General features: G+C 33.9%; 5 protein-coding genes and 1 long non-coding RNA gene across 10 annotated transcripts; all 6 read left to right on the top strand.

Annotated features, from left to right (window-relative positions):
* Positions 1-27,735: 27,735 nt before the first annotated feature.
* On the top strand, positions 27,736-33,294 carry LOC131653341 (probable cyclic nucleotide-gated ion channel 20, chloroplastic). Of its 3 annotated transcripts, none has more exons than XM_058923457.1 (13): positions 27,736-27,853; positions 28,130-28,540; positions 28,663-28,860; positions 28,967-29,065; positions 29,265-29,402; positions 29,754-30,002; positions 30,155-30,310; positions 30,498-30,643; positions 30,971-31,048; positions 31,163-31,292; positions 31,553-31,805; positions 32,053-32,212; positions 32,906-33,294. In XM_058923457.1, the coding sequence occupies exons 2-13, from the start codon at positions 28,205-28,207 to the stop codon at positions 33,000-33,002; spliced, it is 2,040 nt and encodes a 679-aa protein (XP_058779440.1). In that variant the 5' UTR covers positions 27,736-27,853; positions 28,130-28,204; the 3' UTR covers positions 33,003-33,294. The 3 variants fall into 3 exon arrangements, with proteins under 3 accessions (XP_058779440.1, XP_058779439.1, XP_058779438.1); XM_058923456.1 differs by having other exon boundaries at positions 27,759-27,853; positions 28,119-28,540; XM_058923455.1 differs by having other exon boundaries at positions 27,793-27,853; positions 28,061-28,540.
* A 6,770-nt stretch (positions 33,295-40,064) lies between these two features.
* Positions 40,065-46,891, top strand: LOC131653340 (probable cyclic nucleotide-gated ion channel 20, chloroplastic). Of its 3 annotated transcripts, XM_058923454.1 has the most exons (14): positions 40,065-40,277; positions 40,904-41,400; positions 41,717-41,908; positions 42,028-42,126; positions 42,469-42,606; positions 42,872-43,120; positions 43,472-43,714; positions 44,543-44,688; positions 44,905-44,982; positions 45,102-45,231; positions 45,497-45,749; positions 46,104-46,266; positions 46,415-46,516; positions 46,562-46,891. In XM_058923454.1, the coding sequence occupies exons 2-13, from the start codon at positions 40,909-40,911 to the stop codon at positions 46,512-46,514; spliced, it is 2,283 nt and encodes a 760-aa protein (XP_058779437.1). In that variant the 5' UTR covers positions 40,065-40,277; positions 40,904-40,908; the 3' UTR covers positions 46,515-46,516; positions 46,562-46,891. The 3 variants fall into 3 exon arrangements, with proteins under 3 accessions (XP_058779437.1, XP_058779435.1, XP_058779436.1); XM_058923452.1 differs by having other exon boundaries at positions 40,066-40,277; positions 46,415-46,891; XM_058923453.1 differs by lacking the exon at positions 40,065-40,277 and adding an exon at positions 40,372-40,799 and having other exon boundaries at positions 46,415-46,891.
* Positions 46,892-56,228: 9,337 nt separating this feature from the next.
* On the top strand, positions 56,229-57,844 carry LOC131650925 (uncharacterized). The gene is made up of 3 exons (XM_058920625.1): positions 56,229-56,636; positions 56,713-57,383; positions 57,463-57,844. Exons 1-3 carry the CDS (start codon positions 56,229-56,231, stop codon positions 57,842-57,844), a joined length of 1,461 nt encoding a protein of 486 aa, XP_058776608.1.
* Positions 57,845-60,376: 2,532 nt separating this feature from the next.
* Positions 60,377-62,052, top strand: LOC131653343 (uncharacterized). Its single transcript, XR_009299050.1, has 3 exons — positions 60,377-60,560; positions 61,566-61,703; positions 61,830-62,052. It is a non-coding gene; the product is annotated as an uncharacterized LOC131653343 (long non-coding RNA).
* Positions 62,053-64,280: 2,228 nt separating this feature from the next.
* On the top strand, positions 64,281-66,799 carry LOC131650924 (probable cyclic nucleotide-gated ion channel 20, chloroplastic). Its single transcript, XM_058920624.1, has 7 exons — positions 64,281-64,445; positions 64,535-64,633; positions 65,382-65,630; positions 65,706-65,951; positions 66,047-66,192; positions 66,287-66,364; positions 66,447-66,799. The coding sequence occupies exons 1-7, from the start codon at positions 64,281-64,283 to the stop codon at positions 66,580-66,582; spliced, it is 1,119 nt and encodes a 372-aa protein (XP_058776607.1). The 3' UTR covers positions 66,583-66,799.
* Positions 66,800-72,774: 5,975 nt separating this feature from the next.
* LOC131653339 (beta-amylase 1, chloroplastic-like) lies at positions 72,775-77,453 on the top strand. The gene is made up of 4 exons (XM_058923451.1): positions 72,775-73,525; positions 75,491-75,701; positions 76,189-76,299; positions 76,420-77,453. The coding sequence occupies exons 1-4, from the start codon at positions 72,927-72,929 to the stop codon at positions 77,221-77,223; spliced, it is 1,725 nt and encodes a 574-aa protein (XP_058779434.1). The 5' UTR covers positions 72,775-72,926; the 3' UTR covers positions 77,224-77,453.
* The last annotated feature ends 66,726 nt before the right edge of the window (positions 77,454-144,179 follow it).

Raw genomic sequence — 144,179 nt, 5'->3', positions numbered from 1 at the left:
ATGACAAGGACCTATGTTTGCCAGGTTCCTATCGAAGTTGGTTCTATTTACCTGGTTGACTTCAGCCATGTAGTAACTCTGATCACCTTCGATATTCTCCACTATACCATCTTCTCTCCAAATCGTCACCCTCTGATGCATTGTTGAGGGCACAGCTGCTACACCATGAATCCATTCTCTACCAAGCAAAAGGTTGTAGTTTGCTTTTGCTGGTATAACCATAAACATGGTTGGCCTCGTAACTGAGCCCACTGTTAAGTTGACTTGAACAACTCCCAGTGTTTGTCCTATTTTGCCTTCATAATTAGATAAGACCATGTTATGTGGCCTTATATCTGTATCGAACATACCAATTCTTTTCAACATATATTGAGGCATTAGATTCACTGCTGCTCCTCCATCAACTAAGACTTTATTAATACCAACATTCTCAATCTTCGCCCTGATGTAAAGTGGCTTCAAGTGGTTTCGCATACCCTCAGCTGGTCTTTCGAAGAAAGCATTCTGTTCTTCTACTGCACCATTATTCAGCACATAGTAACACACAGGTCTGTGTTTTGTCATTTCTTCGATATCAGCCTCTTCGCAGTCTTCTACTTCAACTTCCTGGTTAAACTCGTGAGGGAGTACAGATACTACATTACAATTAAGATTTATGGATGACACCCCATCGGAATCAAAATCATTTGTCATTCTATCCTCTTCTTTCCAGGAATTTGAACACATCTTCTCTTCTTCATCTAAGAGTTTCTCAGCTTCGAACAACCTGCGTTCCACCGGAGGTTTGTTTAACTTTGCCCCCTGGTATGAGACTTGGTTGCTACTAGATTCTCCAACTTCTCTTGGCCTGTATTCCTTCTGAGACTTTTTATCCTCTGATGCCTTCTCCACTGGGATCGAAACATAGGATTTTTTCCCTTATAATTCTCCAATCGATTCGCCTCTCGATTTGGTCTTTGAAATTGTTTCCTATATGCCATTGCAGTTCTTCCTCCTTGGTCCCAGCTTCGCCATTTGTTGGTTCTTGCATCAGCTTGTATCCACCTATCCCTGGGTGCATTCGCAGGGACTTTAAAAGTCACTCTTCGAGCTCTAGGGTGTGGACTATCAGGCCTCTTTGTCGGAGTCCATATGTCGAAACCACAAAGGTTAGGACGCAACCCCTGAGTTTCCCTACTCATATGGCAGTATATGCGTTTGAATGATCGTGCGAGTCTTTCATCATAGACTGCCCCACATCTGGGACACAGAGCAACTTCAGTGTTTCCTTTGTGGCATCTGACCAAAAATCCTACCAAGCTTTCATCCATCTTTGGATATAGTTGTAGCAGGGGATTTGGCTCTCTTCCTGGATGTTCCCATCTTTCGCGCCGAGCCCTCTCGAAGTTGGCTTCGACTCTTCGATTCAGCATGATCGAGCACCTTGGACACATCCATTGCTTACCACCGCTTCTCTCGTGACATTTCCAAAGATATTCTTTGAGGCTTTCAGTTTTTTGTGGAGCTTCGATGTCCCCATTTTGCCTTGTTAACCAAGTCTCTAACTCGCCAAACTCAGACACTGGGCGTCTGGCACTGACCATGTTAACTGCTACTGGAGGAACTTCAGAGATTTGTATTTTCTGGAGTTTCATCCTGAGGTCTTCAGTGGCCTCGCTGCTTTCTTCCTTCGAGGCTTCAGTTATCTCTGCCTTGGAAGATTCTTCAACATCAGTATTGAAGATTATGTCACCATTTAGGCTTTCAGTAGCCTGCTTTCCATTGAACTTTGATTTAGTTTCTAGAACTTCGGCTTCAGACGCCTCCACCTTGTTGATATCTTCTACCTCACAGAGGCTAGCGTCAGCAATGTTCAGAGGATTTGAATCTACCCTCATTTGATTCTTGGTTTTGTCAGCAAACTTCAACCTTCCATCATTGAGAGCATTTTGAATTAGATCCCTGAAAAGAAAACATTGAGAAGTTTTATGGCCTAAAAAACCATGATATTTACAGAAACCTCTTTTCTTCTATTGTTCCAACGGAGGAATTTTGGAATTTGGGGGTAGTATCATTTGGCCATCTTTTACCAGTAAATCAAATATTTCATCACATTTGGTAATGTCAAATGTATAAGTTTTCTTAGGGAACCTATCATTCTTATCATTTTCTACTGGGTTTTTTCCATTTGCTGGATTTAACAATTTGCAAGCATAAGGTGGCGCTTCTTTTAATTCAGCCAAGTCTATTTCGACTTCTTCAGGGCTATATGAGTCATTGAAAGACTCCTCATCAACATTCTCGGCTTCGACGTACGCCACTCTTTCTTTCTTATAGCTTTTATTTGCCCTAGCTTTCTCTGCCTTCAGGCGTTCGACCTGTCGAACCCTATCTGCTAATTGGGCCATGTCCCTGAGGTATTGGGTATCTAGTTTCTTTCTTATTGAATAATCCAAACCACCCGCAGCCATTTCGACGAGTTCATGTTCCGGAACCGTTGTAAAACATCTAGATTTCAACAGGCGGAACCTATTTAAGTAGTCATCAATTGTCTCTGCGAATTTTCTTTTAACACTGGCCAATTCCTTCAGACTTATCTTAGTTTGACCCATGTAGAATTGCTCGTGGAACAACCTTTCTAAGTATGCCCATGCGTCTATCGAATTTGGTGGCAGAGTAGTGAACTAAATAAACGCATTTTTTGTCAGCGAACTAGGAAAATATTTAATCCTTAGATCTTCGTTTCCCGCTAAGTCTCCTGCTTCTGTTAAATATCTAGCAATATGTTCCACAGTTGACTCATTAGTTTCGCCAGAAAATTTTGTGAATTTAGGAACCTTAGTTCCCCTAGGCAATTCTGTTTGCATGATATAATCTGATATAGGGGATGTATAATTTGGACGTCTGAGTCCAGTACTAAGGCCATTATTGGCCATAACCCTTTCTATCATGGCAGTTAAATTATTTTCTGTGGCCAGATTTTCTCTTCTAACTCTTTGGACAATCTCATCTGGATGATCGTCCCTACCCAAAATCCTCAATCTGGGTCGTTCTTCCTCCATTTCTTGTCGAAAGGGGACGGTCCTTTGACTTGAATCCTCCAAGTTAATTACCGGAGTCTTTTCGAACGACTCCGTCCTTCGTGAGGGGCCTGTATCCCTAGGAACCGTCCTAGGTGGGGGAACCATATCTTGCACACGTTCCAAAATAGGCCTCTCTTCTTGGTTCACAGGCTGCTTGTCTTTCCTTTTAGGCGGTGGTACTCCCATGAATTCTGCCATTCGATTCATTTGCGATGATATCTTTTGGAAAATTTCCACGTTTTCTCTATTTGTCGTAGTAACATTTGCCATTAGTGGGTTCAAGACTGAAGTTAGTTCTCTGGCCAAAACCCCCACCATATCATGGTTGCTTGCATCCATTTCTTGTCGAAATGCTGCTTGGTTATTTGTGGTAAAGTGAGGCATCTGGGTAGAGAAACCAGTGTTATGTGCACTTCGACCCACTGAACTAACATTTGGTGAAAATGCCGCATTGTTAGTTGGGGGATATATATGTCCTGCCCCTCGTACGCCTGTTCCATGTGGGTATGGCATTCCGTATGGATTATTTGGTCTCCATTCGAAAGCGGAGTTTGTACCTTGACCAAATAAATTGTTTGCAGCATTTGTCGAGGCAAACAATACGTCCTCTGCACTTGTGGATGAGGGTGCGGTTGTCGACACTGAAACTGGAACAGTCCCTGAGGGTGCTGTATTATTTTCAGGCATAGTCTGGGAATTATCTGCAGGTCTCGATCCATTTGGACCCGTTGCATCTCGTGCTTCTTGAGTAGAAGTCGAATTTGCCGCTCCTGGTCCCGAACCTTGTGGGGGATCTTGATTACCCCCTGCACTGGCCATAACAGCCATTTTCCTGTTGTACCTTCGTTTGGGAATCGGTTGTGCACTGTCTTTTAATTTACCGTTCCTAAGGTTCATACAAGGTCTAGATATTGTCTAGACAAAAACAAAACAATTGATTAAAACAATCCGCGTGACACTATCCCACTGGGCGTGCCAATTTGTTTACGGTGATTTCCGGTAAACAACCGCTAGTCTTCCAAACTATAATAAATATGATTTGGTTACTTGCAGGATCGACTAGATTGATCCTAGGACACATAGTCAAGAAGATTGTTATCAATGTTCATTTGAATCATATTCGTAATTTGTCCTCTTCAATGAGTATTGTTCGATTCAAGAATCTTGGTAATTGCTTCGTTATATGTAATTATAACTTCGACAAGAAAGATAAATAACATAACATATGAAACTTAAAGATTGTTAAAACATAAAGAATCTTAAACTGCAGAAACATTAAAGACTTTAAAAGTAAACGATCATGAAAGTAAATTCGGAAATAAAATAAAGATACAGGAATGTAAATGACAAGAAATAAATGAAATGCAGTAATTCAGAAATGTATTCGAAAATGAAATACAATACACATGTATTAAAATGGTGGTGTCATACGTACATTTTCTCAGCGAACTCTTTCTCGTAACACTTGATACTTGAGTAAATATGTGAGTGATTTGTACAAAATGAACACACGGAATCCTAACATAAAGACCCCTATTTATACTAGTTTCGACCTTAACGGTCCTACACTAATCTGCTGCCACGTTTCTCATCAGAACTTCCAGCGAAGCCATCTGTTATTGAACGGTTACGAAACCGTCTTCGAATTTCAAATCTTCCCGCCTGAGTCCATCTTCGACGCGTGGCAGTGTATTAAACAAACACTACTAAAAAACACGCTAAGTAGTAATACTTGAATATATACTTTATAAATTTTGTCTAAGTCCCGAAGACATATGCTTTCATTAGTCTTTCAGTGTTCAATATCTTCAACGAACTTAGAAGTCTGTATCTTCGAGGCATGACCATCAGTAGCCATTCTTTCACTTTTTTAAGGGATGGCCATCAGTAACCATCTTTTCTTCGATTCTCAACTCCTTCGAAGGACAATATAAAACGAAATCTTCAGCTAACACGGAAATATAAAATGCAGAAATTATAAACCTACAACTATTACAAGGCTTTGGGGAAGTTACATAATAAAGGAAGAATTGGGCGCGAAAATAAAGGAAAACCTAAAATTATTACAAACCAGAGGCAATTACAAAATAAGACAGGATAAATTCGTATGATTGAAAGGAAAATTAAAAGGCGAATTAAAAAATTTTTTTTTTTCAAATCGAAACCCCAAAGGTAAACCCTAATTTTTCTAATTATCCTAACTAACCTAATTATTAAAACCTAATTAAAATTAATTATTAAATCATTCAATTAAATCATTCACATAATTATTAACTAATTAAAAATACTAATTAAAATTATTAACTAAATTATTTAATAAAAAAATTAAAATTAATAACCTAATTACAATTATCAACTAATTTAATTAATTACCAAATAATAACTAATCTTATTAATTAAAATATATTTTGTAATTTTTATAAAAAAATATTAATTTTGAAAAGAAAGATTTAAAAAAAAACATTTGGAAAATCAATTAATAAAACTAGTAAAGAAAATAAAATAAAAAAATTTAGAAAAAACCAGCGTAGGATCCTGTGTGGACATCTCTGGAAGTCTATGGTATGCCTGCGTGACCAGGAGCGTAGATTGGAAGGTTGAAAGATCTGATGGCTAGAAGCTGAGGATGCATGGTGCGCGCGCGTTGGCGTGTGGCGTTAGATCTGTAGTAAACAAATGTGATAAACAATGTTAAAAAAACAAAAGAAATTGGGTCCTCAAGCAAGGATCGAACCCAGGTACAAACGATGGAATGCCTCCCTTCATTGCCAACTCAGCCTGAACGTTTATTCATTATTAGATTAAACAAGAAATAATATATATTAAAACTATAATGATCAAAGTCAAACGCAGTCAGAGGTGAGTCCCTTTTGTGTCACGACTACCCAATCACGCGAAGAGGGAGAGAGAGAATGAGTTCTTTGACCAGCCAATGATAGCGCGTGAAACAACCACGTGTATAGTCAATTATTCCAACGGTACTATTCATCTTCTTCTTCAGCATTCCTGCGGAATTTGCTGCGGAAATAGCCACAGATTTACCTGCGGATTTTTCTTCAAATTCTTCAAAATTTCAAAACACAAAAAATACGATGCATGAACAGGAATAAAGGTCATGGTTCAATGGAAACCGGTCCTCTGAGCACGATTATGACATTCGTTTGGCCTGAAAACGACCCTAAGGCTGAATACGAACGTGAGGCTTCTTGGAACCCTAACCATAGTAACCTGTAATTCCTGCGTTAAAGCTTCATAACAGAGGTTCTAATCTTCTCTAAATGACAACCAGATCGTAATAAAATCATCAAATCACATTAAAAGGCTATAATATGCAAATAACGAAAGTTTGAAATATGAGAGAATATGGAAACCACTGCATACGAATTCCATGCACCCTCACGTGTTATGACTCGACCTCACTTACTCTGTAAAGCCTCAGGAAGAGATTAGAATAATTGGCTCGGGTTAAGAGTGGTTGTAGGGAGAGATTTTTGTTTGCCCTTGTTTTGAAACTTTGAAGCTTTGAACGTCTTTTTGAGGCTGTGGATCCGTCCTTTGATGGTCTGATGATGTAGACTTTATATGGGGGAAGAATTAGGTCAAAGATATTTGGAAACAAATCATGTTTTGATTGAAGGAAAATTGGATTTGATTTTTGCATATAATCTTTACAAATTTGATCAATTCTATTTTCATGCCACTCTTTCACGTGTTATAAGACTTGGAGTGATTGGAGATTTGATCAAGACATATGGCTATCAATTATATGATCCTCATATTTATTTATGATTTTATTTGATTTTATATTGAATTTAAATGAATAAAAACAAATATAAATGAAATAAAACCATGAAATAAATAATTTTGTACCAATGGGCCTTTTTAATTGATTAAAATTGATTGGAAATCAACTCTTTGATTAAAAACTATTTTTTCATATTTATATGATATATTCATATTTAAATGAATTAATATTCAAATAAATAAAATAAATATTATAAAAATAAAATAATTAATTTAAAGATCCTTATAAAATCCATAGACATGTTTGAAACCCATATTTTAGGCCCATTGATCCAAAAAGTTCATTTTGCTCATATTAACTTTTGTGCATTTCTCCAAAATTGACCAACTTTAGAATACCATAACTCCTTCACCATTTATCATATGAATGTGTTCTAGGACTTTTTGGAAAGCTCAGGATATCCTCTACAAGCTACTTAGGAACCCTTTTTGTATTTGAGGATTTTATCTTGATGATATGGCCCTTGACAAAAAATAGCTTTTTGCGAGCTTCTGGAAGGACCTGTAATGTTTTGACTTATATCTCTTATGCGGAAGCATTTCTTGACCTTGGGTCCAACATCAAAGTTGTAGAGAATCAAATTTACTTGAGAATGAGCTTTGATTAAGGAATTTCTGATAAAGTATGAGAGATATGATCAGTCAAAGTTGGATTGACTTTTAGTTCAAAACCCTAATTTAGAAACTTGGACTTTTGATGATTTATGAGCTCTCCTTGATGAATCATGATCAAACCTTGGTCAAATGATGAATGTGACTTCAAAATATTGATGTTGACCAAAAATCAGGAGTTTCGACTGCATTTTGACCACAATTGTCTTTTAGGTCAAACTAGTCGATTGTTGACCATTTGGACTATTGACTGAGCAATCTTATGAATCAGAGCTTGAAACTTGGTATGAGGATCCTTTAAAGCATATGAGAATCCATGAGGTTCATTTGAGGCATCAGAAATTGATTTCTCCTTGTGAGAAGCAAAAACCCTAGATGTGGGTTAATGGCTTAGGAGCCAGGTATATGTGCCCAATTCTTATATTGTTTTGAGCAATTGAAGATCATATGAGTCAAAATATTTTGAAATATGATGGGAAAATTTTGGGGTATGACACCTTCCATACTAGAAGGATATACAAACACAGGTTGGATATCAAGCGTTGGAGATTATAAATCTATAACTGGGTGGATATTCACATTAGCTGGAGGTGCGATTTCTTGGAAGATCAAGAAACAAACATGCATTACTCTCTCAACCATGGAATCAGAGTTTGTAGCTCTTGCGTCTGCTGGACAAGAAGCATAATGGTTGAGGGACCTCTGATTGGAGGTTCCATAAGCTAAAGACAATGTTTCAAAAGTGTTGATACATTGTGATTGTCAAGCCACACTGGCTAGAGCATTAAGTGAAGTATACAATGGAAAGTCTAAACACATAGGTCTTAGACACTCTCTCGTGAGAAAAATGATAAAGGATGGGATTATTTTACTTTCATATATACAAACAAGCTATAATTTGGCTGATCCATTTACTAAACCACTGGCTAGAGATTTAGTAAAGACTACCCCAAAAGGTATGGGATTAAATCTCCTTGAATGACGGTTCCGACAATGATAGCAGCCCAATCTGAAGTTAACACATCTTAACCTAAGATTTAATGGGTAACAACAAGTCATTGATTTGAAATTTTGTGCAACATTCTGTGATGATGTTGACTATTACAAATTGAGGGTTGAGTTTTCAAGAAACTCTTAATGAAGTTCTATATCGAGGATATGTATCTCAAGAGATGTTAATGAAACTTCACCTATGTGAATTTTGAGATGGTTCCGTCTCAAAGTGAGAGTTAGAGGTTCTCTCATGAAAAATTCAGGAAAATAGGAAAAGCACATGGCCATAAATAGTGCTAGGCGAGATATGTAGGCGAAGAACCTCTAAAAAGTTTGTGTATAGCAACGCCGGTCTGATCACATGGGATAATGATTCAAAGCATAGATACCTAACATTCTGATTAGGCTTTACGTTGTATTTACTAAGGTTAAGTTCAAATCGAAAAATACCTAACTGTATTAACATTTTTTACTTTCTATATTCTAGAATTGGATTTGTCATTATTAGAACAAGTGGAGGATTATTGTAATTTAGTGAATACAATTAAAAAGATGTGTTCTAAAATGACAAAATGATATAAGTGAGTAAATGCTAATAAATGCATGAGATCAAGTCCCACATTGAAAGATTCACTCACTTTATAAGCCTTTATAAAGAGTAAATATCATTAACTCAACAAAAGGACAAAAGAGGATAAAGTGCCACATTGGCAAATGTGGTGGTCCCAAGCATTTTGCCATTTGTCTCATTCATACACCCACTCGCCGGTGTCGGCACTTGAGCACTTAGGCACGTCGCTGTGAATACAAGATTACACTCAAAGATGTTTTTGATTCATGGCAAACTCAAATAAGCATGCAAACAACAAGACTGAAGCAGAAAACTTAAAGAAAAGCAAGCATTGATCACTCATAAGTCAATCCATTATGTGTATGTGTTTATAGGTTGCCTCAACACAAGCAAAACAAGAAGAATGCAGAAAATCAGCAGTTAGGTCGACCTACTGTCAACCTAGGTCGACCTAAAATGAAGGAAAATCCATATACCTCTGCTAGGTCGACTCACAGACCATTTAGGTCGACTCAAAATGAAGAAATCTTCATATCAGTCTGCTAGGTCGACCTACATGGCAACTAGGTCGACCTGATCTGTGAAAATGTCCCCAGAATGCATCAGAAGAGGATTCTGGTCGACCTACTCCTTCAACAGGTCGACCTAACTGGGAGCAAAATTCTGCAAGCTCTGTTAGGTCGACCTAAGCACTACAAGTGGTCGACCTAACTGATCAAGAAAGTTCAAAAATCAGTTTTTCTTGTTTCTAACTGATATGCAATCATATATATTGTTCAAGGGTAATTATTCAAGCAAACACCAACGACTGAAAGATACACAAACGCTTCTCATCTTCGTTCTTCATCATCTCCAACACAATTACACATAATCATTCTTGCGTTGCGGGTTAGTGATGAGTTCGATAACGTCCATGGAACGGAATTGAAGATTCCTAGTGGGTGAAGGTTTGTGGGGTTTGTTGGTGAATAAAATCTGCGGGTTTTGTCCTCCACGACGGGTGGTTCTTGGGGGTTTTTATCAAGAGGCTTCATCGAGGATCCGGCTGAGTGTGAAGATTGAAGAACGAGTGTTCGAGGGAATTGAAGATTGAAGAACAAGGGTTCGAGGGAATTGAAGACACTGCAGAAAGGGATCAAAGTGAAGCTCTTGGATAACCTTGATCTGGCTCAAGATTAAGGGGGAAGAAGATTCAAAGGATCGACATAATTGGTTTATCGTTTATCGCTTTATTATCTTCTTTGTATATACTCTTTCAACATTAATGAAAGATTACCCAATTTCAATTTGGAATTGGGGGCAGACGTAGTCGTAGCGAGGACGATCGACGAACTGCCTAAACAAATATCGTGTTCTTGTCGCTTTTACTTTCTCTTTTACTTTCTGTTCATAATTGGTTATAAGTGCAAAATTGATCAACGATTCGAGTGTTAAAATTGTGAATTAAAGTTCTGCACAAACATCACAATTCACCACAACTTGAATCACTATCAATTTGAACCTATCACCAAGTGTTTGTGTTTTTGCTTAATCCAATCTTACTGCATTGCAAATTAAAGTTGTCAAGCTAGAAGTTAATTGGATTTCAGTTGTTAAACGTATTGGTTAGCCATCATATTACTTCACCATCAATTCCACTACCTTTTTGGTTTTGAAACACATACGACCTTTGCAATAGTGGTCCAGAATAGACGCAAGTCGATTCAGAACCGCTTTCGCTCAAGTCTGTAGAAAAATCTGTAAAAACTTAGTGAGATCTATTCACCCCCCCTCTAGATCTATAGGCCAGCGTCTAACAAGTGGCATCAAGAGCTCTGGTTTATTCCGTGCTACGTGAAACACTTATTGGAAAGATGGCTTCTGGACCTAAAGGGGCTCATAATAGAGCTCCAGTTTTCAACGGAGAAAACTACGGCTATTGGAAGGATTGTATGTGTGTCCATATCAATGCAATTGATAGGAACATCTGGACAGCTATTGTCAATGGTCCATTTCAGATCACTATGACAAATGCAGCTGGTGCAGTTGTTCCAAAACCAGAAGATACTTGGAATGCTGAAGATGAAAAGAAATATGCATACGATTGGAAAGCGAGAAACATTCTAATCTCAGCTCTAGGAGTTGATGAATACTATCGCGTTTCCCATTGTAGATCAGCTAAAGCTATGTGGGACACATTGCAAGTTGCCCACGAGGGAACGGATGATGTCAAACTAGCTAGGATCAATACGTTAACTCAAGAGTTCGAACTTTTCCACATAGAAGATGGTGAAACCATCGAAAGCATGCAGAAAAGATTCGTTCACCTGAAAAATCGATTAAATTCTCTTGATAGACCTGTTTCCAATGCAGTTGCTACTAACAAAATCTTAAGGTGTTTGAACAGGGAATGGCAGCCCAAAGTTACAGCAATTAAGGAAGCAAATGATCTCAACACTTTAGACATTACCACTCTTTTTGGTAAACTAGAGGAACATGAACAGCATCTTAAATGCCTTGACATGCATGAGAAGAGGACAAAGAAAGAAAAGAACATGGAGAAAGAGGTAGAGAAGAAGTCAATAGCTCTAAAAGCTTCGAGCTCCAAGACCTCAAAACGAGAGCCCAAGGATAGTGACACAAGTAGTGACGAAGACTCCGATGATGAGGAAATGGGACTGTTTGTGCGAAGATACAACAAATATCTAAAGAAAAATGGAGCAAAACATTCCGACAAAGGATTGATCAACTATAGAAAGCAATCAAACATGTTCAAACAAGATGACGACAACAAAGGAAAGATCAAAGGTCTTTGCTTCAATTGTGGGAAAGCCGGTCACTACAAACCGGATTGTCCATACCTTAAGAAAGAAAAGGAGAAGAACCAAAGCAAAGGTCATAACAAATCTAAAAGAGCTTACATAGCATGGGAAAGTGATTCATCTAGTGAAAGCTCGTCAAGCGATGAAGAAGAATCAGCAAACCTATGTTTCATGGCTCATCAAAACAAGAAAAAGAAAGCTGTAAGTCATCTTAAACCTGAACTTGTAGATAAGGTATCTCATTCTCAACTAAAACTTGCTTTTGAAGAATTACATAGAGATGCAATTAAAGCTTTCAAACTTTTGGCCTCAAATAAGAAAATATTTTCATATCTTGAATCAAAAGTTGAGAAAACCGAAAGGGATATGGAAGCTTTAAAACAATCTATGTTAGACATTCAAAAGGATAAAGTTGATATTGATCCTACGTCATGGTTTGGTTGTGAGACATGTCATATTTGGCAAAAAGAAGTGAGAGATCTAAAAGTCAAGTTAGACAAGGCTCTACAACCAAAAGTGACTTTTGCGGTTGATCCAAACAAGTTCAAAAGATCGTATACTCCTTTATATAGTAAATACACTTTTGTACCAAAAGTATCAACTAGCAAAACTCCATATTCTCATCATATTACCTGTCATTATTGTTGCAAAAAGGGACATACCATTGAAAAATGCAAATTTAGGAGAATTTTAGTTCCTAAAGGAGTATTTCAATGGTTGCCTAAGTGCAACAAATTGTGTACTCACTACCAAGGACCCAATGAAAATTGGGGACCTCCCTCTTTAAATTAATCTTGCAGGAAAAGTGTCTTGACATTGCCGAAAGGTTGTGGTTCCTTGATAGCGGATGTTCAAGACACATGACTGGAGACCTATCTCTTTTCGTTGAGTTTCAAGCAAAGAAAAAGGGGTATGTCACCTATGGAGATAACAATCGGGGAGCCATACTTGGTAAAGGAAGTGTAGGTAACCCTTCTACCACTACTATAACTGATGTGCTGCTAGTAGAAGGTCTTAAACATAATCTTTTAAGTATAAGTCAATTGTGCGACAAAGATTTTAAAGTAATGTTTACAAATTCTGGATGCACAATAGAACATACTAAGAAAAGAGACATTATGTTTAAGGGCTTAAGAGTAAACAACATCTACATGCTAAACTTGGATGAGGTATCCAAGTCTAGTACCAAATGTCTAGTTGCTCTAGGCGATGACTCATGGCTTTGGCATAGACGTCTCGCCCACATAAATTTTGACTTACTAAATAAAGTTGTCTCAAAAGATTTAGTAATCGGCTTACCCAAAATGAAGTTTTCAAAAGATCATCTATGTGATGCTTGTCAAAAGGGAAAGCAAACAAAAATCTCTTTTAAATCAAAGAACGTGGTTTCAACATCACGCCCTCTTGAACTACTTCACATGGATCTCTTTGGCCCTTCAAGGACTAAAAGCATAGGTGGAAACACCTATGGTTTTGTCATTGTCGATGATTACTCGAGATTTTGTTGGACAATTTTTTTACCTAGTAAGGATCAAACTTTTTCAGCCTTTACTCAATTTGCAAGATTATGTCAAAACAAAATGAACAACAAAATAGTTGCAATTCGAAGTGATCACGGTGGAGAATTTGAAAACATTCTTTTTGAAAAATACTGTGATAAACATGGAATTGAGCATAACTTTTCAGCTCCTAGAACACCTCAACAAAACGGAGTAGTTGAACGTAAAAATCGAGTTCTAGAGGAGCTGGCAAGAACAATGCTGAATGAGGGTAATCTACCAAAGTATTTCTGGGCTGACGCGATTAGTACAGCATGTTATGTTTTGAATAGGATAACAATACGTCCTATACTGAACAAAACTCCCTATGAATTACTAAAGGGTAGAAAACCAAATGTATCTCATCTCCATGTATTCGGTTGCAAGTGTTTTGTTTTGAACAATGGTAAGGATAATCTTGGCAAATTCGATGCTAAAGCTGATGAGGGCATATTCCTTGGTTACTCACAATCTAGCAAAGCATATCGAATATATAATAAGAGATTACTTATAGTAGAAGAGTCAGTACACGTTTCTTTTGATGAATCTTATGCAAAATATGTCGAGAAAGGTCTTTCATTTAATGGTGCAGGCCCATCCACTGAAGACATTGTCAAGGATAAGGAAGATGAGGATGAAAGTTTTGTAAAGAAAGATGCTGAGAGAGAGAAAGATGAGTCTCACAATGAAAATGAAAAAGAAAGCATCTCAAACAATGAAGAACTTCCCAAGGCCTGGACAAACGTGAAAGACCATCCAATTGATAATATAATAGGAGACATCTCAAGGGGCGTTACAACACGCTCAAAGATAAGTAACTTCTGCCATCATTTTGCTTTTGTTTCACAAGTTGAGCCGAAAAACGCTAAGGATGCATTACTTGATGAGCATTGGCTAATGGCCATGCAAGAAGAATTAAACCAATTTAAACGGAATGATGTTTGGGACTTAGTCACTCATCCGGGAGATCATCAAGTAATAGGCACTAGATGGGTTTTTCGTAACAAACTTGATGAAAACGGTGTTATTACTAGAAACAAAGCTAGATTAGTTGCCCAAGGTTACAATCAAGAGGAAGGTATTGATTATGAAGAGACATATGCTCCTGTAGCACGTCTCGAAGCTATTCGCCTCTTACTTGCTTATGCTTGTTCTAAAGACTTCAAACTATTCCAAATGGATGTTAAGAGTGCCTTTCTAAATGGCTATATAAATGAAGAAGTCTATGTTGCTCAGCCACCCGGCTTTGAGAATTACATGTATCCAACTCATGTTTATAAGCTGAAACGTGCTCTATACGGTCTTAAACAAGCCCCTCGGGCTTGGTACGAACGTTTGAGCAAATTTCTCCTTAGTCAAGGGTACTCTAGAGGTAAAGTTGATACTACTCTCTTTATTAAAAGAAAAGATAAGGATATTCTCTTAGTCCAAATTTATGTAGATGATATTATATTTGGGTCCACTAATGCAAAACTTGTCAAAGACTTTTCTAAGCTTATGCAGAGTGAATTTGAGATGAGTCTCATGGGTGAGCTAAATTTCTTTCTTGGCCTACAAATCAAGCAACTCAGTCATGGAACGTTTGTGAATCAAACTAAATATTGTACGGAGCTGCTCAAAAGATTTGGAATGAATGAAGCAAAGGAAATTGACACACCTATGGCAACAAATACAAATCTAGACAAAGATGAGAAAGGTAAAGAGGTTGACGTGAAATTATACCGAGGTATGATAGGCTCACTATTGTATCTTACTGCCTCAAGACCAGACATCATGTTTAGTGTGTGTATGTGTGCAAGATATCAATCTTGTCCAAAAGAATCTCACTTGAAAGCTGTCAAAAGAATTCTGCGATACTTACGTGGAACTACTACATATGGCCTATGGTATCCAAAAGGAAATGAGTGTCATTTGGTAGGATTCTCCGATTCAGATTTTGCTGGCTGCAAATCCGATAGAAAAAGCACTAGTGGAACGTGTCATCTATTCTCAAACTCATTAATAAGTTGGCATAGTAAGAAACAAGTATCGGTTGCATTATCCACTGCTGAGGCAGAATATGTAGCTGCTGGAAGCTGCTGTGCACAAATATTATGGCTCAAGCAACAACTTCTTGACTTTGGTATTAAGCTTGATCACATACCTATCATGTGCGACAACACAAGCGCCATAAACTTGAGTAAAAATCCTGTCTTACACTCACGTACCAAACACATTGAAATAAGGCATCACTTTCTACGAGATCATGTAGAGAAAGGAGACGTTACTTTTGAACATGTAGAAAGCAAGAAGCAACTAGCTGACATCTTCACCAAACCGCTAGCAACGGAGCAATATTTCAACATTCGTAGGGAATTAGGGATACTCGATATCTCTAATTTGGGCTAATTACGTTTGTTTTCTCTTAATATTATTTCTTTACTTTATGTATATATCTATTTGTCTTGCTAACATTGTTTTAGCATAAAGGTAGTTCATCATCAAGCCAGGCGTCATATTGAAAAAGCGGTAACGTAATTGTTGTTCACTTCCAAAAATATTATTGATACTATAATACGCTATCAATTAACATGCTTATAGTGACCTCATGCATAAAAACTGCTCCTGCTCACATATGTGTCTCATTCTACCATTAACTACCTTTTACCTACTATACTATACATGCTAGCATTATTATCCATGGTTCTCTTGTTACTCTTCTACTCTCCTGTTTTCTCTTTTTGATGTTGACAAAGGGGGAGATAGATGCTGGATGTACGGGGGAGCTTTGTTGAGAGATTGCCCTGTTGAGAGATAGATGCTGGATGTACGGGGGAGCTCTGCGAGTCTTTATTATTTACTACCAGAGCTTAGTCGAATGGTTTGCCATCATCAAAAAGGGGGAGTATGTGAATACAAGATTACACTCAAAGATGTTTTTGATTCATGGCAAACTCAAATAAGCATGCAAACAACAAGACTGAAGCAGAAAACTTAAAGAAAAGCAAGCATTGATCACTCATAAGTCAATCCATTATGTGTATGTGTTTATAGGTTGCCTCAACACAAGCAAAACAAGAAGAATGCAGAAAATCAGCAGTTAGGTCGACCTACTGTCAACCTAGGTCGACCTAAAATGAAGGAAAATCCATATACCTCTGCTAGGTCGACTCACAGACCATTTAGGTCGACTCAAAATGAAGAAATCTTCATATCAGTCTGCTAGGTCGACCTACATGGCAACTAGGTCGACCTGATCTGTGAAAATGTCCCCAGAATGCATCAGAAGAGGATTCTGGTCGACCTACTCCTTCAACAGGTCGACCTAACTGGGAGCAAAATTCTGCAAGCTCTGTTAGGTCGACCTAAGCACTACAAGTGGTCGACCTAACTGATCAAGAAAGTTCAAAAATCAGTTTTTCTTGTTTCTAACTGATATGCAATCATATATATTGTTCAAGGGTAATTATTCAAGCAAACACCAACGACTGAAAGATACACAAACGCTTCTCATCTTCGTTCTTCATCATCTCCAACACAATTACACATAATCATTCTTGCGTTGCGGGTTAGTGATGAGTTCGATAACGTCCATGGAACGGAATTGAAGATTCCTAGTGGGTGAAGGTTTGTGGGGTTTGTTGGTGAATAAAATCTGCGGGTTTTGTCCTCCACGACGGGTGGTTCTTGGGGGTTTTTATCAAGAGGCTTCATCGAGGATCCGGCTGAGTGTGAAGATTGAAGAACAAGTGTTCGAGGGAATTGAAGATTGAAGAACAAGGGTTCGAGGGAATTGAAGACACTGCAGAAAGGGATCAAAGTGAAGCTCTTGGATAACCTTGATCTGGCTCAAGATTAAGGGGGAAGAAGATTCAAAGGATCGACATAATTGGTTTATCGTTTATCGCTTTGTTATCTTCTTTGTATATACTCTTTCAACATTAATGAAAGATTACCCAATTTCAATTTGGAATTGGGGGCAGACGTAGTCGTAGCGAGGACGATCGACGAACTGCCTAAACAAATATCGTGTTCTTGTCGCTTTTACTTTCTCTTTTACTTTCTGTTCATAATTGGTTATAAGTGCAAAATTGATCAACGATTCGAGTGTTAAAATTGTGAATTAAAGTTCTGCACAAACATCACAATTCACCACAACTTGAATCACTATCAATTTGAACCTATCACCAAGTGTTTGTGTTTTTGCTTAATCCAATCTTACTGCATTGCAAATTAAAGTTGTCAAGCTAGAAGTTAATTGGATTTCAGTTGTTAAACGTATTGGTTAGCCATCATATTACTTCACCATCAATTCCACTACCTTTTTGGTTTTGAAACACATACGACCTTTGCAATAGTGGTCCAGAATAGACGCAAGTCGATTCAGAACCGCTTTCGCTCAAGTCTGTAGAAAAATCTGTAAAAACTTAGTGAGATCTATTCACCCCCCCTCTAGATCTATAGGCCAGCGTCTAACAGTCGCATCAGAGCAATCGGGTTATTTGTGGCGTAAATGAGGCGGCGCCGCCGCCGCCCTGGACGACCTATTACCGTTGTTCCTATTTTTGGTTAGTGCCTATTATTTGAATTTTGAATTTGGAGAATGACAACTCTTCATGAGATGCTCCATAATAAAACCATGCAACTATTGGTATAACTATCGTGAACGAAACACTTTCCTTATAGTATTTCCAATCACTCTTCGCTACATTCGAGTTTTCGTTGGTCTTGCGCAAACTCGATAAGGCTGAATTATCCTAGGTATTCCTACATCGAAACTCCAAGACATTCGAGAGTGCTTGAAATACTATAAGGAAAATGTTTCGTTCACGATTCAAGCCTGACTCCGTTTAACTTTGAAGCATTAAATAACAGAAGATGTAGGTACCAAAGGTGAAACCTTAGTGTTTTACAAGTATGCTTTGCAGCTCGAAGCTTTAAAAGGATTATCAACGTAGCTATGCAAAGTAAGAGTATACTTCCAAGTATAATTTTTTATGAAGCCTCTAATCCAAGAATGCACGATGATGGCAAATATCAACTAGAGTGATTAAAGCAAGTTTTTTGAGAATATCTCAATGTTTTTTATTCTAAGTGAATATGCCTGTAATGAAAATATTCATTTTGTTGTTTATATCAAAAATCACATTCAACAATGGAGAGAGAGAGAGAGAGGTTTTAGTTTAAGAACATCAATTCAACTATTAATTTAATATTTTAGATGAGAAGATAAGAAATTTTATCAGTTTAATCTAAAGTTATGGGGTTAAATCCAGCCGTGAGCACATAACATTGTTACACTACGACAAAAATGATTTTAGTGAAAAAACTATCTTCGTTCTCCGTAATTTGAGGGATTAATCTTTTTGAATAGATGTCAAAACCTACTTCAAAAGGAAAATGCTAAATCTCCCGAAAATTATCATCACGACACTATCGCGAATGACGTGTCATAGAAATTGAGTCTTTTATTTGCTTCTCTAACTTGCGTGTCTTTTTACAATTGGTTTCAATTGAGTTAATTAATATTTCTTCTTCCAAAACACAATTCAACAAGACACACCACAAACTGGATTGGGCCACATCTATTCAAATCTACATTGTCTGTTTTACCACATTGTTCTGATACCAATACACACCACAAACTTAATCCCAAGTTTCTCTGTCTTTCTCTAGAAAGTGATGATACTCTTTCTTTCGAGTGCATCTAAGAAGCTAAAAAAACTAAACAAGTGTTTGTCTCAATCTTTTTTCACTAAATCCATTGGAATCACTTGTTTTGATAGTGGGTTTTTCTTTCTCTCTGCTCTAACATACAAAGCATGCTTTATCTTATTCTTGGTTTTGATGTGGACGAAGTTCATCAATTCAAGTCCATTGATTTTATAAGAAATATAGTATTTTTTTCTATTATTTTTTGGTAAGAAAAGATGATCGTTAGTTATATGACATATATGTATTAAATATTTTTAAGGAAAATATAAATAAGGGTTAATAGCAATTCACCCCCTTGCCATTAGGGCGAGATTCGGTTTTGCCCCACTGAAGTTTTTTTTTTGTAAACCGCCCCTTATAAAACACAGATTCTGTTTTCAGAACCCCCTATCCCTTGTTTGGCTGACTGGACGAGGGATAGCTTGCAAGGTGGCATCCATGTGGACTTTGTAAAACATAGAAACTAAATGTTAAAACATAACTCCTATGGGATTCGAACCCAGGAGTGTATTTACCAATACAAAGCACCAAACCACTAGGCTAGCTGTTATTATTTGTTAATATTTGCATTGAATTTTATTTTATACATGGATTATTCTAAGTCTGAATTTTTATAAGTTTGATTTTTTTTTTAATTGAACTTTTAAAGTTTTTAATTTTTATAAATTGATAATTCTTTAAAGTTTTTTATTTAATGTTTTATTTAATTTTTTAATTAACTTTTTTAAATGTAATAACTAATATAAAAAGTTAGTATAACTAATATAAATTAATATTGCTCAATTTTTTTAGAAATTTATAAATTTGAGAAGTTAATATATTATATAAAAAAATAAAACGTTAATATTTATTATGAATTTATTAATTATTACTCAGTTTTATATGTACAGTTTTAATATAAATGTATTTTATATAAAAGTATATATATTAATAGTTTATAACATATTAATAGTTTGTAATTATATATACGTATAGTTTATAAAATATATATACTTTTAAAAACATTAGTATATCATTAGTTTATTACAAAAAAATATTAACGTTAGTTTATATAAAAATATTAACGTTAGTTTATTACAAAAAATATTAACGTTAGTTTATTACAAAAAATATCACTATAATAAAACATATAAATATTAATTACAGTAATAATTATTAACATATAATATTAAAAATATAATATTATAAACTTATAAAACATATAATATTAAAAAACTTACAGTAATAATTATTAACATATAAATATATAAAACATATAAATATATAATATTATAAACTTACAGTAATAATTATTAACATTAAAAACATATAATATTATTTACTTACAGTAATAATTATTTACAGTATATAATATTAAAAATATTAACGTTAAAAAGTATATATATTTCATTAAAAGACATAATAGACTAATTAGTCTAGTGGAAATGTGCAATAAGTTTAACCAAGGGGGACGTGGGTTCGAATCTTGTTTTAGACAAAATTTTGGAAAAACTACAATTTGTAATTTTTACACACTCCACATGGATGCCACCTTGCATTGCCCAGTCAGCCAAACAAAGAAATCCCCCACGTCCAGTCAGCCAAACAAGGGATAGGGGGTTCTGAAAACAGAATCTGTATTGTATAAGGGGCGGTTTACAAAAAAAAACTTCAGGGGGGCAAAACCGAATCTCGCCCTAATGGCAGGGGGGTGAATTGCTATTTACCCTATAAATAATGTTTCGTGAGATTCGTGTTTAACATTTTTCGTGACATATACTCATATAGCAATGCTCCAAAAGGAAAATTAGGACAAACACTCGAACTAATACCGATAAAGGTTAAATTTAGAAGTCATTTGAAAAATCAGTCTTTCCAATTATGCAAAGATACTCAATTCTTTTTAAATATATTATGAGAGTGAGGAGAGATATAGTTTCAAACTTTCCAAGTGCAAGATCATAAAATCATAACATATATAAAGTGTAAAGTTGATGCGGGGCAACTGCACACCTAGAGAACACGTGGGTGGACACTTGGGTCTGCCCTTGCTTTTAAACCAATTTTAGAAAAAGGTCTATATTAGAAGCATCTCATGTTCACGGACCCACTGATAAAGTTCTAGCATAATGTGGTTTACACCACATATAGAGTAAGCATTTGGTAAGCTTTCAAGTCCCACAACTATAGGAAATAACATATGTATATTTTGGAATAATAACTCAGATGTTTTAGTTGCACAAAACACTATTCTTGTTTATGTTTTTTACACTGCCTGCCAAAAATCTCTAGCTTAGAAGTCTATATATAATATCATAGTATAGCTTGTGTTTGTGAACTACAACCATATATACCGCAATAGGTTTTTGTTAGTTCATTTGGCTTATATATGCCTCCCTCTTAAGTATTAAGATCACGTAAGGACATCTTCAGGCCATATATTGTCCGATGTGGGACTCTTAACACACCCACTCATGCCCAAGACTAGACAATGGTGGCCCACCAGGCTCTAATATCATATTAGAGTTTGACCTAACTCATCCTTACAAAACCGGTTTGTAGGGTGAGGATTGCCTCCACTTATAAGGACATGTTCAGACCATATATTGTTCGATGTGGGACTCTTAAGAGTAACCTTTGACATGCAAATCCATTTTTCTTAAAGTAGAATTAGTCTTCATCATCCTGTTGTTGTCCCTCAAACATCACTAATGGGAAAGATAGGAGAGATTCAATGACTTTGCATGCGGCTGTTTGATTTTTGAGGTACAAATATTAAATACTATCACCTACTAGTCTTCATCAAACTTACAAGAATCCTTATGAGAAAAAGTAATGCCTGCAATACTTGTTTATCACTTGTGTTTGTCAAAAGATGAATAGCAATCTCTATCAAAATATTTCAAAGAAGTCACATGGAAGGAGGCAGAGGTGTTTCATTGATATTATTGAGTGAGTGGTCCAAACAATATAAAAAATTGAAAGGAATGCTATGTGAAACCACATCTTCATTCTGATGCTATTTCCAGCATTCGTAACTATAAAATAATGAATGAAAAATATGACAGTTATTACAAAAAGGGAAATAATAGTTGTGCATATAGAATTTGATATCGAATATAGTGAGTGGTTTGTGAATGTATTTAGAAGAAGAATGTCTTGTAGGTTCTCTGATTAAAATTAAACTCAATTCATTATTTTTTATGTATATGGTGCCTAGCCAATACATTGGAGCATGGTAGTAATACAAATACAAAGATTTTTATGTTTTTAGTAGGTTACTTTTATTTATTTATGTGGTTTTATATAATGTTTTTGAGATAATTTCACACTAAGAATTGTTTTAGAATCTATACATAAAGGTATAGAAAATAACTTAAAATTTATAAATCTTAATTGTTCAAATATTAATGAAAAATTAGTATATGTAATTAAACAAATAACATAATAGTTAAATTTTATAATTATAATAAAATGCAATGATATAAAAATATAATATCAATAGCCAATAAAAAAATATATTAAAATAAAGATAACTAAAATGCAACCAAAAGTAAACATAATATTATAATATGTGTCAAATGGATTAATTAGAGAGTTGTGTGTGCATAGAATTATCAAATGGATTAATTAAAGAGTTGTGTGTGCATAGAATTAAAAGTGGATTGTCTCTGATACCATGTTAAAAAATATGGTTAGGTCTAACTCACTTTATACCGGTTTGTAGGGTGGAGACTGTCCCCACTTATAAAGACATGTTCATGTTATATATTATTCGATATTGGATTCTTAACGGCCCAAAAAAAATGTGGAGTATTATTAGAAATTAATAAAATATTTATAATTGAGATAATAATATTAATGTAAACTTATGGTATGAAATTGAACAAATAAATGCAGTAACTAAATTTTGTAGTGAATAATTAAATGACATTAAGTTATAGTTTAAAAAAAATGAGATATTATTAGTAAATAATGACATATATTTATATTCTAATAAATGTAAAAATTATTATTTTTAATTATAATTGTGAAATAAATATTAAATGATAAGACTTTAAAGTGATGTGCCAAATTGTGAATGATGTGCCAAATTGTGAATGATGTGGATGATGCATTATATTATGTTTTAATATGTATAACAGATAAAGGGAAATATCAAATGAGAACTTTAGTCATTACGATAACTAAAAAACTTTTAATAATAATTATACGATTTAAAATTAATATCTTAGATTTCACTCAAATTTTAAGATACAATAATTAATTGGTAGAGTCTGGTTTAAATACATATCACATTAATGGAGATCTGAGCATTGATTTTAAATAATATGGTTTTTATAAAAAATCATTAATTCTCATAATAACCAAAATTCTCATTTGATATGTCTCCGATTGATAGATTATCTAAAATTGACCACCATATTAAACCTTTTTTATTTGTTAGTGAGATGAATATAATGATTAATATTTAAAAAAAAAATTGCCATTAGACGGAAATAACTAACCTAATACCTTTGAAAAAATTGATCATAAATCAAATTAAAAGACAAAAATGGGGATGTGTTGATGTGCATAAGGTATATCCTTATGCACGGTACATAAATACTCAAATATTGTTTATATTACTCAAAGTATTATATTTATTACTCAAAATAATATACAGATTATTCAAAATAGTATAAATATTACTCAGAACAATGAATATATTACTCAAAATAGTTAAAATTCGATATTACTCAGAATAGTATACTCATTACTCACAATTAATAATTACTCATAATTAATATATGTGTACAAATAATGCGTATATTATTCATGGATTATGATATTATTACTTGTTTTTAACTCAAATGTTACTCAGAACAATTTAAATATTACTCGTACGAGACTTATGCACCGTGCATAAGGATATACCTTATGCACATCAACCTGACCATGTATCAAGCCTTTTAAACATGTGTAGTTAATAGAAAGTAAAAGACTACTACTACCTTATATTTGGGTTTTGAAAGTGTTTTTTTACTTCATCAATGTTTTAAATCCTTGTAAAGATTATGACCAAACCAGAGATTTTATATAAAAGCATTGTTAAAATTTATTTAATTTTTTTCCTTTTAATTCTTCGACGGATTTAAGAAGCCGTTGTTATTATTGAATAACCTTGGTTATAAGTAATTATTTGCAAATTGAAGAAATAAGAGAAAATCAAGAGTAATTGAAAGTAGGGATGTCAATTGCATCTGTTAATGGGGATCCCTGTGGGGAATATCTGTGCGGAGATCCGAAGTTGGGGATTTTTTTCCCCGTGGGGATGGGGATGGAGGGAAAAGTTCCCCCGATAACATTTTGGGGCAGGGATTGGAAAAGTATCCTCCGTCCCCGTGGATTCCCCGACTCCGACGATATATTTTAATTTATATATTTTATATATTATATAATTATATAATTTTACATGAAAAATATCAATGTATTAGAAAATGAAGAGTCATTAGAAGTTATAGATTTGTCACAAATAATCAACCACTTGCGTTGGACGACATCGGTATTGTTGTAGTAAATTAGTGGAAGCACAGTAGCAAGTTATGTTACTATTTATTTATTTATTTTTACATAAAAAATATTAGCAACATCAAGTTCTTTTGCTTTTTTTATTTATTATTGATGCAAGATGTATTTTTATTTTTTTTATAAAATAAGAGTAATGCTACTCTTACACCTAATTCCTACACCCAATACTTACACCAAACACTGTTCACCATATTTATACGGTGAACAGTATTTTTAAAATAAAATAATAATATTTATAAAAAAATATTTTTTATTTTTAAAATTACGGACGACACTGTTCATGTACAAACGTGCATTAACCAAGTTCAATATTGCATTAACCAAACTTTTACACTGTATTAACCAAGTTTGATAACTGCTAAAAATCATTTTTAATACCTGGATTTTGCATTAACCAACTTCATTACTGTATTAACCAAGTTTTTACACTGTATTAACCAAGTTTGGTGACTGCTAAAAATTATTTTTAATACCTGGATGTTGCATTAACCAACTTCATTATTGTATTAACCAAATTTTTACACTGCATTAACCAAATTTGAATAATGTTATTCTCACACCCATGAACAGTACTTTACAGTAGTCACCAAATTTGGTTAATGCAATGTAAATTGTTGGTTAATGAAGTTATAAAGTTGGTTAATGACACAAATTTAAAAAAATAAAAAATTATTTATTATTATAATAATATTTTACTGTTCATAAAATATATACTTTTATTTTAAAAACACTATTCACCGTATAAATACGGTGAATAGTGTTGGGTGTAAGTATTTGGTGTAGAAAGTGGTGTATGAATAACATTACTCATAAAATAAAGATGCAAATATATGCGTTTTAAAAAATACGGAAAAAAATAACAAAATACTAGTGTCATATTTTTGATCAAAAAGTGTAGAAATTTTCTTAAGATTCGATCTCCGTGGATATCCGTGGGATCTGTGGGGATGGGGATGGGGGGAAATATTTCCCCGTGGCGGGGATTGGAGATGGGGATGGGGACTAAATTTGGGGGCGGGGCGGGGAGCGGAGAAACATCCTCCGAACAATATCTGCCCCGTTGACATCCCTAATTGAAAGAGAGGGGTATTATTATGGAATTGAAATACACATACAATGAGAGAGCTATTTAAAATGTTAAGAAAGCGTTAACTAACCAAAAATTGAAAACTATGTCACTTTGCTTATGTTGCAAGTTACATTTGCAACACTTTCTAAATGTCATTAATAATCATATAAAAAATTAAATTAGCTCCTAATATCATTTCCAATTCATATTTTTTTTTAAGCTCTTCATTCTCTTTAATCCTTTAAGCCCGTATGCTTTCAAGGGTTTTGTATGAATGTCTTCCAATTACAATAAGTTTTGGAGTGCTCAATGCTCAACCTCTCTTTGCCAAATTAATTCTTAAGAAAATAGTATCTTTTTTATGCATATTTTTACTGAAAGAAAAAGACGGAGAATGTTTGAACCAATATAAAATTTGAGTTGAATGATGGGTGGAATAAAATATTTAGATCGTAGTTATAGTCATTGGTTCGATTTATCGGTTTGATTGTTTTTAAAAATTAAAACTAAGAATCAAACCAAATTAGACCGACTTTCATTAGTTTGGTTCAATTTTCGAACCGATTTTTTATTGATAAAAAGAATAAATTGCTGTATGGTTTTAATTTTTATCATCAAAACATTAAAATTTATTTACTGTTTTTTATTCACTCATCTAATTTTTAATTTATTTAACATCAATTTTTTTAGTCAAATTTAAAATTTTGATCATAAAACTCTTTTTAAAAAATTTAATTTTTTAAAATAAATACACTCATACATATTCAAATGGATCTAAATAAAAATGTCAAAAATGGATAGAAAACAACAAAAAATCACAAAAAATAAACGAATATTATACGGTGTATTTGTGCGTCATTTTATAAAAACCAGATGATTTAGATTGCTCTGTTTGATAAAAATAGCGATTGACTGATAAATTAGCTGATAACTGATTCCTTATGACAGATAGTTGATGACTGATAGCTTATAGCTTATAGCTGATGATTGATGACTTATAACTGATAAGCTAATTGAAGTGTTTGGTAAAATTAACGGTTCAATTAGCTGATTAATTAAAATGACATAAAAGACATTTAATATGTAATTATTTTATTTTAAATTAAAATAAATTATAAAGGGTAAAAGTGGATTTTAGTTAAAATAATAAGAGTAAAAATGGAAGTAAAAATGGAAGAAAAAATGATAAGTTATAAGCTAAAATGCTATTTGAAATAGCGTCTGAAAAATAAGTTATAAGCCAGTAAAATAAGATATAAGTTCATGATTAAAAAAACTGTTACCAAACAAGTATTTTATTGTTGTATGAGCTTATAAGCTATAAGTTCAAAAAAGAATATGACAAACAGAACCATTGTTTTTTTCAGACAATCCAAATTGAACTGAGGCGTGTATATATTTTAATATTTATTTATATTTTATTAGTATGAAATATGTGTTAATTTATTATTTGTTAATTTTTTTAATATTATTTATTAGTTTAGTTAAATCTATTTATTTATATAATTCATTTGTTTTTTCAACCATAATTTATAATTCTTATTTTGTAATATTATTTTTATATACATATTATATATTATATTAAATCTATTTTTTTAATATTTTAATAATATTAATATTTTGAAATTTAACTAATATATATATATATATATATATATATATATATATATATATATATATATATATATATATATATATATATATATATATATATATATATATATATATATATATATAATCTGATTAAAATTAAAACGCACAAAATTGAATTGGATTTGATCAGATTTTTTATCTAACTATCTAAAATCAAATCAAATTGTAAATAAATTTATTTTTAAATTGGTTGAATTTAAATAATTTGTAGTATTTTAAAATCTCCCCTGCTTTTTTTTTCTTTCAAAAATGATCACGTAATGTTGTTATGTCATTATCATCCTCGTCAATCCTATTCTTCTAGGAAAATTTCTCCATATGATTGCTAAAAAGTGTCTGTGTGACCATAACAAAACGCACTAGTTATCATTGAAATTCACGCGCTAACGACATCACATTCCTTATATTATTTACTTGTCAAGTTCTTCACTCTCACAAAGACTCTCATACACACACTCACTCTTCATTTTGCAAACTAGTTTTTGGGTGTGTTCTTCTTTCATCAGGTCTCACTCTTCACTTTTCACTGTTTTTTTTTATATATAATTTGTAACAATTCATGTTATTTGAAAGAGATATTAGTTGAGGGTTAGCTTTGAAGTTTGAACACAGGCCCCAATGCATGTAGAATTATAAGTTGAATTGGATAGTTTCATTTTAAAATTGCTGACATTTTGCATAAACAAATATTTTGATGATTTTTCTGTTTTTAGAATCATCGAGAAAACATGAATCATTTCGATTATGACGAAGTTCCGATTATGTTTGAAGCATGTTCACAGCGATCGGATGAGCCTGACGATTCTTCGTTTCGAAGGAACATATCGAGGACACCAAGTGCTTCAATCTCTATTTCTATGGCTTCCATGGATTCATTTGAGAGACAACCGAATCTTGTCGGACATACTGGCCCTCCTCGTACCACGAAGAAAAGTCCGATCAATCAAATGAGCGGCCCACTATATGCAACTGGAAATCCTTTTAAGAATAGTTTTGTAATGGCAGGAAACAAAGTAGGAGAGAATAGGAAAGATGAATATCATTGGGATAACGACTATGGCCGAAAAAATGAACACTTGTTGATGTCGGGACAACTCGGAATGTGTAATGACCCTTATTGCACTACTTGCCCAACTTACATCAAAGTTTCTCAGCAAAGAAAACCAATAGCTTCAATTATCTTTGATCCCAAGGTACCTTTCTTCCTAAACTAGTTGACTGTTGCTTCTTTGTAACTTGTTGTACAAGTTAGTTAATTTGCAGTTAATTTTATATAACCAATCATGTTTTTGGTTTATGTTACGAATGTTTATAGTTCCACAATTCTCTTTATGGTGACGCCAAAGGTTTTGGAAGAAAACTTCTTTCTTTCTTTTCTCCATGTATTCCTGGAGTTATGAATCCTCACACTAAAGTTGTACAAGAATGGAACAAGTTTTTGGCGATATTTTGCTTGGTCGCAATTTTTGTTGATCCATTATTTTTCTTTTCGATCTATGTGGATGTGAATAAGGTATGATTCTTTTCTTTTTATTTTATTGTGAAATATTTCCAAATCATTTGCTTTACTTTTTTCCTTCCTTAACAAAACATCACTTTTTCTTATTCACTTTCTGCAGAGTAATATAAGTATTGTTATTGACTGGAAAATGGCAAAAATACTTGTTTTACTTAGAAGCGTAACTGATGTTGTGTATTTCTTGAACATTCTTCTTCAGGTAATTTTTATATAATCACCTTTTTAGAATTAATTTGTTTTAATGCATCTATTCATAGAATGATAGACCATTTAAATATACATGTCTAATGGTTTGTCTAATAATTTTCCTTAGTCTCTCTTTACCTAAAGGAAAAAAATGTGCATGTATTCTCAATCATAAACATGGTTGTTGAGTTTAGTAAGTTGCTTCTTTGCAGTTTAGGGTGGCTTATGTTTCTCCCGAGTCAACGGTGGTTGGTGCTGGAGACTTAGTTGACCAGCCCAAGGAGATTGCTCTTAATTACTTGAAGGGTTACTTTTTCTTCGATTTATTTGTTGTATTACCTCTTCCTCAGGTATATTACCTCCTATCTCTCCAAGATGCATCCATATAAATACTTTTTTCCTCATGAACTTCTACATGAAAAAAATATTTTTCCTTTAATAATAGAGACACTCATGTTGAACTTATACATGATAGTGATACCTTGTTATGTTAATTATCCTAAAAGCTCAAGCTACTTGTTTTCTGTTAGAAGTTAGTTTTTCTATCTATAATAACTTTTGTGCTGTGGCAGTGTTATGCCAAAGAACTTTGCTTTCTTATTTCTATCTGTATATAAATAACTTATTGTTCAAGTTAATCAGGTTTACGGTTCAAAAAATTTAATCATGCTTAAACTCAAATTTGTTGTCATGATTTGCAGATAATAATATACTTTGTCCTACCAAGTTCCTTGGTGTCTTCAGAAGCAGATTATTCTAAGAATCTTCTACGTCTAGCGATCCTAATACAGTATATTCCTAGATTGTTCAGATTTTTGCCTCTGCTAATTGGCCAGTCTCCAACCGGATTCATATTCGAATCAGTTTGGGCAAGTTTCATTTTAAATCTTCTCATTTTTATGCTATCTGGCCATGTTGTTGGTGCATGCTGGTACCTATTTGGTTTACAGGTTAGTTAAAATGAAATTTGAATCTTCATTTTCAGGAAATACAATTTCTTTCTTAATTAAGTTCCATATACTTTGCCTTGAATTGTCACCATGCATGGGGGAGGTTTGAGAAGTGCTAACTTCTGTCCTTTTATCCCTTTTTCTTTTTTCAGAGGGTTAATCAATGTTTGCGAGATAAAGGTACCTCTGATTGTTTGGATTCCTCGTCTGGTGCTTTTTCTTATGGAATCTATGTAAATGCTATACCACTTTATATGGAAACTAGTGTGGTCAATAAATATGTATATGCACTATTTTGGGGATTTCAGGTATGCATTTTGTTCTTTTATTTACATACATAGTTTTACATTTAATTTAGCAGAATGAGGAAGACAAAGGTTGGACTTTGAAAAACATGATCAAATGATCTCTAATATCCTATCAAGTGCTAATTTGAACCACCACTGTGATCCTTAATATCACTTATCAGTTATACGCCTGTAATTTTTAATACAGCAAATCAGTACTCTGGCTGGTAATCAAGTCCCAAGCTATTTTGAATGGGAAGTCCTCTTTACAATGTCCATCATTGGATTGGGACTCTTGCTTTTTGCGCTTCTCATTGGAAACATACAAAATTTCCTTCAGGGTCTTGGGCGGAGGTAGAACATTTTTCTAATACTTTTGTGCATGTTAATTATTGGTGACTATGGTGCTCCTTTGTGGCATGTGTTTGTTTCTGTTATTGACACAACATGACTTCGAATGGGATCACTTTTTGTTCTCCGTACTGTGAAACCAAACACACGTGCCATTTGTTTCCTTCTAAACTAACTTTTGTTAGAAGTTTCTTTCATTTGAAAATCTAAAAGTGATGTAGAAAGATCACTGTTTTGTCATCCTGTATGATTCATGATATCCAGTTTAAAGTTGTTTAAAGATGGAACATTATAGATAAGTTCTGATGGGCTTCTCTATCTCGCCTACAGGAGGCTAGAAATGCAACTTAGAGGCCGTGATGTTGAGAAATGGATGAGCCACCGTCGCTTATCAGAAGAACTCAAAAGGTATGAAATGTTCTAACGCTATTAATGAACCACATCGTTACTGCAAAAACGCATTTAGCATATAATGAATGGATTACACATGATGTACAAATGACGGATATGTCTGTCATGCAGGAGGGTACGAGAAGCTGAACGGTATAGTTGGGCTGCAACAAGAGGTGTTCCTGAAAAAATGGTTCTCGAGAATTTGCCGGAAGATCTCCTGATAGACATAAGACGCCATCTCTTCAATTTTGTTACAAAAGTATGTGTTCGCGCATATTACTCTTTTAAGCGAATTTTATTGTCTGCTTTTGATGTTATATGAACTTCAAAATCTCACTGATGATGTGTTAAATAAAATTTTTGTTTCCGATGCGTCTACTTCTAACTTGCTGGAATTCAATAGAAAATGAATGAGAAACCAGTTTTGAACTCAAAACTTAGTGCATATTCATCTTGAAACTAAAAACTGATGCATCAAAAGCAAGTTATATTAAGCAAGCCTTAGTGCTCTTTCTACAGGTTAGAATATTTTCACATCTTGATGAGGATGAGCCTATCTTAGAAGCCATTCGCGAGAGACTAATACAGACGACATACCTCAAAGAAAGCAGAATTTTGAGCCGGGGTGGTCTTGTACAGAAGATGATATTTATTGTGCGTGGAAAATTGGAGAGCATTGGAGAAGATGGAATTCCGGTTCCGTTATCTGAAGGGGATGCTTGTGGTGAAGAACTTCTTAGATGGTATCTTGAACAATCTTCAGAAAGCAAAGGTACAACTATACCTAATAGAAAATGAGAATCAACATGTTTCATCAATATGGTTTATTAAAAAATATATAAATTAGATAAAGAGAAAAATCATTTTCATTTTATCTTTTGTCAATTGAGTTCTAAGATTTGTTTTCTCTCTATCAAGCTCTCAAGCTTTGTTAGTAAATCAGCTGTGTACCATTTGAATCTATGAGATGAATCTACTTCTCTTTGATTTTGTGGTCTATAACACATTTTCTCTTGCAGATGGTAAGAATAAGCTTCAAGGAGAGGGGTTGACTAGTGATAGGACAGTAAAATGCTTAACCAATGTTGAGGCATTTTCTCTTCGCGCTAAAGACATTGAAGAAGTCACAACTCTTTTCGCAAGTTTCTTGCGGAGCCCTCGTGTTCAAGGAGTCATAAGGTCGATCATTTATTCATTCGTTTCATTTCATTGTTGTCTTTCGTTAGCACTTGATCACATCTTCACCCTTTTATGATTCAATTGCATCATCTCTGTTTTGTCGGAGTTTGACAAACCAAAACTATGAGAAAGATCACCCTTGTATGATTCAATTGCATCAACTCTATTGTGTCGGAGTGTCGTCAAAAACAAACCAAAATTACGAGAAAGATTAAATTTCTTGAACAAACACAAAAAACCCTAATAGGTTTCACGAAAGAGAGAGAAGAAATATTAGGATGGATTGTAATTGTTTTTCTATTCACTTTCTCTATTAGGATTTATAGATAACAAATGAATAACAACGATCAACCTCTCTCAATAATCAGAGAGAACTAGTCTATTTATAAACTACTAAGCTAACTTATGCTACAAGTTAGCTTAGACAATTGGGCTTAACAAACAGACCCAATTCGACATGCTAACAAACCTAGTACTATAGACTATGCTAGAACATATTTCGACTATAGCATGTAGGACTTCGACATCACCCTGTGAGCAGACTTCGACAACATGCTTAAACTAGGTCGAACCAAGAAGGTATTCTTGTCGAGATACTAGAGCTCGATCCAAAATCTCACAATCTCGTTAAGAATGTTGTTTCATTTTTTTTATATGACTTCTCACACTGACTTGATGATTATGTTGTGTTAGGTATGAATCGCCTTATTGGAGATCACTTGCAGCAAACAGAATTCAGGTGGCATGGAGATACATGAAGAAGTGTCTGCGTAACGCTCATACTAGATAAAATGATTATCAAACATTGAACTCATAGGATATCTGTACTCTAATGTATGTAATTTCTAGTCCTTGGAATAGAATAGTGGTGTGCTGATAGGGAGTTATGAATTAGGTGCCCTGTATTGAACTTACTGTATATATATGTAAGTAAATCCTTAAATCGATCATGATAAGTATATCCACGAGTGTTTTGATTTGAAGAATGAAAAAAAAGTTTGAATTTTAAAAATTCAATAGACATGTTTTTTTATCTTATATGTGGTGTTTAAAGAATAATGCAACTATTTATACTTGCTTTCCTTAGCGGACGGACGACACGCACATTTTACAGTTATATCAATGGTGGATTTGAAACATCTTCATGTCTAAATATCAAGTTAGGATTTAGACGTTACAACCGTCCCAGGGACATTGAAATCGGGTAAAGGAGTGGAGGTACTTCTGATTTGAGGAGAGCTTTGGATTGCCTTTGTATGATACTTGGGTTCCCTCCTATTTATGTACTTTATGACATACGATCACGCGGGCATTGATGGTTGGCGTCAATCTAGGCCTTATCAGGTTGGTAATTTGTGGCGTCTTTTTGTCTCTTAATCTGGTGCATTGATCCACGATTCATTGGATAAGGCACCTCCTTGTTGTTTGACCTGATACACTCATTCCTATGTAAAAGGAAATACATCCTTTTCATTTTTTCATTTTAATCTGGAAAGGCTCAAACAAGTGGAAAATCTCTAGTCCATATTGACTTAGCCTAAAAATAAGTTGAAAGAAGAGGATGAAATAATTGTTGCTTTTGAAGCCAAGGTGACAACTTTAAAAACCAGAAGTCGAAGATGTGGAAGACCATCTAGGACGAGTTAGCTTCCTTGACAAGGAACACCATTTTTTTAAGAGGATTTGGAGGCCCTTTAGAATAATAGTGAAGAGCTTGCAGCCTTGAAGATAAAGATAGAAACCTTAGTAGCTCAAATGTTTTCTGTAACTTGGATCCAACATTTCAACTCAAAGGTAGAGTTTTAGTGGCTAGACAGAAAGAGAGGTTTTTGGACTATATTGGGATCCTTAGAAGATCCGTAGTATTTTGGAAGAGACTCTATCCCTTTCTTTCAAGAAGGAATTAAATTAGTTGGAGGGCATCTATCCTGAAATTTGTTAGCGCAATAATCGGGGGAGGGTCGAGTTCGGGAGCATTGTTATTTTTTGGGACATTCCTTTGAGCAACACACCTTTGTGGGAGACACACCACTTCTCCACCTAAAACCTTAAGGTGATAGGTGAGTGGGTTCTCTCACTTATATATATGCTCAAGTCACCATATGCATATCCAATGTGAGGCTATTATCTACACTCACACTTGTATTTATTTTCAACACTCCCCCTCAAGTGTGAGTCCACAATGCTCCCCTTCCATGTGGAAACTCCAATTCCACATACACTTGTATCCGTTGACTCTTCAACTTCATGTATCCGTTGACTCTTATCAACAATGGAGAATGTAAACTCACACTCCATGAATGGTGCCAAGGAAAGGAGAAGATGTAACAAAATTCTGTTATACTCAGAGCAAAGGAAAAACAAACTCAGAGAAAGATGAAAGTCAAATTCTTATTATTCAGATAAACTTACAAAATGAGTAAACCATAGTTTATATACAAGTAGCTATAGCTAATTAAAACAAGACACATGGCAATAACTAATTAGGCAATAGCAATAAACTAATAGTCTACGCTAATAACTCTCTTCAACTAAAAGTAAGTTTGTCCCTTTCTCGAACCAAAGGTTCATGATACCATTTGTTAGCGCAACAATCAGGGGAGGGTCGAGTTCGGGAGCATTGTTATTTTTTGAGACATTCTTTTGAGAAACACACCTTTGTGGGAGACACACCACTTCTCCACCTAAAACCTTAAGGTGATAGGTGAGTGGATTCTCCCACTTATATATACTCAAGTCACCACATGCATATCGAATGTGGAACTATTATCCACACTCACACTTGTATTTATTCTCAACAAAATTGGTTGTTGCTGAAACACTTTATGGAGTGTGGAAACACCGTAATGCCATTTGTTACGGTAATAGTGTGGATAATACTTAGTTACAAATATTATTGTAATGATAGTTTATAAAGGGTGGTATAGTGAGAAAATTTGAGAACACATAGCTAAGTTAATGATGACTTAGTAATTTTCTTTTTAGTTTTCTCTATTTTTCTTGTTTTTTAGGACCAGATCGAAGCGATCGCCTTGTTTCTTATTTTCCTTTTTGAATCAGTACAAGTTGTTTATTAAAAAAACAAAAAACAATTACACATTAATAAAATATATCTACTTCTTATATGATGATAAATATATATATTTTTGTGTTTTACAATTAGAAATTTAAATGATTATATATTAATAAAATATTAATTTAATCATATTAACCCACAAAATATTAATATAATTATACAATGACAAAATTATATATTAACCATAAGTGTAAATATGAGTGTGTGTGAATTATTAAATATTAGTGTCCATTATTTTTGTAAATTATTAATATAATTGAATATTAACAACTAAGAGTAATATAGAAGAAACTTTATGTTTTTTAGAAATATTTTTATTTAATATTTTTTTAACATATAACAATAAAATAACTATAAAATAATGATAGTTGAAATATAATTGATAGTTGAAATATAATTTAATATTTTTAGAAATATTTTTATTTAATATTTTTTAATATTTAATATTTTTTTAACGTCAACTATTAAATAAAAATCCATATTTATAGAATCAATTATGTCCACCGCCAATCCAAACACAAACTAAGTCTATGTTTGGTTTCACGTTTGAGACATATAGAATTGATTTTGGACGTCTAGAATTGATTTTGACGTGTTTGGTTGATTTCGAGCAGAATTGATTATGATTTTTAGAATTGATTCTACTTGAAGCTACGATATATAGTTTTTGATCAAACGTGATTTTTACATTGAAATTTATTGTTCAACTCACTTTTGCAAAAAAATTTCCGAACATAAATCACTTTACCTTTAACTCAATTTTATCTAGAATCAACTATACATAATCAATTCACTCAAAATCAATTATTTTCACCGTTAAACCAAACACACGCTAAAATATATAAGAATGTGAGTATTTAATAACAACCATTCAATTTAAATTATCGGTTGAGATTTATTATGAACAACCTATGATGTCATATGTCACTTAAAAAACTATTCACATTTTTCATTTGAAAATTAACTTAAATGTTAAAAGTTTAATGTTTATATATTTTTTTAAACTTTTTTTTCATTTATTATTATTCAATATTTATTTTACACACACACACACACACACACACACACACACACACACACACACACACACACACATATATATATATATATATATATATATATATATATATATATATATATATATATATATATATATATATATATATATATATATAAAATAAAATAATAAAATAATAAAATAATATAAAAATATAGATTATTTTAACATTTCCACACATTGCGATTCACAATTTAGGGTCTGTTTGGTAAAAATAGCGGTCGGCTGAAAAGCTAGCTGATAATTTATAGTTTATAGTGGATGGCTGATGACTGATAGTTTATAGCTTATGGATGATGGTTAAGACTGATAACTGATAAGCTAATTGAAATGTTTGGTAAAATTAACGGTTCATATAAAATGACATCAAAGATATTTAATACATAATAAGCTATAAACTATAAGCTAAAACGCTATTTAAAATAACGCCTGAAAAATAAATTATAAGCTTGTAAAATAAATTATAAGATAGTGATAAAAAGACTATTACCAAACAAATTTAAATTATCATATGAATTTAATTTATAAGTTATATAAGTTAACATAAACTCAAAATTATATGAACCTTAATTTTTGATATTTTTTTTCAAAATTTTATGAAGATGCTTAAGTATACTTAATTCATGGGTATAACCAACCAACAATTCCAAAATAATTTAGATATTTTTAGACCCAAAATTTTGAAGATTGGATATATGGCTTGATTATTTGGTCCTGCATTAAGTCGTATATCATTTTCTTAAGAAAATTTCTTTGGCCACCTCCCTATGGGGGTCACCCCAGCGAAAATACCAAAATACCCCTGCTTCGGAAATGAACTTCCGAAGCGCTTTTTTTTTGAAAAAATTGACTTATTTCGGAAGTTCATTTCCGAAGCAGGGGTTTCGGAAGTTCACTTCCGAAATACTGCGATTTCTGCAGATTTATCAAAACACTCCCCCTCCCCCAATCATTTACCCTAAATCAAAACAAAAAGTGGCAAAGGCGAAAATTTGTGCAAACAGAATTCCAAAGCTGCATCAAGGCTCCAATCACACTGCTAAACAACATTCAAAAGCCCTCAATCCTAACACTTTGTAAGTTTTGAAATTTTTAGATCTATTATTCAAATGCATGTTATTTAGGGTTTTAATTGCATAAATGATATATGGTTAGGTTGTTAGTAGTATTTAGGTTGTTTAGAAGCATTTTGATTTGGTTTGAAGTTTGGTTTAGGGGTCTGCCATGGAAGTTGCAGAAAAGTCCATCGCAGGGGTGTTTCAGAAGTTCATTTCCGAAAACACCTCCCTCCCAGTTTTCGGAAATGAACTTCCGAATTGTATCAGAAGTTCAAATTTTTTTGTTTTTTATTTTGTCTCGCATATTAATCGATTTCAACTGTTTACAGGAACATGTCAGACAACCAACAAGCACGCAGGACTGCGTCTTCTAAAGAGGGCACTAAGGGAAGAAAGGGTTCTTCAAAGAAGGAGGTGAAAGAGGTGAAGGAGGTGAAGGAGGTGAAGGTGGTGAAGGAGAAGAAGAAGCTTTTGACTGGTTCTGCTTCTCGTCCCTTGGGAGTCCATGGCTCGGACGCGCAGGCTCAGCCTTCAGGCGTGATCAACGCTGATGGTTCTGATACTGAGTGGGATGAAGATTGGTATAATTATCTTCATTCGGAGGAGTTCGCTCGTCGAGAAGAATAACGTGTTTTTATTTTGTTTGATGTGTATTTTGTAACGCTCGTCAGGCAGATAACATGTTTTTGTTTTGTTTGACGTGTTTTGTTTTGTTTTGTTCGGATTTCGGATTGTATCGCACAGTGTTTTTGTATTGAATTTATCATGTTAATAAAAATACGTACTACTGTAAGTAACAAATGACGGAGGAGGTGTAATCGGGGCCGGAACATATGACGGAGGAGGTGGATGTCCGGAGGAAGAAGAACCGGAGGTACGTCCACCGCGAGACAAAGGAGCCAATCATTGTAAGCTATAGTTTATCATTATCATCTAGGGACGTCATTTCTAAAAAAATCAAGATTAAAAATAATAAGATTTTTTTCCCAATTTTTTGTAATGACGTCCCCTGATGATAATGATAAATTATAGCTTACATTGATTGGCTCCTTTGTCTCGCGGTGGACGTACCTCCGGTTCTTCTTCCTCCGGACATCCACCTCCTCCGTCATATGTTCCGGCCCCGGTTACACCTCCTCCGTCATTTGTTACTTACAGTAGTACACCTTTTGAAATTTGGAAGCCTTTTTTTCTCCCCACCACTCTCTCATCCCCACCTACCCGTGTTCAACAATATGTAACTTTAATTTTATGTATTATTATCGTTGTAATCTTCATCCGATTAAATAAAGCGAATTGTTGTTGTTTTTCATTTTATTCTGTCCAGACATATTTTCGGAGGTTCATTTCCGAATTCTCCAAGGGGGGTGCGTTCGGAGATGAACTTCTGAAACACCACATTTTCTGAAAATGTAACTTTATTTCGGAGATGCATCTCCGAAACCAATATTTTATATTAAGAAAAACACGTTTTCGGAAGTTCATTTCCGAAAACACTTTTTTTTCAAAAAAAAAGTACCGTTTCGGAAATGAACTTCCGAAACAAGGGGTAATGTTGTAAATTCACCAGGGGTGGACAAGAAGGTTAGGAGGTGGGTGAAGAAAAAACATTTTCTTAACTTCTTTATCACAAAGATATTAACAGGACATTCACTCCTTCCACGTAACTTCCCAGTTCATACACCAAATCAATCCTCATAAACTTAAGAAAACTAGATCGTATTGCCATAAATCAACAACATATCCCATTTAATTCTAAAAATTATACCAAATCAATATCTATAAACTTCACATACCAATACCATATTAGGGATGACCTTAATCATATTTAATCAAAACTTTCTCGTAAAAACTCCACAAAATTTAAAGATTCAGAAAAATCAGAAGTTATCATCCTATATAATTTGTAACATTTTAATTTTTCACATTCAATTATTATTTCTCCTTGACCAATACAAATTCCACTTTTTAAAATATATTTAAATTTATTCCACATCAAACATTAAGTAAGTAAATTCATGAACCTAAAAACACTAAATAAGAAAAAATAATAAAATATATTAAAGCATTTATAGAACATATAAAAACAATGAATATAAAATAAAATAATTGCATTAAATTAAAAAATAAATTATTGTTGAATATACTTTTCTTACCTTTTAAAAAAGATACATATTTTTTAAAATATTTTTTATATAAAAATTAATTAAAACATTATAATCAATAATTAAGATTTGGAGTAAGTCTTTAACACTTACTCTTAATATATATATATATATATATATATATATATATATATATATATATATATATATATATATATATATATATTCACAATAAAATATATAAATTCAACAATAAAATAATATTCACATGTACAAATTCAACAATTCTTGAATAATATGTTCTAATATTTATATAGTACTATAATAATATAATAAATTTTTTGAAAGACTCAAAACTCAAAAGCTTCTTATCTGCCTTCTTCTAGAAGAAATGTCCATTTATTTATTTTATATAAAAAAACATATATTCTTATAATAAGATATTATTACAAAAAAAGTACTTGTACATTTTTACTAAAATATATTCTATATTGTTACAAAAAAACAATAATATCTGTGGCAATAACAAAGCGCACTTGTCCACAGTGACATTCACGCGCCAACGACTTAAGCTCTTTCTGACAAAAACTGACTCTTTCAAAGTCTTCACACTCACAAACAGAGACTAACTCACTCACACTTCAATCCCTATTTTGACTTCATCTCCTTCTACTACCCATAATCATCAATCTCCCAAAAATCCTTACTTTAAGCTGAATCACTGCAAAATAGCTTTTGGGGTTTTCACGTTCAAGTTCTCATCAATCAGGTTTTACTCTTTACACTTTCTGGGTTTGCTTTTTGCGTTCTTTTTTGATGGATAATTGTTTTTTATGTTTTTATAACTTACACTGTTTTGTCTTGTTCTGTGATATTGTTGTGTATTGCAAAAAAAGTCTAACTGATAACAATTAAAAATACTAATTTTTCCGATTTTATTTGCTTAATGTAATAGTTTAATAAAATTTACTATATTACTAGTTAGTTTTGAAGTTTGAACACAAGCACCAGTGCATGTAGAGGCAAAATCAAATTCAATGACATGAAAAGGTTGTAGATAAGTTAAATACATCATTCTAGATTTGATGCCGGCCATATAAGAACAAAGATATTTCTTATGATGCATGGAGTTTCATTTGGCTTTGTCACTAGTATACAGTCTTTGTCTTATCAAAAATCAACTTTCTTTTGTTCTTAACCCTCCAATTCTCGGGGGATTACTCGGGTTCCGTTGGTAGGTAAGTTAAGTCTGGGCAATGATTGTTCGACAGTGAAGAGACCACTTGGTTATGTACTGATTTATATTTTCCCTTTTGAAGTTTTGAGGTGAATTGCTGAGATGGTTCTTAGACAAAGATATTGATTTTTTGTTTTTTTGTTTTCGGAATCTTAAAGGAAACATGAATCGTTTTGATAGAGACGAAGTTCCGATTCTGTCAGAAACACGTGCACAACGATCTGATGAACCCGTGGAGTCTAATTTGCGAAGGAACATATCAAGGACACGAAGTGCTTCAATCTCTATTTCTATGGCTGCCACAGATCCATATGAGAGACAACCATATCTTGTCGGACATACCGGTCCGCTTCGTTCCACAAGGAAAACTCCGGTCAGCCAAATGAGTGGGCCACTATATCCTACTCCTGCAACTGGTAATCCTTTTCAGAATAGTATAGTAGTGGCGGGAAACAGAGTAGGAGAGAACAAGACAGAGAAGTTTGATGACAATGATGAAAATCATTGGAATAATAAATATGACAAAAAAAATGAACATTTAGTGAGGTCTGGACAACTCGGAATGTGTAATGATCCTTATTGTACTACTTGTCCTACTTACTTCAAAGTTGCTCAGAAAAGAAAGCCACGAGCTTCCACTATATTTGATCCTAAGGTATCTTTCTTCCTAAAATAATAGACTATTAGATTATTATTTCTTTGTAAATTTAAAGAAAACATTGACTTCTAGACTTCTGCGACGATGGTTTTTTCATCTTTTAAAAATATAGTTATATATTTGATTGAATTTATGTGTTTTCTATGTAGCTACTAACTTTTATATTTATATATAAATCTCTACTTATATATTTTTATCAATGCCAGTCGTTACGATGAATGCGCCTTTTTCAGCATATAGTTGTGCGCGTTCATGCATGCTGTTACTTTCTCATGATCAATCAAACATTTGTTCATGTTTTGAATATTTGCAGTTCCACAATAGTCTTTATGGCGACGCCAAAGGTTTTGGAAGAAAACTTTTTTCTTTCTGCTTTTCATGCATTCCTGGAGTTATGAACCCTCACACTAAAGTTGTACAACAATGGAACAAATTTTTGGCCATATTTTGCTTGGTCGCAATTTTTGTTGATCCGTTATTTTTCTTCTTAATCTATGTGAGCAAGGTATGATTGTTTCCCTTTTGTTTAATTATAGAATCTTCCAATATCATTTACTCTACTTTTTTCCCTTGCTTAAAAAAAAAAATTAAAAACTTTGCCTTTTTTTCATTCATTTTCTGTAGGAAAAAAAATGTATTCAGATCAACGGGCCAATGGCAACAACACTCATTGTACTTAGAAGCATAACTGATATGGTGTATTTATTGAACATTCTTCTCCAAGTAATTTCTTCGTAATCATCTTTTCGGATTTAATTTGTGCTAATCGATATATTCTTAGAATAGTGCTAGATTATTTCAAAAATAATAACAATCAAAGGTTTTTTATTTTTGTGTACGGAGAGGTTCACTTTGTCCTTTTGAGAATCATATCTATCTAATGATAGACCATTTAAATGTAAATATCTCTAATGGTTTGTCTTATGATTTTCATGAGTCTCTCTTTACTTTATACGAAGAAAAAAAGGACACGTCCTAAATCTTAAACATGGTTGTAAGTCTAAGTCTAGTTTAATGTGTTTCCATGATAAGATTATGTAACTCTACTAAGTTGCTTCTTTGCAGTTTAGGTTGGCTTATGTTTCTCCTGAATCTAGGGTGGTTGGTGCTGGAGATTTAATTGACCATCCCACGAAAATTGCTGTTAATTACTTTAAGAGTTATTTTTTCTTCGACTTATTTGTTGTATCACCTCTTCCTCAGGTATATATATACATATACATTCCTTTGTCGCAACATTCTTGAACTCCACTGACACATGTGATTACATTCAATTACTTTTTGTTCAAGTTACCTCAGTTTTGTGTTGATTTCTTAATAATAGTATGTGGACTTCATAATGTGCTTGAAAACATGTATATGATGTATATGACAGGGTAGAAAGAGATTTTAGCCAGTGAAAAAGACAATGGTTTTGGGATTAACTCATCAAAATCTTTATCATAATACATGATGTAAATACTCGCAGGTAATGATTTTGTTCGTCCTGCCTACTTCCTTGGGATCATCAGGAGCAAATTATGTTAAGAATCTTCTACGCCTAGCGATTCTTGTACAATATATTCCCCGATTGTTTAGATTTTTGCCTCTGCTAATTGGCCAATCTCCAACCGGCTTCATATTTGAGTCAGCCTGGGCAAATTTCATTATAAATCTTCTCATTTTTATGCTATCCGGCCATGTTGTTGGGTCGTGCTGGTATCTCTTTGGTCTACAGGTGAGTTAAAATGACATTTGAAGCATCATTTTTAGAAAATATAAATTTTCTTCCTCAAAGAAAATTCATATTGCTTTATATTCTCACTTTGCATGGAAAAATTCTAAAAACAACCTCGCATCTTGGCATAATGAAAGGAAAAAATAGAACAAATATTTTTTGTTTCACTTGAGTGCTTATGATTTATGACATTACCTAAGGTATGTTTGGATAGACTTATTTGAGCTTCTATATAGATATCATTACTTGTGAGACTATTTGGGAGAGCTTATAGAAACAACTTATACATGCATAAGTTGTTTTGAGCTTATATATTGTAACAACTTATCCCTGTTATCTCTATTCTTCCAGCGGGTTAACCAATGTTTGCGTGATGCCTGCCATCATGCTAATCTAGATGGATGCATGGATTTGATTGATTGTGCTTATAAAGGGGATCTATTGGCTAAGTGGATTAATGATAAGGGCGCCGATGCTTGTTTGAATTCCTCATCTGATGCTTTTTCTTATGGAATCTATACCTATGCTGTGCCACTTACAACAGAAACTAGGGTGATCAACAAATATGTGTACGCATTGTTTTGGGGATTCCAGGTATGCATTTTGTTTTTTTGTTTTCTCCCCTTAGTTGTATTGTAAGTATATATATTTTGTCCTATAATATTGATCTTTGAAGATTCAATTGGGCTTAATAGAATGTTACTTCTTTAAAGATAAAGGGCTCAGTAACATAACTTCTTAAATGAACAACATAGTAAAAGAAAGCTATGAAGATAAACAATGTAATTTAATATGAAGACTTTTGTGCAAAAGTTAATATTGACGTGTCGTAACCAATTATGGTTGATGATATAAAAAATAAGGTTTTATAACTAAAAGTCTTGTTATTTTGACACAAAATGGAATGGAACAACAAAATTGAAAAACAATTTGGATGGTTAATGCAATTCAAATATAATGGTTAATTACATTTAGTTGATCATTAATAGATGTAACAAAGTGTCTTAGTTCATTAACCATCCACAAAGCACATTAACCATGTCTCTGAATGTTATTAACCACAATTTTCAGGTGTATATTTGAAAACAAATTATGGTTAATAGATATCATGTATATTTGAAAACTTGAAAACCATATGCATATTTGAACATGATTCAGATGGTTATAGTGGATATCATGTTTGTTTGAACATCTATAAATCATGGTTAATGATGTTCAAATTAGTGGTTAACAATGTTTAGTAGATGACAATATGTGACTCCTTAAATTTATTAACCAACTATTTAACGTAATTAACCACGTATTTGAATTCAACTATTTAGCGTAATCAAGTGGTCTCTAACCTCAAATGCTAATTTGAATTTTGAACCAACACTAAAGGCACATGACTTACCAAATATTAATATGTGATTTTTATTACAGCAAATCAGTACTTTGGCTGGTAACCTAGTCCCAAGCTATTTTGTGTGGGAAGTCCTCTTTACAATGTCCATCATTGGATTAGGACTCTTGCTTTTTGCGCTTCTCATTGGAAACATTCAGAACTTTCTTCAAGCTCTTGGACGGAGGTAAAACTTTTTTTTCTTAGTTTATGTGCATGTGAATTGTTGGCAACAACGATGCTTGCTTGTCATTTGTTTAGTTCTCACACCTCTTATGTTTGATTTTACCTACTATGTGATTCATATTATCATTATTAATAGAACCTTGTTATTGATATTCTGATGAGTTTCTATCTTAGGATTCTGACAAACTCAGTATATTTTGTTCCATCTTGCTTACAGGAGGCTGGAAATGCAGCTTAGAGGTCGTGATGTTGAACAATGGATGAGTCACCGTCGCTTACCAGAACATCTCAAAAGGTATGAAATGTTTTAATTCTTTAAACTAATCACAATTCACAACAACATTGCCAAAAACGCATCCATCAAATAATGAATTAAGCATAATGCACCAATGATGGATTCTATGTCTCATGCAGGAGAGTTCGGCAGGCTGAACGGTATACTTGGGCTGCAACAAGAGGTGTTCCTGAAAAAATGGTTTTGGAGAATTTGCCAGAAGATCTCGTGACAGACATACGACGTCATCTCTTTAAGTTTGTTAATAAAGTATGCATTCAAACATTTAAAAGAAGTTCATGATTACTCTTTAAGTGGATTTTGTTCATTGGATTTAAATTTTACGTGAACTTCAAAACCTCGCTTATGATGTTTTAAATAAAATTATCTTTTCCCTATTTGTCTACCACTATCCAATCTAATATGAATGCAGAAATTTTTCTGATGCCAAAACTTTTATGCACAGTGACTTGAAACTAAAACAATGACACATCAAACCAATTATATTAAACAAGTCCGGATGCTCTTTTTACAGGTTCGTATTTTTTCCCTGATGGATGAGGATGAGCCTATCTTAGATGCCATTCGTGAGCGACTAGTACAAACGACCTACATCAAAGGAAGTAAAATTTTGAGTCAGGGCGGTCTAGTGCAGAAAATGGTGTTTATCGTGCGAGGCAAATTGGAGAGCATTGGAGAAGATGGAATTCCAGTTCCGTTAACTGAAGGGGATGCTTGTGGCGAAGAACTTTTAAGATGGTATCTTGAACAATCTTCTGAAAGCAAAGGTAACACTATACTTGATATAATGATAACTTGCTTCAAAAGTAGCCGTAATCGGCGACGCAGCCTTACTAAAAAAAATGAGAAACTGCATGTTTCATCATGATTTATTTTATTAGAACTAGAGAGGCTAGCGAGAGTTCAGTTAGCTTTGTTTTTTAATCTTCTCTTAAGCTCTATATAAAGAGCAAAGTGTAATAATTTCCATTTTATCTTTTATCTATTAATATGGTTTCTAAGGAAAATTTCTCGGGAATCCATAGAAGAACTCGATCAGAGGGGTCTCTATAGATCTCATGATTATTTTACTCTTGAGATGAATCTCCGTCGTGTGATTTCTTACACGGTTTAAATTGCAGAGGGTAAAAAAGTGAAGTTTCACGGACAAGGGTTGACTAGTGACAGAACAGTAAGATGCTTGACTAATGTTGAGGCATTTTCACTCCGTTCTAAAGACATTGAAGAAGTCACAACTCTTTTCGCAAGATTCTTGCGGAGCCCTCGCGTTCAAGGAGTCATAAGGTCATTCATTTGTTCATTCCATTTCAATCCACTTCATCATATCTTCACACTTTTATGATTCAACTGCACGATCTTTCAGACTCATGAAGAATATCCATTATCGAAACCATGGATCTGACATAAAGATTTGATGACCGTGTTATGTTAGGTATGAATCGCCTTATTGGAGATCACTTGCAGCAAACAGAATTCAGGTGGCATGGAGATACAGGAAGAAGCGTCTAGGGAGAGCTAATACCACACAATGATTATCAAACATAGCATTCTTAAGCGTGCTGTACTCTTTTGTTTGATTCACTGCATTGATTTGAATCCTTGGAATAGAGTAGTGGTATATGCTGATAGAAAGTTATGAAGTAGGTGCAATATAATGAATTTGTTGTATATATAAATAAATCCTTAAATTCATCATGATAAATATATGCACGAAGATTTTGATTTAAGGAATAAATAAATAATCTGAATTTGAAGAATTATCAACATCTGTTGTATTAATAATCCTTACAATTAAAAAGGAAAAAATATAACTTGAAAAAAAAAATCCAGTTATGGCCCAATCCACATTAATTACGCCTTCAAACTTCACTTTTCTATTTAATTTCTCTATAAGTTTTCACGACTTTAAGGGTCTGCTTGGAACAGAAGAAATACAGTCGAGAGAAAGAGATGAGAGAGGATAAGCAGAGAAAGTGTAAAGTTCTCTTGCTTGATAGTTCTTGCTTGGTAGTGCAGAGAAATTGGGAAGAGTGATTAAATTTTTGTGGGGCCTACACAATTTCTTTTCTCCCCAATTATGCGAAGAAAGAGGAGAGAAGCCCTTAAAATCTTTCTTTTTCCTGTGTTATCCTTCCATCACTCACACACACATTGTATCCATTATTTTATTTTATTTTATATAATATACATGTAGCATTGCTGTTGTTTTCTACAAATTTAATCAAATAATACTATAAATTAATTAAATAATTTATTTGTACTAGACTACTTGTTTAAAAAATTATAAAGTTAAAAGAAATATATTTATTAAATTAAACTAACATAGTTAATTATTTTTATAAATAAATCATATATAATGTTGTATATATTTTGTCTAAGGATATTCATGTCATTTCAAAAATTACACACATCTCTTTCTTTTCTATTTCTCTTATATTTCTTTTATACCAAACAATATATCAAATCAACTCTATTTCTTATCATTTTCTCTCTTCTCATAATCTCTCTCACTTATTTCTCTCTTCACACTTTCTCTCCACAACCAAACACACCCTAAAAGAAATTACATGGAAGGAAGAAGGGAGTACCCACACTTAAAGACAGATAGTTCAGTTCTATTTTAAAATTAGACTTTTAATAAATCAAAATTAAAATCAAAATTATGAGTTCAGTTGCATTTGAACGAGACATATAACTTATACGTGAAAAAACTTGCAAAAATTTAGGTTAAAATAAATTGAAAAAATCTTTTAAATCTAATTATTATCTATTTAATAATAATTTAAAGGGTTAAATATATCTGAGGTCCCTATAAATATGACAATCTTCCATTTTAATCCCTACAAAAAATTTCTTCAAACAATGGTCTTCCTAATATTTAAAGTCGATACAAGAGACAGATTGCGGGGGTTTTAAACCCCTTTAAATAATTCTAAAAACAATAATTTTTTACAAACAATTAATTAAATTTGAATTGAAAACTAAACTCATTAAATGAGTTAAACTACAACATACCACACACATTGGTTGTTTGATTCATGAATAGAAGTTATAATTTTTTTTACTAAAGAGAGTGTTCATGTCCTCTACAGGATGGTTAATGCACAAGTTAAACATATAAATATGGTCTCATTACTTCAATTAACACACATGCTTTCCTTATCTCATTCAAAAAACGTATCACCTGTGAATAATCAAAACAGAAAGCGGAAGAAAAAAAAAAAGTAAAATGAAAAACTATATTCAAACTAAAAATGCCATAAAATTATTGCACACTTCTAATAAAAACGCGGCTACAATTCCCAGCACTCGCATGGGGTTACCCTTACCCTATTCTAAAAGTTCATAATTTATCGAAGGTTCAGGGAAAAATTAAGAGTTGATCCCTTGATTTCTTTATTGAATTGTTTAAATAACTGTTAAGCAAAAAAATGGAGTTTATAACTTTTCTTTTTATTTCCCACTACTTGTTAGTTTATTTGTTTTTTACATGCTATTGATGATTCACAATCTTTCTGCTATGATTTTTCCCTTTCTTATAAGAAGCATTATTGTCAGTATTTTTATAAGTCATTACAGTTCAACTTTCTACCATTCACTCTTTGTTCCTACAGTCCAATGTGAAAATTATCAGTGCTAGTGTTTTGAAACTTTAAGTCCATCAATGGGATTCATTTGTTTGATGCTGTGAAGCTTGATTATAACAAATCAACATGATATATACAAATGTAATTTTTTTGTCTGATTTGTATCTTAGACGATTCCTTTAAAAAGAAAATCAATTAACACACCACATTTTGTTAACTTGCTCGAGAATATGCTTAATCATACATACCTGCACGACTTCATATTAGTTGGCCAATCGATTGTGATAAGTATTGATAGCATGAAAAGTTAGGTCAGGATATAAGCCATACCACAAGATGAATGTTTTGAAATGAGATATTTTTATCTCTGATGCAATCACATCCAAAAGAGTGTTTGTGAAAATCACCTCGGCTCCCTTCCGCTCGCTGATTATTGCCGCCGCGCCACCCTCCCCATAATCGCCGACCACCATAGAAGAATTTTTAGTGTTTGTGAAAAATTATTAACGTTACACTTTCCACTCTTTCATCCATCGTCTCATATTGTCGGTTGTTCGTATTAGGCCGCTCCGCCACCATGCGCCGCCATCTCATATTGTATGTGTTTTCTCTAGCGTATATCATATCATACATTATATCAAAATACATCAAGCTTTTGCCTTATACAAATTAGTTGCAAAACAAGGTCCATGGAGTTCTTTTGTCTAGATGAGAACTGGAAATAAAAATGTTGGGAAGACATATATGTTGTATTCAAGAATATGGATCAGATGGATTGTGAGGTGGCACATAGTAATTTTTCATGAAATTAATTTGATAAATTTTTTGAGATAACATATAAATAACTATATAATTTTTTAAATTAATTTACGTTATTATAATTAATATTTTATAGATATTATTTTTGTTTATTTTAATTGAAAATTTATGATTTTTTTAATATTTAAGTTATATAATCAAAATGTCTTAAAGTTATATAATCATTGTAATATATAAGTTATAATTCTTAAAATAAATAAAAAATATTTTTATATAAGTAACTAATGTAAATAAAAATATTCATTAATTAACAAATAGTTAATATATTTCTGTCATATTTTTTCTTTGCCTTTCACATGTTTTTCTTCGGTACACAATCAATATTTTTTTCCAGATATACATTATGATAATTTAAGTGCATGGACTAAGAATTGATAGACAGCTAAGAGATATCTTCAAGAAAAATAAGACAGCTATTAATAATAGTCAGACAACTATAGGGATTACAATTACTTTCTATTTTGAAATAAATTTTAAAATAATAGTTAGTCATATCATACTGCAGATATTTCCTGAATACAGATTAAAATTTTAGGTATTTTCATCTTAAAAAAATAGATTAATTTTTTAATTTTTTATTTAAAAATATATGTTAATAAATGTATAATTAATTCAATCTTCTATATTTAATCTAAATAATCATAACTTCAAACATTTAAAACCCATTTGTCTCCAACACTTCTTCCTCTCTTCACCTCCATAGCACCTGTAGCAATTAGATAAAGAGAGACAAAGAAATAACATTAATGATATGAATCTCCACTTTCTATACACTCATTTGATTGTGTATAATTGTTTTCTCTGTTAGATCAAAAATTCCCCCCTTTAATAAGCTACAAATAAGACACAAAACTATATCATAAAAATATTTGAAACTATATAGAACATTATTTAGATTAGAAACTATGTCATAAATTCATTATTGTAGGAAAAAACAACAAACTCAAATATTTTATTACTTGTTAAAGTAGAAGCGCAATAGACAGATTTGAGATAAATCTATAATGTAAAAAAGTATCTGCTATCAAAGAACATACTTTATGAGAATCCCACAATCAAAAATGCAAATAAATTACATAAAAAGGTTGTGTGATGGAGTTTAATGGAGGAAAAAATGGAAGAAGGTTGTGTGATGGAGAAGAAGTGCTTGTTGAATGAAACACAAGGCAAGTGATTTTTTTTTTCTGAAAAATTCACAATATATGAATTGAGAAAACATTTCTGATTAGAAAGATGATAAATAATAGTATAAAATTATGGTGGCAGTCTGAAAAAAACGTAAAAGCAAAGAGTATAGGTCTTAGGACATTAAATGATCATCTGTATTTGGAGAAATGTAAAAAAAACTTTAACATATTATAAAGTGATATAAAAATATTTGTTGGAGAGACTTTATTGCAATAGGAAAATGAAGGAAGTATGGTTTAACCATCCATGCGGATCTCTATTGAGACAGAGGGGCAAAATTGGAAATTCACTAACTATAAATTTTCTTATATGATAGATAAGATTACTATGCATTAAAACTAATTTTGATTTTGTTGTCAAGCACTAACACTACTAGATGTCACAAAAGAGGCCTACCTAACACTACTATAAATCAGTTATAGAAGACTTTACTATGCTCAAGACTACTGTTGCAGAGTTGGTATCACATTGTTACAAGTATTGCAAGAAGACTTTGAATATGCATGATCCACATTTTTAGTACTTACAAGTATTACAAGAATTGATTTAGTAAGTGTGAGGGTTTGTCCATTGTTTTGCCAAACATCTGTTGCCTTATTTTTAGACAAAGTCTAGTCTAGACTATCCTAGTTTCAACCTAGCCAATAAATGAATGATTTGATGTTCTAATAATGATGATAATTAAGGACGTGTTTGGTTTAATTTTTATCTTCATGTACATTTGATTTGTTTTTATTAGTAATTATAATGTTGCATATGATTTTTATTATTAAAGATGTGTTTGGTTTAATTTTATCTTCATGTACATTTGATTTGTTTTTATTAGTAATTATAATGTTGTATGATTTTTATTATGTTTCTAGTTTCAAGAATTTTCAAAGAATTATAAGGAGCTGACGAGTTAATCAACGTAGAATTTTGAATTTTTTCCCCTAATACCACAGTTGTGAAAACAATTTTCCCCAATGTCATAGTTTGGAAAAAAAAATTCCAATATGCCACGGAATTGAACCATGTCGCCAAATGGAGTGGCGTAAAGGGGTGGCAAAACGGGCCGCCCGCCACATCCGCCGCCCGCTCCGCCTTAAGTCCCCCAAAATCGAATGGGACAGGCATACCCACTAAGTGAAATGGACATAAAAATCATGTTCGCCTCATCAAGATGGCAGGCTTGCCCGCTTATTTTTATTTATATTTATTTTTTATTTTTTTAATAGATTAATAGGTTTTTTCACCTTTTAAATAAATTTTTCACTTATTTTTTTAATTTTTTTTTTAAAAAGCTAACTTTTTAACAATTTTTAATTTAAAAATATTACATATATTTACAAATAAATATTCCATCACGAATTGGAATAACTAAAATTAACTAAAAAGATGGAATTTTTAGGAGGTGCGGGCTTTGACGGGCGGCAGATTTTGGCGGGGCGGGCTTTGGCGAGCGGCGGACCTAAAATCCCAACCTAACCCGCCATTTTTTAGTGGGTGCGCGGACCGGCTTGGCAGGCCACTGCCTGTTTAGTCACAGCCACACCTGCGTAAGCTCCTTTTTAAATTTTGTTTTTGTTTTTTATTTAAATGATTTTTGTTTTATATATTTATAATTTATAAATCCAATAAATATTTTTAATTGTTTAAAAAATGTTTTAATTTATTTTAAATAATAAAATATTTTTTTTAAAAATTTATATAAAAAAACAAAATACTAATTTTTAAAAAAATATTATTATACATAATATTAATACAACTTGGTATTTGTATTAGACAATCATGCGTAACTAGTTAGAAGGGCATGTAGTATTTGGCCGATGCTGATATTTTTTGCGCATATGTTTTCTTTGGCAGATTTTACATTGTTTCTTTATTTTTTAAACGGTGTCCATTTCAGTCCTAATGCGAGTGTTGTTCGGGAAATCTTCTTTGGGAACACCGGTGAAGCTCTGTACGTACTAAAAACTGGACCGATCATCAAACCAGTGAGGGTATCGGGCCGGGTCACTGGTTTATTGGTTGAACCACATGACTAAATCGGATTAAACCGGATAACTCGATTGAATAAATCGGTTGCAATACTATATATTTATTAAATCGATCGAACCGAATGACTCAGTCTCTAAAAAATATCACAACACCTACAAAATTTTAAAATATCATAATTTCACATATTTATTCTTTACATTCAAATTCTAAATATAATCATCACTCACAGTAAAATAATATAAAATATAAATAAATTTTAAATCGTGTCTAATTGCAAACAGGGATAAAGTTATTACAAATAAAGTTTGAATAAAGTCTAGTTATATTTAATCAATTAAAAACATTTATTAGATTTATAAGTTATAAATATATAAATCAAAAAATATTTAAATAAAAATAAAGGGCTTACGCCACTTCATTTGCCGACATGCATGGTTCAATTCCGTGGCAAATTGACTGGGAGTTATGCAACCTAAATTTTTATCTGCTTTTCAATTATTGCGAACAAATTTTAGATTGTGAGGTGCTAACGAGTTGCTGAACAATACGTAATGTTATTCAACAACTGAACTCACAAGCAATAGAAGAAAGATTGTTGCGGCTCGAACCTAGACAATACTTCTCCACGAGGGTACGCAAAAATTATTTTATATTTATCCATAATACAAGTCTCATTTTAATTAGACTTAAAAAATTTCACCATAGTTATAAAATTTAATGTTTGAGAACATGGCAGAAAAGAGTTTAGTTTGTCCGCCAAATTGCATAATAATTCATAAAATTTAAAATAATTAAATTGCATTAAAACTAACATTCATCTCGTAGCTCGAGTAAAAGAAATTTAACGACTTTACAATATTATACTATCATATTAAGTTATTCATAAATCAAAAACAAGTCATTACAATAAATATATGATTATATGTTTAAACTTATAATTATCGTTTTTGTGATCTATTGTATGAGTTAGGTTTAATAATCTCAAGCATTTTTGTTTTTTTATTTTAAAATTTATCTTTATTAAAAAAGTTTACATAAATAATAAGGTGCCAGGGTGATATTTTTCAATTGATTCATATAATTCTAAATAAAATATATAAATATTAATAAATAAAAATTTCTAAACTAAAAAGATATTATCATCTTTGAGCTGACCGCAACGAAGAAAGAGAAAATTTCTAAACTAATAAATTAGCATAAGAGTAAGAAACATCAATTATTAAGAAAATGAGAGACTAGAACATTTGATTAAGTAATTCAGTCTCGAATTTTATTTTAATTAGACCTAAATAAACTATGTGATTGAAAAAAATTCTAATCACTCTTCTTAAAATTATACATAAAATATATAAATTTAATTTTTTTTGGTATGCAAAAATTATTTTATATTTATCTATAATACAAATCTCATTTTAATTAGACTTGAAATAATTTCACCATAATTATAAAATTTAATGTTACAGAATGGCGGAAAAGAGTTTAGTTTGTACATCAAATTGCATAATAATTCACAAAAATATAAAATAATTAAATTACATTAAAACTAACATTTATCTCGTAGCTCGAGTTAAAGAAATTTAACGACTTTACAATATTATACTATAATATTAACTTATTCATAAATCAAGAACAAGTCATTACAATAAATATATGATTATATGAATAAATTTATAAAGTTTATAATTATCGTTTTTGTGATCTATTGTATGGTGCCAGGGTGATATTTTTCAATTGATTCATATAATTCTAAATAAAATATATAAATATTGATAAACAAAAATTTAATTTATAATATAAATAAGTACAAGAAAATTATCAATTTATAATTAATCATAAATTTAAAATAAAATATTCGATACAAGAATTAAAAATTAAATTAATATTAGGCTTAAATGCACTTTTGACCCCCCTATTTTCATTTTAATGAACTTTTGATCCCCCATTTTCAAAATTCCTTATTTTGATCCCCAAACATTCAGTTTTTTTGGCAATTTTAGAGCCCCTCTCCAAAAATGCATATGTGGCAGTGAGAATTGCTGAGTTGGCTAAAATTACATATGCCACGTAATTTCATTAATTTAATTTATAAATTTAAATACAAAACATATTCTGAAAATGCTAAATATCTTTTTATAAAAGACAAAGATTTATAAAACAGAACCTAATTTCGTGACCTAATTTCATCTCTTTTTATAAAACACAAAGAATTAACGACATATCAATTCTCTTCCTCTTGTTCGTGACCTAATTTCATCGTTCTCCAGCATAGCTTCATACGAGCATCGCATCGTTCTCTTCCTCTTCCGCTTCACAAATTCGTGACCTAATTTCATCGTTTCATCTTTCATCGCCCTCTTCCAGAACGAGCAACATGAGCAAGATTCCACCCATTCGCCCATCATCGGTATGCAAAGAGGATGTTCGGTATTGTATGAGGTATGTTCTCTTAACTCGTTATTTTTCATCACACTGTTCAGTTGTCTAAGTATGCTGAATGTAAATTCTTTTTTGTTCAGACCATCTCAAAACAACTACATTAAGATAAGGTTTCATCATAGGGGGAAGTTTGTAGAGAGTCCATGTAAATGGTATGTTGATGGTTTAGTGACTGAATTGGATTGGACATGGGATACGGACTACATGTCGTACATGGATTTTGAAAATTTGATTAAGGCTGAGGGATATTGCAATATCAAATGTATGTGGTACTGGAACCCTAAGTTTAGCTTTAGTCGTGGCCTTAGACCCTTAAACTGCGATAAAGATGTGCTTAAGTTTGTTGATGATATTAAGGGTTTTCAATTGGTGGATGTATATGTTGAGCACACAATAGAAGTGACTCCTGTTGTCGAGGATTATGTTGATGGCTGTCCAAAGTATGTTGATGATGAAGCTGAATCTGATGTTGAAGTTGAAAAGGAGAATGTTGATGATGAAGTTGAAAAGGAGAATGTTGATACTGAAGTTGAAAAGGAGCATGTTGATACTGAAGTTGAAAAGGAACATGTTGATGCTGAAGTTGAGGATGATGATGAAGAGTATGTTGCAACTGAGAGTGAGATGAGTAGTTATAGTCATGACTTGAATGAGTGTGTTCCTGAAAGTGAGGATGAAGGACAAGATGTGGAATTGGACTGGACAACTATCATTCAAGGTGATGAGGATAATGCCAAGGATATATATTCTGAGGAGGATTATGATTCTGATGTATTGCACACACCTAATGAGAGTGACAATGATGATGAAATAGAAAAGTTTCCTTCTTTTAAAAGTAATTCCTCAAAGTTTGAGCTAGGTATGGTGTTTAGTAACAAAGAAAAGATTCATGAGGCTTTGGCAGAATATGCTTTGAAGATGAACAAAAATGTTCATGTCAAGAAAAATGATGGAAAGAAGATGGTGATGAAATGTATGGAAGGATGCACTTTTCACATGAGGATTAGTAAAAGGGTTGGCAACCAATTTTGGCAAGTTGTAAGTTTGGTTGATGAACACAACTGTTCAAGAACTCCAAATAACAGGCAAGCAAAGACTACATATCTGGCTAAGCAGTTTGGCCACATTCTTAGACACAACCCTGATATGAAGCCAGTAGGATTGATAGCTCAAGCTATTGATAGATGAGGTGTGAAATTGTCACGTGATCAGGCATACAGGGCTAAGAGAAAGGCTATGGATTTGTTACAAGGTGCTTCTATGGACCAATTCAACCATCTGAGAAGTTATGCACAAGAGTTACTAAAATCTAACCCTCGTAGCACTTGTGTGATTAGATGTTCTCCTTCAACTGAAGGCCCTGTTTTTGAAAGGATTTATGTATGTCTAGAGGCTTGCAAGTATGGTTTTGCAATGTACTGTAGGCCATTGATAGGGTTGGATGCGTGTTTCTTGAAAGGTGATTTTGGAGGGCAATTGATGGCTGCTGTTGGGAGGGATGGAAACAATAGGATTTTTCCTATTGCTTATGCTGTTGTGGAAGCAGAAACAAAAGATGCGTGGGATTGGTTCATCAAACTTCTATTGGAAGATTTGGAAGCCATAAACAAAAGAGCTTATGCTTTTATTTCTGACCAACAAAAGGTATGGATCTTGATTGTTTCATGGTGACATGCTATATATTGATTCTCATCTAATAATTGTCTTGTTTTTATAATAGGGTTTGGTACCAGCAATTCAAGCTGTGAGTGATCATGTAGAACAACGCCTTTGTGCAAAGCACTTATATGGGAATTGGAAGAAGAAAAATCCAGGGCTTGAATTCAAAGAGGTTATGTGGAGTGCAGCAAGAGCAACAACTGTGCCACAGTGGGAAAGGGCAATGGCAAGGATGAAGAACATGAAACAATCAGCATGGAAGGAGATGATTGATATCCCTGCACATTATTGGAGTCAATCTCACTTCAAAAAATATTCCAAATGTGATCTTCAGGTAAACAACATGTGTGAGGCTTTCAATAGGGCAATTCTGGAATATAGGGATAAGCCAATCATCACTTTATTGGAAGGCATTAAACACTACCTTACAAAGAGGCTAACTATGCAAAAGGAACTCACGAGTAGCTACAACGGTGACATATGCCCTAAGATACAGGTGAGTCTTGAAAAGAATAAGAAGATTGCACAACATTGGACACCCACATGGCATGGTGACGATGATATGGCGATATATGGTGTGACTAATGGAAGGGATACATATGTTGTTAATCTGAAGAAAGAGACGTGTTCATGTAGGAGATGGGATTTAACTGGAATCCCTTGCAGTCATTCGATCACATGTATGTGGCAAATCAAGAAAAAACCTGAAGACTATGTTTCTCAATATTACAGGTATTATGATCTACTATCTGTGTATTAATGTTCTCTGAACTACTATTATGATTTTCATTGGATCTGTTGTGATTTACAGGAAGATTAATTTCAACAACAGCTACTCCCATATAATTTACCCTACTAGTGGTCCACAGTTGTGGCCTTTGGATGAGGAGTCCACTATGAATCCTCCAGCTATGAGAAGGGCCATAGGTCGTCCCAAGAACATGAGAAACAAGTCTAACGATGAACCAAAGAATCCACATGTCCTACCTAGAAAATTTGCAACTGTTACTTGTCATAAGTGTGGCGCAACGGGGCACAATAAAAGAAGCTGTAAGGGAAAGAGGGCTGCTGAAAGAGCCATTCCAAAAGGAGGAAATAGCAAAGGTGGACAAGGGAAGAAGAGTAAAACAAACCAAGTTGAGATTGGAAACTCATCACAAGCACCTCCATCTACACAACCATCTCAGGAGTAGTGTTATGTAATTAGTGTGGTCATCTATTGTAATGAACAAGTATATTTTGGTTATCTAGTGTGGTCATCTATTGTAATGAACAAGTATATTTTGGTTATCTAGTGTGGTCATCTATTGTAATGAACAAGTATATTTTGGTTATCTAGTTTGGTTGTAATGAACAAGTATATTTTGGTTATCTAGTTTGGTTATCTATTGTAATGAACAAGTATATTTTGGTTATCTATTTTTGTTGTAATGAACAAGTATGTTTAATGAACAAGGTGTTCTGTTATGGTATTATTGATTGTCTATTCTGTTATGGCATTGGTTGTGTTCTTTAATGAACAAGCATTGTCTATTCTGTTATGGCATTGATGTGTTCTGTAATGACATTGTGTATTCTGTTATGGCATTGTGTATTCTGTTATGGCATTGATTGTCTAATAGCCAGGTTCAGCCACTTGAAGTATGTCTAGTTAAGTTGCTTCTGTTTTGCATGTTTTGCATGTTTTGCATGTCTATATTTGAATGTCTATATATGCAAGTGTAATGATAATATTATCCTCCAGCAATCCAATTATTTGAACTACACGCAAGTACACACACTACTGAAAAATCAAGGCCCTTCAAAAACATTCAGGGTAAAATAGTGCATTAGTTTCAACATGCAAGAAAGTAGAAACAATGTAAAAGGTAATCTGCCAGCCTGCCAGGGAGATCCACAACATTATAGGCTGCTGCAAGCTCTACTTGTTGTTCATCTTCCAATAATCTATCAAAAGCACAAACCCCATATTCTATTGCTGTCTCAGAACCAGACTGCATTAGTGATATAAGGGGTTCTATGCATTCTGAGGCAACTGGGCTTGCTCTGATTTTACTATTAGCAAAAAGAATATAGCAGAGATGTGCAGCATGGCTCTTCAGTTCCAAAGAAGAAGCAGAAGACAATACTTTACATAAACTATGAGCCTGCAGTAAAAACAGTTGATACAAAGAGCCTGCAGTATTAAACTATGAGCACATTATCAAATAGGCTCTCTTGTAAAATAAATTGCCCTAAAAACAGTGATACAAATTGTGCAACAAACTGATCTCATTGATAACCATAATAGTACAACTTGTCTCATAATTAATCAAAAGTGTTACAATTGGAAATTGAGACTGATACATCAAACTTGTCTCATTTAACATCAAACTAGTTCATTACAAATCCTAACACTAGTCCCACTACTAACACGACAATGGACGCAATCGAAAGCTTCAAATACATTATCCTCATGTTCAAATTTCGGATCTTCTTGCTCATTTCATCTTCTTGGATCTTGGCTGCATCAATTTTGAGATTTGCAATTTTCAGTTTCTGTTTCAATGTTGAAATCATCTCTTTTGCTCCAGGGCCCAGCTCTTCATCATACCAAACAAAATGATTACATCTCTTGTACCCCTGAATCTACAGAAATTTACAGATGCAATTTAGGATGGAATTTAGGGTTATTCTCACAACTAAAAATTACAGAATAGGAGATGCTTACCTTGTACATCCCACACCCATAAAAACGACGTCCTGGGTTAGAATCAGTCCAAGAAGTCATTAAAGGTGCATCAAGACCACACCTACATTCGCCATGGACGGAAGGGGATTTTGTTCGACTACTTGCTTCAGAAAAATGAGACATCACTACAAAAAATATACTAAATAGCGGAGACTATTTACAGGGGATTATTTAAAACTCCCGTAAAATGAACTAAGAGACATTAAGTGTCAAAAATATTTGTCTAAACTCAAGGGGTTCCGAAAATCCCCTCAAATAGCCATACAAAAACCCAAAGAAAATTAAAAAAACATATATTTTTTTACTGCTTCCAACTTTCATTACCCTCTCAACTTACATTCGCGAGGAAGAAAATTTAGATAGTCACAAACCAAATCACAAACCCTTTTGAAGTTCCAACCCCTTTCTTCTTCCCATTTCTCTCATTCAATTGGAACCCTAATAGAAACCATCGCCGCTAACTAAATCCACCACCTCCATCGAAGCCGTCTCCCCTTCAATCCTTCGCGGCTGTAACAAATCTCCCCTTCACACTTCCATTGTTGAATTAGTCTTCCCCAAATATCTCTCTTGCACCATAAAATCTCTGGATCTCATTCTCTCTCGTTTTAGTATCTCTCCACCAACAGAGAAAATTGGTAAACCTAATTTTTTTCTATCTTATTTTCAATCTGAAACTTCAATGAAACTAATACCCACTGAGACAAATGGATGGTTTGAGTTAGTGAGTAAAAAAAATAGGGGTATTTTGTGTCAGAAATTGAGGGGTTCTTTATTGTGATATGAATCTTGAAACTTGTAGGTTAAAATCTTCAAATTTCATCCTATTTGCTAGTTTGGCATGAACATCTTTAGAAATAATAAGGTTTATGTGGATTCTATATGCTCAAAGCCATTTTACCCTTTCATTTCTTGCAATTTTATATTTTACATAAGGTTGTGTTCATTTTGTTTATGATCATGACTATTCCTTAGATATGATAATTATTAGTTCTTTTGTTTAACTTTATTTTTCCTACTAGCTTTGTGTGAACGTAAATCACTAACTTTGGATTTTCTCTCTAAAATGGGCTGAAGAGTTGTGGCAGTTAATTCTTACTGAAAGACTAGAGGTTGCAGATATGAAGTTTCTTAGGGACGATGACAAATTCATTCCTCTTGTTACAAATTTTGAACAGGTATGCAAATTTTCATTTGCATCTAGAAATTAGTAAATTATAAATTCTGAACATGTATGCAAATTTGCATTTGCATCTAGAAATTAGTAAATTGTTGTGCTGCAAGTAACTCACTTTAAATGTGTATTTGGATTTAGAAATCTCTATCATGAAATTTAAATTATATAGGATAATATGTTATAAGGGGTAATATGGTTTATTGGTTGTTTGTTGTAAGGCCATACTTTATATGCATATTTGTGGGTAACTTTAGCATCACATGTGTGTTTTTTAGCGTTACCCGTAAATATATAATATGCTATACCCAAAGCTAATTTTAGCTTTTTTTTGTTTGATTTAGTTGCTATTATATTTTCATTAAGTGATTGAGTTTTATTGTTGTGACTTAGAAGTTTCGTTGATTATACTTTTGGATATTATAATTTAGTGTAAATGTTGTTAATCATGCTACTTTAGTTTGGTTTGTTATTTAAAAGAAATTTGGCTTGAATTATGTGTAATGGTGAAGATGTTTGATCACTACTGAATCCTTCTCTTGAGAAATTAGTTATTTAAAATCTTTAAGTTATTTTATAATTGGTCATTTTTGTGCATAGTTGCAACATGGAAGCTTTTATTACAAGCCATTGAAATTTGTTAATCTTAACATGATATAATATAATAGCTCTTTAAATCGATCTTGTTTTTCTATCAATTGAGTTTTTGAGAGAAATTAATTCAACATATGAGTTCTTATCACATCATATTAATTCATATTTGTTTTTTTTAAATGTTTGATTTTTGAATGTTCTTATTTGTTTTAATAAAAAAAAATACCCTTGAACAAATGGAAATAACAATAGTTTGAATAGATGACAAACTGATTAGTAAAACTTGAATGAAAACCATAAAGTTCATTAGTTGTTATAGTGGAACAGAATTTTAATTTATGTTATTTTTTTATTTCCTTTAGGTATAACCATAGATGGATTGTGCATAGGTTAACAAAGTTAAAGACTAATATAGGTATTGGGGATTATTTTGTTTGAAAGGAGTTGGTGGCTAGAATTATTCTCACTGTTTGAAATGAAATTGGGATCAACTACATGATATAATTATGGATTGTTATGCTTCTACTACTACATCTACATCAGTTTGCTCCAGGTATTTTGAGAAAGTTGTGTTACTAAATGAACTACTATTTTTATCTTCTTGAGAAAAGTAACACATTGGTGCAAGTCATGTTACTAAACATTGGTATTGAAGTTTAAGATTTTTATTTGATCACAGGTTGTAATCATTTCCTAGGTTCTGCCAAAGAAGTTCTGCATATTAGGATACTGTGGTTATATTTAGCGATACATTTTTTAATTTTGTCTTTGATTACATGTTTTAGTGGATGTTCTAACAATGTTGTTTAGATGCTACAACATTGTTTTGATGCTACATCAATGTTGTTCTAACAATGTATATTTACTTTCTATACATTTTGATGGTACTCAGTGAGTAACAATTGTTTGTGTTTTAGAGTTGTCCTGATATTTGATACTCAATGAACTACTGCTTTTAATGTTGATAATTTGGTATGAACTTAAGATAATATTTTATTGTTTATACTATTATCGTAATGCAGCAAGTTCTAAAGTAGGAAGATTTTTGTATGAAATGAATACTTATTATGTTTTTATAGGTTTTATTAATATTATTACTCCCCGTACCTTTTAAAAAAAATAATGAAAGTCTGTGTACTTATATTTATTATTTTTTAATATATTTTTTATTATTAGCGGGGGTTTGAAACCTCCAAAACCAAACCGCCCCAGTTTAGTACAACGAATACCAGCGGGTGACGAAAACTCCCGCAAACAAACTATGGGAATCGTATATGCGGCAGTTTTAATAACTCCCGCAAAACAATCTGAGGAGGTTAAAAACCCCCGCAGAATGGGTTAAAAACCTCCGCAAATAAGGCGCTTTTTTTGTAGTGCATGGACATGGCTGGAAAACGAAAAGGAATACGTTTGGGTTTTATAACAACGAAAACGAAAAGGAAAAATGCATAGGGGTACAAGATATGGTATGCTGGAAAATGAAGATCTTAGGTCAAGGATTTAACGAACAAGATGAAGAAAGGTGGACAAGTTTCTGATTTATAAAAAAAGAATTAATATTATTTAGTTTGTTCAGAAATTGTTTTGTATTTAAAACCTATAAATTAAATAAATGATTATGTTTTGTATTTAAATTTATAAATTAAATTAATGAAATTACGTGGCATATATAATTTTAGCCAACTCAGCAATTCTCACTGCCACATATGCATTTTTGGAGAGGGGCTCTAAAATTGCCAAATAACTGAATGTTTGGGGATCAAAATAAGGAATTTTAAAAATGGGGATCAAAAGTTCATTAAAATGAAAATAGGGGGTCAAAAGTGCATTTAAGCCTTAATATTATATTACTACTATAAAAAAATAGTAAAAGTATATTGTTGAATATAAAATATTGGATGAATGTAAAATAAAAAATGTTAAAATAACTCATTGAATAATGAAAGAAAAAGAACGTAAGCTACGCACATGAAAACATTAACCAAACTTCCAAAAGTAGAATCCGGTGCAGAAAGAATGCAGGGTGAAAAAAAGACAAGTTTGGTCATCCATCCTAGTTTCCTTAATCCCAACAAGACAGAGGGACAGTGATCTATATTCAAATCACCCAATAAATTTCAAATATTAGGCCATTCCAAGCTTCATTCTCTCAACATTTTCCTCTTATTAAGGAAGATCTCTGGGTTTCTAACTCACTCTTACAAGCTCAGGAGCTCGTGGATTTATTTTCCACTAAGGTAAACTTACTCACATCTCTCTTCTTGCATGTGTGTAGTTCGTTTCTCAAAATGGTGTGAAGTATGTTGTACCTTGCTGCTTGATTTTCTCTATGATTACTTGTTCATTTGTGAAATTTTTTGATGATATGTTGCTCCTCTTGTTTAGATCTACAGTTTTTGTTTTAATTTCGTTTGATTTCGTTAAGAAATGAAAGAGTTATGCTAGTGTGAAGTTTGGTTGATAAACATGGGAACTAGGGCATGAAAATCGCTTTTCGGTTGTTGAAGATGGATAGGTGGCGTGTTTTAATTCGCTGGGCAGAATTTTTGTCTTTTACTGATTAAATCAAAGTGGACGTTAATGTATCACTTTTTTTATTTTCTTCAACTTCTTGATTTTATTTAAAATACTTCCATAACTTCAAAAATTCCAAAAACAATCATCAACGTATTTTAGAGTGTCTATTATTTGATTCTGATTTTTATTTACTTTTTTCAAATTTCGTGACAAATTGGATAATTGTTTTGATTAAGTGTCTCATTTGGTCAACACAATTATTTAATTAATCTTTTGATTTTAATTTTAATTTGTCTCTAATTAAAAAATATGAAAAAAAAATATTTAATGTTTGAAGATGATTTTGATGGTTTTTAAACAAATTTGCTTGGTTCTAAAAATTGTTGAAGTTCATTGTTGATTTTGGTCCTTTTCTTGCTTATGTTACAAGTTCCACCTTCATTTTCTATCTTCCTTTAATCCAAAAATTCTCAAATAAATCATGGATGTTTTTTATTGTGTTGAGATATTAAAAGTGATTTTTAATTAATTTTCCTTGTTGATTTTTGTTCTGATTGAAAATTGTTTCTCAAATGTGCTTCATTGAGTGCCTTTTTTGTGGCTAGTTATTATCATGGATGAAGTTGTCACACAAAGAACAGAGACCCGTCCGCTCCGTGGTGCAGGGAACAGTAGCTTGCCAAACTTCATAAGGAGATGGAACAGGCTTTTAGCCATCTTTTGCTTGGTTTCAATATTTATTGATCCTTTGTTTTTCTTCACTATTCATGTGAACAAGGTATGCTTAGTTTCCTTTTTTTGTTTAAATAAAAAATCTTACTTTTACCTGTTTCAAATAAAATAAAAACTTTCATTTTTTGATTGTAGGAAACCAAATGTATTCCTATAAACTGGGTAATAGCAAAAGCTCTGGTTGGAATGAGAAGCATAACCGACTTTGTATTTTTATTAAACATTCTTCTTCAGGTAACTTTCATTTTAATTAAAAATTAGTAATACTTGAAAGTTGAAGGAGATAAATGAGATGATTTAAAGTGACAACAACAATATAAAAATGCAGACAATAGAAAAGAAAGAGATGGCTAGAGTTTAACTAATGATACATGAATGAAGAACACAATGCTTCTGTTAGAATCCTTAAATCTAATTTAATTGAGTTTGAAGCAATACTCTTGATAAAATAAAAGTATATATGAGACAAATAAATTTGGGTATCCAATAGCAAAACCAAATTGTTTTCATAGGTACTGGTTTACTATTTGGATCACAAATGGGTCACCTAATGTTATATTTTAACTTTTGAATTGGATTTTAAAAAGTTGAACAGTTTGGTTATCAATTTGGTTATAGAGAACCGGTTTTTTTTGCACACCCCTACTATTGATGGTTTTAAATATAATGTTGGGTTAGTGTAACCATATTTATTCTGATGTAATCATAAACTATATACAACCTTGATGAGCTTATTTTTGTTTTTATACTATTATACTTTACAGTTTTGGTTGGCATATGTTTCTCCCAAGTCTAGGGTGGTTGACGTCTTACAAAAATAGCTCTTAAATACTTTAAGGGTTATTTTCTCATTGACTTATGTGTTGTGATACCTCTTCCGCAGGTATATATATCTTCCTTTTTCCTTTCATACTCTTTACTTTTCTGACTTTATTTTTTAGTTACTCTTTATCATAATATATGATGTGTGTAATATTTGCAGATATTATTCTTATTTCTCCTGCCAAATCCCTCCAAGTCAGATGGAGAACAGCATGCAAAGAAGCTTCTTATCATATTGATCCTTGTCCAGTATATTCTCCGGCTGTTCAGATTTCTACCTCTGCTGATTGGCCAGTCTCCATCTGGTTTTATATTTAAGTCTGCTTGGGCCAATGTCATCATAAATCTTCTCTTTTTCATGCTATTTAGCCATATCGTTGGTTCATGCTGGTACCTCTTTGCTCTACAGGTGAGTAATAGTTTAATTTAGTTAATGAATGTTAAATAATTTGTAACTTTTCTCTGATTACTTTTCTTTTTCTAGAGGGTTGACCAGTGTTTGATAGAAGCCTGCCACCTTGCCGATCTACCTTTATGCAAGCCATTGATAGACTGTAATTCTAATTTTCCGGCTATATCCGCTGCATGGGGAGCTGATTTAGGTGCAGGAAATTGTTTTAACGTCACATCTGGTGATTTTTCGTACGGAATATATGGGAATGCTCTACCGCTGACCGTACAAGCCAGTGTGACCGGCAAATATATCTATTCCCTCTTTTGGGGATTTCAGGTATTCATTTTGTTCCTTTATTTTTTTCCCTCATTTGTAATTACTATCACTTACCGATTATTTATTTACTTACCAATTATTGATTTATGATGCAGCAACTTAGCACCCTGGCAGGAAATCTGACCCCCAACCATTTTGTGTGGGAGGTCATGTTCACCATGTCCATCATTGGATTGGGACTCTCCCTTTTCGCAGTCCTCATTGCAAACATTCATAATTTTCTCCAAGGTCTCGCACGAAGGTAGAATGTTTTTCTCTAACTTATGGTGCTCCTTTGTATTTTCTTCGTAGGATTGTAAAGAAATTAAATGCATTTTATTCGTTGCTGCTTACAGGAGGCTCGAGATGCAGCTCCGAAGCCGTGACGTGGAGCATTGGATGGGCCGTCGTGGCTTATCTGAAGATCTCAGAAGGTATAGAATGTTCTAACTCTTTCAACTAATCACACCAATTGCTAAATTGCTAAATTGCATCTGTCAAATAACTGTCATGCAGGAGAATTAGAGAAGCCGAACAGAATGCTTGGGAAGAAACACGAGGTGTTCCGGATGAAATGATTCTCCGGAACTTGCCAGAGGGACTCGTGACTGACATACGTCAGTTCCAAGAGAATGCCGATCATTCTGTTTAGAGGAACGTGCGGCTGGGTGCGGAATCCGTTTAGTGCAGTCAAGTATTTGTGGTTGAAGGCTTGGATAATGTTGCTGACAGTAGAAATTTCTGTCTTGTAGGTTTAGTGTGATAAATTTATTTTGGTTAAGACTCTTGGCAGGGATTCAGAATTACTTCTGGTTTACTTCTGTAGGTTTTTGTTCAAAAAACATCATAAGAAACTATGTATTCCACTATTTCCGAAAGTTTAATGTGTTATATTATTACTTATCTCAAGCTGTTGGTTTGGTTCAATTATCATTTGAGGATGCTCCTTGAGTACTTAAGTAAATTTTGCAGCTTGTCAAACCCTTGTTAAAATCATATGCATCTCTGATTGATAAATGTGGCCTATTTTAAACATTCATATATATAATGCAGGTAAGAGAATGAGAAACAATACAATATGAATTATTGATTTCGTCCTGTAAAAGAATGTTATTGAGTCAGTTTTGTTATTTTTTCTTGCCTTAGTATTCGTTATAGTGATTCAAATATAATCTATAGTCTATCTTATTCTAAACTAACAGAAACTACATGAGGCTGGATGCACTGATATTTGCTTACCAACTGGAACTGAGTGAATTCCAGAAACTTGGAAGACTCTCAAACTTAAGCGCTACATGATTCAGTTCATTTTTCAAATATGCTGCTTCTGGTTACAACATTTATTGTTTCTTCCAATCTTTGGTCAAACAGATATGTATGACTCAATTGCATCTTGAAACGGTAAGGAATAAACCGGACTTGGTCAGAACCATTGATACATAAGTAGTGTTCATTATAATCTTTGTTCAATTATGCTATTGGTGAATTTTAATTCAAGTTAGTTAATTCATGACAGTAAGAGGTACATGACAGTAAGAGATATGGCCTTAAATTGTGGTTCACTTGCATATGGAATGTGGTTCAAAGAAATGGTGTCCAAGAATGCAAAAACAATCAGCCTATGTCCGAGAACTGTATGCTCTAACAGAGGCTTTGGCCAAGTTTGTCATCAACCCGGATCAGCGCAGTCTTAGATCACTTACTGAACACTCTATTCCGACTCCAGAACAGTAGCATTGGCTTCACAAATTCCAGGCTACGGCTTCACCATTGAGTACAAACCAGGAGTGAATAATATTGCAGCTGACAGCCTCTCGCATTCTTTCTATTTTGATCTGTCGGTACACACGCTGCAACTGGTGTCTATCATTCATTCAGCTTTGACTGAGGATCCTATACTGGCGGAAATCCGGAATCAATGTTTATTGGGCACCTGTCTGTCACCTCTCTATGAGGTCAAGCAAGATATGTTATTATGGAGGAAGCGGTTGGTTATACCTCAAAGTCCTGATTTGATCCAACTCGTTCACACTGAATTTCACTCATCACCAATGGGGGACATGCTAGAGTTACAAGCACTAAAGCACACATAGCGACTCAATTTTTCTGGACCACTATGACCAAAGATATCAGGGAGTTTGTGTCTCAATGCTTGATTTGCTGTTATGGAAAAGGACAAAAGTGATATTACCATAACTAGGGGTGCTCGCGGTGCGGTTTGGGCGGTTTTGACGAAAAAAATCATCCGAACCGCAAGAGAAAAAATAGTGCGGTTTGGTTTGGTTCGGTTGGCTTTTAAAAAAAATCCGAACCAAACCAAACCAAACTAATGCGGTTTGGTTCGGCTCAGTTGGTTCGGTTTTTTACAAATATTTTATTGAGTCATACATACACATATAGATGACAATATAATTTTGTATTTAGACATTCATACACTATCAAATAACAACAAAACTTGTCATATTTTGACAACAATTTTCCATTTAATATGTAAAAATTAAATTAGACAAAAGTGGAATATTAAACATAAATTAATAGCATAAAATAATATAAAAATTATTATAATGAAATAAAAAATTGAAGAGAAGAAAGATTAGTGAAGGTGAAAAAGAAAAAAAAATGTTGAGAGATTAGATAAGAAGATGTGCGATAAAAATGAAACTGAAATAGATAACATTTCTATAAAAATGGGAAGTTAAAAAAGAAAGAATATAAGAGAGTACAAAGACTATAGAAGAAAAGAGAAGATGTATGTGGCAAAAAAGGTGCGATAATGTTATTAGAGATTTGAGAAGATCAGGACTGAAATTATATGTGTAAGAATGAGAAAATTGTTCGTAATCATAAGGCTAATGTATAATAGGTTTAGGTTTGGGTTGAATGTGAGTTAAGTAAATTTTAGGTTGTAACATAATGCGGTTTGATTCGGTTTGGTTCGGTTTACAAAATACAAACCGCAACCCGAACCGAACCATGCGGTTTTGTTAAAAAATGACCCAAACTAATCCGAACCAAATGCGGTTTTTTACGGTTTCGGTTTGGTTTGGTTTGGTTTGCTGTTTTCTATTGAGTTGGTTTGGTTTTGAGCACCCCTGACCATAACCAATTCTCTTGATTTTAACCACTTGCATTTCATTATTATCTCATTGTCGTCAGTTTTTTTTATCTGATTATCATATTTTCAACATTTCATTTCATACAATCATCATTGTATCCATGTTTTGTTATTTGCTTAAATTCAATTTGGTTCTTGAACCAAGTTCCTTTTAAACCAAGCTCAATTAGCCTTCACATTATATAAACTAAGTTTTTTTTTTTAAGTAAAATTGGCAAGACATTTTCAAGCGTTCAATTTTGCATCCATCATATGTTTTGTTTTTTTATTGTTGCTATGTAAATAATCAAAATTACAAAGTTAAATTTCATTTATTTTTATTTGTTTAGTTTTAGGTGGAGTAAGACAAAATATTAAGAAATAGTATTTGTTTTTTATATCACAGCATTTGGGCGTTACACCCCTGGCCCATTAGTTAGTTTGTTTTTATTTAATCCATTTTTCATTAAATTTTTGTACTAGCTTTTAAACAAATAAAAATGAAAAAATAGTTAGCACTCTCTTAGTTATAAGAAGTAGATTAGAAACAAATAACAAAAATATTTTCTTTTATTAAGATACTTTCAAAAAGAAAACAAAAAGATTCATTTCAAAGTATTTTCAAAGTAAATTGAGTTAATTTTCTTCTTATTTAGAACGTCTTCTTAAAAAAGGGGGCAAAAATATTTTTGCTACATGCATGCTTAGGATTTATCAAATATATTAAAAAAGTAACAAAAGATTTTCTTTTTTCTTAAGTAGTTTATCTTTTAGGATTAATCTTACTAGAATTGTTGTTTGAATTGCTTGTCATATACTTGTATGTTTGATCTTGTGTTTGATTCTCATCTTTTTTGTCATTCATCTTTGGACAATATCCCTTGCTAATCAAGATAAAATGAATGCGCGATAAAATTAAATTCTTTTCAAGACAAGTTCTATCACTTGACCAACATCAAGTTTGTATTACACTTAATACTCAAGCCTTCATTCAAACAATTTCCCAATAACTCTTGGTCAACGCCAAATGTCTTTTTCAAATTTATTTTTCATAATCAAAAACTTTAAAATACATTTGTACACACCAAGAATATTTAGGCCAATTTGAGAAGTCAATAGAAGGATATGTGGTCAGTAGTGGATGGGGGTTGGGTCTAAGACTTTCAACTCGGAGGACTACCTTATCTATTCAGATAACTCATCTCCACTATCTGAAATCATTAACTTGGAAGGGTTCTTCCTCACCTACCTCGGTGGCCAAAATCCCAAGTCGGTTACGACAGTTACTGATCTTTGGAAGGCTGAGGCCATTACAGGAGTTACATTTCTTAAATGAAGGACGATGAAAGTTACAATTGCCGCCATTATGGAAGGGACCCAAGGGTCACTCCATTAATGTGGATGTTCATCACTCTGAAGGAATAAATAGGGCTCTCGAACGAGGAGTAAGAAAGACATGCTTTAATCTTGAGCTTGTGCATGCATCTATCGTACAACTCAAATTCCTAGATAAGTATATCAATTCAGTTCCGACCTCGCTGGATTGACTTTTGGGAGGTATCCCAAACGTGTTATGTCAGAACATTTGACGTCCACCGTGGGGCTCTTGTAAAACTAACTTGGGCCTTAAGATTCATTTATCTATATTTCCATTAGCAACTAGACACAATCCTTTTGTAATAGAACAATATCACTGTTGTTGATGGCTGAATAGATTGAACATAGTTGTCATTACACTTTTTCAATCCCCACGTTTGTTTCATGGATCTGATGCTTATCCAGGATTTGTTAAACCTACATTCAACACCATTTTTCACTGTGAACACTCCAGTAATTTGCTAATTCGACAACCTTCCTCATGGAATTGGTTTCTGAGTCAAACACGAAAGTTGTAGAGAACGTCAAAACAGTATTGGATAAGACTTGTGAATTTTCTCGTATTCTCACTATATAAACCACATTTCACACCATATCTCCTTAAAACCATGAAAACTCTTTATTATTTTTCTTCCTTTTTTGAACGATGAAATAAACGTCTTGGATAACTTATAGCTCAAATAAAGAGGGCAAATTTTGGGGTGCAACATTTGGTGTTGAGTTTTTGCTCACTGCAACAGAACCTTTGCGGTTTTCTTGAACCTTTTTGTTACCAACAACTTTAGGGGCCACATCAACATAACCTCTGTTGAAGGAATTTTCATCACATGAGTTAGTCGACTCAGAAGTGGAACATTGTTTTGAGCTTGTTTGTGTTGAAGATTTGAGAGAAAGACTTAAAGCTTGAATTTGTTCTTCTTCAATCTGTTTTTCATTAGTTCTTTGAATATATTTCTCTTTCCATTTTTCTTGTGACTTTTTGAATGAATTTGAAAGATTTTGAATCTGTACCTTCAACTCTTCTCTATATTTGTTTTCGATTTTCTGAGTTTCAGTTAAGTATTGCCTTAGAGTTTCTAACTCATGAACAATTTTTGGTTGTGAAAAGAAATCTTGAGGTTGAGGTTGAGTAATTTCTGGTTGTGAAAAGAAATCTTGAGGTTGAGGTTGATAGTTAGGGTAGTTTGAATATTCATAGAATGTGGAGGATGATTGTTGAGGTGGAGCAGGAACTATATGTCGTTGTTGGTATGAAATGTATGGAGTGATGGTTGAAAATGGAGGATTTGAGGATGCATAAGAATATGCAGGATATGGGTTTATAGATGGTGGACCAGAAATTGTTGTTATGGTGGAACAATGTGAGTGAGTGAATGTAAGAGGAAATGAATGATTGTAATAAGAGTATGCCATGGAAGGATTGAGTGCAAAAGATGAAAGCACCAATGTTAGAGAGCAAAATCTAAACCCTAACAAAACTAGAGAAAAGCTATAAAACTAAGATAAACTTAAAACTAAATTATAAAAATTAAATTAAGACACTACATATATAATGCTTTTAATGGATAAATAACTTAAAGTCCAAAAATTTTTAAAAGCCCAAAATATTTTAAAAATATTCTAGATAACATTATAATATAAAATAACATCTAATACATCAAAATACTAATAAAACTTATAATAATTAATTCTATTAAGATGTCTATCACTCACTCTAATAATCTAACTTAAGGGGAAATTCTAATTGTTCAAATAACCACAATATTTTCATGGGCTTCACTCTTTTTAAAAATTACTTTAAACGCAAATTTTATACGAATAGCTACACAAACCAACAAGGACATATATTTACATAAATTTGTGTGTAATTAATAGGTCAGAGTATATATGGATATTTTTAACAATGGATAAGGGCATGAATATAGGAAAATATACAAAATAGAATAATAACAAATCATGCTAAATGAATGAAAAACTTGAAAAAGATCTCTTCGCATGTATACAACTTCATGACACCACACGTGCCAAATCCTCAATCTCCCATGTCTCTTCCTTCTTTTTCAAATCTCTCTCTCTCTTAGAATATCTCGTACATAACCAAATCTACCGACGCGAATCACGACACGTGACTTTCACTTTCCTACACGTGTCTCTTGTTTCTCGGAGCTTTCTCGGAGCTTCACACGTAAAGCCAATCTCACCGTTCATTCCCTTAACCAATGAAACCATCACAACCGTTCCCTTACTCAACCGACCACAATTACGCCACGCAACACTAGGACACGTGCCGGCAAACTACCGGCTGATCACATATTTAATTTTTTTTTCCTTATCCTCAATTCTCTTTATAAATCTGAATTTCCTCCACTTTTCATTTCCCTCACTATTATATCAGAGAATCATAAAATTTTCAAATTCAGTTACTATAAGAGGAATTACTTTTTTCTTGGAATCACTTTTTACGAATCACTTTTAATTTAATTTATATTAAAATTTTCTTGTACTTCCTTGTTTTTTTTGGAAGAATGGCCTTGAGTATGACTCAGATCGGGAGCCTAGTTGGAACTCCAGTACCGATTGAATCGACTGCCGGAGAGGCACCGGCCACGGTGAATGCGGCGGCTGTGTGGAAAAAACCAGTTACGAATCTAAGTTGTAAAGCGAGTAGGACAGATGTTATCGCAGACGGATTATCACCGCCTATGAGTCCGTGTAGATCGCCGGTACTTGGCGGAATCCGGTCAGATCTGAACGTAGCGTGTCAAGCTTTTACGATGGAAGCGGAAACGACGGTGGAGAAGGAGCATGTATCGGGGGCGAGATCGAAAACAGGGAAGGGAAGTGGAGTTCCGGTTTACGTGATGATGCCGTTGGATAGTGTGAGTATGGGGAACGGTGTGAATAGGAAGAAGGCAGTGAATGCGGCGATGGCGGCGTTGAAGAGTGCTGGTGTGGAAGGGGTTATGATGGATGTGTGGTGGGGGTTGGTGGAGAGAGAAGGTCCGGGGCAATATAATTGGGGCGGTTATAATGAGCTTATGGAGATGGCGAAGAAGCACGGGCTTAAAGTTCAGGCGGTTATGTCGTTTCATCAATGCGGTGGTAACGTCGGTGATTCTGTCACGTGAGTCTCTCTTTCTTCGTCTTTTTTCCTTTTTTTTAATTTAAATATTTAGCATAAATCTCTGCCAGTAGATAATTATTATATTTAAATTATTCATTTTATTTTAATTGATAATTGTGAGATACATAGAATAAAGGAGAAGGAGAAAGAGAGATTCGCAACCATTTTAACAAAAGCTTTCAATTGAAAGGGAGAATATTAGTATATTATCAAGTATCTATATATTTATTTCCCAATATATTAATATAACATGCAAGATATATATAATTAAGAGTAATATTTCTAGTTATTTTATGCAAATGTCTCATTCATTATTGTTAGCATGATTCTATTTTATATAGTTTAGAAATAAATATAACATAGTGAATTTACTTGGATAATGCTATTTTAACATGTTTTTTGGTATGATTATATATGTTGAATTTTCTTATATTATAATTTATTTTAAATCATTTTAAAAATCGTACCAAGCTTTAAGAAACTGATCATCATTATCGTAATATGTTATTAGAAGTTGTGTATAAAATTTGTTTCCCGTGCTAATTAATGTATATCCATTTGATTTATTGATAATATAAGGAATTCAGTATTTGGTTTTATCACAAAGTTGGGGTTAAGGAATAAAAATGGTGTGTTATGTAGTACTATTTTTAGATAAAATATAATTAGTTTGTTTTTTATTAACTAAAAATTGTGTTTGTATTTTATATCATAAAATATTTAAATCTAAAATTTATAAAAATTAACTGTAAATAAATAATGATTATATGGCATAACTTAATTTTATTACTTATGTGTTTGAGTTCACCTTAGAAAATAAAAATTTATATTCCAATACAAAATAGGTGAAAATAATTAATTGATTATTTGGAGATTTTGAGCTGATGATTTTTAACATAATTTGAAGTAAATTTACCAATCTGGCTCCCCTTTGTTTTTTAAAGTTCTTGAGAGATCTCAAACAAGATCATAAGCTAGAAAAACTTGTTTCAAATTAAAACATACTTGATGTGGTATTGCAGCCTCGTAAAGTTTTTCTATAAGAATTGTATATGTCTGTTAATATTAGGGGTTTCTTGATTTTAATCCTTTTTTACATATATTTTTGTAATAATTTGTTGTTCTTAGAATATTATAATTGATAATGTGAACATGTGATGTTTGAGTTTTAGGCAAAAAAATATGGTTAAAGTGTGGTTTTGTGATGGGAAGATGTAGAGATCATGTGTTTGGGGGTTGGGCTTTGTATTTATTTCACATTGCTCCTAAATGTAGCCTTTTCTACTTGGAGTTGGAGTTAAAAATTGGAATTAGATCTTGAGAATTGTAATTTGGAAATATGAATGTTACTATTATTTCAATTATTTGCCTATTGTAATCTTAAACTGTTGGTATTATATTATGTATGCATCAAAATTCTAAAGCAATTTTATAATTGTTCACTTAATATTTAAATAAATGTTAAAATTATGGTAAAAAGAGGCGTGTTAGATTATCAAAAGAAAAATAGAAGTGGCGTGTAAATCATGCAACAGGTCTTATTTTTATTTGTGATCTCTAATAAAGTGTTTGTTTGGTTTCGTGATGGAAAAGTAGGCCACATCTACGTAAGAGTAGACTAAAAGCAATTCACATGAATCACATCCACATCACCACAAATCTGGACTAGCTAGTTGAGATTAGGGGACCCAATATCTCATTTTTTTTGTGATTGGCAGTTGTACTTTTATGACTTTTATATTTGAGTCAGAATTAATTTATCCAAAATAATTTTCTAAGCTAAAAAACAAATTATTAAAAAAAATAAAAACTAAAGGACAAATTTAATTTCAGAGAAACAAAATAAAAAAAATGTAAGAAGTAACTGTAAAAAGCTCCTTCTATCCAAAAGAATTTCAAATTGATCTATGTTTAGACACATGATGTATTGTTTATTGGCTTATATGTTGATGTTATGTTTGTCAGTATTCCCTTGCCTAAATGGGCTGTGGAGGAGATTGATAAAGATCCTGATCTAGCATATACTGATCAATGGGGAAGAAGAAACTATGAATATATATCACTTGGATGTGATACTTTGCCAGTACTCAAGGGCAGAACCCCAGTTCAATGTTATGCTGATTTCATGCGTGCTTTCAGAGACAATTTCAAACACCTTCTTGGGGATACCATTGTGGTAAATATCTTCCCCCGTTGTTTACAATTTACCAACTTTTTTAGTAATGTGTGTTGTTTTTGTTAGCGTTTCAATTCTTAGCTGAGGTTATAAAATGTCTATTTAGTTTAAGAAGAATGCGACAACCAATGAGAATTAAAGTGTCAATACAATGCACCTTCATCAAACTCCTTTATATGTCCATTGTAACTTGTTTTTCAAAACCACTAAAAGATGTTTCACTATTTATCATATGCAAATTTAGAAATCGAAAACAATAAATGAATTTTTGAAATTGCATAAAAAATCAATGTTGCTCATTGTGTCTTAGACCATGTTTGGACTGGCAATGAGTTTGGCAGTAAAAGCTACATTTTGGCATTGTGATTTTGTCAAACTCTTGTGATTTTAAACACACTCTTCACTTGGTGTTCTTTCTGTCATGTTATCATTTGTTATACAATGTATAGTTTTTCTAAGCAGAACTTCTATCATTGGTACAATTCAGGAAATCCAAGTTGGAATGGGACCAGCTGGTGAGTTACGTTACCCATCATACCCAGAGCAAAATGGAACATGGAAGTTCCCAGGAATTGGTGCTTTCCAATGCTTTGATAAGGTATATTTATATATCTATATGTCTTTCCCTTACCCTATTGAACTCTTTTCCTTTTTTTAGTTGTTTTCAAGTGCCACTTTGATTTGTGTTTCTCATACTATTAGTTTTACTTCAATGCAGTATATGTTGAGCAGTTTAAAAGCTGCAGCTGAAGCTGCTAATAAGTCAAACTGGGGAAGCACAGGCCCAACTGATGCAGGTGAGTACAACAACTGGCCAGAAGACACTAACTTTTTCCGCAAAGAAGGTGGAGGCTGGGATAGTGAATATGGCGAATTTTTCCTCACATGGTACTCTCAGATGTTGTTGGACCATGGTGAGAGAATTCTCACATCAACAAAATCAATCTTTGACAATACTGGAGTTAAGATATCAGTAAAAGTTGCTGGTATTCATTGGCACTATGGTACAAGGTCTCATGCTCCAGAGCTAACTGCAGGATACTATAACACCCGCAAACGCGACGGTTACCTCCCAATTGCTCAAATGTTGGCACGTCACGGTGCTGTTTTCAACTTCACATGTATTGAGATGCGTGACCACGAACAGCCACAGGATGCACTTTGCGCGCCTGAAAAGCTCGTGAATCAAGTGGCTTTAGCCACCCAGAAGGCACAGGTTCATCTTGCCGGCGAAAATGCATTGCCACGGTATGATGAACATGCACACGAGCAGATATTAAAGGCGTCACAATTGAATGTCGAAGGTAACTCAGATGATACAGAGATGTGTGCATTTACATACCTGAGGATGAACCAACAATTGTTTCAACCTGATAATTGGAGAAAGTTTGTGGCATTTGTGAAGAAGATGAAAGAAGGAAAAAGTACTGATAAATGTTGGGAGCAGGTGGAGAGAGAAGCTGAGCATTTTGTGCATGTTACACAGCCTCTTGTGCAAGAAGCTGTTGCAATGATGCACTAAGAATTGTTTGATATATAGGGTCAGGAAACAGTCACAGTTAGGCGATGAAAGTTTTAGTGAACCATCAGCTTAATTCTGTGGCTGAAGATTGTATAAATTTGTATTGTATTATTGTTATATTTTACTTCATTTTGTTACTTCCACTTTAAACTTCTATTTGTAACCCTTTACAATAATTTTTTATATGGCATAGTTAATGCTTATTGTACATGAAATGCTATTTTTTTAAATGTTTCCATAGGACTGACTGTTCTTCTCTTTATTTCTTTAACTCATGATTTCCTCTCTTAACCTACCATTGTTAGGGAAAATGGTATTATAATTCCAAATGAAGGGTTTTTATATTTTTTAAATTTTTTTAAGCTAAAATTGGTATCGGAATCTCTCCTCAGAACTCTAAATCAATATCCATATATTTCAACTTCTGGATTTTTTTCAACAAATCCACTCTAAAATTGAAACCTTACGTTTCTGACAGATCTGAATATGCAAGTAGGGAAAGGCCTGGTGCTACCAAACTCATGAAAATTTTCGGGTTAGGCTCAAATTTTAGGGTGACAGGTTAAATTCTCTTACATTATTTGTACTGGGCTTATTATTTGAACTGGGCTTATGATTGTAGTCCTTCATGTTTCTAATTTTCTCCTTCTTGACAAAAAAGTCTTTTAAATTCTAGAATCTGTAATGTGTTTTTTAAATCTTTGGATTTCGAAATGGTTGAATACATAAAGAAGCGCAATGAACTTGAACACTCCATATAATAAGATGAAATTCCACACAAATTTGAGCACTCTATTAAATATGATGAAAGTCAACATGTTAGATGTCAAATACCAACAGTAAATTATGAGTAACTAAAAACGTCACTTGAATACAAATAAGATTTTTTTATCGGACAAATTAGACACTTCTTCTTTGAGCTATAGCATGCACACCAGAATCTCATCAAACGTCTTGAGACGAATCAGGGTTTAACAAATGACATTGACATATCTTATTAGAGTAGCGTATAACCCACTAGATCATAAGCAACAATATTGATCAAATAGCTAGACCATGATTCTTACACCATTCTCATTTTGTAGTAGTATTTTGACTAACAATAGAACATAGTTCTTATCATTGTTGATTGACAGACGATAATACTCAACAATAATCTCAATTTTTGTTGCGGTGATTGAGATTGAGATTCCTATGATCTTGTTGGTACTTCAAATCAGACAATAACATCAACATATTTTTAACGTAATTTTAATAATATATTTTGATTTTATTTCTTAATTAATTAATATTATATGTATTAATTTCAAGTTTTATATTATTTTCATTTTAAATTTACATCAATTTTTTTTTAATAACTAAGCAGAATAACTTAATTATATATTTTTATTTATAATTTTTTAATATGCATAAAATAATTCAATCAATATATAGTTATTATAGTAAGAGGGTGGAGTAATATTGTAAGAAGAAACATGCTTGTTGAGAAATACGGAGTACAATACAACCTGGCTAACATTTCTAGTTTTCTAACTTGTTCAAAGTGGCCAAACAACACCCAAGAAAATAATTTAGGGAACTAAAAACATCACGTTTTAAGGGAAATAACTCTCAATTCGCTATTGATCGAAAAGTGTATTTCGAAGCCAATTAGAAAAAGTAGAAGAGTTCATTAGTGATCTACATTAAAAACTATCTCCAAACCGGAAAAATACTTTTACACTCAAACTCTTTAATATTTGACGACGAACAGGTCTCGATCCAGAAATTATATATTGGTGTGTCTAAACATAAAAAAAATTATAAATTTAATTAAATAAAAAATAAGAAAATATTATTTAAAGCAATACAATTACAATAAAAATTGTCTACAAAATATGAGGGATTAGCAAATATAAAAGCGAAAGCGAAATTTGAAAATTCAAGGCCATTAACGGTTCTCAACTTCTTGACCTTTCTGCCAGTCTGATTTTCGACCAGATTCTTTCAACTTTTAAAATTCTCAAAAGTTTCATCCTTAGTCTTCTGGATGAATACCCATAATTTTCTGGAATAATCATCTACTATGGATAGGAAATACCTTGCTTCTGAATGTGATGGACACCTTGTAGGCCCCCAAAGATCAGCATGGACATAATCGAGAGATCCACGTGTTCTTTGTTTGCCTTTGTTGAACTTCACTCTGCAAGATTTGCCAAATACACAAGATTCACAAAACTTCAGCTTTTCGACTTTGTCTTCGCCAAGCAGATTTTGTTTCCCTAATTCGACCAGACCCCTTTCACTGACATGGCCCAATCTCATGTGCCAGATTTCTGTCTTCGACAAAGGTTTCGTGGATGCAACATTTGTCGAACCACTTACAACTTCAGCCTCAAGGGTATACAAGCCTTGTTTCTTCACGCCTCTCAAGACTTCCTTTGACTCCTTCATGACTCTTAGGATACTTTTCTCTCATTGGAAAACATATCCTTTCTTGTCGAATTTACCAAGAGAAATCAGATTTCTCTTCAAATCAGGAACATACATGACTTCAGTCAACAACCTTATTGACTCGTCATGGAGCTTGAATCTCATAGATAACACCTGCAATCTTGCAAGCTTTGTTGTTTCCCAGCAATACCGATCCACCATCTTGATGACATAATTTCTCGAACAAGTCTTTGTTTGGAGTCATGTGCCAAGTGCAAACCTGAATCCATAATCCACTCTCTACTCGAGTCACTGCTCGAAACCACAAGAACATCAGATGATTCAAAATCATCTTGAACAATGAATGCATTGCCATTATCCTTACCTCCATGATCTTTTAGGTGTTCAGGGCACACCTTTCTTGTGTGACCCTCCTTCTTACAATGATAGTATCGAATACCAGATGCTTCGCCACTGTAAGACTTATGCTGACTTTTTCCCTTCTTCTTGTCGAACTTACCATCCTTTCGTAAGAATTTTCCCTTAAAGGCCAAACCTTCACCAACAGTCGAAGGTTTATGCTCCTTTCGTTCGTTCAAGTCCTTAGAGTACAAGGCTGATTGAACTTCTTCAAAGGTCAGAGACTCCCTACCATACAAGAGAGTTTCTTTGAAGTGAGCATGTGAACGAGGCAAAGCACACAACAGTAACATCGCTTGATCTTCATTATCGATCTTCACATCAATATTTTCAAGATCAAGAATCAGCTTGTTGAACATATTAACTGCTCAGCCAATACTTTATCTTCAATCATCTTGAATGAATACAAAGCTTGATTCAGGTAGACTCGATTTACCACCGATTTGGTCATGTACAAACTTTCAAGTTTCACCCATAATCCTGATGTCGTCGTCTCCTTTGATACTTGTCGAAGAACCTTATCACCAAGGCTCAACAGAATTGCAATGTGGGCTTTCTCTATCATGGCCGTCTTTTCTTTTTCCGTTAACGCAACATCCATAGTTGTCGTTCCCTTCAACGCTTCCAAACAACCCTGCTGAACCAGTAGGGCTTTCATCTTTAAGCGTCACATATCGAAATCGTTCACTCCGGTGAACTTTTCAATCTCATACTTTGTTGAAGGCATCTTTTCCACGCTCACCGCACCAATTTGTTGTGAAAAAACGATGTCAAGAACAAGGTATAATAGGGAATTAGGGAAGATAAGAAGATAAAGCAAGAAGAACAACAATGATTGGGTATAACTGCTATTCTTTCCTTTCTCTTTAAACAAGATTACAAGTTACAAGAATACAAATAACCCTCTTACCCTAAATTAGGATTTGCAGTATGCAATGATGAGAGACTAGTATGCTATTTATAATAGAACCTAACATACTAAACTAATGGGCTTTTTCTACAAGGCCCATTACACAAGCTAACTTAATAAACAAGCTAACTTAACAAATTAGGGTTTAAACACTAAAAACTAATTTAACATGCTAACAACCCTAGCATCTTCGACATCTACATGCTAGACCCATCTTCGACTACAACATGCACATTTTGACACCAGCTACCCTTCGACCATACCAGAGTTCGATCCAATATCTCTCACACACACACACACACACATGAAGCTACATGTCACGTAACAAATATATGAGATATTGACTCAATTGAACCCCAACACATAGGAAAAAAAACTCCCTCAGGTTCAAGGATAACCATTCGCTTTTACAAATTCTCTTTATAGGGGAATTGATTTATAGAAGTTGTCAAGAAAACACCACCACCTTAAAATGAGCCTAAAAAACCTAGATAAAGGGCAATGTCAAGTTTTTAAACTAATAAAGAGCAACATAAGAGTTATCAAGATATACCTGGGCTTAATAAGCAGAAGCAACTCTGAAATTACCATCACTAGTATGGCTTCTACTCCACTTATATTTATCTTTAGAAAGAGAAAATCCTTCAAGAACAGAAAAAATTTGACAACAATATAATGCTCACAGTCAGAAAGAGGTCTCCTCCACCTAAAGTTTCAAACAATACTCTTACCCATCCACCAAAATATCTTATCCACAAGGCCTTCTAGATGATTAGAAATAGTAAAAGTCTAGAAACCTAATCTTAAGAGTAATATTTTCAATTCAAGGATTCATCCAAAATTAAGTGTGCAAACATTAGCCCATTTTCTTTCTAAAACCTTCCAAAAACCATTTAGAGGGATCCTCATCTTTGAACTCAAGGAGAGACATTACTTTTCATCAAGATGATGAAGACCAAAAACCCTTTAGCCCAATCACACTAGATGTCGAATGCTCATGAGCTAAGTCTCCACCTCCATTTGATCAAAAGAGTCAAGTTAATCAATTGAATATCTTTAACCCCGAAACCATCTTTACTCTTAGATTTACACTCGTCAGTCCACTTGAGCAAGAAATTTATAGAATCTCCCTTCACACCTCTCAAAATAAACATTCTTTGAATCCTTATTATTTTCTTTTAAACCTTCACACGCATTTCAAGAAAAAAAAAGGAATAACATTAAGAAACAAAAGAAAAATCACTCTGCTCTCAAGAAGAACCACATAATATATTATGTCCTTGTTTGATACTTTATTCTCAGGATTTGCATAAATCAACTCTGGTTCCTATGTTTAAAACTTTAGCTGACGCAAAATATTTTGATCCGAGTTATTTGTGATTTTTTTTCGAGCTATATCATGTAGTTAAAATTTCACGACTTGAATAGATTGGTAATCTTTTGATGTTTTCCCTCCGTTTTTTATTATAAGTCGTTTTGGAAAAAATTGTATTTAAATATAAGTCGCTTTACCATTCGAATGAATAGTTAATGCTATTTTTCCTATTATATCCTTAAATATTTATTATTCTCTCTTCTTTCAATTATATAAATTTATCTTTCACATGTCATTAATGAAGGATAATTTTGTAAAAACCTTTATAATTTCTCATTTTCATACCACAATTATTACTTTTTTTTTTACCTTTGTGAAAAGTCTAAAACGACTTATAATAAAAAACGGAGGGAGTATTATTTAATATTGCTGACATCATAATATTATTATTATTAACAATATTGGTATAATATTGAATGCATAACCGTACTTTTTAGTATTACAATATAAAATTAATTTGTTACTACTTATACTCAATCTCAATATTTTGTTTGTTTCTGATCAAGTAATTGTAAGAGTCAATTTATTAATAATTCTAATATCTGCAATCTAAATTAATAGAACTTCTTATTGTATCAAAGTCACGTATAATTGCGTATGTATGAGATTCCATTTGCGGAATCAAAAATAGAAAGGATTAGAGAAACTACAACAGAGCAAAACTCCTTGGGAAATTCAGTAATGTACCTACGTAGATTGGTGGTTGTGATCACGATGTTTCTTGAACCAGAGACGTTAATCTTGAATCAACTTCGTTAACCAATGTCGATTTTGAAACACAGTTGCTAATCTCCACTACGACGGATCAATGGGGGGAGATACTTGCATGGTTAACACTCTAATGCCTAAGTCAGTTTTAGATTCAAGAAAATTATAGTGAAAGTGAAGATAAGGGATTGTGTACCTGAAAACCCTTTGTGAAGGTATATATACTTTGTGCGCAATGGAACAAGTTGGATAAATGGGCATCGTGTTATTGATCGTTTGACCGTCACAAAACAGTTGGCCCTAAGACTAGTCGGGCGTTATGGATGCTGGAGGAGTCTTTTAGGAATCGTAGTCGGCCCTTGGGAATGGTTGTACAGGAGTCGGTTTGCATGCGCTGCTTTGGTTTTTCCAAAGTATAACTGGGAACATGAGCATTAAATGCAGTTCCATCATTGAAACGTTTCGCTGCTTTTCTTGGCGTGTGACCTAAAAAGGCATGGATAACCTGAGACAGTTTACTGTGCACTTGAGTATATTTGAGTTTGGTTGTGGTCCTAAGATAAGATATGACTGTTGATACACATTTGCTTCTTTCTTTCAATATGATACGCCCGATTGTCCTTGCCTATATAAGGATATAGATAATAAGGAGAAACTTTTTTGCAATCTTGTAGACTGAGTGTTCTTTATTTCCGTTGAGTCTTTACCTCTTCTTTAAGAGTGTTTTTATAGGATTAACCCTCATCACACATTCAAAGTATCAAAGCTTTAAGGCTTCAACTTTTAGTGTTCTTCTTTGCTTTATTGCCTTTGACCTTATATTTCAAGGTACATTCTCTTCATTTAGTTTTTTATTCAAGCATATATTGTATTTTCCTTATGATTAACGATAACCCTATTATCAAAGAGAGTTATTAGGAAGGTAATGCTTCTTCCTTTTCGAGAAGGGAAAATGGAGCCTGCATCGTATTCCATTCCTTACGCATGTAGGGATTTTGAATCAAAGATCACTTCTCTGATTGAGGATTTTGAAACATAAGGAGTGTCCAAGGATTCTTTTTGTGAGAAAAATTTGTCAAACGACCCTTTAGGAACTCTCATGTCATGGAAAAATGGTAAAGGTAATGACCCTGTAGAGAAACCAATTCCTCCTTTTGTCTTGACTGAGGCAGAAATAGAAGTTGCCTAGCAAATGAGGGAATATGATGGTATCTTTGTAAAAGTATATATGGGAGCGATTGGCCATGAACCTAGCGATGCTAAAATCGCGTGTCATCTAGAATGCCAGGGATTGTCTAATGTTGTGTCATGGATAATTCTCGACGATCATTATAAAGTTGATGAACTGACCCGTAAGGGATTTTGGTTAGTTGAATGAACTAACACCAATAAATATCACTAGGCGGGACCGAAGTGGTTAGGACTCCTTACATCTTAAATATTGTAGAGCCTATAGTGAATGCTAAAATTACGGTTAATAACCCCTTGGATTGGTTGATTCTCATAGTAGGCTTTGAGAAGAGGATATGCTTCTCTTTTTAAGGATATTTGATTTCTCTATATAAATGCCTCTTCACCAGTTTGGGGATATGTTTCCCTTCTTTGATTTTGAGGTGGTCGTGACGAATCATTTGAGAGTTTCCCCCTTGCAACATCATCCTAAAGCTTGGGCTTTCATAAAGGTGTTCCAACTCTGCATTGAGCATCAATCTTGGAAGCCTTCTCTAGAACTCTTCCTCGATCTTTTTAACGTGACTCGTACCTTTCATGACGATGTTCGGGACTAGGGATTGGTCTCTCTTCATCCTCAAGTGCTTTGGTTCAGCCCTTTCACCACTAACTACTTAGGTAATTTTCTTGAATGTTTCAAGCTAGTGAAACCTGTTACTCCTAAGACTCTTTTTTTTCTTTGGCCCCAGGATGTGCTTGTTCTTGCAAAAGCGGTTTTCTGAAGTAATGGTCTAGTGCTCATTTTCTCCGGCCTCTTTCTTCTTATCATTTAGGACTAAATCCTATATCATCTAAGGAGGGGAAAATGAAAAAGAATTTGTGCGATTGGTATCAAGGGATCTGCTATGAGGAGGGATTCAGTCCTGATGAAGTACCTCATTCTCTGCGAAATAAGAAGCGAATAAATACTTATGTGATTATCAATACGACCGATCATGTCGAGAGGAAAAAACTCTTTGGTGAGGATGAGTACCCGGTGCATTTTTTTATTTTTATTTTTTAAAATTTTAACAACTGTAACTTGTGCCTTGCATACAAAATGGATCAGTTGCAGAAGGCTCTCATGTTCTCCATGGATCAAGGTCTTACAAACAGCTTATCTAGCCGGCTGTTGATGACTCATGCTGTTACTGCTACTTACGCTCGGCGGGTCCGGGTACTAGTTACAATTGTTGACCTAGAAGTAGTGGCAACAACTATATTGGGTATAACTCCTTAGGTGGAACAACTGACTACTGCAAAGACCGACTTCACAATGCGTGAGCCTTCACCATATCCTCTAATATCAAGAGGAGTCAGGGTGATAGTCTGTGCACTCCTGTTGAAGGAGGTTATTCCAAATAGGGTCACCTTTTAGAGGGTGCTGATTCGGAAACTCTTACTCTTTCCTTCCGGATTCCTTGGTTTGGCCCTTTCATCGGGTGCCTAGAACCCTGTAGGAATTTGATGCTGATGTGGCCAACGAGGACCTAGAATTTGTTTGGTGCTTATTTGTAACTGACAGAAAGGTCTTTTTTGCATATGCTTCATGGACCTTGTTTAGGCCCAGATCCTTGGTTTTGAAGGTAGTTGTCGGCCAAGACAATGTATTAGGCCCTGATGTCATTTTTAGGGAACATGATGAGCTGAAGGAGAAACTTGAGGCCCTTGAGCAAGAAAGCTCAGCGACTGAGAAGGATTTGGCCGAGTTGCGGGTAAAGTCCAAGCTTGCTGAATATTTGCAAGAAGAGATAGATTGGTACGGTTCTCCATCAACTTTGGTTGCTCAGATAATGAGGTTGAGGAATATCTTGTTGTGGGAGAGAAATGTTGGAAGAAGGCTTCTAAATACGCGATGAAATCTTGTCGTACATTCAAAGAGGTTCGAAAAGTGCTTAAGTAGAAGAAGGATGACCAGATCAATGCTTTGAAAGGCCTTAAGGAGGAAGTGGATGTCGCACAACTGAAATCTCAAGAGTCCCTTCAGCGGGCTGCGGAAGCTGTGTATCGGGTCAGGGATTAGACGTTGGAACAGGTGCAAGGATTTTGTCTTGGCATTTCTGTCACTACCGGTCAAATAGATCCTTTCCAAGCGGTTCTTAGAGAGGACACCAGAGGTGGCCTGGGCACTCCGGAGTTAGGTGATGTTGTTTGAGGGTCTTTGTGTTCTATTTCCTTTTTATTTTTGTTTTGTTCCTGTAAGATTTTTTCGAGCTTTTGACTCGACTTGTAAATAATATTTACATTTATTGATATCATTACCTTTTTCATGCTTTGTGCTTTTTGGTTTTGTATTGCACTCTTTTTAATTGTTATTTCCAGCCGGCTGAGATATCAGGAGAGCTAGGGCTTGCTTTCAAGCCATGCACTTAGCATAATTTGTTCGCTATAGAGAGCAATAAATATTATTCGCTTAAAGTGTAAATAACCTTTTAGTCTTTTGCAAGGCCATGTATGGTTGCTTTATTTGTGAACATGTTGCATTAAGATGTACATATTATCTTGCCCGAATGTCGACCCATTTAGATATGGCTATAATTGAAACGTCTTGCGCAAATGAAACATTGTTTCAGTTTGATGTGTTCGTACGTTGGATTCATACTAGTGTGATATAAATTCATCTTTTAGTGTTTATTATTCAAACATCATTTTTAATTATTTCTCATGTAACCGACTAGACACGACCAGGCTTTGAATCATATTTATAGGAATAAAGCATGAGTCCGGTTAATTGCAATTATGTTTTGAACCATACTTACAGACGAGGAACATGAAACCGACTAGATGTGGCCATGCTTTTGGACTGTGCTCCATGTCATATATGATCATTCCCCGACCAAGGGTAGAGGATCATTGTCCCTCTCCTTGAGGTAAAATCTTGCATCGAGGTGATTTCTCACGGCTCCACCACTCACGTCCCTTGGATTAGCTAGAACCAAATGGGGGTGACGTGTACCATATACGCATGCATGGGTGCATGTAGATATTTGATAATAGGGTATTTGAATGTTGTATTTGGACATGTAAATCTTCTCCGATAGCACCCATGTGGGAATTGATTGCTGTAGTCAAACGTGCTAAGTGCCTTCAACATATCCGCTGAACTTTGAATGCGCGCAAGGCGCTGCAGTGAATTGATTGCTATAGCTAATTGTGTAAAGCGTCTTTGATATAACCCCTAAAATATTTAAGTGCATTAGGTGCTAAGGGGATTTGATTACTTTTTTCGTAAGTGCAAAACGTCTCTAACAAATCCCCTAGAATGTAGTGGCGTGCTCTCCACTGAGGGGATTTGATTGCATTGGTTTGATAGGCAAAACGTCTCTAAGAGCACCTCTAGAATCTGGAGGCACACTTGGTGCTAAGGGGATCTGGTTTCTTTGGTTTGACGTATAAAGCATCTCCGACAGCACCTCTAGTATCTTTAAATCAGACATCAACGACATTAGTTATGCCCTGGTTCGCTATTGCGTGCGTTCAGACTTTGGTGCCCTAAAGAGGGGACAAGACAGAAAACAGAGCAACAAGAATATAATGGTAGTATATATACATGATGTTTATTTACTATTATTTAAATAATTGAAACTAGGCAATAAATTTACAAATACATTAATTAAATCTTGTGGTCGACCACAAGTGTATACCGATCACTCGTCCTCGAATGTGTTGTTTGAGTGGCTTTGCTGTTGGCTGATATAGAGAGCTGGGGTTTTGGATTGGGAGAATATCGACCTCTAATGGATGTGTTTGGCTCTGCTTTTCAAGTTCAGAGTGGACTGGCGCCTTTGGACTAAGATCTTCTTTGGATATCTTGTATTTTGATTGGGGATCGAGGAGATTCCTATTGTCATTTATGGCGAATGACGGATCTTCGTTGTTCTTTCGGCTTTGTAGTATGCAGAATCTCCCGGGTAGCTATACCATATATGCTTCATTAGACACAGACCATGCTTCCTCTTTTCTTACACCCCGACCGCCCACATAGTCTCCCCTTTGGAATAATGTCGGGGTGTTAGGGACTTCCCCCGCCGATGGAGAGCCATGTGGCCTTTACTTACTCCATACCGTTTGATCACATGAGTTACCCCTCATTCGGGGATGCATATCATCTTGCAACTCCTTTATCATTTTATAGTCTCGAACCCTTGGTGACTGTTCGGGACCGAGTTCTGGTCGTTGCGATGATGAGATGTCTGATGTGGGCCAGATACGAGACCATTTGAGAGGAGGTGGTACTGGAATACTACTCGGCTGGAGGCGAGATAAGACTTTATCGATTTCAATTATATGAATCTAAATCTGGATCTGGGGGGATTTATCAACCAGCTTTGTCAAGGATTTAGGATCCAGACTTCTGGTCGGTCGAAATATTGTAGAATTGGATCTTGATCTAATGATCTCTGCTGGCGTCATCTCACGGTGGTGTAAGATCGAGATGAACGATTGATCAATGTTGGATCAGAATTTGGTGAACTCCACTGCTGCAGAACAGAGACATTGACTTCGTTGAAATCGTAGGAATCATGATTCTTTTGCTGGATACGCTTTGGAATTTTGGATATGAGAATTGTATATGACCTCATTAAAATTGTAGGAATTAAAAGTCGATTCCCATAAACTTCGTCTCTGTTGCGTTCCGGAAGCAAAAATGAAAAGGAATGCAGAAACTACGATAGAGCGAACCTCCTTGAGCAATTCAGTGATGCGGCATTGTGGATCAAGGGTTGCGATCATTGTGTTTCTTAAATCGAGGACGTTGATCTTGAATTAACGTTGTTAATCGATGTCGATCTTGAATCGGCGTTGCTAATATCTAATACGACAGATCAAAGAGGGTGGGGGTACCGGCAAAATTAGCACTCCAACACCCAAGTTAAATTAAGGTTCAAGATTGTCGTAGTAAAAGTGGAGATTAAAAATTATAAACTTGAAATTTTTTTATAAAAAAATTTATATCTTGAACTCGATAGAACAATTTAGATAAATAACCCTCGTGTTATTAGGCTTGTGACCGCACTAAGATAAATAACCCTCGTATTATTTGGCCTAAGACCGCACTAAAATAAATAACCCTCGTGTTATTTGGCCTGTGACCGCACTAAAACAATCCAAAACATGGTTCACTTTCCTGCATAATAAACGCATCTTTGTATATTTAAAAAAAATTCATAATAATTCTTTAAATAAATTTACATATCAGAAAAAGTTAATACTAAGTTTTTATACAACATTTTCATAAAATTCCACGTAAGTTCAAACAAAAATTTCTGAAAGTTTTTTTTTAATTAAATTCGAAAATTTTATATATCAGAAATGTCTTGTAGGTACATTCATAATAAATCAGAAAAGGTTAAAAATAAAATTGAAAAATGAAGTTTAACAAATTAAATAGCACGCAAAAGAGATAAAACTGGTATATTTTACGTTTTATAGGAGTGAAAAAATTTATGTAGGGATCCATAATAGAAATTTCTAATTCATTTTTGTAGTTCTTCTTAATTCAATATAGAATAACTCCAATTGTTTATGACACTTTAGTATTTGGAATTATTCTTGCAGTGACAAGGGCACCTGTGGCACTTAAGGAAAATAAATGAAGACTCTTATGTTGAAAAATCTATAACTTAGTAAAACTTTAAGACATTAAAAAGACAACTCTTAAATTAATATTTTTTAATTTGGTTTATTAACTACTACTAATTTTTCTTCTTAAAGCATATGTCAATATTTTACTTTGGTAGCTAATTTTTCGTATTAAATTAATTAATCCAACTGAAATTTGGAAAGTTAAATGTTAATGTCAATTAATAATAAGGAAAATAAAACTTGTTGACATTTATAGCAGGTCAATCGACATGGTCCATCCAATGCCATAGCTATATTAGAGGGTCCACATTTATAGATTAAGTTATTTTTCTTCAAACTGACGGTATAACCCTCAACATTTTCAAAATTCAATCTAATTTTTCTATGCAAGCTTAATTATATAGACTCCCTTAACCTTACTTTATCTACAAGTAAGGGAGAAAAAAAACTAGATATGCTTTAAAAATAATTTTATAAATAAGGTGTTGTAAATTTTTATGTGTTTCGTCAGTTAAAAAATAAATATCCTCCCTATTCTCTTACAGTATATGCTTTTATTCTAGATTTATTTAATGTGATGATATTAAATAATAGTTAAGGAAATGATTATTATTGTCTTGAGCGAACATATTAAGAACATAAATATAAATTTTTTATTTCATGAATTATGTTTAAAAAACAATTTTTAAATTTTAATAATTAAATATAAATATGTTAACAATTTATATTTTGATTTTTTAACATGCCTTTAGAACACGGGTTAGCAACAATATCTTTTCAATAATTATAAAATTTTAATTATAAAACCAAGACTAATAAACTAACTTTTTAGTATATGTCAATATATAATTTTGTTTATAAATAAAATTGGGGGGAATACGTTGCAAACTTTCAAACTATCTCAATTAAGAAATAAGAATAAAAAATTCATAATTTATATTTCTCATTTTGTTGTCCTCTTTTACTTCCTTTAATTCATGCTTCAATATCTTCTGCATGTTTTTTTTGACGGGGATATTTTCTGCATGTTAAAGGTGGGTATATATGCATCATCTTTAACTTAGGTGTAATGGCTTTGTAAAGAAATTTGGTAAATATTTGGATGAAACTGGTAATAACTTGATGACTATTGATGCTTGTTTTTCTCTTACAAAACAGAAATCAATTTTTAGGTTTTTTCTTGAAAAATTAAATTACTGTAATGTGAAATGTACTGATTGTCGTTGTACAATAGATATGTTTTAATGTACTTAATTTACATATATGTAAAAAGGTATAGAAATTATTGTAGCTCACATGTAACTGCTGCAAGGTCCCGATACTCTGCTTCAGATTAGGATTTTGACATTTTACGTTGCTTCTTTATTCTCCACGAGATTCCAAAAATATACTTTACCCTAAAATGAATCTTGTTGTGTCTAGGCATCGTGCCCTGTATGCATCAAAATAGTCATTCAATTGAATGATTGAATCTCCAGGTAATATATGACTCGACCTGGATAAGTTTTGAGGTATTTCAAAACTCAGCTGGCTACATTGAAGTGTGCTATGGTATGATATGAAAAAAATTGGTTAAATTACTACGTGGAGAATGTGATATCTGGTCTAGTTGCATTCAAGTATAATAATCTATCCATTAACCTTATGTAGGCAGGAATGTCATGATAAAGAACACCTCAATTCGAAGGACCTACATCATAACTCTTTAGAGATCGCGTGATGACTTGCCAAAAAGTAACAATCACTATGAACGTTCCATATCACCTCAAGAAGAAGATACTTGAGTATTTCAGTTTCTAAAGATTATTATGATGGAACCTATAAAAAGATGTTTGTAGCAAGGGGTACATTTAAGGGGTGAATTCCCAAGGACATCAATGTCACCTCTTAGCTTTCCATTCAAGCCTGGATGTGGACGATGCAAAAGGGTGAGTACGACAAAGCTCTCACAATTTTAAGCAGAGCCCTCACAATTTTAAGCAGAGATAATAGCTTAGGGGAAACTGGTATGGACCGTACGGAAGAGACAATATGCTCGACCCAGAGAAAAAAAATGATTTGCTCAACGATTTGCAACATCCAACGACAATATTATCCTAGGGAAGAGCGTAAGAGATGATTCAAGATTAAAATACATCCAACGACTCTCCATATTTCACGCTCCAAGAATAACGAATGATTATAGCCGCTCTTGTATATAAGTGGAAAGCACATCATTCTCCAGGTACACAATTTCAAATTTAAGCCTCATTCACTCATCTCACTCTCATAGTGACTTGAGCGTTAGAGTGATAATATTGTAGGTCAACCTCTCCTTTACCTCATAAAAAGTTCAAGTTCACCGTTGCATCAAACAACCTCCGTTCTTCAATCAATTCTGATTTTATTGCGGAACAATTATTTTAATAAGTTTTATGTTTAAACAAAATTTGATATAAAATAAAAGTCAACTCATAAAGAGACAATATTAACCTTATTTTTTTCTACCTTTATTTTCTTTACAACTACAGTAAAATTCATGAATCATCTCATACGAAATAGGAAAAATGAAAGGCAGTAAGTTATGGCAGGACCATCTAACTTGGTCAGAAATTAAAGAAGTGTGGTTTAAGGCACACGGTGATCACGACCTTCCCTCTCACCTTCCTCTCCAATCTTCTTCTTCTCTTTAAGAAGAAAATGACCCTTTGTGGGGTTTCACTATTTTCAAATACTTGTTCATTTTTCAAACTTTTTACACGTTAAATTCTAACAATCATAATCTTTTTAATAAGAAAAATAGAGTAGTTTTGAGCAATAAATCAAACTATATAATTTATGATATTCTATCATAAAATCAATTTATTATATCATATTTAAAGATAGAGTACTTAATTATATAAACACAAATTTAATTTAATTAATTAATTAATTTCAATCACTGAGTTATCTTGTAGAGTACTTGGAGTAATTGCCAATAGGGTTGGCAGAAAAAGTAGTTAAGAAACTTAGACTTGAACATTCAATCATCTACGATCGATGATTCATAAGATAATTATACTAACCTACCAATGTTTTCCATTGTCATGTAAGAAAATTTATTCTGCAGTATTGAAAAGGACTTATAGGTTATAAATAATTAATATTGCTTTTAAAGCAAGTCGATTGATGATAATGGTTGTAAATGAAGAGGCAAAAACATGCATGAACAGTTATGTTTCAGCGTCTAGATAGCTATTCTTATGAATTAAATTAATACATAAATTTTTTGAACATGTATAGTTTTAATGATGAAAATCTTCTTCAACAAACTATGTAAATGCTATTTATTTGATTGCTTTCATCAGAAAAAATTTAGAGAAAATTGGAGAGCTGGCTTGAAAGACCAGCTAGCAAACTAAGGCGTGCATGTGTGTGTAACTTATGAGCTATTGGTCATCATTGAAGTTTCATATTGAATGTTTGTATATTTTCAATGGCTTGTTGGAAATTTTAATTGCTTGATTATACAGTTGAATAGATCTTTTCATAGTTTAAATGAATCAGTTTGGTAGTTGATAATAATTTGGTAAGCATACCAAATCTTATACCACTACAAGAAAAACACTGGTTTGTAATGACAAAGCCTGGCATAAAAAACTCTGAAAATGCCAACAAATTTTTAAATATTTGTGAGGGGTTCTAAAAAACAACCCAATGCAAAAATATATTGCCCTAGGTTTAATCTCTGACAATATTTTTATAGGATGAATGGAAGGATAAGGAACATAAATACATTTGTCTAAACTATGTATCACTATGAAGGGGTCATATTCTTTATGCCATTTGTCAATTTGTGTCAACAATGTTATATTTTTATCCAATTCTGGTAAATAGATCATAACAATCACCATTAAATAACACAATTTTACTTTCTAGTCTAAATAATTGTATATTAATTCATAAATGTGTTTTACAATGTCACATAAGTAATCCGAGAGGGTTGGTCTAGCGGTGGAGCTTGGACTTCAAGGGCGTGCTTCCCTTGAGGTCCTGAATTAATTCCTCTCGGGTGGATTAATCGGCACGGAAGAAAGGATACCACTGTATTAAAAAAAAAAAAAGTCACATAAGTGATCTTAATTCCATTTACGAATACACCATTATTAATTGTATTTTTTTCTTATGTCTATGGTTGAGTTTGAAATTTATATTTGTTCATAAAGTTTACATATGTCACTCATTTATACATTGGACAAAATCTTCATACAATCTTCTCAAAGGAAGTTATTATAGAGTCGGTGCAACAATGTATAATTGTTGCTTAAACCATGCTGGAAAATAGGATTATTCTCCAATGGTTGCATAACCGACCTTTAATGTCCTGTATGCTTTAACTTAGCATAAGTATGCTTTAACTTAGCATACCTTCAACGAAGTTAATCGAACATGAGTTGATTAGAAATTTTGTGTGTAAGCCAATGTACATTTGTCTTGCCATAAGGACGATTTGGAAAATTCTAGATTGATAAGTTAAACTCATTTATTCCACTACCAACTTCATTCCTTGTTTTTCCTTGAGTAAACATGTGATTAAAATAATGACAACAAAAATGTCTTATTTTTTTATGCGAGCAACATTCACATATTAATGTATAAACTCTGCGGCCTTATTTTTCACTAATTACTTTGAATCACTTGTGAATACTTCAAAAAGGTACACCCTCCTATATTGAAAAGGGTCTGCCAAGAGTTTCATATGCAAAATGCACCCGAAGATGTTCCATAGAATCAAAGAAACTCGATGAGAAAACCTGTTTCAATTTACGAAGGAATGATGATATTTTGGTCAAATTTAATGAGGAAGTCTCCTCTTAAATTTGAAATACGTATTTATTCATAAAATTGAATAATTTTAGTAAATGGACTAAACACGTGGTTTGGTAGTGAAGTTAACACAACTGGAAGCAATCTTTCCAAGAAAACAAGGCAAACAAGACTTTTCATTCGATACAACTTCAAGTGTTGCCGTTGACACACCTTGCCAAGTGATAAGATGTATTTTTAATCATTTTAAGCATATTACACCATGAAACTGTAGATGATAACTAACCTGTTCCTTATGGTAGTTTAGTTAGTTAGTTGTTAGTTTAGGTAGTTATGATATCATGTAGGTTTACCATCATAACTACCATGCTCTTCATGCTTTGTATATATACCTCTTGTGCCATATTTCTCAATCTAATGAAGATCAGTTTCATCTCATAACATGGTATCAGGAGCTCTCTCCTGGAGAGAAACTTTCTGATTTTTATTCATCTTCTTCGCACGCATCTTGAGTGATTTCTTTCTCTTTCTTCCTCAAGGTTCTTGATTTTTTTGCTGCGCCTTCACTGTTATTTTTCATAGTTGTTTGTTCTTGAAGCTTTAAGCTTTCCTCTTTGTTCCGCCATTAGTTTTTTCTGAAACGGTGCTATCTTTCGATCCTTTACACCACCTTCCATTGATTCTTGTTTATCATGCCACCTAAAGCTCCACCTCCGGCACAAACTGATTCTCCTCTCTATGTTCACCCCAGCGATGGTCCTAATTCTGTAACCGTTGCATCCAAACTCGATGGTAACAATTATGCTATTTGGAGCCAGTCAATGCGTCGAGCACTTGACGCAAAGAATAAGCTTGCCATCATTGATGGATCCATGGAGATTCCAGAATATGATGATTTGAATCGCGCTGCATGGGAACGCTGCAACCATTTGGTACATTCTTGGCTAATCAATGATGTATCTGATTCTATTGCTCAAACTATTGTGTTTCATGAAAATTCTATTGACGTATGGAATGATCTCAAAGAAAGATTCTCCAAGATCGACCGTGTTCGTATATCTCATTTGCGTTTTCAGTTGAATAATATGAAACAAGGTTCCAAAACTGTGCTTGCATATTTCATTGAAATGAAGGCTCTTTGGGATAAACTCAATGCTTATCGTCCTATACCTTCATGCACTTGCCATCATCCATGTAGATGTGATGCTATGCGTTCTGCAAGACAATACATCCTTGAAGATCAACTCATTCAGTTTCTTATTGGATTAAATGATCAATTTTCAGTTGTTAAGACTCAGGTTTTACTTATGGAATGTTTACCTTCCATCAATAAAGTCTATTCCTTAGTGGCACAAGAAGAAAGTAATTGTAATTCTACACCTGTTGTGGATGATCCTATTCTTGCCAATGCTTATGATTCAAAGAGATCTTTTGGTCGTGGTAGAAGTACCAACAACGGTAGAGGAAACTTAATATATTGTACACATTGCCACAAGTATGGTCACACCATTGAATTTTGCTATCAGAAGCATGGACATCCAAATATCAACAAGTCTCATTCTTCCAGCAGCAACAACATTGAGTCTCAATCCAATACTTCTGAGATCACTCAGCAAGAAGCCACTACTCCTGGTCTCACTCAAGAGAGGTATGAGCAGCTCATAACCTTACTCCAACAAGCTAACTTGATTCCTTCAGCAGGTCCTAAAACTGGCTCAAGCACCAACCAAGTCCACACTTCTATTTCTGCTCACCCTGATCATTCATCAGATGAGATTCACCAGTCAGGTATCCCAAGTATCATAACTTGTTCTGTAAATCATAGTAAGGTTGTTTGGCTTCTTGATTATGGAGCAAATGATCACATTTGTTCATATATATCTTATTTCACCGCATACTATCGCATTAAACCTCTTAAGGTACATTTACCTAATGGTAAGTCTGTGTTAGTCAATCATACTGGAAATGTCCAATTCTCACCTCAATTGTATACCACAAATGTTCTTTACTCCCCTGAATTTCAATTAAATATTATCTCAGCTTCAAAATTGTGTCAGTATCTAAATTGTCAACTTACTTTCAATGCTTTTTCTTGTCAAATACAGGATATGAAAACATCTCAGATGATTGGTTTGGCTGATTCAGTGAATGGACTTTATCAATTGCAAGTACATCAAGATGTTAACCACCAAACCAACCATTCACCTTACCTTCAGAATTCTGTCAATACTTTATAAGTTCTTTCTTGTAATGTTACCATCCCTTCTACTTCACTTTGGCATTTTAGGCTAGGACATTTGTCTAATGATAAATTGTACAAGATGACACAATTGTACCCAACAATTTCTCATAATAAAGCTCACATTTGTGATATTTGCCATTTTTCCAAGCAAAAGAAATTGCCCTTTTCTATTAGTACTTCTCATGCTTCATCAAAATATGAATTATTGCATTTTGATATTTGGGGACCTATGTCCATTCCATCTGTCCATGGTCATAGATTTTTTCCTTACTATTTTAGATGATCATAGCAGATTCACTTGGACTATTTGTCTTAAAACCAAAGTTGATGTTGCTCCTTGTGCCAAAGACTTCATTACCATGATTGAAACTCAACATCACATTACCCCCAAAACTGTCAGATCTGACAATGGCCCAGAGTTCATCATGCCACAGTTCTATAGCTCTAAGGGTATCCAACATCATAGATCATGTGTTGAGACACCTCAACAAAATGGTCGTGTAGAAAGAAAACACCAACATATACTTAACATAGGTAGAGCATTACTTTACCAATCTAAGTTTCCAAAGCATTTCTGGTCCTATGCTATCTAACATGCAGTTTTTCTAATGAATCAGATACCTTCACCATTACTCAACCAGAAATCACCCTATCATATTATTTTTGATCAACTACCTGATATTCAGGATTTCAAAGTTTTGGCTGCCTTGTCTATGCCTCCACCCTTCAAAATCATAGATCCAAACTTGCCCCTAGAGCTAGAAAGGTTGTTTTCTTGGGTTACAAGGCAGGTTTTAAAGGTAGCATTCTTCTTGATTTACATACCAATGAAATATTCATCTATAGACATATAACATTTCATGAGACCATAGTACCTTACACCACTCAAAAATCCAGACTTACATCTAAATGGCAGGTTTACCAAAATTTCAAATCTGAACTCACTTCCAAATCTGACACTACCATTCCTGCCACTTCATCTCCTATTCCACCCTCACTGAGTTACCTGTCACTAACACACCACCACCAATTCATGTAGCACAAACTCCTCTCCACCCTGAGCTTGATGCCCCAATCATACATGTTCCTACAACTACACCATCAAACCAACTTGTTCCTGTACTTGATGCCCCAACCATACCTGTTCCTACACCTGCACCATCAAACCAACTTCCACCCAGAACTAGACACACTCCAACTTACCTAAAAGATTACTTGTGCAATTCATTCACTAATTAGGCTCATCAACCATCATCAGGTACTTCATATCCTTTATCTAACTATTTGTCTTATTCTTCATTGTCTCCTTCTTTCCATCACTTCATCATTGTCCATTAACACCCTCCATGAGCCAAGGACCTATGCTGAAGCCAGCTAGTTTGAGTGTTGGAATCAGGCCATGCAAGTTGAACTCTCACCTCTTGAAAGAACAGGCACGTGGCAACTTGTTGATGCACCTCCTAACATCAAACCAATCGGGTGTATATGAGTATACAAAGTCAAATTTCATGCAGATGGCTCGGTTGAAAGATTTAAAGCACGTTTGGTTGCAAAAGGCTTTAATTAGATTGAAGGCCTTGATTACATTGATACCTACTCTCTTGTTGCGAAAATGACCACAGTTCAAAAGGTGATTGCTCTTGCATCTATGCATAATTGGATCATATATCAATTAGATGTCAACAACACATTCTTACATGGAGAATTACAAGAGGATGTGTATATGTCTCTTCCACCTAGAATTACATCAACCAAACCAAATCAAGTGTGCAAACTTGTTAAGTTCCTTTATGGACTCAAACAAGCCAGTCGCAAATGGAACGAAAAGCTTACTACTACACTTCTTGCCCAACATTACAAACAAGCCAACTCTGATCATTCTTTGTTTACAAAACAAGGTACTCACTCATTCACACTTCTCTTGGTGTATGTTGACGACATCATTGTTGTTGGAAATTCATTATCTGAAATTGATCACATCAAATCTATCTTGCATCACACGTTCCAAATCAAAAACCTTGGACAACTTAAATACTTTCTTGGCCTCGAAGTAGCACATTCTTCTCAAGGTATCACAGGTTGTCAATGCAAGTATTGTTCAGACCTTATTTCAAACACATGATATCTTGGTTCCAAACCTGTATCCACCCCTGCTAATCCAGCCATCAAGCTACATCATGATAATGGTCCATCATATCATGATATCTCTGAATATAGACGTCTGGTTGGTCGTCTACTATATCTTTCAGCCACACTACCCGATATTACCTTCATCGCATAACAATTGAGCCAATATCTTACCACTCCCACCATCACTCACCACAAGGTAACTACACGTGTCATTCGTTATCTCAAAGGTTGTCCTGCTCGTGGCTTATTTTTCCCACGACAATCTCACACTCAGTTAATTGGATTTTCAGATGCGGATTAGGCTGGTTGTGCAGATATGCGACGTTCCATATCTGGCCAATGTTTCTTCATTGGAAAGTCACTTGTTTCATGGCGCACGAAGAAGCAACTCACAGTTTCTCGCTCCTCATCTGAGGCTCAATATCGTGCCCTTGCAGCTTCCACCTGTGAAATGCAATGGTTGATATATCTTCTTCGTGATCTTCATATTTCCTCATCCAAGCCTCCAGTTTTGTATTGTGATAATTTAAGTGCCATTCACATTGCTGCTAACCCGGTGTTTCATGAACTCACTAAGCATTTAGAAATCAATTTCCACATTGTTCGCGAAAAGCTCCTAGCTCACATGTTCAAGTTATTACAAGTTTCTTCCAAAGATCAACTGGTTGATTTCTTCACCAAAACACTCTTGCCTCTTCCATTTCATAATCTACTATCCAAGTTTGGGATGATCAATATCTATCCTCCAACTTGTGGGGGATATTACACCATGAAACTATAGATAATAACTAACTTGTTCCTTATGGTAGTTTAGTTAGTTAGTTGTTAGTTTAGGTAGTTATGATATCACGTAGGTTTACCATCATAACTACCATGCTCCTCATGCTTTGTATATATACCTCTTGTACCATATTTCTCAATCTAATGAAGATCAGTTTCATCTCATAACAAAGCATTTGAATTTAAGCCTCATCCACTAGTGATAAATTTTTAATCATTTTAATTCAACATTTGTTAATGATAAATTTTGTGCTTGCTTTGATCTTTTAGGTTCTAATGTATATATCTTTATGAAAGTAAAGATAATCTTAGATATCAGTCGTATAATGAAAGGATATTACTGATGTCTTAACTGAAAAGAGTAAACGATTAAATCGAAGTTGCGAAAGTATCTCTAGTGTAATTGAAAAAACTCTTTTTAAAAGTAGAAAACCTTAAAAGGACCATGAATGAATGAATCACGATACAACAATAGCTAATTCATTAGTTCAGGATAATGTCATACATTGCAGAAAGGAGGTATGATAACTTTTATCATTCATTTATGCAAAAACATTCATTATCATAACAAAATGATATTCTTTATTTTATCGATCATTTTTGTTTTAGTTCAATGCAAAGAACTTAAAGTCTTGGGAACCTTGTTGAACCAATCGACAAAATCAAATGGTATTTGCAATTTAGAAATAGACAAAAATAATTAGTGATTACTGAAGCTAATCACACTCTTAAGGACTACACAACCTCTATAGACGTAGAACCTAATTCTATCATTGTGTGTCCTCATAATGAGGCAAATAATTCCGAACTAAAACCATATTTGTTGTCCATGGTACAATAAAACCAGCATTTCTATGATGGATGACCCAAATTGTATTTATCAGTTTTTGTTGAATTCTGTGACACTCTAAAAAGGAACACTGTGGGCAATGAAGAAATACAATTAAGACTTTTCCCTATTCGTTTAAGGACAAAGTCAAAACATGGCTACAATCCTTACCTTTTGATGTTATTACGACATGTAATGAATTGATAATCGTATTCCTATTTAGATATTTCTCGCCAAGCAAAACAACCAAATTGAGAAATCAAATAATGAGCTTTACCCCCGAAGGACGAGGAATCTCTATAAGAAGCATATGATCGATCTTAAAAAAATGCTAAAGTTATGACCCCACCATGGACTGGAAAAATGGTTATTAGTCTACAATTTTTATAATGGTTTGTTGTATTCCATGAGGATGAAAATAGATGAAGCTGTAGGCGAGGCACTTATAAACAAAAATATCGATGAAGCATACCGCTTTTATAGAGGATTGTCACAATACCATTATCAATGGAGAAGCGGCCGCAACTCCACTAAACGAGCACCTAAAAAAGGAGGCATACATAAGGTAGGAGCTTTATACCACCTTAATGCGAAATTTGGTGCATTATTTCAAAAGTTCGATAAAATGAGTGTGAGCGCTGTAATTTCTCCGGTCCCAACCTATGAAATTTATGGAGTAGTTGGTCACACTGGTATTACATGCCAAGTGATTGTAATGGGAGAAGCCAACCATTAAATAGCTAATTACATGAATAATGAACCGTTAATCTTATACCTATAATCCTAGTTGGAAGGACCACCCAAAATTTTTTGACAAAAATAACTCTCCCCGATTTTTAACAAATCCTCCCAACAAGCAGCTTGCCTACGTGGCTTCAAATAAAAATGAGTGGTAACACAATGTTAGAGATGTAATGATGGAAAATTTCATCATATCTCGGACCAAACAAAATAACAAATTTAAAAATCACAATTTACATGTTAGCGAGACTCTTAGAAAATTAGCGTCTAAAGTTAATTCGATAGCCACATATAACAAAATGTTAGAGACTTAGATATCTCAAGTGGGGAAACAATAAGCTTCATCACTTCTCCTCTCAGATCATTTCCAGGATAGCTAGTAGAAAACCTAATGTAACTTGTGAATGTTGCCACTTTAAAGAGTTGAAAACATCTAGAAAACCTTCGTAAGAAAAATAATAATGAGAGCAAAGAGAGTGAGAAAACCTAACTTGCATGTGAGGTTGTGGAAGAAGAAAATGAGAAACTTAATGTTGCTTCTCCCCCTATTAAACCACAATCCCTTTTTGGACAAAGATTTGCCAACACTACTGCAAATAATACATTTCATGATAAAACTTTCACTTCAGTAAATGAAAATTTGAGGTCAAATCACCTAAAATGCGTCATTTTTAAAAATTTTAATTTTATCCTTAGGTTTTGTAGAAAACCAACAAGTTATGTAGCTCAGAGTTTGAGATTTGATTTTCATCTCCTGCAAATTTATGCTTTATTTAGAACCAAAATTTTTCATTTATTTTATAAATCATCTTATAACTTCTTTTTTTTTTTTTTAAGAAAACCGAAATTAAAAATGGATTAATATTTTATTAAATAAGTTGAATGAATTTTTTACCTCGATTATGTTCTCTCGGTTTTTCTAAAAATCGAGATGTAAACTCTAAATAATATTTTACTAACTCTTCAAAATGTTAAGTTTCATTCACTTTTCATGCCCTAGAACATTTCTTCGACTGAAATACCATTCTTTCAACTAAAACACCATATTTTGCAAGGAGGAAGGAAGCTCAAACCAACACTTTGTCGGAACAAGTTTGATTCGTCAACTAACTCTTGAAGTTTATTGATAACAAGTACACTAGTATGTAGAATAATTTTGTACTCTAATTGTTGTTAAGTGTGAAGATCTAAAGAAAGAAATTAAGACTTTGAAGAAATCAAGTTTAAATTCACCAGATGCTGACTAAGCACACACCAAATATGAAGATCAACAGAATATGAAGACTGATGAAGTATGAAGATTTGCATTATCCGAAGCAAACAGACTTTGATATAAAGAATGACTTTAAACTCTAGACAAACTTCATTATTATTTATCTGAAGCCTCTGATTCAAATGGAAAACGCGTGAAAGAAGATCTTGAAAAAACAAAAACTAAAATCAAACATATGGGTTATCAAGTCAATTCTCTATAAGAATCTATCTAGAAGAAATTTGAGACAGACTTTAACTCTTTAATACTCTAATATCGCAAAGCTCAAAGACTTACTTTAATCAAGCTTCATCATAAACTTTCATAAGCCTTTGACTTAAGAAGTTAAGTGTAAAGAAAAAGATAGTGATTATGACCTCTGATTAAGTTTCATATCAAATTCTATCAAACGTCTATAAATCATGAAGTTAGCCGTGAAGGGAGTTTGTGTGGAAATATTATAAAAGTATAAGATCACGTGACTTCAATACAACATCTTATCCACTACCCTGTAATTGAGGATGAAGGAATGTATATTGTATCGTTACTACTCTCACACGTTCCATCATCTATCCTAGTGCTACAAGCACCACTCTACTCGGTTACTAGCTAGCGTCTCCAACATCTATTTGTGGTGTGGATATTTAATCTTTCTTTCTCCATTAGATCTATTTTTATTTATCTATTTAAAGAGAAATTGGAAGATTGAAGTAATTAACAGAAAATACACACACGAGAATAAGAGTCACAAAAAGTGGAGAGTAAAGTTGCGTCAGAAGAAGATCCATACAAGAAAAGGAGAATATATGTGCAAAACTTAAAGAAAGATGGAAAGCAAGCAAGAAAAAGAAACTGCAAAAGTGATCGGAAAAATAGCAAGTGTACTATTTTGCCTCTGTAGTAATAATAGGGAAATTCCCCGAATGTCGATCTCAAGGACTGCACGTTAATATCGAGTTTAAATAATGGTTCAATTAAACAAAAAAAACTATATTTGGTGTTTTGTTTGCAAATTGTGACTAAAAATAATTAAATTAAGCAGAAAAGTAAATTGGCTTTTTGACAAATATGAGTATTATGCTAGGGTAAAGTGTGTGATTGTTCCTGTAATAACCTTGGATTTAGATCTCTTCAACAAGTTCATAACCTTTAATTACCAGCCCTTTAGGATATTTTCCCCTAATTCCTTAGCGGGAAAACCTTTGAACATTCATCCTAAATCCTAAGTCCTTAGAGAATTATGATGAAATCAAGCCTTTATATTATCAAGAGTTAACCGGTAACTATAGGGTATCCCTAGTCCTAGGTGATATCTACTATAGTCTAATCGTACAAAAACCTTAACAACCGCTGTCCAGCAGGTTGTTAACCGTAAATCAATCTTGTTGGTCCGACAAAGAAAGCATAAAAACCTTGTACAATTAAATTAAATAAGAAAACAAATCTATTGATGAACTCAGGAATTCAAAATCATTACAGAATCAAATCAGGGACACCCCTAACATTAGGGTTTAGTGACTCATATTGTTCAAAGAAAACAAAATATAAAATAGAGACATTACAAGAATTGAGATGAAAGTTGATCTTCAATCGCTTCCGTTCATGAAGACCTTCTTCTCTCCCAAACCCTTGCTTTCTCCAATCTTCAATCTTGTCTTCTCCTTCCAAAAAGTCCCTAATTCATCTTCAAAACCCTCCTAAATAGTGCAGACTCACATAGGTTGGTTGGAAGTACCCAAAATGTCCCTTGGCTCAACACTTAATTAAAAATCACAAAAATCAGCAAAATCAGCGTTTTAGCCAACACTGGCCGTGTCAGGCAACACGGGTGGCCGTGTTGGCCTCCTGAACTTAATTTTTCAAAATCACACTCAGCACTGCTAACACGGGTGGCCGTGTTAGGTAACACGGGCCGTGTTGGTCCTTAACTTCAGAATTTGGATTTGCGTTCTTCATGAAAGTTGTAGCCCTTTTCGTTAGCGAAATTTTGCCACCGGAACCGCATCATTCCGAGTTACGAAGCTCCAGTTATGATCAAAATACTACACGCCTGTCACGATGAGAAACATGCTGAAAATTTCTAGATCTCACACTTGCTAACACGAGCCGTGTCAGCCCCGTGAATTTCATCTCTTTTGCATTTTCTTGGCCACGCTTCATGCTAACACGGCCAGTTTCAGGTGACACAGGTGGTCGTGTCAGACCTCATGTAGCTTGATTTTTCACTTCCTTCGAAACTCCCTTTTTTGTACTTTTTCGCATTGATTTGTCTCGATTTATTCCTTGGAGCCTGCAAACAGTAAAATACACAACCATAGCATAAAATGTAGAAGAATGAAGTAAAACACTTGACAATATAAAGCAAAGACGACTAAAATCAACGGTAAATAAACGTGTAAAAACCACTGATCAAACTCCCCCAAACTTAAACCGTTGCTTGACCTCAAGCGACAATTACAAGAGAAAATGACCTTCCAGGCACACCGGTGTTCATACGTGAGATATCCGTTTGTATTGATCAAGAAACAGTTGGTCCGGTATTCACATGACGCGACGAGTTTCTGCTAGAACATTAAACTTTAAGCTCCCCTTTCGGATACCTCTCCAACTATGCTTTAAAAATTTTAGTCGCCTCTTCCAAGGTGACTCCTGAATCAGGCGACCAACATGCAGGAGATATAGGTGGCAATGTATCAAAACAATACATAGCTACAAAACTCAGATAATTTGTTAGTAGCAAAGTATAGAAGAATTCATGAAGCAAAAATAATCAGACTTTTTTTTTCTTTTTTTTATAATAAAATCAAATTCAAATAAACAAAAACTGAAAACAAAATTTTACTTGACGAGCAACAAAATTTCAATTGAACTAAAATCAAAACTCTATATTTTGGCAGTCCCCGGCAACGGCGCCAAAAACTTGATCGGAAAAATAGCAAGTGTACTATTTTGCCTCTGTAGTAATAATAGGGAAATTCCCCGAATGTCGATCTCAAGGACTGCACGTTAATATCGAGTTTAAATAATGGTTCAATTAAACAAAAAAAACTATATTTGGTGTTTTGTTTGCAAATTGTGACTAAAAATAATTAAATTAAGCAGAAAAGTAAATTGGCTTTTTGACAAATATGAGTATTATGCTAGGGTAAAGTGTGTGATTGTTCCTGTAATAACCTTGGATTTAGATCTCTTCAACAAGTTCATAACCTTTAATTACCAGCCCTTTAGGATATTTTCCCCTAATTCCTTAGCGGGAAAACCTTTGAACATTCATCCTAAATCCTAAGTCCTTAGAGAATTATGATGAAATCAAGCCTTTATATTATCAAGAGTTAACCGGTAACTATAGGGTATCCCTAGTCCTAGGTGATATCTACTATAGTCTAATCGTACAAAAACCTTAACAACCGCTGTCCAGCAGGTTGTTAACCGTAAATCAATCTTGTTGGTCCGACAAAGAAAGCATAAAAACCTTGTACAATTAAATTAAATAAGAAAACAAATCTATTGATGAACTCAGGAATTCAAAATCATTACAGAATCAAATCAGGGACACCCCTAACATTAGGGTTTAGTGACTCATATTGTTCAAAGAAAACAAAATATAAAATAGAGACATTACAAGAATTGAGATGAAAGTTGATCTTCAATCGCTTCCGTTCATGAAGACCTTCTTCTCTCCCAAACCCTTGCTTTCTCCAATCTTCAATCTTGTCTTCTCCTTCCAAAAAGTCCCTAATTCATCTTCAAAACCCTCCTAAATAGTGCAGACTCACATAGGTTGGTTGGAAGTACCCAAAATGTCCCTTGGCTCAACACTTAATTAAAAATCACAAAAATCAGCAAAATCAGCGTTTTAGCCAACACTGGCCGTGTCAGGCAACACGGGTGGCCGTGTTGGCCTCCTGAACTTAATTTTTCAAAATCACACTCAGCACTGCTAACACGGGTGGCCGTGTTAGGTAACACGGGCCGTGTTGGTCCTTAACTTCAGAATTTGGATTTGCGTTCTTCATGAAAGTTGTAGCCCTTTTCGTTAGCGAAATTTTGCCACCGGAACCGCATCATTCCGAGTTACGAAGCTCCAGTTATGATCAAAATACTACACGCCTGTCACGATGAGAAACATGCTGAAAATTTCTAGATCTCACACTTGCTAACACGAGCCGTGTCAGCCCCGTGAATTTCATCTCTTTTGCATTTTCTTGGCCACGCTTCATGCTAACACGGCCAGTTTCAGGTGACACAGGTGGTCGTGTCAGACCTCATGTAGCTTGATTTTTCACTTCCTTCGAAACTCCCTTTTTTGTACTTTTTCGCATTGATTTGTCTCGATTTATTCCTTGGAGCCTGCAAACAGTAAAATACACAACCATAGCATAAAATGTAGAAGAATGAAGTAAAACACTTGACAATATAAAGCAAAGACGACTAAAATCAACGGTAAATAAACGTGTAAAAACCACTGATCAAAAAGCATATGCACAACAGAAAATAAAAATACACACATGAAAAAATATGAAAAGAAGTGAAGATCAGTGAAGCTAAAATAACAAGGAAATATATGAAACTGAAGAAGAAATTCAACACGTTGCCCAAGAAGATATTCAAAGACAACAAAGAGAAACAATCAAAGCTTTTATTTCATATCTTTTAAGTGTTATCTGTTAAGGTTATATATGTGTAATCAACTTTCTGTAGAAGCAATCTTGTATACCCACAAAAACCTTGTAATCATAACTAGGTTGGTTAATTTCCTTGAGGAACCATATTAACAATTGTTGTTGAGGTTTTTTTACTTGAGGGACTATATTAGGTTTGTGTTGGATAAATAAATCCAGCGTCACCCGTAGGGATTCGAATGGGCTTAACATCCTAACCCATGGCGCCTAGAGAGAGCTTACAAACCTCGCTTTAGGTGCAGCCCCCGAGGGCTTATACTATAAGGAAATAAAGTTGCACCCTTACTAACAACAATTGCTTTTAGCGTAGTGGTAAGTGTTTGATCCTACAAGGGGTATCAGAGCATGGTCATGGGTTCGAATCCCCCCGGCTGACACTGGGGGGGGGGGATATTGTTGGATAAATAAATTCAGCATCACCCGTAGGGATTCGAATGGGCTTAACATCCCAACCCATGGCGCCTAGAGAGAGCTTACAAACCTCGCTCTAGGTGCAACCGCTGAGGGCTCATACTATAAGGAAATAAAGTTGCACAGGGCTCATACTATAAGGAAATAAAGTTGCGCCCTCACTAACAACAATTGCTTTTAGCATACTGGTAAGCGCTTGATCCTACAGTGTGAATCCTTGAGATGTCAATAACAGTTTCTATTTAGGTTGTTTTCCTTAAGGGACCAGATTAGGCCAAAATCCTTGAGATGTCAATAATAGTTATTATTAAGGTTGTTTTCCTCTAGGTACCAAATGTTTAGTCAGAATCCTTGAGAAGACTTAGATTGGTAGTCTTTGTGGTTTTAATTAAAGTTTTTGATTAGTGGAGTAAGTCCTTGTTGACAAGGAAAAATCGTCCTGGTGGGTGGACTGGAAGTAACCTCGTTAATGGTGAACCAGGATAAAATTTCACGTGTTCTTTATCATTGTTTCATTTGAGCTGATTGCATTTTGGATTAAAGAATTTTTTTATATAGAAACCCAATTCAAACCCCCTTTCTTGTGTTTTTTGAACCTTAAATTGGTATCAGAACCCCGATTCTTCTATCAATAGTTCGAACACTTAACCGTGTCAGAAAAAGATCAAATCTTTGAAACACATCGGGACCAGCTCTTTCAATTGCTATCAACAATGATAAGATGCATATGACGTGGTATATAATGAAGAAAACAAAGTGTCTCTGCTGTCCAAAAGAATTAACCTACTCTGGAAGCAAAGACAAAAGAAGTTTTAGAAGCTAAAAAAGATCAGAAGAACACACTCAAATTATTATTTGATTGGAGAAGTTCGATGACGACTAATAATTCATTTTTTTCGTATGCAGCAAGCCAGACGACTACGAGAGATTACTCTAAAGAAGAACAAATCAACAAGACATTGAGTTACACTATGGCAAAAAGGTTTATACCTCAATTGCCTTAAGGTTCCTATCAGTATCATATAAGTTAGGTAATGTATAAGATCATGAAGTTTTTGATTTTAGAGGATATAATTAACATTTTTTATGCTTATATATTATTGTACCTTTTTTTATGAAACTTACTCATTGTGCCGCATAATCCCCTTATCTTTTGATTTGGATTTTGCAGGAGTCTAACATTACCATGTAAATAAAATGTATGTCAATGTAAGAATAACTTACATGGCTCGTAAAAGATTTGAATACTTAAAGGTTCATAATAGTTTTCAACATTGCTCATCATCTATGAAAATGAGGTTTGACGGTCATGCAACATACAATCTTATTGCGTCTCCCACCAATGTTGCATTTGAAACATCGTCAGGTATAGGTAATAGCGCACCCCCTCTAAAGCAATATCAATCGATACTTTCAAAAATCCAGAAGGGAGCGGTTTATGATGAAGTACATCTCCGAAAGTATTATGCATTTTTCCCTTGCCAACCGTGCGATAAGTCGGTGACGATAAATAGAGCTAACAAGGTAAAATTCCTTAAACCAATAATAAATAGGAAATTGTTAATGTGTATATATGTCAATTAAAAAATTGTGCTAATTTAATTTCATAATATATATATATATATATATATATATATATATATATATATATATATATATATATATATATATATATATATATATATATAGAGGAGGGATCAAATTACACCCGAAGAGTTACACCACGAGTTACACTCATTCAATAACTACATTTTGAATTAATATTTTTTAAATTCAACCGTTGAATTGAAACATAATATCATATAGATCATACCTATAAAGTTTGAGCTTAATCTATAATAATTTACTATACGATCAAGATATCCAAAGATTAACGTCAAAATGAGCTTTCATATAACGTTAATTTTGATGTAATTCAATGACATAGTAAATCATTATAGATTAAGCTCACTCTTTATAGGTATGATTTATATGATATTATGTTTCAATCCAACGGTTGAATTTAAAAAATATTAATTCGAAATGTAGTTATTGAACGAGTGTAACTCGTGGTGTAACTCTTCGGGTGTAATTTGATCCCTCCTCATATATATATATATATATATATATATATATATATATATATATATATATATATATATATATATATATATATATATATATATATATATATATATATATATATATATATATATATATATATATATATATATATAATTACTCTGAGAATTTTTTGTTGAACATTACAATTGATACTATATTTTTAGCAACACTTTAGCATGAATCAAATATCAACCTGATATTGTTCTTAACTCACTTCCTCTTTATAATGTTATGAAAAACAATCTTCCCTTTAATCATTAGGGAAAAGCTAACATGTTCCCTAAGGGCACAAGTTAATGAGATATTTATAGAAATATTTTCTTGGATTGCGTACATTCAATGTATCAAAACTTTAAATATGATTTTATTGCATTTAATTACTTTTAACTTTTTCTAATTATAGTATCTTTAACATGTGCCCTTAGGACACATGTTAGCATGACCCTAATCATTAATATCTTAAATATGCATCAATGTCAACTTGTTTTTGCTCTTGGCTCACTTCCTCTTAACACGTGCACTTAGGAAATTTATAATTCTGAGCCTTAGGCCATAACACTTGCAAGTAGAAACTTACTCGTCAGAGTTTCGAGGAGGACCTTAAAGTGTGACATGTAATACTCAATCTGCACTTTCCTAATATGTAAAGAATATAAAATAATATATGATAAAAACTAGGATGAGTTTCAGGAAAGAAATGGAAGGAGGTTCTATTATAGGAAGATTTGAGCTGCATTTAATAAAAGCTTATTTCTCCACTAAAGTATCATTAACATGTATTCCAAAGAAGCAAACATTACTTATATATGGTTAGGTGATATTACCATTGAATCATATAAAATAACATTAAAAAATCGGAATGATAGAAGTTATTTTAGAAGCATGAAATTGATTTTGACATGTTTTGGTGTACTCAAGTAGAATTGTTTTTGTCACCAAAATGATTTGGTGGATTTGCCTCCGTAATTGAATTTTAGCCTCAAATATATAGCTCGATTTAGTACTTACTCTCACAGTAATGTATACATATATAAATACAAATATTCACTCTTATCTAACTTTTATCCAAAACCAATTTATTCAAAATCAACCATAGAACTAGACACTTACACTAGAATGTTAAGACAATGATAACAGTAACACCTTACAAGCCTAGGATGGAGTTTCAATCGATGTTATAGAAGAGATGGATATCACAAGCCCTGCCCTATAGTAACCAATTATGAAACCTCTAACTAGAGTAAGAGTAAACTTTTCCCAATTCCACTTAAGTTCATAAAAAGAACAAAACAGAAAGAGCAATAAAATCAACATTTAAGCACAAAAATAATAAAAATCATGATTGATGTAACAAGAACTTACAGCGGATGAAGAGTCATTGGTTAATCTAGGAATCACTACAACAATGGCAGTAGATTCGTCGTCTTTAGTAACACCATCCACATGGACATCACTGTCAGAAACTGTAACATGGTCATAAACAAAATTATGAAAAATCAATCATAGAATCGTAAAGCTAAGAAATTCTAGAAAAAAAATTAATCATGTCAATACACCATCAGAGTAGGTAAGCCATTCCAAAGCAATAGTTCCACCATAATCCAAAGTAATACCTGTAATGAAGAAATAACACAGTTTTGGTACTGTTACTAGTTTAGAATTAGGAAATGGCCTATAACAGCGCTTCTATGAAGCGCTTTTTAAAGAACGGCCTTTAGTAACGCTTTTCAGAATTTAGTATATAGTTTTAATTAATTTATTCTTTTTAAACATCTAGCAGCGCTTTTGGAGTAAAGCGCTGTCTATGGAGTACTGCCTAAAACAAAGTTTGGCGTAGTAATTAGCAGCGCTTTTCAGAAGCACTTTTTAAAGTGTGGCCTCTAGCAGCGTTTTTCAAAAGCGCTTTGTTAAGTTAGCCTTTAGCAACGCTTTTTCTCAATTTAGTATAAAGTTTTAAAGAATCTTCAGGTATCTCACATTAAAAAAAGTATAATTTCCTAGATTAAATCCTTCATGGGCCGTAAATAATGTGAACAAAATCTTCAAAAAATCTTCAGATATCTCACATTAAAAATAAGTCTTCCAAGAATAGAAAATAAGACATGTTCTGATGTCGTACCAACATGTCAGAACATCTTGTCTAACATCTTGCTGAAATACTTGTTTTAACATAATGCCGCCAACAAAACAAAACCTAAAAATATATCTGTTGGCTAATGTAATGTTACTATTATTGTTTAGATTGATGATAGTTTTTTGTATCAAACCACTTGTATATTAACTGTTGAAATAGTGGAATATGTGATTATTTTCCTGGTTGTTTTAAAACCATTTAAGAGTGGAGAAGGCATATCAAGGACAAATTGACGAACCACTATATATCTTTGTGTACCCCTTTCTCTTTCTCTATCTCTTTTTAATTTTCTATATTCAGTATGTAACTTTTTCATCCTAGCATCGTTTGTATGTCGTATATAGGATTGTGATGCACCAAACCTATTGAATTATCATCAATTTAATTATGATCAAAGTATGATTATGTTGAGTATTTAAATTGCTTGATTTAAGTAAATTTATTTATCTTGTTTGATTACGTCTTTAAAGACATCATTTCTCTAGTGACATCCTTGTAATGTATTGGTTAAAAATCCTCTTAACGAGTTTCTAAGTTTCTAAGACATCATATAAACCTGATTTTTCTTCCGCCAGAAAAACTCTATTCTTTCAAAACATTTTAATTTTTTTAATAATTGGGGGTTGATCTATTCAACCCCCATAAAGATTGTATCTTATCAATATTCTCACCCAATAAATACATAGACATTTATTAACTTATATTACAAGAAAGAAATTAAACCCCTCATTTTCCCCAATTTATCTATGGAATTACCAAGCATGTATTAATTGAAAATGGGTACAAAGAACTGGAAAAATATGAATAAAAATACAAAGACCAAGCCAAAGAAAAACCTTGAGAAGCAAGGCTCGCTAGGCCTGGACATCGACACACTAGGAAAGATTAGAAGGCCATATAGCACATCCAGCTCAATTACTTCATGGTGAAGCAAGGGTTTGTGCGTTCAGCGGAGAGGTAATGCGCTTATCAAGGAAATGCGGCCAGGATCACCTTCCTGACAACTATGATTGCTTAATTGAGAAGAAATTGACTCTTTAGGCACAAGGGTGGGGCGCCTAGAGAGGGGTCCGAATCCTAACCTATAAATAGAGGCTTCTGGTTTATTGCAAAGGGAGTTTCAGTGGAGTGAGGTAGTCAAAAATTGGAGTAGGTCAACTTGGTATACCATAGGATATTAAGAGAGGGAGTTTGAAGGAGGAAGCACTACTCTGGTGATAGGGTATGTAAACTTCCAAGTCCAACTTCGCGGGATTACTAGTACATCTATGATGAGTAAGCATAACTAAAAATCTTTTTGTCGGAGGATATAGTCATTATACTCACATAGCAAATAGGTCATGGAAGTTTATATAAGTCTACTCAAGATTTAATATTGGGAACTCTTTAATCTTAATGTTCGTTTTAGAGTTGATACCTAAAAATTGTCTTTATGGTATAACTTCACATTTGAATGGTGCTTGACATTACTAGATCAAGATAATAATTTATTTAATACTAATGCCAAGACATAGGGTTAAGTTCAATATGCATGTGTATTGTAGTAGGATCAATGTGGTGTCTAGCTAGTTTCTAATTGTTGGAATGTAATTTTTTGCGTTGGTTAATAGACCAAGATATCGTCTATCAGGTAATGCATTAACCTCCCAACATTGAGACTAACATGAGATATGAATGAGAGAAACATGTGGTGATATTAATAGTTGAGAAATGAGCATATTATGACCTACGATTATGCATGATAAATACGTAATGGCGAAATCTACCCTTAACAATCTTTCTTATTGTGAACACAAAAATCTCCATTTTACTTTTTGTCATTTACTTATATCATTTAATTTGAGACATGATGACAAATATAATACCATTTTGTACTTGAAATCTTAAAAATTTTGGAATGGTCTTTGAAAATAATAATCTATGTTGATATGATAGTAATAAAAGTTAATTTTATACTCACTAAGAAACTACTGCCTAATTGATTAGCCTTTGGCTCTAATTGATTAAGACCTAGCATTTAATTGAATAAAAGGTTTTGAAATTTATTATAGGGTTAGTTTTCTCAGTAATCAATTAGACAGATGTTCTAATCAGTTAAAGAGAACTTTTTTGCTTACAAAGTGATTAAGTATGCTTCTTAATCGATTAGTCTTAGGCCAAAAATATTTTTTAAAATATGAAGTTTTATAAAAAGATTTAAGTGTGTGAGTGTGTGCGCGTGTGTGCATAAATTTTGTACTTTGAGAGCTATTCACACTTATTACAAATTAATAATACTAAAAATATTAAAAGAAATTAAGTCACACGATCAAAGGGGAGTTTTCATCTTCAATTCCTTTGATGTTGTTCTTAGATTTTGATTCTCTTGTGTGAAACATAAGAACCTTCTCGATTTTTTATTTTCTTTAATATTTTTCTCATGATATGTTTGCTTTATTCCCTTTCTCATCATCAAAACCTATTATATCTGTTAAGAACATATAGCCACAATATCTAGAAGAAAATCATTAGCATGTGTTTCTTCCAAACACCCAAAAACTTTTTTTTGGGTCTTATGTTCATCTTCATGCGTTTTGCTGAACATTCTACTTGCACTATGAAAAATAGCCTTAGCATCACTTGATACCCCGACCCATTATTTAAAGCCATTTATATATTTTTTTCACATCTTTATCGACTCCTTTCATAGAAACCTTGTGTAGAGAGAAAAAATTGAGATAAAAGCCATTGGTTGACTTGACTCATTATTTTAGTGAAAGTCGCCACTGGGCTTTATTGTTTCCAAAGGAAAAAGGAAAAGAGCAAAATAAAACCCAAAGAAGTTTTTAAAACAAAACTAAAAAATAAAGCAGAGATCTTAGGTATAGGGGTTGATTATTTAAGGGGAAGGTATTAACACCCTTTATATATGTTGTACTCCATAGGAACCTTTTTGAAAATCTATGTTGAAAAAGAGTTGTGTGCAAAAGGGATTTTTGTTTGATTTTAAAATTATGCTCGGTAAGACATAACATCTTGTGCCTACATACCTCCTTAGTGCAATGGAGAAGTAAGAGCAAATGTAGTTCCACTTAAAAGGCAAACAAAAGATAGGTTTAAAACATGATTGACACTTTATCATTATAGAAGAGAAAACTCAGTCAATTATTCTTGAACATGAGAACAAATGGACCCTTTGCATCACAAATGAAAGAAGGGCTCCAACTTGGATAACTCAACAAGTATGCCACTAGCTCTCTCAAGTGGAAAAAAATCCATCATATCAATCAATATCAAGACTTTGGGGAATTACATCTCCACCATAACAATTACTCATGTCTAAACATTGAAAGAAGAATTTTAAGAAGAAATACCATAAAAGACAAAATATCTTTCAAGAAAATTTAAAAAGAGGTTGCAAACATAAGAATATTTTGAAATAGAGGGAGAAGTTTTGAAAATATAATAAGATTGGAGGAGATGAAGGGACTATCCTAAAGTATAAAATAAAAGTTAAGGACAAAAAAATTTAACCAATCAAGAATCCAACACTTGACATTAAGTCAACATAAGCATTCTCTTTCTTTGGATAAAACCAAGCAAGCAAGCACAATGCTCAGATGAATTATAAATCAAGCAAAGTCTTCAATAAATATAACATCTTTATATGAGTAGCTTGCAATCAAAGCCTTGGAAATACAACATAAGAACTTAAGACAATAGTTGGCTAGAGTAACGACTACATACAAAAGAATTCCCAATCACAATGCCTTAGAGTAAACCCCAAAGACTTCAGACAAAATAAGGAACTCAAAATAATCTGTATACAAGAAAAATTAAACCAATGCCTTGGAGTAAACTCCAAGGACTCCAGAATATCCACATAATAAAGCCATGGTATAAAAGTCTTAGTCCAATAGTTCATCCTCCAAGCTTAGGGTATAGTAACCAAAGTCCAAGTCCTCAGTAACCTTTTCTTAGTTCAAGTTGATTATTAATGTCTTAAGAACAAAATAAGAGTCCAAGTGGACAAAGGAAAAAGTGCATAAGCATGAACATATGTCCAAGTGGACAAAGGGAAAATGAGCATAAACATAAACATGATGATGAATTAAGCATAAATAAAATAAAGCATAAAATAGTAAAAGAAGCATAAAATAAAATTAGAAGTAAGTAATTAGTGTTTAGAAGTTGATTCTCAAACTTAATAATCAATAATGGTTGAATAATAAACTTAGGTCAAAGTTGATGAAAACTCATTCGAGGATTAATAAGACCAAAACCTCCTAACAACACGTTTTCAAAGGTATTGAGCCAATTGTTAAATAATCAACCATCCTTGGACTTATAAACATATGTTTAGGCCACAAATGATCATTTTCCGATACGGGACAAATTTAGCGCTATGTTAAGCAATCACCAAGTAACTTATATAGAAGTTACCCTACAACGAGGCCGGTCAATAACAATTTATGTGTTTAAGATAAAGTTAGCGAAATAATATATGAAATCATTCTCCTACAACTTGCAACACATGTAAAACAACAATAAAAAACAATTAAGGGATTGAGATGAAGAGAGGGGATTGGATTGAAATTAAAACCAAGGTTTCTAGATGAAATTCTTTTGATCATCATGGGATTTCATCTTAATGATCCATCAGAAGAATGATAAAATCACAACCTCCACACAATGGATTAATCAAGACTTACACCCACAAATCAAAATAAAATAGATGGAAGGAGAGATTAAGTCACAAAATATAATAAAAGGCAGAACCAATCATTTAAAGAAATAAAAACCAAATTAAAGAAATAAAAAGGGATTTTAGATGGTCAAATATTAAAAAATTATTGATGAAATACTTAAAAAGTATCATAACACCAAATAAATTTCAAACAAGACCATAATAAAATAAGAAAAACTATATAAGATTTTTAGAAAAAAGATTTGATAATTTTTATAAACTCAAAACTATTTAAAAATGACCAAAAATGATTAATTAATTGGAATTTATTGATGAAATACTCAAAGGGTATCAAAACACCAAATAAAAATCACAAAAAATAATCAGTGGGCAAACAGAAGTCAACAAATGTTGAGAAAATATTTCATAATTTTTTAAAATCAGAAGGTAGTTAAAAGCCAATTAAAACCAAATAAACAAAGGAAAATTCAAATAAAATATCAAACCTCAGAATAAAATTCCACAAAAATATTTTTAAGAATTATATTGAGAATTTTTAAATGTGATTTGATATTTAAAATGAATTAAAATTCAAAAAGGATTAAAAGAAAAAGAAAATCAGAATTTAAAATAAAATATCAGATCTTATGCAATGAGACACATCATTATAGGATACACTCATCAACAAGCACCCTTGGATCTTTTCATTAATGCGTTGGCAACATGTTAATGCGCGTTCCATAATGGACTTGAGTCAAAGTGTTTCACCGATCCAAAAAAAGGCTAACCAACGAAAACAAAACAAATGTCCAGCTATCATTGGTTGAAGGATGCCATCGCATCGTCTTCAACCTCCATACCTAAGATTTTGGAGGAAAACACGAGTTTCACAAAGAGGAAACCGTCGCTCATGAGGTCAATTTCATTGTGTTCGTCTCATCAAGACAAATTCCACTGTACCTTCGCAAAAAAATTATTGGACTTGTAGCTTACTCGATTTAAGAAAAATCAGAAGATAGTTTAAAGATATTTTTGAAAAAAAGAAATAACAAATGATTCAATCAAAGCAAATTGAAGACACGGTGAGTATCACTGATCATCAGAGACCATTTCAATAATTTGAGTTAGGAGAAATGGTGCCTCAAACTACTTGTATGAAGTAGGAGAAATTTTCTCTGAAATTGAACTTGGATAGCACAATTTAGGAAACCTGAAGGCTTGATTCTTATTGGAGAAGCTTCAATGGAGCTCAAGGATGAAGAGTGAGGTGAGAGATTTGAACTGGAATGTAAGGAAAAGATGAATTTGAAATCTCAGAATTTCAAGTGTGGAATGAAATGTGGCAGAGTGATTTTGACTATCAAAACTTGTGAAATGAATGAGGGGACGTTCCTATTTATAGATAGAATGAAATGGAGTGTTAAGGTGTGGTGAATGATAATTTTTTGATCTAAATCGTGTGCACCCTTCACACAAATGAAGTGTGACTTGAAATCGTCTAAAACTCACCAATTCCAAGAATTTGGATTGTGAATCATCTTCTAGAAGCTTTTTAGACTTGATTCGAAACAAAAAGCGTGTTTAAGTGACTTGTAATTGGATTAAAATAATTCCAAATTCTGACCATGGAGAAATCCTCAGCTCTAAGTAACCATCTTCAAATTCATATCGCAACCTGGTCAAGAGGCTTTATGACCTGATTCCTTTTGCATTTGGAAGATGAGTTGACAAACTTTACAATGTGCTTGGAAAGGTTGCATTTGGACACCTGAGCATAAATATACAAGTCCACAAAGTTGGTGACAAAAACTTCTTCAACACTTAGAAATTTTTCTAAGTTGTTGACATCCATGAGTGCATAACTTCGAATCAGGCCTTCTTACAATTGACTCGTGCATTTTATATTTTTCTTTGAGACAAATACTCCTATTATCAAGATGAAAAAAATGAAAAAATAATCAAATCCATAAGACTTATGGATTAAGATATATGATCTTGGCAACTTGGGCAAAAATAAGGCAATCTTGCGAGGTCATTTCATTAAACACCTTTATGTATGTTTCAAATAAGTGCTTTAGAGCTTGAATTGATCAAAAGTCTCAACATGAAAGTTGTAGAGAATGGAAAAATAATCTTAGAGACAAAAGTTGTGCAGGATAAGTAGACTCACTCAAGATTACTATGCAAAAATAATGGGCTCAAAATGATAAAAAAAATGAGCAAGTTATGATTCTTTGAAGTGGATACACAATTCCTTGAACTTTCAAATGAGGACCTATAATGTCTTCTCACTTTTGATGACTTTATTTATAAAATTTCCTCTTGACTTGTGAAGAGAAGTTGTTTACGATGTAAAGGAGAATAATTTTAAAAAATAAGCACTAAAAAATGTTGAAAATTGGGGGAGTTATGCTCTTGTAGTCATAGAATTAAGAACTTGTCAAATTAGGTCAAACTTCTTGAATCAACTTTGAATCTATTGACATTTCCTTACATTATAAGACATGAGGAGGTATACAAGACCTTGATTATGAGGCTCATTGCTTGATGAAACTTATTGAAGAAGGCATGGAAATAAACACATGAACCTATGGAGTTTCTTGTTGAACCAAGCTACATAATCTTGAGATGAACTTGATCAAATAAAGTGAAGAGATGCTTAAAACATGACACTTAATGATAAGAATATCTTTTTGAAGTTTAAGTCATTTATCTTCCATGGATGATTTATTAATTAAAGGTCGATCCTAAAAAACCCTAGCTTTAGGAAAGAGTATGAAAACACTTGGTTCAACCACCTACAATGCACAAAGTTTTGAAAGACAAATATATCTTTTTGTATTTTGGTTAGTATAACATAACAAATAGGTATTCAAAAATTAAACAATCACGGGTGCCTGGTGATCCCCCTAAAGTTGAGGTGAGCACAAAGCTAAAAACCAAACTTAAGATTGTGATCTTGATTAATGATTGAAATGCAAATGATTAGGGAATCTTAGGGTCAAAATTGGGGTATGACACCTTGGGTACCATATGCCTCCAAATAGAATCTACACCAATAGGTCATATTCCACCATAAGACCTTAATAACATCGACAAGGGTGGGGAAGCTACAAACTCTTCCAAAATCACCATACATCTTTCTCCTAGCCATACATTAACTATTGGAGTGATTTCACATACAAGATCTCTTTCCCTAATAGAAGAATATCCACATAGTTCATTAAATATGTGTAGGGATCAGAACTCGTATCTACCATGCAAAGTCCATTTGGGGAATGATTAAGTGCACCTAAAAATAATGTATGAATTTACTTCGTCGATAAGAGTGTTATTTTATCTGTTTTGATGTTTTGTCGCATTTTTAGATATTTTCATTTTATTGTTTTATCATATTTTTTGTCCCTCTCAATTATCCCTGATCTTTATTAGGTTGAAATCATTCATAATGTTTTTTAATTGAGAAATTGATCAAAATCAACTCTATGTGTCTTGAATCATAAGTTAGAGACTTGAAGCAAGATTTATATACAAGCTTGATTCGAGTCACATCTTTGCTTGACTTGAATCATGAGTAAGTCAACATTTTGGATTTTGTTGCTAAAAAGGCTTGATTTTATTCAAGGTCTTTCCTGACTCGAATTAAATGGCACCTTGACTCGAGCCATAGCCTTGTTTGACTCAGATCATGAATCAATTCTTGATCTTCAATTACAAAACAAAAAATCTCAATTTTTGAATTGTCTTGACTCGAATCAAAGAAACTAAATCCTAGCTTCATCTTGATTCAAGCCAGTTTTTCATTTGATTCAAATCATCATTTGACTTTTGACTTGAGTCACATTGATAATTTGTTACATTTATTTTGTGTTTTATCTCTAGCACATATAAAAGCAAGTTTTTTTCTCTCTAGTTCATAACTTTGCAAAATAATTTTATACATAACCTTGCAAAAAGAGTTTTTCATTCTATATTGAAAAATCAAGAGTGTCTTGTCAATTGCCTAAACTTTCTTTCAAATTAACCTTTGAAGAAAAACATATTTGCTTGATATTTTTCTGAAAACTCTTTATCTTCAACCTTTATCCAAAAACACCATTGTTATGGTTAATAAACTGTAAGAGTGAGTGTAAGTTGCAGTTGTTAGGTACATTAGTGGGTTCTAATGTTTTTTGTGAAGTTTATTTTTGCTTCCACATTAAAGAATTATATTATGATTGTGAATTATAGAGATTGACATCGAGTGAAGAAAAAGAATAACTTTATCCTCCAAGGGAATTTAGGTAGGATTGGGGGAAGATAATTTCGGATGAAATCTTGAGGTTTCTAGCTCCTTCATCGGTTCAAAGACTCAGACCAGGGAACTTCGTAGGATCGATTGAAGATCATTGCAGAGAAAATATTTTAGTGCTTTTATTTCTGTTAAGGTTATTGGTTTAAAATAAAGTGAAGATCTTAAAGGGTTTGCAGCCTAGTGAGTTGTGTACAACATAAGGAAGATCTAGATTGAAATTTTTGTTGCTTAGAAGTTGACTTTAAGTTTTCAATTTGACTATGATTATCTATCTTATCAAATTACACATGTTATAATTTCAAGTTAGTGCAAGACTAACAAATTTTTAATGGGTTGTCGATGGAGATTACACTAGGTGCGTGCGAGGATGAAAAATCCAACCAATATAAGTCCAATATACAATTTTATCTATCCCTCTTTGTTAATTTTTGCATAGTTTACAAGTTCTTAGGTTTTAATTTCTTTCTAGAATTTCATGTTGCTAGGTTTTATTGCTTAAAGATAATTGATGTTTAAGTTTATATATTTGTTTGATCTTGTGTGCTAAATATTCTTTCTGTTGACTATTCTAGAAATTTGTAATCGTATATATGTTCTATTATTAATCGAATTCTATTCAAACGTCTTGTTTGGATCAAATTAGATTACTTATTGTATTGTTGTTTAATTGATTCAGTATCATTCTATTATTATTGTATTCATCTATACATCTACTCAATTGCATAATTCCTTTTGTAAAACACTTTTAAACATTCTCTCTAGCGCATTTTTAAGCTCTGATTTTTTAAAATCTTTTTGAAATCCATTTTTGAGGAAAAGGCTCATTCTAGACCATTTTAATCCCATGTTCAACCCTCCCACCTACATATCCCAGCTCAACGACCACATTGTTTAAAAGCCTATTCAAAGTATGAGGAAAAACAAGAAAACAATAATGAGATATACTCTTCACAATAAAGATAGGTGTTTTAAGGACTCTATCAACTTTGCATCCAAAATCAATCCCTCATTACCTACAATGTGCCTCTCGGCTTCCTTTGTACCGTTAGCATCATGAACTAGCCTATCAAAAAGATGACATGTCCGACTCATGGCATAAATACTCATATACCTTTCATACATTCATTGTTCGACCACCATCGAAGACTCCTTCAACACTATGAAATCATGTCACTCTCAATAATTTTCCGTATTACATTTTCCAATCGTCGTTTTAGCTTTAACATTTTAATATAAGACATCATACAATAAACACCATTGCTGTCCTCCCCGTCATATGAGCAACAATGAAACTCAAAATTAACAATATAAGTCTCCTATCTAAATAGAAATTATTGGACAATACATACAATATTTCTTCACTATACAATACAAATGATTTGTACATACATTAATAACTAATAATAATAAAATAAATACTCTATATTTTATATCTCCGTTAATGTACATACATTAATAACTAATAATAATAAAATAAATTTTTATTTTTATTTATTCATTTACCATATTTATTAATTTATGTAAAATTGTCGTTATTAATAAACTATGGTAGGACTGTAAAAAGTGGTAGCCTTTCTATGTCAAAAGTAGAAAACCAAAAAAACAAAAAAAATCCAGTCGTGTTAACTAATGTTATAAAGGTATGCATGTACACATTAAACAATCTAAACTTCACAATTTTTTATTAAAAGTTAAAATGTTTATTTGAATCTATTATTTTTAGAAGAATATTTTTTATGAGAAAAAGGGTCATGCATGGACAGTGTAAAACTATCAACCAATTTCCATCATGTATTTTACCAAGTCATTATATTATTTTTAAATTACTAAGATGACATGGCATAATGATATATTCTCATTGGATGACAGTGTAAAACTTGTTTGTACTGTGAGTGCATCACCATTAATCTCATTTTTCATTTAAATTCTTTAATAACATACCACTCCGATCACTATTATATATAAATTTTACTTTTTAAGATACATTTAACTCTTAATTTATTTAATCTATATATAAACTAAATAAATATACTAAATTCTTTTTATTTATAATAGTAACGCAATTGTGCACCTTTAAACACTCGAGTTAATATTCTTCTAAAATAAAATAATGGTAGCCTTTACTGGAGCACAAATATAGGCCAAACCCGTCCAATTACAAAAATACGAAGAAAGGAAATTAAATGCTTCCGCAATCAACTCTTTTAACTGTATCATAAACAGTAAAAATTCAAAAGTATTTAAACCAATAGTAAAATTATTTTATTATTATTTAATATTTTTATCAGTAATTTCACATTCCAGTTAGTATTCAATATTTTGATCAGTAATTTTATATTTCTGTTATTATTAAATATTTTGATTAGTAAATTCATGTTTCCGTTAATATTTAATAGTTTGAGCAATAACTTCATGTTCCAGTTAATATTTAATATTTTGATTAGTATATTTATGTTAGTGTTAATATTCAATAGTCTGATCAATAACGTCATAGTCCCTTTAATATTTAATATTCCAATTAGTAAATTCACGTTTCCGTTATTATTCAATAATTTTGATCAGTAACTTCATGTTTTCGTTAATATTTTATATTTTGATCAGTAGTTTAATATTCCAGTTAATATTCAATATTTTGACTAGTAACTTCATATTTCCGTTAATATTAAATATTTTGATTAGTAACTTTATGTTGTCCTTAATATTCAATATTTTGATCAATAACTTTATGTTTCCGTTAATAATCAATAGTTTGATCAATAATGTCATGTTTCCGTCTATAAAAAATTAGGATTTGAATCAATAATATATGTTTCCCGTCTATAAAAATAATAAATATTATTTTTTATATTATTTATAAAATATATGAATCAATAGTAAACATGGTCTTGTTTATAAAAATAATATTGTTTAAAAATATTTGATGATAATTAAAATATTTTATAATAATAAAAATCTTAAATTGACAAATTATAGTAAAAAAATATTCAATGATATTATATAATTCAATTAGTAATAACTATTTAATATAATTGATTAGAATTAATTTAAAAATCAAATATATTATTTCATATGTAAGAATATTTGAAACAACAGTTAATTATTCCTTTATATATATTTTTTTGAAATTATTTATAATAATATTTTAATCAATAGTTAATTTATTCTCGTTATTATTCAATATTTAATTAAACGTGTTAATATATTATAAAATATTCTCGTTAATGTCAGTATCATATGCGTGTACCATACACCCGTGTGAATCTGTAATATATTATTTCGTAATAGAGAATGACGAATGCATAATTTGTAATTTAAATATTTTAAAATATACTTTTTTTAACTATCTAAATAGAGAATTATATATGAAATACTTTTATTTTTACTAAATATTTAATATAATATCCATAGGAACCAAATATTACATAAATAAGTTAACCACGAGGAACCAATATTATATTTTATTATAATATAATATTTTAAATTTTAATTGTTATTTTCTCATTTTTGATGTAATAATTATATTTTTTTGTCTCTGTAATTGTTATTTTTCCATTTTCACAAATATAGAATGTAGAACTTAGTATTTTAAATGAGCATGTTCTACCTCCATACATAGCTACTCTGGTAGCTAAAAAAAAGTTTTTATTCTTATACATTATTCTTGTGTTGTATATAACTGTATATGGTATTTTTAAATATTTGACTTCAAATTAATTGCAACAATCAATAATGGTTTTGATAAAAATGAAATAGCGTCTCAAATCTTTTGAGATTATGAGGATAATAAAATAACATCTCAAATTGTTCACACACTATTCATTTATCATATCTATTTTATGAATATTCAAAAAAATTACAAAAAAAATTATTTATTTGACATATTTTTATTAGGTTTAAAATGGTATATTTTTAAGTATTTTTTAATACTTTTAAAGCATGTTTTCCTTTTGATTTTCAAAAACCTAATTTTGTGTATATATTTTTGTGAACAAACCCTAATTATTTAGGTCTTAATTAAGTGTAGACATTGTGTCATGCCTTAATTTGTTTGTTTCATCATTCAAAAACTGTTTTCTTCGACTCCCGATTAAACAGACAATTAGGGTTTTCAATCAACAAAGCCCTACATCCTTCAATTATAGTTCATTTTCAAATACTCAAGCTTGGACCTCTCCTTGAGTATAAGTCCCAACCCCTTTTTCATTTACAGTTCAGTTCAATTTCAGTTCAGTTCACTTCAGTTCAGTTCAATTCAACTTCAATTCAATTTCAATTCAGTTCGATTTCAAACATCAAGTTTCTTTCAAATGTTTTTCATAAATAGTAAAATATTCATAAACTCTTTTATTTTTGTACATACTTGTTTGTTTTTAAAACATTGTCTTCTGTACAAAATTCTCTCATTTGTTTTAAATCTCTAGTACTAGGAGGGGCATTATTCTCGGTGAAACTGCTTCTAGACCATTTGGGCCCCTCTTTTGAGGTATAAACTCCCACACTTTCTCTTCTTCTATTTTCATCTATTTTTCAAAATAAAACTCAGTTACTAAGAGGGGCATTATTCCCGGTGAAACTGCTCTTAGACCTCTGGGCCCCTCTTCTGAGGTATAAACTCCCAAACTTCAATTCTTCTGTTTTCAAACTCTTAAACTGTTTTATCTCAAACTTCAAACAGTCTTTTCAATTCAAACCTTCAATCTACTCTCAAATAAATTCTTCAAATGTTTTCATTTCAAAATTCAATTTCATTTTCAATTCAATCTTTCAACTGTTTTTGAAATCAACTTCTCATCTGTTTTCAATTCAAATCTTCTTGGGCCTCTATTACAGTATAAAACCCAACACCTTTTGTTCATACAATAAATATTTCAATGGGCTTTCTCCTTGAGTTATAAGACCCAACACCTTTTGTTCATACAGTAAATATTTCAATGGGCTTTCTTCTTGAGTTATAAGACCCAACACCTTTTCTTTTTATTTCAATAAAACATTCAACTGTCTTTCAATAAAGCATTCACTTGCTTTTCAATAAAACATTCAACTGTTCAATAAGGCTTTGTACATACATCTTGAGCCTCCTCTTCACCCAGGTAAGTGTTTATAGCTTTCATTTATTGCCTTCAATACCTGTCAAATATAAACTGTAAATATATACACTGCTTAAATCTTCGTCTGAGAAAAACTTTAAGACAAATAAACATATATATATATATTATAAGACTATGACCTGGGATTGTGGATGACTTCCCGGTGAAGACTCTTTCCTAAATAGAACAGCATAATTTCTTGCCTCAAGATGAATTATTCCCGGTGAAACATCTTGAAAAAAGCCTTAAATCAACAATAAGGCACATCCACCCAAGAGAAATTATTCTCGGTGAAACCTCTTACCCCCTTTTGCTTAGAGCCTAATTAGGCAAGCCCACATAGCTTTCTCTTGTGCTATAATAAGGATCCTCGATGACCCTCGATTAGCCTCCTCTGGGGCTTACAATGCAAGGACCCACATGCTTCTTATAAGCATTCCCTTAGCTTCCTCTTGAGCTTGTATACAAGGACCCCTCAGGCTTTTTAAAAGCATAGGACATACTTTAGTCACCTTACCCCTGTGAGGAACCAAACCATTCTAAATACACAATCAAAATCATTCAAGTGTTCACTCAATCTCTGTATTGAAGCTTTCCCCTGCAGAGCAAAAGACATGGAAAGTCTTAACTCTCAATACCTCATTCATCCCTAGTTCATTCAGTTTTAGGAATGAGAGACATGGACAATCTCTGTCACCCATCTTCTCCCCAAAGGAGTCAAAAAAATTAAAAACCATGAGTCTGTTTCCCCAGATGTGTCAACCCTTTGGAAATCCTCCTCAGCAATGTCAGCCACAACCTTGGGCTTTGTACAAGGCAGATAAATATCCTTTCATGAGTCAAAAGATTCAAAACCTTTGGATCTTTCCCCAGTAGTTCAGCCACAACCTTGGGCTTTGTACAAGGCAGAAAATAGAGTCATCAACAGTCTCCAGAAAACCTGTCTCTCCAAACAGAGTTTAACCTCCAGACTTCTCCCTTAGCAAGATAGCCTCAATCTTGGGTTTTGTACAAGACACAAAAAAATTCATTCTTCAACAGTTAAAGGAGTCAAACCCCTGAGTTTCTCCCAAACAGAAAAACAATAATCCCCAGCAGGATTAGCCTCAATCTTAGGCTTTGGACAAGACACCAAAACAACTGTCATACAAATACAGTTCTTCTAAACTCTCTCCTCACAGAGTCTATCTCAATCTTCGGTTTTGTACAAGACACAAATCATCACACAATCTTTCAAATACACTCCCTAGTTGAGTCAGTCCCAACCTTGGACTTTAAACCAGAAACATTTCTGCTCCCCCTAAGAGAGTCAACTTCATAGCAGAAAGAAACCATAAATCCCTCAGAGATAACCACAATCATGGATTTTCATCAATAACCCTCTGAGTCCATCTCTCAGTAGAGTCAGCCTCAATTCTGGGCTTAGTACAGAACACCTACCAAAAACCTTTCAGTCAAATAAAAACTCAACAGAATAAAATCCTTGGTAGGTTCAGCCTCAATTTTTGGCTTAGTACAGAACATACAAAATTCACCAGTCTCTACTCAATAAGAGCATCCTCAAAGAGTAAACCACAATTTTGGGCTTAGTACATAACACATATTTCCTTCAGTAAAAACCATTCCCTAGTGGAATCATTCCCCTCAGAGTCAGTTTCAAGGGCCTTATACAAGCCAGTTAAATTCAGATCTCCTATACGGAAGATAGACATGATTCATCTCTACAAAGAGACATTTCTCTTATTTTTTCACATTCAAACATAAAACTATTTTCATTCACTTTCAAAACATTTTCCCATTTTAGATTGACACAAGATGCACTGCTCTGTTGACTTCACGTCCAGACTGTTATCTCTCTCTAAACTGGTTGAAAATTATTCTTTTCATTAAAGAGACTGTGACTAGCATACTTGCTTCATCCAAGTAAGGTCCCTTCTCTTATGAAATGAACCTCCTTTTCTGTCACTTTAAAATATTTGTGGTGGAATAGTAGAAATGTCTCTCTGTAAAGATGACTACCTGTCTCTTTTCTGTAAACATAGATCATTCAAGCCTCAACCTTGAGCTTTGAACAAGGCACATCAAATTCAATCCATTTCCCTATTAGTTCCCTGAACTACAAAAGCTCTGACTTCCACTAGGGATATGTAGGCATGAGATTCACAAGGAATCTTTGCGAGCAAACAAAACATCAAAAAACATTCAGTTCACCTTTCATTCTTCAGTTCATTTCCTCTCCTAACACAAAGGAGAAACTTTCCCAATGATCAAGCAACAAACCAAATTCAAACACAAACAGTAGAAAGGTTCCCGTAGAGTACTGCAGATACGTAGGGTGCTAATACCTTCCCTATGTATAACCAACCTCCCGGATCCCAGAAAACTCTATTAGGTGAAATCCCCATACCTAGACCATCTAGGGTAGATTGAGATATTTTTCCCCTTCCTCTTAGTAAGGATAAATTAAAAGTTCGTGTAACTAGGAAACATCCCCCCTAAGACTGCCTTCCTCCTTCCAAATTTTGCATGAAGGGTTGTGCGTGCTGTTTCTGAAAAAAGGTCAAAGGAAAAAACCCCGAAAGAGGCACAAAACCCTTTCAGGGCCAAGCAGCCGCCACCAAGAACACGGATATAGTCGACCAAATCCGCCCAGGTCAGAAGAGCCTTCTCACCATTTGTCTCATCCTTAGCGCGAGCAAGAGAGTGACGAAGAGCAGTCTCATTCACAGCAGCGGACTGCATGACCCCGTATAAAGTACGGATTAGCAGGGCATGTTGTAAACTTAGGTCTTGTAGGGGAGCTTAATTCTCGGCCAGGGTTTGGGCATTGGTCCCCAACTGATCATTCTTCTTGGTCAGCTTCTCGTCCTTGGCAGACAGCCCCTTCTTGCGGCCTTCCTCCAAAGCGGCCAACTTGCCCATGTAATCCTCTACGATTTTCTTCAGCATATCGGCAGAATGAGGGGCAGCATCGAAATACATGATAACCATCTCAAGGACATGCATACCTGCAACAACATTTTACGCCAGAATCCTTCTCTTAAGCGTCGCGTCCAACCTTTCGATGTGAAGAGACTCGGCCCGGTGGACGTAGAGAGACGGCCCGCCTTTAAAGAAGTTCCTCTGGAGAAAACAAAAGGGAAGCTGGTACTGATCAGGAAATTCATCTTGGCTCAAGTCCACACTGTCCACAAACATGGCCCGGGGACGCTTCTGCTAGACCAGAGCAGCTGGGTCGGCTAGAGAATCTATTGATCCATGGCCGGGAGAGGAGACAGAGCTCTGGTAGGCAAAGAAGAGGAAGTCCCGGAGCCAGTCCCTGGAGCAAGATGAACATGGGCCAGGCGACTGGGGTTGCCCCTCTTTGAAGCCTTGGCCTTTGCTGCAGCATGCTTCCAGACGCGATCTTGCCTGCTCGCCATTGATCCTGCAAAATAAACAAAGAAATAGCTGGTTAGTAAGATCTTTAAACAGGTGTACACTTACAAAATATTATAAGAGAAAATTGGTATCCAAGAGAATCATGGCCTCGTCGGCATATTCACACTCGGCAAAACTCTTTACAACTTATGTAATGGGGCCCCAAATTCGGTTCCCCGTCAGCATCAAACAAGGGCTTCCTAGTCTGATCCACCTTCTGGACCCGAGAGAAGCTTTGCATGAAATTGGACAATTTCTTAAAGCTAGCTCGATCATCGTCATCTAAATCCCCGACCCTTGTAATGAAGTGGTCAATACCGTACTTAAAATGGTCCCGCAACCACTGAAACTGGAACATTCGCTTTCTCACCTTCCTCGGGTCACCAATATCATTCAAAACCGACTTGCCATGATTGTCCAGTAGGGGCACGCGCTGGAGGATTGAATCCCGCGTCTTAAAGTGTTTGATAGAATCTAAGAAGGCTTTGAAGAGTTTCTTTGCTTGCTTTAGGGAGACCCAGCCGAAACACCCCCGGTCTATCTTACATTGGATGTGGAAGCAGTACAGGAGCAGCGAGACCATCACCCTTATCTCCAAATACTAGCACGTCAAATTAAAAGTCCGGATAAAAGCGATTGAGTTTGCCTGAAGTTGACTGGGCGCAAGCTCCGGATGGTTGAAAAAGGAGATCTGGAAGTCCTTGAACGGCACACAAAATCCCATGTTCCTGACACTATCTCATACTTCAGCATCCATTGCAAAGAGGGACTCTGAGTCGAGCACCTCGGTGGTCAACCAATCTTCTACAAAAACTTCCTGCTCGACGGGAGGAGTAGCCGAAGAGGATGCTGAAGTAGCGGTAAGCATCCTGTCATCCGCTGGCTCGGCCATTATCACTTGAAAAGCAGAGGAAACAAGTGAATTCGACGATAAATAAAATCCACCCTTCCACCGCTAATCAAGTGAAAGGGCGTAAATTGGCCCGAGGATAAGTCTCCTCGGCTCATACCCTTACTCGAAGAGAAGAGCGCTAATCGGTCTAACGAAAGAACAGATGACCATGACATTTAAACATTATGCCCGACTCCATTACCAGGAATAGCAAATTAAAATCCCTAAATCTAACCCATATTCTGATTTAAACTCCACTGGAAAACTCATAGAGTTCGTCAGAAAAATCATGTAGGCTACCAAAAAGGGAGAACATTAGCTGGAATCTTAGAAGACTCGGGCCCAAAACGCTATTCCCACAGAAGAAATAAGGTCGTACTCTCATCGGCAATGATGAAAATTAGCATCGCCGCTGTAAACCATCAACACATCACTGGAAACACATAAAAATCATCCTAAAAGCTATTGTATCCACATGCATTTCAAAGTAAAATACTGAAAAATACTATGAAACAGTGACGATCAGAATGCCAACTTACCTAGAGTAGTTGAAAAGCTAGGAAAACGTGAGAGGATGAAGCACCAATGGCGACGACAACGCAGGAGGAAGCAACAATCACAAGAGATGCAAGAGTGAAGAGAGAGAGAGAGTGTGTGTAAAAGGTCAAATCGAGGCGGACACACACGCACACGTTACCTTTCCATTTCTAGATAGTCGTTTATCTCCCCATCTACCGACCACTACGCTCTACCGTTGCTATTCTGCTCGACTCCAATGAAACCTCCTCGTTAGATCTCCTTGGCGCCCGCTCCCGACGACCTTAAGTTATCACTTTGACGCCCAGAAGTAATGACTTGAAGGGATCTTGTTCTAGACTAGCCAAATTGTCTTAATTGGCCCAACCTACTTGATAGTATGAATAGGTCCAATAAGTGTTGGCCCACTCTTCGGAGAAATGAGAGGACGAACCTCCCCTTCGACCGAGAAGGAATCAATAATAGGTCTCCTATAACATAGGACTGTCCAAGCATGTTGGGCCTCCATCCCCGCCAACAGCTAGTTCCTCTTTGCTCGGCCAACCAAGACCTTTTCCACTGATTCCTATATTTTGGACCCGGAAATCACGCCCAAACCCACAAAAATAGGATGACCTAGTCCACCTCAAAGAGAACATCATAAATAACCTTATACTCCTAGAGGGCAAGGTAATCCAAACTCTGCCTAAAACTTCATACTTTCTATTGTATCTTTGTTCTCCTTCTTACTTTGGCATCAGAGTATCTTGCAGGTACAACCCCTTTTTTCCTCAACCGTCACAGAAGATCAAGTTATCGTTGCTGGCCACCTGTTCTGACTCATCCCGAACATTATATATATATATATATATATATATATATATCCTATAAACACTCCAAATAATATAATTAAATAATTAGATGAAAAAGACCGTCGGTAAAAGATGTGAAAATAGTAATCCTCGTGGAACACTTTGGAAGAATGTTCGAAATAGCTTTCCTAGGAACATCTTATAGATCCAACAGACCCCCTAAGACTCAAAAACTTCAAATACAATATAGCCATAAACAATCTTGTTACCAACTCCATGGAGAAAAGAAAATTTCCATTTAGAGCAACCCTCTGTTACCCTAGGATTTCGACTTGTTAAATAATGGTAAGTGGTCTCTAAAAACAGGTGTGATTATTAAAGAATCTAAGGCAAAGCAGTCTGATTAAATGGTTCTGATTAGTCAAGACTAACGTTCGACTACCAACAGATCATCATTGCCAAGGTTCGACTAGAATTAGTCAATATACCATGCACGTTCGACTAGAATAAACAGAAAAACTTAGGTGTTTTTGTTTAAGTATAGCTCTGAAGTCGGAGGGCATCGGAAGTCAAAAGAAGCAGTTTCAAGCAGTTTTCTAGCAGTTTTCACAAGACGCGTGGAGGTCTCACATTTAAAGATATTCCATGTCGAAGACACGTGTTGGCTGATAATCAGTCGACCGTTAGTAGTAGTTATTTTATTTTTACTATTTAAGCAAGTTCAATAGGAACAGTTTGGGGTCCGCATTTTCTACAAAACACAAGTAAACTCAAATCTCTGTGCAATAATGAGTGACGAGTGCAACTTTGGAATGTACGTATGTGTACCAGTTTAACTTATGCAATCATTTTACGTTATACTTCACTTTCAGTGCACATTTACTGCTTTCTATTGCTTTTAGTTATTCTAAAGCCTTTAATTTCAGTGTTTACTTTTACTTTAAAGTTATTGCTGCATTTAATACAAACCAGATACACGTAATAAACAAATTAAAGCAATTAGTCCTGGAATATTCTAGTTGATTCCGCAAAAGTAACCTTTAAAAAGGAAACTAGCGCTTGTTTACCATATTTCTGGGTAAACAAATTGGCACACCCAGTGGGACTCGTCAATTGCTGTTTGTTTTATATTTGTTAGTGTAATAGTTATGCATGATACTAAGAAGTGGTCGGAAATTAACTAATATGTCTGAAGTTAATACAAATGAGTCTGACCTCTCTGGAAATCAAGGAGTTGTTATAACTGGAACAACACCACAAAATGCCGCAAATTCATCCCCAGTTAGAATGACAAATACTGGCGGATCGACGACAGCAACATTGGTATCATCACCAATAAATGTACGGTCACCGTTTAACCCATTACGACCGCTGTTTCATGGAATGATACCTCCACCAGGTTTTAACCCTCAGTTTGGAATGCCTACGTCTATGATGCAAGGTTTACACAAAAATCCTTCGTTATATTCCGACAGCATGGTGGCAACAAGCACGTCAAATCCAGGGGGTCGACCTATGGGCATAGGTTACAATAATCAGGCTCTACCATCTTTAAGTACTACGTCAATGTTGTCAATTCGACAACAAATAGACAAAAGTAATCATGAAATGGTGAATGCCCTTACTCAACAAATGGGAACTGTTTTTACTCCCATGATAAACAACACGAATCAAAGTTATGAGATATTGGCTGGACAAATGGCCAGAATAGCAGATTTCTTTGGAGCACCCCCACAACCAAACCTTTCGACTACCCAAGGGTCGAATGTAAGAGGAGTCGAACCTACAAGACATGGGGACCAAATTGAACAAGAAATCCCTAGAGTAGTACAACAGCATCAAGATGCTGATCAGGTTCTTAGAAATATCCAGCAAGATGCCAATGTTGGACACAATAATATCTCTAATGTAGTCGAACAAATCTTAGTTCAGAATGGAATAAATGTAGGTTTGCATAGGCCTAATTTCATTTCTCCATTGTCAGAGTACGTAAGGCAAACAGAATTGCCTAGGGGTTGGAAAATCCCAAAATTTACCAAATTTGCTGGTGAAACTGGCGAATCGACAGTCGAACATATTGCTAGGTTCCAGACAGAGGCTGGAGAATTAGTAAACAATGAGAATTTAAAGATGAAATATTTCCCAAGTTCTTTAACAAAAAATGCGTTTACTTGGTTCACGACCTTACCTCCACAATCTTTGTTTTCATGGAACCAGTTAGAATGATTGTTCCATGAGCAATTTTATATGGGACAGTCGAAGATTAGTCTGAAAGAATTAGCTGGAGTTAGGCGAAAGGGTACAGAAACGGTCGATGATTATCTAAACTGTTTTAGGTTATTGAAAGCTAGATGTTTCACACAAATTCCTGAACATGAGTTAGTCGAAATGGCTGCAGGTGGGTTAGATTATTCCATAAGGAAGAAATTAGACACCCAACATTTGAGAGATATGGCACAACTGGCAGACAGAGTATGCCAAGTCGAAAGGCTAAAAGCTGAAAAAGCCAGAGTTAGTAAATATCATAAGAAAGAAAAAATAGCCTATGTTACTACAAATGAGTTCGACTCTGAATTGAAGCCAGGACCACCATATATCTGTAAATTACTCAAACCCTCAAAAGATAAAAATCCGATCGAAAGTAAAAATGAAAATTTTTCTAATAAAACGTATTCATTTGATATAACAAAATGTGATGAGATATTTGATTTGTTGGTTACTGATGGGCAAATCATAGTACCCCCAGGACTTAAAAATCCTCCTCTTGAACAAAAGAAAAAAAGAGGATTTTGTAAATTTCATAATTTCTTGGGTCATAAGACTTCTCAATGTGTCCTTTTCAAGGATTTGGTGCAGAAAGCTTTGAAAGAAGGAAGGTTACAGTTTGGAGAAAAGCCAAAGTCATCAATGCAAGTTGATACTGATCCCTTGTAAGTCGAAGAGGCTCACTATACTGAGCTTGAGCTTGCTGATGTGATGATGGTCGAGACTACGGATGGTTTCGGCGGAAAGCAAGACGGTGCTACTGATGGCATAGTCTTGAACATGGTTTATCTTGAACCAAGAGAGAGCCTTCTGAAATTCCTTGAGAGGTGTCACAACAACAACTCTCAAGTTGGATTATGTCCAAGATGTGATGCTGTTTTCAATGTTGATGCTGCAAACAGGGTGAGGTTCGACCCTCGTCGAGGAAAGAATCGTCAGTTCATGTATACAGGGGAAAACAGTGGTCGAAGGGCTGGAGAATACAGGAAGCTATTCGAAAAGCCAAAGACTTTTCGACCCAAGACGGATGTCCCTGAGGATAAGTGGGTAAAACCCATTAACTTCAGAGGAGGCAAACGTCCAGAATGGCAGATTCAAGGTGTTAGAGCAAATGCTGAAGGTTCTTGGACTGATAGTGGATCTAAGAGGAAAGATTACATATCTCCAAATTACAAAGGAAAAAATCCTAGGACTCGAACGCAGTGGAGGCGTTACCAGCGAAGCCATAAGAATGGGCAGGAAAGCTCGAAGATGATGCAGGCAGGTTTTTCTCATTATCAGCCAAAACCTTTTTAGAGGAAATTGACTGAAGAACAGGACAAAGTGGCAAATGAGAGACTGGCTGCAGGAATGATCCTGGGAAAGAAGCTCATCAAAGAACTAGTTGACGATGATGCTCCGACTCTCAATACAGGAAAAGAGCCTGAGTATTCTCCACTGTCGGACGAAGAGGTCGACGACAACTTTGACATAGAGTCAGATGAGTTGTTAATTGACTGTGGAATTGTATATGTACTTCCAGCAGAGTTCGACAGAATATCTGAGGTATCTGAGAATGAAGATGATTTTCTTCCAGACGAAAATGTGGAAGAAACGCCTGTTTGTTATTATGTAATGGGAAAAGGAGTAGTGGAGGAACAAAAGGCTGTGTTTGAGAAGCCAGATAGAGGAATGATGTATCATTTGAAGCCTTTATTCATAAGGGCAAAGGTGGATGGGGTTCCAATAAACAAAGTGTTTGTCGATGGTGGGGCTGCTGTGAACTTAATGCCCTATTCCTCACTTCAGAAACTGGGTAAATCTGACAAAGATTTAAGGCCCCACAATATGGTGCTGTCTAACTATGAGGGCAAGACAAGTGGAATACTTGGATTGATTCAGGTAAAATTGGTTGTTGGTTCGACTGTCAGGTCGACCATCTTTATGGTGATTACATCTCAAGCTAATTTCAAGTTACTTCTAGGTCGAGAATGGATCCATGGCATAGGGGCAGTCCCCTCTACTTTGCATCAGCGTGTGGCCATTTGGAGGCCAGATGGTATAGTGGAGAATGTTGAAGCTGACCAAAGCTATTACAAAATCGAGAGTGGTCGCAGGCATTTCGACCAACATCTGGCAAATGTAGCTCCTTGCTACAAAGCAGAAGAGGTGTATTCTTCTGATGAAAGTGTGTCTAAGTATCTGAACTTAGACCCAAATTATGGTTTCATTTAGAATAAGGAAGATCCCAATGAACCATTGAATCATGAAAGTCCTCCAGAGCAGAGGACAACAGTCAAGGATGATGACCACTGAGTCAGAATACCTGGCTCGAATAACAGCTTATTTGGCCGAAAACAAGGAAAAACGACTTTAGAAGCCGAACTAGAGAAAAGTATGGCTATTGAGGCCATGATGGTAAAAAGTGAAAACAATCAAGAAGTTGATCACCAGGTCGAAAGATTTGATGGGATATACGATGACGAACCTTTAAGCTTCGAAATGGATCCATTAGGATCAGTAAAAAGAATGCAAGCTCAAGATCCTCTTGAAGAAATTGACTTAGGTGATGGAGTCACTAAAAGTCCTACTTATGTAAGTACAAAACTTACAAGTGATCTAAAGACCAAGTTGATTCGACTTTTGAAAGAATATAAAGATTGTTTTGCATGGGATTACAATGAAATGCCTGGTTTAAGTCGAAGAGTGGTAGAACATCAATTACCTTTAAACCCAGGAAAGAAACCTATAAAGCAACTTCCTAGAAGATTTGCGCCAGAGGTTATGGAAAAAATCAAAGTAGAAATTGAAAAATTGTTGAAAAGCAAGTTTATTCGAACTGCGAGGTATGTCGAATGGTTAGCTAATATAGTGCCTGTAATAAAGAAAAATGGTAGTCTTCGTATATGCATAGATTTCAGAGATTTAAATAAGGCTACCCCTAAAGATGAATATCCCATGCCTGTTGCTGAAATGTTAGTCGATGCCGCAGCCGGATTTCAATATCTCAGCTTATTAGATGGATATTCAGGTTATAACCAAATTTTTATAGCTGACGAAGATGTACCTAAGACACCGTTTCGATGCCCAGGTGCTTTAGGAACTTATGAATGGGTAGTAATGCCCTTTGGTTTAAAAAATGTTGGAGCTACGTATCAACGAGCTATGAATTCCATGTTTCATGATTTTATTGACAAGTTTATGCAGGTTTATATTGATGATATTGTAATAAAATCTAACTCTGAGAATGGTCACTTAGACCATCTTCGACAGTATTTTGAACGAATGAGAAAATATGGACTCAAAATGAATCCTTTAAAATGTGCTTTTGGTGTCCATGCAGGGGATTTCCTGGGCTTCGTGGTTCACAAGAAAGGTATTGAGATAAACTAGAATAAAACGAAAGCAATCTTGGAGCTAAAGGCGCCAGAAACAAAGAAACAACTCCAGTCATTGTTGGGGAAAGTTAATTTCTTGAGGAGATTTATTTCAAATCTAAGTGGCAAAACGAAGATTTTTTCACCACTTGTGAAGCTCAAAAATCAAGATCAATTCAAATGGGAGCAAGAACATCAACAGGCATTCGACCAAATAAAAGCTTATTTAACTAAGCCTCCTATTTTGTTACCCCCAATAGGAAAAAAAAAGTATGAAATTGTACATAGCTGCATCAGGTTCGACAATTGGGAGTATGTTAGCCCAAGAGGATGATAATGGCGTCGAAAGAGCTATATATTATCTAAGTCGAACCTTAGTGGATGCTGAAACTAGGTATAATGATATTGAAAAATTATGTTTATGCTTGTATTTCTCATGTAATAAACTTAAGCAATATATAAAGCCTGTTGATGTGTATGTGCCCTCTCATTTTGATGTTATTAAACATATGTTGTCTAAACCAATTTTGCATAGTCGAATTGGTAAATGGGCTTTGGCGTTAACTGAGTTCTCTTTAACATATGTTCCTTTAAAAGCTATGAAAGGACAGATTGTGGCTGATTTCATAGTCGAACATGGGTTAGTTGAGCTATCTACAAATCTAGTCGATCAAACTAACTGGAAGTTGTTTTTTGACGGTTATAGTCATAAAAATGGATCAGGCATTGGAGTCTTGATTATTTCTCCTAAAGGACTTCCAACAAAGTTCCATTATAAAATGAAGGATGTATGCTCTAATAATGAGGTCGAATACGAAGCTTTGATAACTGGTTTGAAAGCCCTAATAGACTTGGGGGCAACGAGAGTTGAAATTCGAGGTGATTCTGAGCTGGTAATTCGACAAATCAAGAAAGAGTATAAATGCATCAACGAAAATCTAATAATGTACTATGCAATCGTGGTACGCTTGTTAGAGAAATTCGAACATGTTGAGATCTTGCATGTACCAAGATCTAGTAATTACATTGCCAATGAATTGGCACAGATTGCTTCTGGCTTTAGAGTTTCTAAAAACAAGTTAGAAGATATGGTCGATATCAAAGAGAAAGAAACTCATGAAGTGTTAGACAAGTTGGGTCAATTGTCGACGTCAAAACTTGGGGGGGTATAAGACAAAGTTGAAAGTGAAGATTTGCATGCTTTGGAAATTTTTGCCATCGACAATATGACAATTTCTGATTGGAGAAACCCATTGGTCCAGTACCTAAATAATCCAGTCGGAGGAACTGATCGAAAGATTAGATACAGAGCTCTAAACTATGTGATATTGGGAAATGATTTATACAAGAAAACAGCTGAAGGCGTATTGTTGAAATGCTTAAGTGAAGCTGAAGCATATTTGGCTGTGTCAAAGGTTCATAGTGGTGTGTGTGGAGCTCATCAGTCAGGCCACAAGATGAAGTGGTTGTTGTTTAGACAAGGTTTATATTGGCCGACAATGTTAAAAGATTGTATTGAATATGCAAGAGGGTGCCAAGAGTGCCAGAAATTTTCAGGTATTCAACATGTTCCAGCCAGTGAATTGCATGCCATTGTCAAACCTTGCCCTTTTAGAGGATGGGCTTTGGATTTAATAGGAGAAATCAAACCTGCATCTTCTAAACAACAAAGATTCATTTTAGTAGGAATAGATTATTTTACTAAATGGATAGAAGCAATTCCCCTGGTTAATGCTGATCAAGAAGCAGTGATTAGTTTTATACAAAAACACATTATTTACAGATATGGAATTCCAGAAACTATCACTACTGATCAGGGATCAGTCTTTATTGGTCGAAAGATGCAAGCTTTTGCAGCAGAAACAGGATTTAAATTGCTAACATCCACTCCGTATTACGCTCAGGCTAATGGTCAAGTCGAAGCTGCTAATAAAGTTATTATAAACTTGATAAAAAAGCATGTGGGGAGAAAGCCAAGAAATTGGCATCAAACACTCGACCAAATCCTTTGGGCTTGTCGGACGTCACCAAAGGAAGCAATAAATACTACCCCATTTCGTTTGACTTTTGGGCATGATGCTGTGTTGCCTACAGAAATTCATCTACAGTCGTCTAGAATTCAACGACAAAATAATCTTTCGTCAGATGAATACTGGAGTATGATGTTAGACGAATTAGTAGAATTAGACGAAGAACGACTAATAGCGTTGGATAGGTTAATAAGACAAAAGAAAAAAGTGGCGAAAGCTTACAACAAGAAAGTAAAAGAAAAAACATTCATGGTAGGTGATTATGTGTGGAAAGTTATTCTACCCATGGATCAAAGGAATAAGTTATTGGGTAAATGGTCCCCAAGTTGGGAAGGACCGTTTAAAATTTTGCAAGTGTTTTCAAACAACGCATATGAAATTGAAGAACTAAATTCAGATGATCGAATCTTGAGGATAAATGGTAAATATTTGAAAAATATAAACCTATACTTCAAGAAATTCGCATATTAGAATAAAACCAAAAGATAATATTAAAATGGCTAAAAATTTGGCCAATCATTACAAAAATTTCCTTATAAAGTACGTTGGCATTCATTACAAAAATGTAGCCAGTCAAACGAAAACAAAATTACAAAGTAGGAAAGTTGTTCCTAAAATAGGCTAGCTTGGCTGACTCAAAGTCAATTTTAGAGTCAAGTCGAGACAAGTTTTGCCTGAGTTGTCGAATGCTACTTTCTAATTTGAGAGCATTTTCACCATGACCAAGTCCTTTCAAAACCTCTTGATTGACAGTTTCAGGCGAAGGGATTTCCTGAGTTTGAGCCCAAGTAACTTTCTCTTGTTCAAGATCGTGAATTTTCTTGTTGAGAGCGTCAATCTGGGCCTTATAGTCAGCAATCTTGTTGTCAATCTCTCCCTTCTTGTAAGAAAACTTTAAAGTTTTCCCCTGAAATTCTTCAACCTTTTTGGTCGAAGCTGCACTGGCATCCCATTCCCTCTCCATTTCACGCTCTTTGTTCTTTGCCTGTCGAGTGATGTTCTTCTTTGTCATAAGCTCCCTCTAGAGCTGGTTGAAGTATGCCTCAAAATCAAAGAAGAATTGAGCAACAACTGCTGGAAGAGAAGCTTTGATTAGTGAGTCTAATAGCTTGCGAATTTCTCCACCAAGATGTTCAGAACTCTCAAGGACAGCAAGAAACTCAGGTTCGTTCAGATGGGCCTTTAACTGGCATATAGCCTCGACAATAGAAGCATCAATTTCAGAGTCAGGGTTGGTCGACTAAACAAGAACATCAAGAGAACTTGGTCGCAACTTCTGAAGTCGAAAGAGAGCTTCTAGAGGATTAGTCTTCTTCAAGTCCAGAATCTCCTCTTGACTAAGAGAACTGTTGGATTTGGTGTCATCAACAGTAGGATGTTGTTTGGATTGAGAAATGATATCTTGCTCTGAGCGAGAGGCTTGATCAGCAGCTTTGACATTTGCAGGTTGAGCTTGTTCAATGATAGGATTGTCTTGGGGCTCTGTTCGACTTCGACCTGGAGTATTAGCTGAATCAGTGGTGCTTCCAAAAGCATCAGTCCTTTGAGGGCTAAAAAGGTTGGAGTCAGGAGCAGCCTCAGTGATTTTTTCAGCAACCTCGACAACCTTCTCCTGAGTGTGGTCGATAGTTGGTGCATTCTATTCAGCAGAAAGTGTAAGAAAACAATCTATTAAAAAGAAATATATTGAAAGAGAATGCTAAGATACCTCAGGAGGAATTTGAGACGAAGAAGAGATTGTTGGAGCTGTTTGGGGTTTGACAACTACTTTGGGAATGTTTTTAACAACTTTCCGTTTCTTTGATGGAGTCGGAAGCGGGGGTCGTGAAAAAATTTCACTTTCTTGATTTGGTGGAGAAGTAGTTTCGTCTGAGTCAGTAGGGACTTCAACTTGATTGGTAGGATCAGGTCCTGGAAGGTCTAAAATTGAAATTAGAACATTGCTAGTGATAATAAAGAAAACGAAATTAGATGTAAAACACTTACTTATAGTAAGTGATCCTCCAGCACGTCGAATGCAGTGTTCAGTTTTTTGACAAAAGAGTCTTCATCAAACAGTTGGTAATATTCAGACCACCACTCACTGAATTCTTTGGTTGTGAAGTATGAGTTTTGGAAAGTAAAGGTGGGGTGTTCCAAGGATTGTTTGTTGTGAAACTTCAAGCAGTCAAGATGTTGACGGGCTGTGAATGGTCGACCAGAGTAACAAATGTCACCATCATGGGAATCCAAGCTTTTGGGCAGCATTTGGCTCAAACCAAATTGTCGAGAGACCAAGTTTGGTTGATAACCCAAAAACCCATAACACTTACCAGTCGACTCAATGCGATGAGAAAGGAGTGTTGGGGTTAGTAAGGCAGCCCAAATAGCATTTAATTGAGCTCGAAGGGTAGGAGTGTTTCCAGGAAAAATAGCTTTGAACCAAGTTGGCTGTCATACCCCAAAATTTGCCCATACATGTTCTCCTATTCAAATTCAAATCAAAACACAAAGCTTCAAGACACACTCTCCTATACAAGGCTCTAAAACTAGGGTTTGGCTCAGTCAAAAGAAAACCAGTGAATCAATGGCTCCAAGACATCTCATATGGCTCAATATATCCCACATGACCTCTATGACAAGTACCAAGCCTCAATTCAAAGAATTGGTCACTCATTTGTTCAGAAAGTCAACAATCGACTAAGTTAACTTAAAAGTCAACTGTGGTCAAAGTAAAGTCAAAACTCCTGATTTTTTGTCAAGATCATCATATTGAAGCACCACTCACCATTTGATCAAGAATTAATCATGGTTCATCAAGGAAAGATCAAAAATCAACAAATCAAAAAGTTTCTAAATTAGGGTTTTGTATAGGAAAAGTCAACTGAACTTTGACCAGCCATAACTCTCACATGGAACATCATAAATTTTCCATCCAAAGCTCATCTTGAAGGAAATTGGATTCTCTACAACTTGGTCTCTCACATGCCAAGTCTAAAAATGCTTCATTTGAGAGATATGGACCAAAACATTATAGGTCCTTTTCAAAAGTCAACAAAAGGCCACTTTTTTAAAAAGGACACACAATGAGCATGGAAAATAATTTTGACATGAGACCAAAGACATTGGTTAGAGGACTCTCTAAGGTTTCTAAAAAGTCTTAGAACACTTCCATACCTCAAAAAATGAGAGAGATAGGCCTTGGCAAAGTTGGACCATTTTGGAGGGAAAAATGTGAAGGAGTTTGATTTTTTTTGCTAATAGGCCTACACTTTTAAGACCCAAACTTGTTCCTTATGACATTGAGAGCCCATAAATAAATTTCCTCGAATTTTCTTGAATTATGTGATTTATTATGAATTTTTATTCATATTAAAGGAAATTAAAAATCAAAATAAATCATATAATTGCAAAAATTTGATTTGATTCTATTTTTTAACCAAATCCAATCTACATTCACTCCAATATTCAATCAAATTTCGTGCACTTGATATATGGAATAATCAAATCAAATTTTGGACAATTTTTAGAAAGATTATATGCCATATTTTCAATCAAATTTCCCTAACTTGCAAATCAAGCAACAAAAAGATTTAGTCCAAGTTATTCACCCTAAATCCATCCCCTATAAGTACCAAACAAGTGCAGAGACAAGGGTTACAAAATTTCTGCAGAAAAGAACCTCAAATCCGAGTTCAAAAGAGCAAGAAAATTTCAAGATCAAATTTGCAATACAGGCCAATTCAAGGTGTGTTATTGTTTCCATTACGTTCCCTGAAGATCATTGAACGATCCCCAATCGTTTTCGAGTCACAAAGCATCAGGAATCGAGCACTGTAAGTCGTTCTTGATCGATTCTTATTCTGAGTCGAATCCATTAAATCATGCATCATAATTGAATTCTATTGGCATATTCGTGTTTATCGTGATGTGTTTATGGTTTCTGGTGCTTTAATCGAATTTCTATGTACGTTTAAGACAAACGCCATTGTTAGGGTTTGTTGTTATCAATTTAGGGGTTTTATATACAGGTGAAATTAAGGTAAGCTAAGGCCATATTCGTGTTCGTGAGGTCTGTACGATCCTTTTCGTATACTCGCGAAAGATTTTTGTGCTGGTTTGCTTGCATTCGTTAATGGCAGGTGTAGAAGGTTCGCGTTTTAATAGCGCTCGTGAAAAAGCGCTGTAAAAGAAGCTGCCTGGAATTCTCAAGGAAGGAGACGATCACGTGGCTCTTCCTGATTCGCCAGCCACGCGCGCGCAAACAAATTCAAATAAAGATGGATCCGGTGTGTCTCTTGTCCACGCGTGCGATGCGCTTTAAACCTGACAGCCATCAGATCTCGCTGGTTTTAGATCTCACGCTCCTGGATGCGCGTCCTCACCATGGACCATCATAGCCTTGCCGCACACGATTAAAAGCTAAGTATTTTCCAATTTTTTTTATTTTTTATTACATAGCATTTTCTATTTTGTTTTAATAATATACATATATTATTTTTCTTCAAAGAAATTTGTTTTATATATAAACTATATAAAAAAAAACTTTATAAAAAAACATTTTAATATTTTTTATATTATTTAATATATATATGATTTATAATAATAGTTATTTAATTTTATTTAATTATTAAAAACCTTTAAAAATTCGTATTTATTTTATTTTTATTCCAAAAAATTCCATAAAATTATTTTTACCCACGATTTAATTTTCTTATCTCGATTTAATTAATTAGGTCGCAAGACCAATAATTAATTAAATCAACCTACCATTATACTCAATTTGAATCCTGATTAGGGTTTGCCCTACACTGAATACATTTTATTTTCTATGCCTTTTCAAGTTTACTCCTAAAGCGCCTTCCGACTACGCGCCTTCAAAATAGAAAGTTAAGTATTAATTTATTTCAAGGTCTATTTTGTTTCCTTT

The sequence above is a fragment of the Vicia villosa genome, linkage group LG2 (assembly GCF_029867415.1).
Source record: "Vicia villosa cultivar HV-30 ecotype Madison, WI linkage group LG2, Vvil1.0, whole genome shotgun sequence".
In the NCBI taxonomy this organism is placed as follows: Eukaryota; Viridiplantae; Streptophyta; class Magnoliopsida; order Fabales; family Fabaceae; genus Vicia; species Vicia villosa.
Note: the sequence above shows the minus strand (reverse complement) of the source record. Positions and strands in the feature narration are given on the sequence as shown.

Bases quoted from the DNA above. Each gene is read 5' to 3' on its own strand.
- LOC131653341 (XM_058923455.1), top strand. From the start codon at position 28,076: ATGAATCATTTCGATTATGACGAAGTTCCGATTATGTTTGAAGCATGT. The intron at 29,066-29,264 runs GTAATTTTTATA...GCTTCTTTGCAG, and splicing joins TCTTGAACATTCTTCTTCAG to TTTAGGGTGGCTTATGTTTC. The intron at 30,003-30,154 runs GTTAGTTAAAAT...TTCTTTTTTCAG, and splicing joins GGTACCTATTTGGTTTACAG to AGGGTTAATCAATGTTTGCG.
- LOC131653340 (XM_058923454.1), top strand. From the start codon at position 40,909: ATGAATCGTTTTGATAGAGACGAAGTTCCGATTCTGTCAGAAACACGT. The intron at 42,127-42,468 runs GTAATTTCTTCG...GCTTCTTTGCAG, and splicing joins TATTGAACATTCTTCTCCAA to TTTAGGTTGGCTTATGTTTC. The intron at 42,607-42,871 runs GTATATATATAC...AAATACTCGCAG, and splicing joins TTGTATCACCTCTTCCTCAG to GTAATGATTTTGTTCGTCCT.
- LOC131650925 (XM_058920625.1), top strand. From the start codon at position 56,229: ATGGATTTGTTACAAGGTGCTTCTATGGACCAATTCAACCATCTGAGA. The intron at 56,637-56,712 runs GTATGGATCTTG...TTTTTATAATAG, and splicing joins TTATTTCTGACCAACAAAAG to GGTTTGGTACCAGCAATTCA. The intron at 57,384-57,462 runs GTATTATGATCT...TGTGATTTACAG, and splicing joins TATGTTTCTCAATATTACAG to GAAGATTAATTTCAACAACA.
- LOC131650924 (XM_058920624.1), top strand. From the start codon at position 64,281: ATGGATGAAGTTGTCACACAAAGAACAGAGACCCGTCCGCTCCGTGGT. The intron at 64,634-65,381 runs GTAACTTTCATT...TAATATTTGCAG, and splicing joins TATTAAACATTCTTCTTCAG to ATATTATTCTTATTTCTCCT. The intron at 65,631-65,705 runs GTGAGTAATAGT...TTCTTTTTCTAG, and splicing joins GGTACCTCTTTGCTCTACAG to AGGGTTGACCAGTGTTTGAT.
- LOC131653339 (XM_058923451.1), top strand. From the start codon at position 72,927: ATGGCCTTGAGTATGACTCAGATCGGGAGCCTAGTTGGAACTCCAGTA. The intron at 73,526-75,490 runs GTGAGTCTCTCT...TATGTTTGTCAG, and splicing joins AACGTCGGTGATTCTGTCAC to TATTCCCTTGCCTAAATGGG. The intron at 76,300-76,419 runs GTATATTTATAT...ACTTCAATGCAG, and splicing joins CTTTCCAATGCTTTGATAAG to TATATGTTGAGCAGTTTAAA.